Below are 144179 nucleotides of genomic sequence, written 5' to 3'. Positions count from 1 at the left end.
CGGTCCCTTTTGTGGAGGGACCGTGCATAAACTGATCTCAACAGTTTGTAACCTTTTGCTAATCCTGCAAACAGAGTTTATACAAGCGTTTGATTGACTGTCGGTTCAAATCGCCAACGGTCATTGTTTCCCACCACAAACGCTCGAATTTCCTTAAAAATTGACAGTCGCGTTAGAATTTGAATAAAATCACAGAGTTCGATCGCTTGGCAGTCTGTCTGCGTTTTTGCGGCCGGAAAAACTTAAAAAAGTGGCATTTTCACGACCGTGTGCCCGCTTGTTGCCTGTTTTGTGTCCACTGATACACAGTCAACGGCACCATAGCTTCGCACCCTTTTAAAAGGGTAAGCCTAATTCACGTGCCACGTACCGCGTGCCACGCGCCGCGTGCCAGGGACTCGTGAGAAATTAAAGGGAGGGAGGGAGGGCCTAATTAAAAAGAGTATACGGAATCTAGGAATTGCGTTAGTTTATACATGCCCAGAGTATATTCAGGCAACACCACATTACCCATCTCAACACATCTTTGTTACGCCAAACTTACAACGTTGGGGATTGAAATTGATTAGACGGAATAAAGTCTTTAGAGTTTGACCAATTTTGACACCTCTACACACAGAGAGGCTTTGTCTCGGAGCCGAGTTGTCGCAGAGCGGAGAGTTGTCGCAGAGCGGAGAAGTTTGCCACCGACCATGTTCTCATTGTATTCAAATTTATTGGCATGTAAAGACTGGTACTTTGTGACAAACTGATGGTGAATCACAGTGATATTTGGGAAAGGGTGTCAGTAATTGTTTTCATTACCAGAAAGTAAATTGAAGTAATGCGGAACAACAAATGTTACGGTAATAACACAGCATGTAGGTAGAAAAGTTGGCTACTGGCTACTACGGGATACGCTATCCGTTCACGTGATCGCTAGGTCGGAAGCAATTCACACTCGAAGTCGATGCCGAAAAGACAAAGTGAAATACTATTGGCTGATAATTTTAGTTTTTCTCTATTTTCCCCCAAGATCTGATATGCCGCATGTCTGGAGTGTGGAAAATTCACTTTGTTCTGTGGGAATGTCCATATGACATTTCTAATTTTAGTGGCTTTTTATCGCAACACGTGTTGATTTCTGCTCCTTAACGAATAGTATCGCCCTATGCCTTGGAACGCCACTGCACTGAAAATCGGCTGAGGCAGTCCTGATCCTTCACAATGCATCGAATCAACAGGCTTTCATCACCGTTATGCGATAGTTGGCCCTTCAGTCACATGCATGTTTGTGGAGGGACCGTGGTTCCAGCCTGAAATTCGTTGAACAAGAAAGGAAAGTATCTGGTTAGCATCACAGTGGTTAACTGGAAATGCATTTGTTTACGCATGGAGGTATAAAGAGAGAGTCGTCTTTTGCCCGTGATTAGGACTCCAAGACCGTCCAAGACTGTATCAATGTTGACCTGGCCTGACACGAGTATGCCTTTAATGATAATAAAGAAATACGAAAAATATTATTATTGTAAAGAAATATGGAAAGTATGAAAATTATTGTTGTTGTTGTTATTATTATTTTCATCATTATGAAGCACCATTGGCAATGTTGAAATCCTACCAAAGTTTGCCAGCCTAGCGAAAAGTACTTTTCGCTTGGCTGGCGAACTTTGATAGGAGTTCAACATAATGATGATGATGATGATGATGAAAATAACAACAACAACAACAACAACAATAATTTTCATACTTTCCATATTTCTTTATAATAATAATATAATAATAATAATAATAATAATAATAATAATAATAATATTTTGCATATTTCTTTATCATTATTAGTGACTAGTGAATACCCTATGGTGGAACTCAAGCATTTCTTTGGAATCGATGTTTGTTGATGAAAGTTATAATTTTTGTCACATTACATGCAAGTTCTCCTGGTGCGTGTCATGCGTTGCTCCTCAAACTGAAGCCCAGACTGTCAGTACCAATGCTTTGTCTATAATTCAGAGACCCTTTGAAAGATATGTTGTTCCGTTTCTAGTGTGCAACTGTAGCTGGGTTTGACCAAGAACGGGTGACATTTGGTTCGGCATGACATATCATTATAGCTGTCCTGGTGTGTGACTCTCAATCACAGATACAGTCACTATATAGCTTCAATCACAGTAGTGTTTTGGAAGAGTAGTTGTGTTTTCATTTGTTATGTTTTTCTGTACATTCTTATTTAAATCACTGATATTCATTCAGCACATCAAGACAAAATAAAGAAAGCCCATGCCACTTTTAACAAAAAAAAATGAAAGTAGATTTGTAACCCCTGACTCCATTTCATCACAAATGCCAATGCCAGCTTTGAGGATTTCACCAAATCTTGCATCTTCTCGTTTCGTTTCTTTTCGTTGAATAGAATAAGCCTAATTTCATACGCGCATGGAGTTTTAACGTTTGTGTAGGTTGCTCCAAGCTGAGACATTTTAACCATTTCGTTATATACATATCGTATTGGATATTGCAGTTTGTCGGAGACAGCGCTTTTTCATGAATGTTGACTATAGATTTCGGAGCATATTGGAAGATGCTACCGACCGAGGTAGATCGGTAATTTCTTAACATGGACAGAGTTTTAACGTTAGTACAGGTTACTCCAAGCTGAGACATTTTAATAATTTTGTAATATAGCGTGTCGGATATTGCAGATTGCTGCAAACCGAGCAACTTTTCGTAACTGTGGACTTTAGATAGAGCCCTGAGCACATTGGAGGGTGCTAGGAAAGGAGATAACTTTGTAATTTCTCAAAATGACTGGAATTTTACCGTTAGTGCAGTTTGCTCCGAGTTGAAACATTTTAACCGTTTAACATAGCATTGGATACTGCAGTTTGCTGGAAACTTAGCGCTTTTTCATGATTGCCGACTGTAGATAGAGCTCCGAGCATATTGGACGATGATACGGATTGAGATAGATTGGTAATTTCTTAACATGGACGGAGTTTAAAAACGTTAGTGCAAGTTGCTCCGGGCCAGCTGGGATATTTAACCGTTTCGTAATTTACATAGCATGTCTGACATAATTGCAGATTACTGCAAACCGAGAGACTTTCATAACGTTTGACTACAGAAAAAGTCCAGTGCAATTGGACGATGTTAGGAACTGAGATAACTTTGTAATTTCTCAAAATGGCTAGAGTTTTTACGTTAGTGCAGTTTGCTCCGAGCTTACATATTTTAATAATTTTGTACTTTACGTAGCGTGCCGGATATTGCAGATTGCTGCAAACTGATTGACTTTTCGTATCTGTTGATTTCAGATAGATAGAGTCCTGAGCATACTGAAGGATGTTATTGAGTGAGATAGATTGGTAATTTCTTAACACCCATCAAAGTTTTTGATTTACTGCTTTTCTCTTTGATATTCATGATTGACATCCATTTAACGCAAAACAGTTCTGGACATCTGGTTATGCATAGAAAGTGTGTAATACATTCACGGCTCATTCAAATACTGTATACAAACTTTAAATTGACACTTCGAAGTTCCTATCTTACAACTGACATGTCAACAATTTCATTAAAACACAGAATGACTGACTGTTTAAAATATACCGCGAAAATTATTTATGATGAAAACTATTTTTGTTTACTCCATGAACTTCAAAATGAGCCCCCATTAGTGGAAGACCAAATAATTATTTTAAAAGTTTTAGAGTTTGAATATCTGTCACCTATCTTAATGCAAAACTGATAAACCACATAATCTATAATGGATGACAGTTTCTTTCTGTACCGCTTGTTTTTATTTACTATATCGTTTGTTCATTTGTGTCCTTTTTGATGTCAGCAATGCCAACGATGAACATGATGTCACCAATGATGAGTGCTACCTTCTGTAAACCCATCACACCCAGATCCTGCACTGTGACTTGTAGCAATGCAATGGTTACGCCACTGATTCTGTCTGCTGTGAGGTCTGTGCCTGCAGGAAACTAGGTAAACTAGATACATTTCTGTGTGCATATCAGGTTTTAGAACTTCTGCTGTCAGGAAACGTTATAAAGTTAGTCGATTAAGGTAGCATGCAGCCGAGGGACAGATATTCGGACACTCAAAGTTTTACAATAATATTTTGGTCTACCACTTGTAGGGGCTCATTTTGAAGCGCTTGGAGCAAGGAAAGCTTTCACGCTCTTCGTTCTGAGAAAGTTGAAAATTTAAATGTTATTTAGTCATGAAAAAACACATTTTACAGAATACCTGTGACAAAAGGAAAATAGTTCCTTCAATGAGAACGAAATATACTTTGTCATTTTTTCTCTTTCTAAAGTATGTCACTGTATCCAATATATTGTGAAATATTAGTGCATGTTGCTTTCTTATACTGAATTCTCATAGAGAAAAAAGAAAAGTATCAGGAATTTGTCATGCTTTTCATATGAACTGCAGATTTCATAATGATTAGTACACTTTGCAAAACAGACTTTCAATTTGCAGACATCAAGATATTTCTGACATAAATCTCTGATATATTAAAGTACTGCGCCCGAAGGGTGCACTGAAAAATATTAAACATCCAGAAAGATATGTCTGATATATGAAAGTCATGCGGCAGAGGGATGTGCTGAAAAATATGTCTGATATTTAAAGTAACGAGCCCAAGGGGCGCGCCGAAAATGTAAAACATACAGATATATCTGATATACATGTCTGTTATATCAAAGTCACACGTCTGAAGGGCACACAAACAATGTCTGATCATGGAGGTAGTAGATCAGGAACATGGTCTGATTATTTAAGTTACGCGCCCGAAGGGAGCGCCCAAAAATGCAACTGATGAAATTTGTGGCTGGCACGATGCATTTTAGGCAAGTATGAGCCCATGTCGACATTCAAAAGCATGCTGACCTCCATCACCAAAGTCAAAAACAGGGTGACCCCCACGAATCCACCGCCCCCTCCCCCCGGCTGAAGAAACTGACCAGTCCCTGAGCTCGACGTAGACAGGATCTTGAATATGACGACACAGAATCATTATGGGTTGAAATTGAATTATCAAGGAAAAGAAACGTGCTGGTAAGTGTCCGCAGATACCGAGCCACGACAAAAACTGGCAACATCTCTGAACACATGCCACAGGTACATGCAGCAAACTTTTAATTCTTGGCGTTTTTAACTTACCTGATATTTACTGGACAGAAATTGGTCTAGCTGGTCTGGATCACTCTTTGGATACTTTGCAGCCATATTTTATTGATGTCATTTTAAATTCTGGTGATATATATCACTGTAATTATCACCCTACTTGCAATAATCATTTTTAGACTTGGGTTTTGTGTTCCATTCGTATTGATAATGTCAGAACCGGCTTGAACATTTTTGAGTCCGACCACGATACTTTGTCGTGTTCTTACATCTTCACAGATAAGACAGAGTCCCATCGGGAGGGTAGAGTAATCTATAACGTTAAAAAAGCTGATTTTGATGCAATGACTAGGGTTCTTGTATTGCTGTCATGGTATATTCTAGATGATCTACATATTGATGACTCTATTGAACTATTTTTATGATATGACTTTTGCAGCGATTAAGGATTTTATTCCATCTTACAGATCAAAACGACATTTCCTGAAGAAGCTACATGAAGCTACATTCCGTCTGAAAAGACAGACCAATAACAGTTATGATCAGTTTCGACTAAAGAGGGCTGCTTTTAAGAAATTAGCCAAAGAAAAATATAAATCTTATATCAATAGTCTGGCTGATGAAATTGTGGTTAATGAAAGCGATTTTGGTCGTTAGTGAGAGCAAGGTCTAAGGACCATTCCATTCCTTCCATTCAGTTATAAAGTATGGTAATATGTCTGTCTCTGATCCATTTGAGAAGGCAGAACTTTTCAACAGATACTTCCATTCAATTTTCACTGATTCAAATCACTCAGGTATAGATTCTTATCCTGATATTCCTCATTTTTTCCAAGAATGTCACTCTTCCTATGATGGAACTGAGGAAGGTTCATGGCCCTCTATCATGTTTGGATGTCAAAAAAGCCAAAGGATGTGAAAAATAGCGCCGATGTCGCTGAAGCATGACTGCCTGTGATTGAGGCTACATTTATGGCGTGAGCATAACCACAATTTACAACAAAGTTGTCTCATTGATCTTGTAAAGAAAATAGTCAGATCTGATTGTGCCAAAAAAGAAACCAGTATAGGTAAAAATATTTAATGAAATTAATGACACATTTTCCATAAATACAAGTCATGAGAAATGTATGGATAAATGGAAATCGCTGAAAAAAGTACAGAGGTCATATCCAGTATTCAAATAAAATGAGTACGGGTAAACGTAAATTCATATATGAGGATGCAATGTTGGTGACGTCATTGGGGATGACCCTTCTGTCAGACCTTTGTTCACTGTTGGCAGTAAAAATCCTGTTTCTGTTTGTACACCCACTGACAGTGAAAATGTAACAGTGACAGAAATTGATGATGATGGGGCTGATGATAATGGAGAGAATGTTTCTTCAGTCACACACATAAATAAACCAGAAACACAACCCCCCCCCCCCCTCAAAAAAAAATAAAGAAACGGGGAAAACGAATGATTGATGAAATGAATGAATTGATAACGGAGAGTAATGCAGAAGTCATTGGGGTGCTCAGACAGATGCACAATGATAACAAAGAGCTGCTGTCAAAACTAATTGATAAATTGTGACTTTTTAATTCAGTTGTTGATAAGATGTTGACTGTTATTGTAATACATGTACTCTTTTAAATATTTATACAGTGTTAGCTTTTGTGAAATTATAATTATAGATATTTATTATCGTACTTGAGGGAGATTGTGTAGACTGTTAGTCTTAGTTTCAAATTTCTTCAAGTATTAGCATGTTTTCGGTGTGGATGTCTGCCACTGAACATCGAAGAAGGTAGACGCACAGGTATTACTTCTACTGAAAGATATTGTAAAGTTTGTAATTCAAACAAAGTCGAGGATGAGTTCCACTTCCTATTAGAATGTCCCGCTTACAAAGACCTCCGTCTTATGTATATTCCAAATGAATACTCTACCCACCCGAACCAATGTAAATTTAACAACTTACTACAGTCTTCAAATGATGTAATTTTACGAAAACTCTGTATATTTCTTTATAAGGCATTTAATTTAAGAAAACAATGTCTCTCTGAATAAATTATTTTCTGTATTGTAGTGCGTACTTCATACCGCTTCAAAATTGTACAAGATTTTGAAATGTAACTCCTTGCAATGGGGCCGGAGGCCTATAAATGCAATAAATACACGAGAGTCATCTCTCGTTCATTCATTCATTCATTCATTGTGTAGACTGAGAGACAGCGGGGCAAAATTACTTGAAATCAAGTTATAGATACTTGTTCAGACTGATAAGATGTTGACTGTTATTGCAATACTATTTAAAATATTTATACAGTTTAAACTTTTGTGAAATTATAAATACATGTATTTATTGTCTTATTTGAGGGAGATTGTGTAGACTGAGGGACAGCGGGAGAAAAATTGACTGTTATTCTAATACTATTTAAAATATATACAGTTTAAACTTTAAAAGTGTGAAATTAAAATTATAGATATTTATTATCTTACCTGAGGGAGATTGTGTAGACTGAGGGGCAACAATTTTGAAGCCATGGTTGTTAAAACACATGTTTGATTGATAAAGGATTTACATTTTCTTAACTTACCTAGCAACATACAGATATAACATGTTGTTGATCTACAATTCATATCAACTACTCAAACCTGACAACCGAGAGTACAGCTGCCTGTATCGACTTACATACCTTCTTGCTTATCTAACAAAGCTTACATAGGAAGTTTTAAGTCTAGGTATGCAGACACCTGTATCAACTTGATTTGCTGAGACAAAGCACATGTATATGCAAGCTTTGCAGAAGAGACACCAGGATTTTTATGTTAACTGCATTTTTTATTCTACTCCCAAAAGTATGTTGAAACACCAACTATTTAGCTTGCCCACACAGCTTAAACATGTAAAATGCACTATCGTTGTTAACATTTGAATTTTTGAGGGTTATGTCAATAATAACAATGCAATCTACATATGTACACGCTATGTTGACAAGATGAAAACAGCGTATCTCAACATCATGAGTAAAACAAGAAAATGTTTACAGGAAAAACAACAACAGCAAAAAAGTCCTCTAACATTACAGCTACTGGTCATTTAAATTTGGTCTAGAGTAGAATTATTCACTTTACATATATACACATACCGTGTCCAAAAGGTACCCAGTTATTTTAACATGCTTTTGTGAGTGGAACAGAAAACTAGTCGACAACACAGAACGAAAAACATTGAAAATATCATCAAAATATACTAGTATACTGTCCCTTTAACTTAAAGACACCTATTGTTGTCAGATCTAAGCACGAAGGTTACATTATAGTTGTAAGGATTTTTCAATATAGTAAAAGACTGCTCAAGTATTATCAAGAAATTTAACCCATGCTTTCAGTTCTCTAAAAAAGTGTTTCAGCACAGTGTTCATTATCACTGGGCAATGCTTCTTGTGTATGTATCCCTTTTTATATACTCCTTGATTTTGTCTCATTTTCAAATAATATATATGACGGCCAGGCCGGGCATGCCCTACAGCCGGCCGCCTATATGTCACACACAACTCGTACACATACAGCGTTTTTATCGAGTACTGCCCCCCATAAAGGAAGCGCAACCCGGATGAAATACAAACTCGGTTATGTGATATCAACATTTTATAATTACAATATACTGTATTTGATAATTATGAAAATAATATCGTATTTTAGACTATTCATTTCCAGTTGGCCACGTGTCTCTGCTCGCTGATTTAGACCATGCCTATGCATTTTAACAGGTTAAACAATAAACGGGTGCCGCACTCATAAAATTGCACCCCACGGAAAAGTACAAAAATGCAGTATTTCCTGCATATACATATCGTGATCATAAAGGAAACAAGCATGATGCCATTTACTTGAATGCACAAGACACGATGGCCAACATTTTGTTGTTGTCATCTTTATTTTCTCTGTCACATGATTACTTTTTGAAAATGGCGGGAAATCTAAAATGATAAATCTTTTGAATACATGCCACTTTCGACACTTATGACTGTTATACACTAAAATGCAGTTTTTAATGGGTCTTATCAAAGAAAACTTGGAATACAGGATATTTTGAGATCGGTTTATTACACATTCACAGCTGTTGAGGCCATAATGTTGTTATGTTTTGATAAAATTGAAGAACTGAAATTGTTTCTATTGTATTGATGTCTTTGCAAAAACATGAAAACGGTTGGTCCTGTGCCCAGTACATACCTCCCTGCTAGTTCCAAATTACGTCTTTGGAATCCCTGTGGATATTAATGGTGTATAGTCGTTGGAACTGCTCCTGTGCGAGTTTCTTGTTTACAAATAATGTATTTCGTGCACGATATCAAGATATACCTCATCATCATAGCTGCAATATTTAAATTATACGATGCTAGATTATGACAGACATGATCATCAATCACTATTGTGCCTTGGATACACTGTTGCCATGGGTCGTATGGGTCCCATACGACCTTTGAGCGCAGTTCCGACGACTATATCCCTGTGGATATTAATGGTGTTCATGTGTTACAACTTATAGCGCTACATTTTTATTAGCAAATAAAAACGTCAAACTAACAACAACACGATATCTAGGATTGATAATATCTTTTGGTGCACGGACTTTTTGCTTGGTTCTAATTGCACCTCCTGAGAAGCCCTGGGGAGCTAGTATTATGAGTTGTAGCCAAATCTGATGTGCCCAGTGTCTGAAAGGGGCCTTTACTGTTACTGTTACCATTAAAATAGCACAGATAACTGCCTCTTGGTATTGAATCATTTTACTCATGAAAAATCACCTTCTATTTGGAAACCTGTGACAAGAAGGAAAATAGTTGCATGAATGAGAATAAAAAAATATCTTGTCACTTTTCTCTTTCTAAAATATGTCACTTTATCAATGTATTGTGAAATATTAGCACATGTTACTTTCTCATAATGAATTCTCATAGAAAAATCAGTAAAGGATCAGGTTTTTGTCATGCTTTGCATATGAACTGTAGATTTTATGATGATTTGTATGCTTTGCAAAAGAGACTTAAATTTGCAAACATCCAGATATGTCTGACATATATCTCTGATATATTACTGTTTGATCCAATTCATGGCTGGTATGATGCATTTTATGCAAGTGTGAGGCTGGTGTCTTAATTCAAAAACACACTGACCGCCCCCATCATTTTAAAAACATGGCGATCCCCCTATCACCAAAGTCAAAGCAGGGTGAAACCCCTCTGAACAAACTGACCAGTCCCTTAGCATAAAATTTTAATATTAAAATAGTCCTTTTCAGCTGTTTTGTTGGGAAAAATATTATGAGGATTTTTCTTGAACTCACCACAAAAGGCGAAAACGGCTTTTTGTTCATGTTTCGAAGTGATGTGCGCGATGTCCAGAAACAAGTCTTATTTTTTCGCGGAGTGTTTATACTGACAGCAGGGCGGACAGCGTCTTTTCTAAGACGTCTTTACTACAGGCCTTACACGATAAGACTTACAAAAAGGTCCCGATGAAGCCTATTTCCAGTCGCCACCGCTGTAATATTTCAACTGTAGCCTTGGCCATCCCTGCACATACTTTTAATTTCATTTTGACGCCTCCGTTTACTTTTGTTTTTATTTTTATTTTATTTTACTTTTTTGCAAAGGTCTTCAATTTTTTATTCATTGTTACGTTTTTTTTACACTTTTGTTTTACAAATGAATTTCTTAACTTGCCTATTTAGTTCCAGCATTTTACATGTGTCAAACATTTTACAATTTTGTCACATGTAAATTCTGACGTAATGTCATATCACTTGCATTCAGGACTGATTTACTTTACGTTTTGATTTCTTTTACAATCGTTTTTCTTTGTTTACTTTGCATTTTTTTCCTAGAATTGCATATTCTTGCCCGTTTTACCACTAGAAAGGGGAAAAATTCAAGCAAATTAAGAGGAATCATGTTTAAAACAGGGAAATGACTGTGAAATCAAGCAAAGAAGTAAATAAACAAAAAAAGAACGAAACCCAAAGACAAATACAGAAAAACTTTCTCAGCGTAAAACATTGAACTTTTAGCTCTGCGTGCCAGGGCTGTTACTGGCTGAGACCAGCAAATGTCTTCGAATCCTAGTTCGTGGCACATCTTGGAAGATCCTTTAACGATCCGTACAGATTATGTGTATTGGTGAATTCCCGATGAATCAACCAAGTTCGGTCAATAACCGGGACTGTCCTGAGCTTACTGCGCATGTGGCAATACGTCATACTTTCTCCATGACATCATATCTCTCCAATCATATTGCTTGATACTTGTCACATGTATATCATGTGTCCACATGAGCGACAAGCGCAAGCAGACTGCGCACAGTCGTCTTGGAAAGTCCCCGCCCCTTTTGGAAATCCCCGAAAGATAAAAATAGAACAAGTTCGTAGAAATTCGAAGCGGCTGTGCCGATACCCCATAACAGAACAATCGTTTTCGCTACAGAATTAAGACAGTTCTTCATACAGGGAGAAAACAAACGTAAAGAGGGGATAACAGCGGGTAAGGTAAGATAAATTTGAACGACGATCAGTCGTAAGATCTTGAGGAGCATTTTGAGACATCGAACACGCATGTATACACCAGCGTAGCTAACGCGGGCCGGGGCATGCATGTGTTGGTGTATGGTAGTCGAGGTATCGAAACTTCATACAAAATGGCGTCGCTGTATATGCCATTATAACGAAGCTCGTGATCAGTGAAATACGGATGCCTTCCCGTTCTGAAGCGCCCTTTTCAAGAACAAAACGACAGTGTTTCATCTGTCACATTTACGTTTCGATGACCATGAGCTGCGTAAGTCGTGTTGTTTTCGCGTTTTAAGAGAGTTTCGATGGGTTTATAACTTGAGAATTTCATGGCTGTTGACTATCACAGTAATATAAATAGTACCACAAATTACATCTGTTGTGAACAATAAGTACGGAGATACGTCACGCACTGTATTTGGACCGTCAAAGGGGAAATTCACAGATGTCGGGAGTTAGTAGAAAATAAGCAAAGTTTTGTAATCTCCTATACATGCTATTGGAACCATGCAGTTACAGCATAATCCTGGTGGTGGGTCACGAACTTTTATAATGTTGTGAGTTTGATAAAAAACAAAACAAAAACTAAATGGCAGCGTTCCTAGTGATTTATAAAGTGCACGCAAGTACACAGGTCCATCCATTGTAGCTTTATATACGAATATATGTCTGAATGCTACAGTAATGCTTCTAATGAATACCTCGGTCCCATAATTGTTAGTTTTTGTTTGTTTACATTGAAATAAAAACAACATCAATAAATCCAAAAAAACTGTATCTGAACTGCATATACACCTGTAGATTTTCATCACACAAAAACTGGACAGCAAAAGTGATGCTACTACTTCAATCTGCAATCCAGTTTGGAAGTTTGATAATATTTATTTGTTTTGAAATAATCTAGGAAACAGTAAAACACCCCCCCCCAAAAAAAACCAAAAAACCAAAAAACAAAGACAAAAAATAAAAACAAAACAAGCAGTTCAATTTTCCAAAAGTAAGGTTGTAGAAGTACCTCTCTTGATCGTTAACTGAACATATTGCCACTGCCTACACTGCGTTCATTAAGCACTGGCTTTCCATTACTATATATGTCTGTGATGCAAAAGGTAACTTCAGATCATATGACCTTTGCACCAATCCAAAATTGATTTTGTTAACGAGAAGATCAATAATGTGTACAGGTTCATGTCGTAAATTTTACATGATTCGATCGTAATTTAAAGAGAAAACAATATGTTTTGATTGCGTAGCTCTATAAATCCTTACATCTTGTAATGTACTTTTAACTACTCTATTATACCTTTCACCATCATAGTTTTGCCCAAAACCATTGTTATCATTAGCAACTTTGGACCAGTAAAGAGGGAATAGGGTGGACAGGTTACAGGGAAAGAGAATGAATTAAAGTCTTGTGGTGAGAGGGTAGAAGATTTGAGGCTGTTTGATATTATTATTATTATTATTGTTTATTTCTGATATAATTATCCATATACAAAAACAGATAAATAAAAAGTAAATGACAGAAAAGGAGTTAAAAAATCCAATTACGCAAGTTTTTCCATAATTTACAATATGTGAAAATGCAAAAATTTAGAACTGCTGAAATAAGGGGGTTGTCAGAGATATGCAGTCTACTGAGAAAACCCACTGACTTTTTTCTAAACACTCCATTGAAAGTAACCCTTTTTGTTCTAAGGTGTCAATATGCACAATCGCCAAAATTCAGTTGAAAAAACCATGTGACCTTTAAATCTTAATATGGACTCCTCCTCTCTACTTCAGTGCTCCCTTTAAACTTATGAACTTGGCTTTGCTGTTTTCCTAATGCTGCACAATAGGCAAACAAAAATCTGCTTTTTTTATACATTGCAAATGTCTCTTTGAAAATTACTTTTTTATTGCATTGATGTCATATTTGTCAATCGATATCACATGTCTACTTTTCACTTCCTACAGTAAATTTTAAATTTTAGTATTTATTTTTATTTGTTATATTTTTTGTTTGGTCATTTATCTTTCTTTTGTACATCATTTTTTCATTCATTTATTCAGTCATTTCATACCTAACCTAAACGGTTGTTACATACACAAATAGATTCGTATCTGCACACATTGTGGCAGTTTAATGCATCTGCAGTGGCTTAAGTAAGGAACAACAGCAATACGTACATTAATCTGGACTTTAATTCCAACATTTTGTATCAACAGGTTGACAATTATTTGCATGTACCGAGTTGCTTTGATGTGAAAAATGACAATAAAAGTGCAGCTGCTCATTTACTACATGCAGTTGTGGTAATGAGAATAAATTTGCCATGAATGCAGCATTTTTAATGGTAGACCTTGTGGTGTCTTTCATTGGCAGCCAACATGAGACGTACACATCTAAGACATCACCTCTGACCCATAGAATAGACTCTTTTTGCTATTATAAAATGGGATCAGACTCTCAATATTATCAATGCTGGTGTAAGTTAATATCTATTCAAACCAATTACATCTACAGGGGTTCTATACTCATGAGTTGGTGTGATTTTGGGGAAAAATCTACCAATTTTTTTTGAAAATGAATAACAATCTGAATCATAGTTAAATGTGTACACACGAGAACAATGGGTTCTTCCATCAAATGGTATTAATCAGTACTTTTTTAATAAATAAATAAATGCAAACATACCCCCTAGGATAGTGTTGAATTATTCTATAGTTCAGCCCAGGACAAGAAATTCTTTAGTATTGCATAAATATATATTAATGAAAGTGAGACTGCATAGTCAACATGAGCCTCTGTATATGATATTCACTTACAGTATATAACATACAGGCTGCCAAGTTTATACTATAGGCTTTTGGGGAATTCCATGACTACAATTCTAGATTTAGTTTACCCTTGAACTTTAACTTATAATTCAAGGGTAGTTGGGTCTTGTGTAGGATGGCATACATTGTACAGACCGGTACATGTACCATTTTGATGTGTGTTTCTGATCGAGTTTGTATTGAAAGATGACTTATGGAAAGGCGGAACTGACCTTTCATTGACCCATGAGTAGCTTGTTCTGACACAACCTGAACCATTGGTCAGTATAATATCGGAGCAACTTTGGAGCACAAACTTTTACTGTATAGATACACACAGATAACAGTCAAGCAAATATCTACATTGGTACAACCACAAAAATTTTGTTCAGTGCATTATGCTGTTGCTAGGGAAAGGTGCATTTAATATAGGTCAGTGTAATTTTTTAGTTGCTACAATATTGCCTCCAAAGGGTAACTACAGTCATTAGTTTCATGCAGTATTTGCTTTTAAAAATTTAAGGTCCATGTCTTTCAGAACAATTCCAGAGAGTGTTCTGTGATGTCAGAAAAATGAGAAAAAAGATGATTTTCTGTATGTACATTGTATTCAGTATGTTTAGTGTCAGCCATTATTGAGAAAAAAAAATATACCGCGGCATATCACTTGTTCTTTGTACGTGTATCTATAATTGTCTAAGCCTGAGGGGTTACCTATTGTTTTGTCATGACTGTATCTGTGCCCTGCTGCAAGTTTTGTACAGTATATTTATCTAAATTTATGCTTACTGAATGTACAATTAGCAAAGATGAAAGTAAGCTAATTTTCTTAGAGCATTGATCATCCTAAAGTAAATTACTGTCTTAAGGTGAAGTACTACGAATTACGTCAAAATTAGGTTGTGGTGTCATTTTCTTGAAACTTTGCACAAATATTCTTGGAAGTTGTGCAAGTGCAAAAATGAAATAAAAAATAGGGGTCACCACGCTCGTTTCCATGGAAACGGACGTTAAAATGGCATCGTTAGAAATAAATAAAAATGATATAATTCACTTAAACTAAAGAAAGCAATTATAAAACGCTTAGCAAATGAGTTAATTTTAATAAATACCAAGAATTAAGATCCATATCTATCGAATGTATAGTTTTCATGATGTTTGGGGTTTGGGGCTAGGGGTTCAAAATATGACAAGGTTAAAGGTCACATGTATTTCTAAGAGACTGGGTCAAAAAATTAGGTAAAAGCGCAATTTCAACAATGACAGGTGATGTTAAATACATGCGCTACAAAATAACCCATTTGCGGCAGGCTGGAGTTAAATCTGCGCAGAAATGTTCTAAAGCGTGTGCGCGTCCGAATTCGTCGCCCTTTACCTTAAACAATGTTGTAGTCAAAGGAACAGTACTAGCAGCTGCTAACAGCTACCCATTGACAATATTTTTGATAATTTTTTCGTTCTTTTGTGTATATTTAATATCTTGTTATCCTTCTGGAAGTTTGTTAAATATAAATATGAACCATACAAAATCAGTGCATCACTTACAGTATGCAAGTCATTTTTGACAAATTAAGTTTAATCCAGACTAATTCTCATTCATCGACTGTATTATGAACATTACCCACTGCCATCATGTGACGACCAGTTGAACAGTATAATGTGACAGGAATTTGGAATAGAACAAGAAACTTTTTACAAACAGAACAAAAACAGCGGTTATAGCTTATGGAGATTATTCCTCTTATCATTATAGTTTGACCCAAATGTATTGCCATAAATAGTGAGAGTGGACCACTTTACTCCGAATTAGGGGTGAACAGGTTGATGTAAGTTAGGTCGTGACTGTTGCAGAAAAATGCCAAAAACTGCACAGTCAGAATATTTTCACCAAATTTCCTATTTGTTGAAGCATTTTAATATCCAAGCTTCTCCAAAAGTAAATTAAGATCTGATGAGACTACTGATGTGTAAAATTTTCCTGAAAATAGGAACAGTTGAATTTGGTTTTCTAGGAATTATGTAATCCTATCAAAAGAGTCAAATTTGCTGATATTCTGGACACATACATCCTGATTATGATAACAATAAAATATTACTATTGTAGTACATGAAATAGTTTACAGTTAACAGGAGTTTTCTACAAACTCTTTTGCAATTTGGTTCCTCATTGTCAGGGTTGGTATGATACAGCATGACTTTCCCAACTTCCTCTTGTTTTGTCCTATTTGATAATACAGAAATGGAAATAAAAACTATTGTTTCTCACATTTTCTAGTCAAGACAAATCATGAAACATTTCTTTTTTACGTTTCGGCTCAAAAACCAATAATTTTATGACATTGAATGCCAAGTGAGTGTAAGGATCATGTATTACTGGCATTAATATTGTTTCAAATTTGATCAAATTGTTATAATTATATGCACAAAAGTGTAAAAGTAGTTGTGTGAAGAACACAGTACTGTCCCTTTGGATGATTTTTTCACTAATTTTGTATTTAACATCCTTCATATAGTTTCTTGTATTCAGTTTATTGACTCAGTCTTTACATGTTTAGACTATTGTGTTATTGTTGACAAGTGAATTCTGGTCCCAACTAAAATTCAAACGTAAACAATAACAGTACGTTCTATGCGTACCTGTGTTGATGTTGTGTTGACATGCTAAAAGAAGTAGGAGTTTCATTATGCTTTAGGGAGTACCAGTTGACATAAAAAACAAAGATATGTAAATGTTACAGCTACTGTAATGATGGGGTCATTCAGTATTATAGGTACTACCATAGACAGTAGAGGGAGGGGAGAGTTAGACAATCACCTGACCTCTACTGTCTGTGGTACTACTGTACTTAGCTGATTGTCAACTGAACAAAATTGTATGTACATGCAAAACTTTACAACACTTTTGATCTTATTATGTAATTTTTTTAAATTCATTCAAAAGTGTAACTTTTTTCAATTTATTCAAAAGTTTAACTTAACAACCCAAGAGAATGGTTCTGCTTAAAAGACAAAACATCCATACAGTTTCATATTAAAACAAACAGCCAAATTAAACATCTTTTAAAAATTGGTGTTTTAATTTTATTGTATGTTACTATGATTTGTTGATTGTTGTGTACAAAAATCAGTATTATGTGCACATTAGTAACATCGTTCTATGTGAGAAATATCATAGAAATAACGGGCGACGCGCTGACCATTAATGTTTATTTGTTGGCAAGGGCGAGAGAAAAGCCAAAAATTAACGGGCGAGGCTTGCCAAGCCCATTAATTGGCTTTCCTAAAGCCCGCGCCCATAAATAAACGTTAATGGTCAGAGCGGAGTCTGTTATTTCCATTATATTATCAGTGAACCCAAGAAAACAGTCAAAATTTCCAAAAATTTCAGGAGTGGACGACAACTAGGCCCCAGAAACTGAGCAATATACGACGCACTGTCACGTGCGCTGTAAAAATTTGGCAAATCCGGAGATGTTTTCAGAAAAAAGTATCTCAACTTGACCTACAAGTGCTCCATTTTATTTTGTGATTGATTATGATTTAGTTTGAGCTGTAGAGTTACGATACTTTGAGTTGTTAATCTTATTATTCATATTCACGGGCATGTAAACAAACCATTACTGTGTATTTGTGGTCAGTCACGTGGTCCAGCACGACCAATCAAAATGCGACAGGCAGGGCATGGTAATATAATATCATTTATATGTACATGTATATATAAAATACAGTACAGTTGTACGTTTTTCTAAAATTTATGTAGTTGTTAAGAATTTAGAAGTTTAGTTAATTTTGGATGCTTTCTAAACTTTCTATAATTTTTCAATATTTTTGATAATTGTACACAAGATTAATATGTCTAAAAAAAATGGGATCGACTCTTGTAATGTTTGGATTTTGTATGTGTGAAGGGTACCCCCTAGAATATAGGAGGTGTACCCCCTAGGATTGTGATGAATTGCAATATGACAGCTCAGCTGCAGTGCTATAGATATACACTGATAAGATGACTAAAATTCTAAACTTGACCTGTCACAGTGAAAAATGATTCCCCTCTCAACATTATCCTAATACAACTGCTGTTTTGTCTTTTCATCAGCTGAAATAGTTTGCAGATTGTCACTGTGGTCTGACATGGCAGGTACAGTTACAACTGTACGTCATTGAAGGTTTACTGTAGCTATCATGTGATGTCGACATCTACCATAGCCAGTAGAGGGGAGGATCGCCCCTCTACTCTTCCACCATTGCTATGATATCACACAAACACCATCCTTGGAAGAATGATGCTGAAAGGGTATAAAAAATGACCACAGCACAGCAGGTCATAATACATGCATCTTTTGTAATGTAAAGGTCACAGGATATGGATTTGATGTCATCCAGTATAATTATATGGCCCAGGCAATTCCATGAGCCAAAGTGCATTCTGGGATAGGGAATCCCCGCAATTGAGGTCTAAATTTAGTAACAAGAGACTGATGATGTCATCAAATGTTGGGCTTGAATAGACGACAGCCACATACCAAAGCAACACGGATACTTGTAATGTCATGTTCATGTGATTCTCAAACTGTCTTGACTAATTCTTGACATATATAAAAGGTAAGTCTGTGTTTTAAGTCGAAGACTTTAGACTTAAAACGAACTTGGAGAACATTCCATGGATTTCAAAGGAGATATTGCTGCTATAAATTTACACAAAGAGTGATGACACCATATGTGTACATTCCCACCTTAGCTTAATTAAGTGTGAGCCTTGTCATGGACACCTTGGCAGAAAACTGGTGTTAGACACGCAACATGTACATGGTACCATTTATTTAAACACCTGTTCCCTTCATTAAATGTACATCATGGTGTATTTGTGAATTTTAAAACCTCTATCTTTTATCATCATTTTAATTAGCAGTGTTGTCTTTTTCACTGTTCAGTGATAGTTTGTGTGTTTATTTGACATTTGCTAATGTTTCTGTCCCCTACTGCCGGCCTGTAGTTTGCGAACCATCAAATGAAGCATTCATGTTTGTGGTTCGAAGTTGTATCTTCATAGATTTATAAATTCTATCTCTTCTGGTTTGCCATCTTAGCAAATCTCATGTGCTTCCTGCTGACTCAAACATGCTCTCTTTTGACTCAAAAACATTTCACATATTACATAAATACTGATTCAAGGAAATTTCAAGAATTCCTGAATTGACTCAACAAATTCAGGAATCATAACAGTTAGAGGGCACTGCTGATTTATTTGCATACACACAGGATTATCAGAGGAAATTCATTATTAACCTTTGAATGGTGTAATTTTTCCCACCAAAATTTTGGTGCAACATTATACCACTACCAATTTTTTATGAATTTTTCTGTAATTTTTTTGATAATTTTAGACCAAATAGACATCGCATTTTAATGGGTACAGTTTGTCATCAAAATTTTGCAAAAACTGAAAAGAAATTGACTAGAGTGAGTATGATTTACGTAGGCAACAAAAATTGACTTTGGCACTCAAAGGGTTAACTGTAGAATGGATGTCGCTGTCACCCTCAGAATCAGAATATTCATATGGCTTGCAATCCAATTCACTTGTGATTGATGCCCTTGCCTGTCAAATGGCTACTCTGTGCTTTATCAATAGATTGTCAGCTATACTGATACACCCAATACTGTGGTAAGCTCATACTCATAGAGCAGCTGTCATAATGACAGTTGTTTGAACAGGGCAAAAATACACTTGAAAGAAAAAGACAAAGTTCATGATTTCTTTGAAGTGGATCCATGTGAGTGACTTTACAAAAGCATGTAGGTATAATAAATGCTTTAGCCCTCACAATAATGGTATACCCATTCCCCAGTACATCACTTCGTCTCACTGATGAAACCTTTTTTCAAAATGCCAATGGGAGAAAAATTATCCATCTGTTGCCAGGAAACCTCTTGCTAATACCTTTTATGTCAAAAAGCATTGTTTTCTGCCGCTATAAATGATCATGCTAAAAAGTTAGAAGTAAGAAGAAAAAAATTGTAAAGGTAGTTCAACAATGTGTTACAGCTTTCTGTATAGATTTGTGGTTTTCCACTCAATTTCAGAAATGCTAGAACAGTCTTTTCTGAATCTGAAACATTTGATAGAAATAAATTGGCTTTTTATGAGAGATTCATGATTCCAATTCTTTTCTAAAGTACATTGGAGATCTTAATAACGCATTTGATATTACCATAGTATGCTTCTGTGTATTGTATAGTGTATTGGTATAACTGATATGATGTCAAATGTTTTCACAAAGCGCTCTTTCAATGGCATAAACGTATTGGTGTATCTAATATTGTAATGTTGTATCTCAATGATAATGAACACATAAAGTAAAAAGGTATCCAAACATTGTTTGCACATAAAAACCCATTCAGGTTTGCATTTGATGTATAGTGCTGAAATAATATGAAAAAAATTTGGTGACTATGGCAAAGTTAGAGAACTTTTATAGTGTCGTATTTAATTAAAATCTATCAAGATATTGTTTTAGTAAGAGTAGCAAATTTGGTAAATTAGATTTATGGGGCTAGATTAGTCTGTCAATATTGTCAGTAATGTTTTTAATTTTGTGCAGTGTTGTGTTTTTCATTCAGTGATTACATGTACAGTGGTATTTCTATGGTGTTTAAAATCTTGTATGGTATGATATCAAGTTGAAATTTGATTGCCCCTTTATTGCAGACAAAAACTGAACACTTCTGCAGGCTGAAAGGTGTGGTTGCGACCTGGGATAGGGTCAAAAGTCGTGAACTTTATACCCAGCGTGGTTTTTTTTCCTGTTGCTGATCTTGATAAGGTATCAGCACTATGACAGAAGAGCAGACCGATTCGATAGAGATTCCGGTTGACATGATGAATGAAATGATTGCAAATGGGGACATCGTAGCGGCAACCACAGATATCAGTATGCTGGAGTCTATGACACAGGCAAACGACCAAGAGGATAGACCGTATTTGCGGATTTTAACACAGCCTAAATCGGTAAGTTGACATGGTTAAATTTCGGCAAGTCTTGATGTTTTGTGACCCCAATCTCATCCAATAATGCGGACGGAAATTTTATAGGCACATGCGAAATAGGTAGTTGATTCCTGTGGAAAGCAAGACCTTAACATGCATATCTTGACCCACAATAAATCTGCAGTGCTTGTCTGCATGTTTCAGTTTTAGATGACTTCTGTAGACATTTTACAACAGTACAGTGAAGCGTGGCGATACTTTGAACCCAGTTCAACAACGCATGGTTTCAAAGTCATACTCTAAGTTTTATGGTCATCCATAAACATTTTCAAAATGTACACACAGAATGTACATGTGGTAATACCTTTTCATTCTAAGAATGCCAAATGAGTATTTTAAGATAATTTCAAGCTTTTGTGTAACAAGGAAATTCAAAAGCGAGCCCTTTACAATAGTCGAGTTTTGAAGACACCTCACAAATGTAAATATTTGTCAGCGTAATTGTTTATGCAAACTTGTCCATGCCTGTTTCTGGCAGCTTTGCTCATCCACCTTGTTAAGATGTTAATGTTTTAATGCTCTTGTCTTAAATGAAAGTGTGCTTCCAAGGTACTGAAAAAAGGTGTTCTCCTGAGGAAATGTATTGTTCAGTGAGTCTGAAGGCAATTATGTACGCGTGTTTTGAATCAGATATTGACTACCGGCTCACCGGGGTCATGAACCAGGAAATGCCTTTGTTTGAGGATCTGTGTACACCGGAGCTGGCTTTCATTAACATCTAAAATCACCATGAATGGACCAGATAGTATGATATCGTGACTGGGAAATGAACAGAGCATAAATGCTGTGCATGACAATCAAAGTGTAACTATTGAATGTGTCGATAAGATAGGAAACTCTTTGGAAAAGTAGAAGCGTTGATGATTGAAACAGTTCCCAGTCATTTTAAGGCATTTTGTTTCCTCTTGACCCTGTTTTGTTTCCACGTTGTCCCAACACTCGTTTCTTGTTTACTTGTTAAAAAATAGCTATCAGTACTACTTCCTTGAATCAAGTCAGCTTTGATCTTAAAAATAAATGTAAATAAATAAGTAAATGTATAAATAAATAAGTATAGGATAAAGCCCGAGTACGAGGGCTCTTCTGGTATATAAAGTCCAACCAAACGATAAAATGTCGAGGCTGCAGGCCGAGACATTTTATCGTAGGGTTGGACTTTATATACCAGAAGAGCCCGAGTACGAGGGTTTTATCCGACTTAAAAACTATCGCCCCTAACTGATATATTTTCGTTTTCAATGTGTTTACGTCAACCGTCCCCTTTGTCAATGTAACATGTTTAGGATATGAATTAAAACTTTTATTTGTGAAATAGCCTTCCAATGTAATGGAACATCCTATAAATGCCCTAGGGCACATTAGTTTATGTTTGTACCACCGCAGATTTTGTGTTGCAGCTGGTTTCCGCTTTGTTACCAAATTTGAATATTAGCAAAAAGACGTACCAGATGTCTACAGAATATGACATGTTCACTTTTGATTGGACAGTACTTTACTACAGCGCTGTCATTGGTTTCTGGAATTTGGTGACCAAGGCTTTAGGAGTAAATAAAACACTCTGAATTGAGCACTCTGATTGGTCAATCAACAGTAGATAGTTTTTAATGTAAATATTTGCATGATACATAAAGAAAAAAATAAAATTATTAATACTGTACTTTTTCCATTCATCAAAAACATTCATGTGCTATGTAATACATTCAATTTGAGAACAACTTTACCTGTTCCGAAAGACCTTGATTTTATTTCCTTCAGGAATTCCCATTTATTTTTATTGCATAAGGAAGGTACATATGATTATATTTTTTCAAGTGGTCAAAAATGTATCTTCTCTAAAGTTGATGTGTATTTCTTCTTTTTTCTCTATAGCGAGGATTTAGATTCCGATATGGATGCGAGGGTGGTTCACACGGTGGCTTGCCAGGTGCTGACAGTGAGAAGGGGAGGAGAACATTTCCAGCAATAGAGGTTTGTAGTTAACCCTTTCAGACATTCCACCACCGGCTAAGTAGACATTATTTGTGTTGATGTTGTTGATATAATATAATATACATGGTGTAGTAACTTTCGCCGTAGACTGAACGCTTTCGACGTAGACTGAACATGGGTCATGGTGTCACTTGTATATTTTGGCATAGATTGTGAAGCTAAATAAGGGTTTCCAGAGGGTTGTTTACATAAGCAGATTACAATGTGTAAAATATGATTTTATTAATCATAATCATAATTTATTGATAATCATAATTATAACAACAATGGGGTTTCCAGAAGGTATTTACACAAAATAGACGACATTGTTTGTAAAAAAGCAAGATTTTATTATTCTGTAACATTCATATTAATAATTTATCAATATTCATAATTAATTTTTGATCATAACTGGAAAAATCAACACAAATAGGTAATGTCTAATTAGGCTTTGATTCCATGTGGTATAGTCCCATTGTTTACAATAGCATGGTGGTCTGTCATTGTGACAAATTGGGTTTAAGTCATTTTGCATTCATCCGTAAATGTTACATGTTGTGTTAGTATGTTAGATAATTTGAATGATTATTTCCCTGAATACCTATGTTTTCAGAAATTTAAGTCTAGATTTTGAATGGAAAGTGTTGAAAAAATTATCGCTAAAGTTAATATAGGAGCACGTAACACAATTATTGTGTCAAGTTTCACTGAAAATACTGAAGAGCTACAATAGATGATCTTTCATGCAACTAAAATTTCTTCCATGAAATCAAGGTATTATCCTCTTTACTGTCATATCAATTTTAGTTTTGTGAAATTAATTTTCATTTTAGTTTTTAAAGTTGGTTGAATTGTAATTTTTAAAGGGTTGAGAAATAGAATATAGATTGAAAATTGAAAATGTTCATGCAAGAGTTGTTGTATGTTTGACTTCCAGATTTGTAACTTCAGAGGCACTGCACGTGTAGTGGTCAGCCTTGTAACAAACGACGACATTCCAAGACCACACGCTCACAGTCTTGTAGGAAAACAGTGTAATAATGGAATGTGTACTGTACAGGTTGGACCAAAAGATATGTCTGCAAGGTAGTGTACATAGAATGTTTAGAGGGGAAGCTGTAATTTTTGAAAATTAATACTGATTGGTTTTTTTGTAAAACAAAGACATTATCTCATTCTCCTGGAAATCATGTTGCGATACAAAATATTAAACTTACCAATTCAATGTATTTTACATGATATGCAGTGTTTTGTTGACGAATGAATTCTAATCCATGTTAAAATTCACTTTTCAACAAAAACGTGAAGCATTGCATCCAAACAGGCTATTCTAGCAAATTGAAATTGTTATGTTTGGAGTAGAAAAGAGTATTGTATTTTACAACCAGAAAAAAAGCACAAGGAATAGAGTTATGATATTTATTGGCACATACATTGTACAACAGAAAGCTAATTTTCTCATTTTAGAAATTGGCTACTCACAAGTCAACAAGTGTTCAGGGGAGGCATCAATGTCCATGTACATTTAGTGTACATCTTTACATTCTCCATGTTTGAGTGATGCCTATTTTGAGTGATGTCTATTTTTCTCCATCTGGCTACCAATCTGTGAATGATATCAATTATAAGGCTGTCACAGTTTGATATTAGACCCAAGTCTACTTCCTCACAGCTCCATATCAGATAAACATTGTGTTGCTATGTTCTCCTGCCCACAATACTGTATCTAGGTGCATCCAAGGTCAGTGACCTGGCATAGCCAATGTGAGCCCTTGGTTTTTACTGTGCAATGCAAGTGGTCTTTCTCACTCAAGTTGTTGAGTTGACATCAAAATTTGAGCAAGGATGTGTAGCAAAAGAGGTGCTTTGAGCAAGTCTAATCTATACCAAGCAACTTGTCAAGACTGATCCTAGCTTCAAAGTCTTGTGGTTCAATTCTAATATTGAAACATATCGTATTCATTCACTTTCAACTTCACCAGTTTCCCAAACCTCGGCATCAGGCATGTGACAAAGAAAATGGTTCCGCAGGTGGTCAAAGAGAGAATCCTGGAATCTGACAAACTCTTCCGGGAGCTTGTGCCTCAAGATTATCGGAACAAAGCACCTCTGACACCGGAAGATGCTGATAAAATTGCCAAGGAGCAGGCAGGTGAAATGGACTTGACTGTGGTGAGACTTTGTTTCCAGGCTTATATCCAAGACAGTGAGGGTAACTACACCAGACCGTTGGATCCAGTCGTGTCTGATCCAGTTTTTGACAGCAGTAAGTTTATACATGTTTATGTATCAGATTCTAATTCACACCAAAATTGTAGGTTTCCTAATGTTGTCTAGGTACCTACCAGACAGAAAGATCTTTCATTTGATGATGTAATGCTCATTTCCTTACTTTTTCAGATCTTCCAATCTGATCTAGGTATCAGGATGCAATTATCAAAGCAGGTCACTTTATGGTAGAATGTGCAAGGGGACACATTATTAAAAACTAAATTTTTTTTATGAAAATTTTCTGGGCTGTTGCTTGTGTAGACTCATTTTGAAGCGTGTGGAGTAATTTAAGTTTTCACCATTTTGTGTTTATAAAAATCAGACTGTTAATTTTCCCCAAAGAGTTAACACAGGGTGTGCAGCCATTTTGAATTTCTAATATTGGTAAATTTACGTACTTTCTTACTCTGTTCTTGAAATTTGCAGTTTCTGTAATTCTTTTTAGTTTCATACTTAGTCTTGTTTTTTTAGCAATTCAACTTCAAATAAAGGCTGAACTTCATAGTTGTTGTCGATAAAACTAAACAAATATTTTGTCCCTTCTTGTATGCTCCAGAAAACAATTGCATTGATTTTAAAATACCAAACTGATGCCACCTTCATGATTTTATCCAACACAGAGGCACCAAATGCTTCACAGTTGAAAATTTGTCGCATGGACAGATCTGCAGGCAGCTGTGTTGGCGGTGATGAGGTCTACTTGCTCTGTGACAAAGTTCAGAAGGATGACATCGAAGTCCGCTTCTTTGAAGAGGGTGGAAATTGGGAAGCTCTTGGTGATTTCGGACCCACAGATGTCCACAGACAGGTAAACAAATTGAAGCACAGATTTCTGTCTTCCTCTGTGTTCAGGGCAGATTCAATTGTCTATTTTGTAGTTTTCCAACTCTATTCATTCAAGCACATGTTTGACATAGTTTGTGTCCAAAATGTCATCTTAAGTATTGCACTGTTCTGCTCTTTACACTGCCCATACTCATTTGTAAATACCCTAATGGTTGCGTTGGCATATTTATTTTGGCATATTTGCTTGTTTAGCTGGATTGTTAACCTCAAGTTAGCAAAAAATGCAGCTTGCAAAATTCCTCATAGAAGTCACGGCTTAAAAGTCAGAGAATATTCAATTCCCGCCTGTCAAGTTCCTGAAATTCAAATGCAACTATCATGATAATCAGGTGTAAGACATCTGAGTTATGTTTGAAAATTTTGAAGTTGCAAAAATTGTTTTGAAATCCTGAAGTTGCAAAACTATTTTGCTTTAGATTTTGATATGACTTCAAGTAAGAATTTTACATCACTTCTATCGGTCTTTGTGATAATAATGAAGAAAATCGAAAATAAACAATTCCAACATATTTTTCCAAGCAGAAACATTTGCAACCCTGTAGAGTGATTTGTTCGTGTTAGTCATGAAATGCACAAATGTAATCAGTGTTTCTCTCTTCATTTCTTTGTAGTTTGCCATTGTTTTCAAAACCCCAAAGTATCGGAATATAGCCATTGATAAACCGGTGTGTGTATTTGTACAACTGAGAAGAAAATCTGACAAGGAAGTCAGCGAGCCCAAGCCCTTCACATATCACCCACAACAGTTTGGTAAGTCCAAGAAGAATGCCATTAAAATTCTAGTATTCTTAACTTTTGAAACATTTTTTCAGTTATTTTTAGTCCATGCAGATGAAGTTACAAACTTAAAAAATTAACAATTGGATGCTATGACAGATTTATTATCAATTGTCAAGTGACTGTACAGTTTCAATCTAAACTTTTTGAACTGATCTTAGAGTTGAAAAACCAGACAAAAAGTTTGGCTGAACTGACAAACCAGATGTTTTATCTTCAAGAGGATATCGAGAAGCAAAGTGAAATATTTTGTATTACATCACCTGCATCTTTCGCTTCAACAGACAAGGAAGAGGTTGGCCGCAAAAGGAAGAAGACAGTCCCATTCTTTGGCGATCACTTCGGGGGAGGTTCTGGCGGATCATCATTCAGCGGGGCAACTGGGGGTTTCTCTGGATACCATGGAGGTACTCCAGGTGGTGGCATAGGTGGTTCTGGAGGAGGTAGCTTCCCCATGGGAGGAAGCTTCCAAGGTTTTGGCACTGGTGGAGTACCACAAGGTATGAGAACAGCTATTGCTATCATGTAAATTTAGTCAAGTTTTCCTCAATGTGGTGATGCAAGGATATGCAAATGATTGGTTTTGAAAAGTCAAACTTCATGACTTTAAAGTTATTTATTTTCTTCATTAATTTGAGAAATTAGCCAAAAATATCATACAGGTATAAAGAAAATTTTGTAACTTACTCATGACACAAAAGAAAATCTGTGCTTTGGAAACATTGGTTAAATTTCTGTTCATTTTGTTGCAGGCTTACAGTTTGGACAAATGGATGGGCAAATAGGCATGCAGACAGGGGGACAGATTGGAGGACAGATGAGTGGTCAGATGGGTAGCCAGGTTGGAAGTCAGATATACAGTCAAATGGGCAGTCAAACAGGATCTCAGATGGGTGGTCAGGCATATGGAAATCAGTATCAGCCTCCCAGTGAGCAACCAGGCAGAACACTGATTTCAAGGTCAGTTCAAGGTTACGTGCCCATGATGCCACAGGATTTCAAGCGAGAGAAAAGAAGCCGCGATTACTCTGACCATGATGATGACATATGCATTGACTATGATGATGACCTTTGTACTGATGCTGCCCCCTTCACAGATGAAGAAGTACTTTCAGAAAAGTTAGCGAAAACGAAACTTGGAAGTGAATTCGTATCTGGGAAGATTGTTCAACCGTACAGAGGGGACAGAGTGTATGAGAGCTACTCAGAAACTAAAGTGAAAACTCTTGAGCAGGACAGAGAGTCAACCAAAGTAGAAATCGTGAAATCAACAACAGGTGAAATATCTTTTAATGACAAATGAAATCTTGCAACAACATAAACTGAAATGGGTTGATGGATATTTTGTTGAAGATGTTTTCAAGTTACTGTAGTATTATATAGTGGTTCAGTTATTGTCTTCAGTTTATTTGAAATTTACAATTTACCATTATAAAATACCAGTAGGGTTAATACAACTATTTCAAGTATATGTGTAAGCTAGTTTAGGTAATGTTAAATTTTCCCTACTGTTCATATATACTGTCCTTAGTATTAACATGATTTGGGCGTCAACAAGTAAATCTGTGGTTCAAAGTTCACCTCTTGACCTCTTGACCTTAGGGAAAGACATAAAAGAAAAGCAATTTATAGAAATTGGAGCAAAAAAAATTAGGCTGTAGGGCTCCTTGTATACAGAATAATTCATATGAGATTGTTTAAAGACATTTTGAAGGTCATTTTTAGGAGGGCTGCGAGAGTATGATACAACCCTAAAACTGACACCATCGTTAACTGAAAAGTTTTGTGTGATCACATTTAATGTCTACACCAAGAAATATTCACTATTTGAAGTAACTTCAGTGAGAGAGATGCTTAAGGAAGAGATTGTGTGTAGCCCGACTATATTCTTAGCAACTTACATTGTGTAGATACAGACAGCTTGCATTAATCATGAGTAACCTAGGGAATCATGAGAGTTATGGTTTGGGAAAGAGTACATAGCTAGAGGCTCCTTAGAAGAAAACTTACTTTGTATCTTCGTATTGTTAAGTTTCACACTGGTCAATTGTGTTAGCATAAATTTCATTATACTTTTGTAAATTCAAGTCATAATTTTATTAGGTGGATAAACAATGTCTTCAATGTTTTTCTGCAGATTCTCAAGCACAGACAGAACCACTGCCCCCGCCTTCGGTACAATTGAATGCATCTGTGCTGGAGTTGGCTGAAAGGACATCAGCTGCGTTACAGGACTATGCCATATCTGGTGATGTCAAGATCCTGTTGGCTGTGCAAAGACACCTTACGGCAGTACAAGATGAAAATGGCGACACGTTAGTATTCAATTCTGATTGCGTGATGTACCTAGGCTTTATTCTTGTGTTGCTTTCCAACTAGACTTTTGGACAGCAGAATTGCTGTCAAGGTATTTGCAGTGGCATAGCCTTTGACAAAACAGATCAGTTCAATTCTACCTTGACTGTCAAAAGACCAGATAAATGCAAAACAGAGATGTGGTGTTTACCTTTATTTCATCTGAACTTCATCCATGTCCTTACAGCGTATGGATGATTTAAATTTAAGTGACTTTGAACTTGATAGTACAGAAAGGATGCTGAAATGAAAATGTATATGGATTTAATACTTTCTTCCCCTTGCCAAGTATATTGGTCTATCCCAAGCTTTTGAAAATGTTTACTGTGTACCAAGGTCAGGGGGCAACAAGTGTAAATTGTATGCCCTCACCAGTATTTGTAACTAAGGATTGATTGATAGCTATTAAAGTGAAATTTCTCACTCTGTACTGCAAACCAGTGACGTCATCTCATTACACAAGTAGATATGGAAGGTTTTGATCAGATGTTCCATGATTTGGCTTGCTTTCAGAGCTTTACATCTGGCCATCATTCACGGCAGAGTTCAAGTCATCCACAGTTTGCTCAGTGTCATCATCAGCATACCAAAACAGAAAATTACCAACCAGTACAACAACCTTCGACAGGTAAGGAAGGATTAAGTCATGAAACCTTTTATACAGCCATCAAAAACAGAAAGAGGGACCTTTATTAGGTAGTGAAATAAATTTTATGGGTGTGATTTTGATAACAATTTATTTTTCTTGAATGAAAGATGGCAGATTGTTGTTGTTCTGTGCTACTGGGTTCTCTGTGATTTTAAGCATACAGAAAAACTGAAATTGAGGAATGAAAAATTCTGAATTTGCTCTCAAAGTGTAATTTAAAAATCTTTCACTGTATAAATCAAGGATTATCGTTGCGACGCATTATGTGCCCTTAACTAACATTTCTGTCTTCTTTGAGTCTATTTAATGGAAATTTCTGAAAATATCTGTTAGTAGGGTCTATACCAACTCATGTAATATTTCAGCTTAAAGGCCATATTTTACTTATCAAATGAAAATCCAAGCAAGGAACAATCAGCATAAACTATTTTTTTGGTCTTCCAACTTTTGATAGACGCCGTTGCACTTAGCCGTGATCACAGGACAACCACAGGCTGTTGAGCTGTTACTCCGTTGTGGTGCTGACACGGCGATCCTTGACCGCAATGGAAACACCGCCGCTCACCTCGCTGCTCAGCTGGGAAGTGTGGATTGCATGAATGTGCTGCTGAGGCAACCCAGAGAACTGAAAAACGGAAAGAGATTCCCAGAACTTGAGATCATGAATTATGAAGGTTTGTTTTAATTTCTTGACAATGTGGCACAGAGTATTTATTTATGTGGAGTGGTTGATCTGTTAAAGCTGCAATTTTCAATCCCAGGTTTTTGCATTAGTGGAGTTCTCCTCCCAGGCAAACACTTGGCCAGTACGATGTTTGATTTCTATAACATTAATTACACAAACTGATCTCAACCTTCTGGCACCTTTTGCTAATCCTGCAAACAGAGTTTATACAAGCGTTTGAACGATGGTCGGTTCAAATCGCTAACAGTCATTAATTCCCCACAACCAACGCTTGAATTTCCTAAAAATCGTCTTCCAGTCGTGTGAGAATTTTAATATAACCACAGAGTTTGATCGGCAGCAGCTTTGCGCTGACCGCTTGGCAGTCTGTCTGCATTTTGCGGATGGAAAAAAACTAAAAAGTGGTATTTTCTGGAGCGTGTGCCCACGTGTTGCCTGTTTGGTGTCCTCTTACACAATGAACGCCGCCATAGCTTCGCGCCCTTTTAAAGGGACGCCCCATGTTTAAGTCTGTCAACATTGACTGAAGTATGTGATTACTGCTGAACAGATGGACAGCTCCATAAGCTAGAACTTTAGATGTCTTCCCAGAATTTTTGTTGTGTCTGTAATTTCTGTAATTTCTTGTTCTACTCCCCCAAATCATGTCAAAATCCTTGGCATTGAACATCAATACAGCCTTCATGTGTGTATGGTTCCATGTTATCTTTAACAACTTATTTTCAGTCAAGACTGAAATTTATTTGCATTAATCATGAGTAACCTAGGAAGTCTAATATTGTAAAAGTGCATCATATTGCAAGGGTAATATTTTGTATTTTAATAAGCTTTAGGGAGAAAAATAAGAAGTGTTTGTTTTATAAAACAAAACTGATGAAAATATTATCAAAAGTCACAGCTATTGACCTTTTTAGGAAAGTACCTTCGGAAATTTAACCTGTTCATAAACATGGTTTAGCCCAACCTCATTGTTTTCAATGATGAGTCTGGGCTTGTGTACAGACAAATAGGGATGTAATGACATAGTCTAGATGAGTTCATATTACATAAAAAAAATAGCAGCTTGTGTAACCATTGTGTCGTTCTGGTTCGGCAGAAAATTGTAACAACTTGGAAAAAGATTGACAGTATAGATGTGTAGTGATCAATGCATGTATACGTGAAATGCATGTCACGGTACTACTGCAGTAAATAGTATCATGGTAATTTCAGGGGAAAAAAGCATTGATTTCCTGTTTATGAATGCAGCTCAGTAAAAAAGACACCACACTTCCTCTTTTTCATCTTTCCAAGCCCTGATTTGAGTTTGAAAGGCAGTCTGAGAAATGAGACCATGTCTGACCTTTTCTTTGTTTACAGGATTCACAGCACTTCAGAGCGCCGTAAAAGCAGGCAGTTTGAACTGTGTTAGGGCATTGGTAAATGTCGGCGCAAGTGTCAATGAACAGGTAAGTAGATGCTAAACAGCGATCTACATAGTCTTATCAAAGACGCCAGAGAAATGAATGGGAAATTCTTGAGTTGTCAATAAATTTTAAATTTTTCAGTGACAACAACCTTTGTACTGGAGTTTATAAGTCCCCACCCCCCATTAGTTTTGATATATTTCACAGGCATATTATGTTTGCACATGCCATCACTCAAGTTCTGAGATTAAGAAATAATTTACTTTGTGTAAACGTACAATGTATGGTTGGTACATCAGTCAATATAGCAGCTAAAACATGTTTTCAGGAAATTTGCAACAAGAAACTAGAGATAAATGAAATTCATGTAACGTACAATGTTCATGTAATCTGATGATCACTTTTGACAGATTACCAAAACTACTGTACAGAGAAAACTCAACAAAAAAACATATGCATGTCAGCAAATATATGTACATGTGACTAAAAAGATAAAGAATATAATTATAATTATAAATATAATTATAATTGTATTTTTATGTACATTAAAGCTGTCATGTGTTTTCTCACAAAAGGAAGGTGCTCATGAAAAAGTACCAAGTGGTATTATAGTGGTGCATTTATAGAGGTGTATGCATATCACGTATGTAGGTATGTGTATGTGTATGTGTGTGTGTGTGTGTGTGTATGTATGTACCGGTATGAATGTATGTATGTATTTATGTGTGCATATGTATAAGTATGCATGCATGTATGAATACATGCATGATGATTTTGATGGTTATTATTTTTTCACCACTGGGGGTGATTTTTTCATGTAGTAATTTCTCTGAATAAATACATTTTCAGGATGGTAAGAGTGGACACACAGCCTTACATCACGCTGTGGAGACAGAGAACCTAGCAATCATTGGCTACTTAATCCTTGAAGCACAAGCTGACATCCATGCACCGAACTTCGCTGGTGACACACCGCTGCATGTCGCGAGTGGACGTGGCTTGCTCAGCGTGGCTGCTCTGCTAGTGGCTGCTGGTGCCGATCCCACCGTTGAAAATTACGAACCTATTGATGAAGATGAAGAAGAACAGGAGGATGAGAAAGACAAAGACACAGCTTCTGAGGAGGAGCAAGTAGTGGTTGGTCAAACACCGCTGGATTTAGCTGTTGATAGACAGGTAAGACAATGGTTAAACATTTCACTGAGGAATAAGTGGGCAAAAGTTTTAGTTTTTCATAGGAATGCATGTAGAAATATTAAATATGCAGTTAGAAAGTGTTAATTTCACACCTTTAATTAATCCTATAATTAATTTGCATCTGTTTGTTTTTTCAGATGATGAACATCTTGAAAGGTGAACCTTACTGCCCTTCATCACGAATTCCACCGACCCGTGTCAGAGAAGGACAGCCACTACAGACGCGGGAGAAGTCGTTTGGCTCTCATTTATCCAGTGACCATGGTTACCACTCTGTCTCCCATTCTACTGATACAGCCCTGTCTTCAACATACACCAGTTACATGTCTGGTAAGTCGATGAAAAATCAGCTAATCCTGCTTTGCGTTCAGTGCATTTTACCAATATATGGAAAACAGTGGATGCACAGATCATTCCAAGGGTTCGTTTGAGAGGGGAGGAAGCAGAACACTACCTCAGAAAGGGGAGGGAGGTCACAGAAATGTAAGGCTATACACAGTGCAACCTGTCCTTATGGACACCTCACTAAGCAGGACATCTCTTTATTAAGGACAGATTTATCAAACCAAAAGTTGCACTTTGAATATAATTTCACTTGTCTATTAATGACACATCTATATTAAGGACACTTTTTCCTTTCCTGAAGGCGTCCTTAATGGACAGGTTTTACTGTACCATATTTGTACAGAATTTTTCATTGTCTTGAAAACGTCTTTTAATGTGTTGAGATTTCATAGTCTCTAATACTCACTGAAACTTGGCGTAAGTTAGGTATATATATGTCAAAACATGTAATAAAAATGCAATGTATGTAGCTATTCGCTTACCGAAGGGGTGTATCTTCTAGATTGTTGACAGAAAGTTTGTCAAAAAGTGGAAAGTAGATTCCATTTGATGCAAGAAATGATCTTGTGAATCTGTTTGTGTTTATATGTTTGCAACTAACGCCTGACAGAGTCAATCCTGTTATTATAATTTTGGTACATTTTTCACATCCCTTTGTCCAGGCAACATAAGTAAGCTGGATGCAGGCGTTTATCAGAAGCTTGCCAAGTTGCTGGATCCAGAAGAGCACTACAGGGACTGGATTAGCTTGGCTGATAGACTTGGACTTGGAAGTATGATTAATGTGTTCAAGTTGACCAAGAGTCCCACCAAGACAGTGCTTGACAACTATGATGTAAGTATTATGAGAGTAATAATCAAATTGTACCCTCTGTGAATTTTGATTTCAACTTTTTGTGTTGAAAAAATCCTGAGAAAGTAGGTGTAATCTTGGGCTGACCCCGAGCCCATCAGAAAATATAATACATTGTACTATTGATGACAGGAAATGTACCTCTAAAACCGATTCATAAATTGGTCACACAATGAAATGTGAAAGAAACAGACCAATCAAACAACGTTTTGAGAGCTGCAGGCAGCTCCCTTATCTTTAACATGGTAACAGTCTCTATGTCTGAAGTTGTTTCCTTTCCAAATAAACAAATATGACCATACCTCCTAGGATAATGTTATATGGTAATATGGCAGCATATGAAATTTGTATTCGTCACTTCTCATCAGCATGTCATTTTTAATTTTATTCTGGGCAATCTTTCAAATGTTTCAGGAAAAGTAAAATTACAAAGTTTTCTGCAGTTGTGTTTCTGAGACATTCTCTCCTGTTGGTTTATTTGCACAATAATTATGAATGATTGCTTTGCCAAATTTACCTTATTGAATATCTGCCATATTTTTGTAGGCCATAGGAGGTACCATTGAAGAACTGATGAAAGTGCTTCAGGGTTTGAAGAGGATGGATGCCCTCAAGGTGATAGAAGATGCCGGATTTGCCTTGCCTGTACCGGTCATTTTGGAAGAACCAGGTGAGCATAGTTGGTGTTTTGTTCTTCATTACATGCCATGTATATTGAATGTTATGCGCTCCATAGCATTCAATGATAACTTGCTGATGACGTCACGGGCCGCATAGTCATCACTTGACTGAAAGTGAACTGGAACTATACATCTTGGACTTGACTACTTTGGGATTTGAAAATGATGTTTTACATAGGAAACATGGTTTTCAGAAAATTATGTAAAAAAAAAATCAACAGACGGTATAACAGTGATTTAAATATATCAGTGCATTGTTTGATGATGAAAATCATTCTGTTTTTTACGGATTTCATCTAACATGGAAATAAAACATATGACTGTGACTTACAAATAAAACCAAACATTTTGAGTGAAAACTATGTAAGAGAGGCATGTAATAAAAACATTATAGCCCAAACATGGGACTATGTACCCTTGATGCAGGAGACCATTTGCCCTCGTCACATTGAGCAAATAAACAAATGCACTTGGGCACATGGTCCCTTGTTAGGGCTAGAATATATATGATCACAGCTCATGTACAAAAGACTGAAGATGAATACTGGTTGAAAATATGTAGGCCAGGAAGAAAACATTTCAGGAAAATTTTCTGTTGAATTTGCAGCATGCAGTTAACAATATAGCAGTTTTGTTTTTATTTTATTCAATCTATTTGACAAGTGAACAGGTTCAAGGCCCAAATTCTTATAGCCTAATAAACGACTTCCAAAGCACACAATGTACAAAGAAACAAACATAAAACTAACCTATACCAAACAAAAGTTTAAAGAATTGATATTTACATATCATAGACATAGACATAGTTGATACTATGGCCATTGGTACAGGAGCTTCTGGACCAGTTTTCAAAGATTTTCAAGTAATATTTGTGTTGTCGCTTTTTCTTCAAGGCTCTGAGACAGCGGTTACAACAAAGGGAGCACCTTCTGATTCTTGTGAGAGTGGACTTGGCTCCATCCAACAGTCAATGGTCTCCACCAATCAGAGTCAAGTGCCAGGGATGACGACGTTGCCTAGCGACAGCAAATCAGAACATCTGACAGGTGCCAATCAGACTGCTGACGTCCACTGATTCCTCCTCTGTCTTATTGGCCCCAAGCATCCCAAATATCTGAACTATTGAGAAAGCCAATTTGAGAATATTTAAATTGAAATTGACATGATATGTCCCTGTCATTGCTAATGTAGCATTCACTACAATGGAAGTAATTATTAAAATTCGTGACGGTCATCATTTCTCAGAAAAATGTCAATATATGAGGAATGAATAACATATTTCATTGCAGAGTTGTATTTGATTTTCATAACACAGAACTTTAAATGTTTTATCCTACCCTCACATTCTGTTGTTGTTTGTATTTTGTCACTTAAACTTCATCTTTTCAAAAAAGTTTCCTAGTGAAAAGAACAAAACCATGATTGGTTTGAAAGACATGAGTTGATCTCATTCAGTATGTAGTATATCACAGGAATCAAATGTCTTGTGTCCTTTTTTCCAGAAAATATGTTGCACTACTGTAGTGTTCTCTGATGTAGTGTTGAGAAATTCACCATATTTCTAAAATTCAGAGCAGGTATTATTCAGAAAGGTGTTAGAGTGAAGGTAGTTTGGTGTCTGAAACATTGAACCTCCTTTGAAGCCCGTGAAAATAAAATTTAGGGCTACCATATTAAAGCAAAGTTTTGGAACAGCTCAGTGCCTGATCTTGAAATATATCTGTCTTGTATCATGACAGAATGGAGGGATGGTTATGCAGCAAAGTTGGAGAGTACAATAGAATGTAATTTGTATACTTAGTGGTACGTCTAGTAATGTGTTACTTTCAAGCCCTCCATTTTCCTGATTGCTTTATAATATGCTTGTGTTTTCATTATTTCATGCTAATCAGGATCAAAGCCCCTGATTGGGTGTAACTAGACTTATTATGCATTCAAGTGTACTCTTAACCAATCAGTACATCAGTTTCAAACAGAGAAGAGTTACATAAAAAAATGTGAAATAATTATTGCACACAGTAAAAACAGACTGTGCATGGAACTTAATACCGAAAATAAATTTATAAGATTTTCAAAGAGTTTATCTGACCTGTTGAATTGTTCATATTTTTGCATATTAAAATGTCATATTTTGTCACTTGTTTGTTGTTTTTTCAAGTTTCCAGATATCCAGGAACTCATCATTTTTTACGCTATTCAGTGAAATTTATTCTCTGTACAATAAAAATGGAATGACCTGTTCATGCTACTTCTGATAAAATTGTCCATCAGTTGTAGTCAGGTTTGTTTTTGCAAGTAGTTTTGGGAAGGAGGAATTAGTTTACTTTGAAAGGAAGAATTTATCGTGAGTATTTATCAGGAAAATGATGATTTCATCTTTCAACCTATGTTTTTGAATGTACATTGAGCTTGCCATGGATATTTTACAGATACTCTCCTTTGTAGCAATTTTCTGACCAACTGCCTTGTTGTGTTCTTCTTTTTCACATATTCTTGACAGTTTTGTCACATTTTAGTCAATTTTCTGTTTTAATTATTTTGTCATAAAGGTGAGAGAAGAGTTTAATTTGCTTTACGTGGTGGCAAATTTAAATTATGAACAGAAAATATAGTATTATATGTGCATGCAAAGGTATATTTTCTGAATCTTGGGGACTGTTATGTGGGATTGCACAATATAACTAAATTGAAGCTATAGACTCCATGTTGTATCACAGTTCATTGTTTGAACCTTTCATACCCATCATCTTTTATAGTTAAGAGCTGGATTTATAAACTCTGCATAGCCTTATTCACTTATTGTCAACATTTTGACCAGTGCTCTTATGTTTAATACTGCTGTTTCTCTCCACTAACACTAAGGATGAAAAACTGGCTGTGAAACAGTACAGTGAAACATTCATTGGTATTTGAAAATTGTGAATGCTATTGCTTAGAAGTAGTAATATAGTTCGCTTGCAAGCTCTTGCAGACGATGTACATTTGTTTGATTGAAAGTACTTTCTAAATAAATATCTAAAGTATTTAAGACTAGCTTAGATATTCCATCTACTGTCTAGCTTTTTTCTGCTGTGGGAGCTCTACATTCTTCATATCTGAAATATTTGAAACTTTCTCTTACAAAACACTCAAACTTCTGAAAGTACTGCCTGTGCATTGGCTGTGTTCTCTCACAAGTGCTGTGACAAGCGCCCTCAGTAATACGAAATACAAATCTTTTGTTTTTGATTGTACGCACTGTCTGTGCACTTAATATAGCATGCAAGAATATGCTTGAAACAATTTTTCCATCATAAAACTAGAAAAACCCCTTTTATCACCGGTGCAAGAAACAGTTTGAAATATTTATCACAGCATGATGATATATATAGCTTTCAATCTCTGATGCTTGACTAAGAAACCAATTTGCCATCACATTATTTTCTGATAGCACCTCGGTAACATGGAGAACGTGCGTACGGACTGTCCAGATGAAGGCTGTAGGTCTACTTTGCAGCACTGTATTCACTCTGAGAGCATTGAGAAGTAAAGGAAATTGGCTGTATGACAACAGTCTAACCAGAGACCTTCCACCTACAATGTTTGCAGGGACTACAGTTTAACCTTCAAGGTGGAGTGATCGTCAAAAGTGAGACTTAAAAACCCTTTTACCACCATGGTTTGTCCCAAATACATTGTTTTCTATGGTAAAGTTGGACTTGTATACAGGGAACTGGGGGTGAAAGGGTTAAACTTTTGCTCAAACTTTCCTAAATGAAACTTTCAACCATTCTCTTACCAAATCATAAATAAAAATTAGCGAAATGTGAAATTTGTAGGCTTTGACAACAACGACCACTGAAACAAAAATGCCAGTGTCATACTTCTCATTCATCATCAAATACCACACAAAACACATTCAATTATGTTAATAACCACATCTTTATTTACTTGTAATCTGCATAATACATATCTGTATTCTGCAATCATCTTCATTGCTTCTCTCACAACTGAACAGGCTATAATTAATTCATATATCTGTGAAGCCACTGTGAAAATACACCAATACTTTCCGAACAAAAAAAATTCATGGCCAACAAAGACAGTCAAGAATGCCCTTACAAGTTGATATACACTATGCACCAATCGTCAAAGACACTGAAAATTCAAATTAAGTTCAAAGTTCAACATTGACCAATCACAGTAAACTTTGGAAAAAAACAGCTGCCTTGATTTGCTGAGGACTGCAGTTATGACCCAGCATATGCAAATGACTTGTCTGTCAACACAAAATATGACCATGAAAACTATTTGTCTAAGAGAAAGAGAAAGAACTTGCAAAGAAAAATCATATCACTGAAATAATTTTCTGTTTGATAAATCTTAATGAGTGCTTGCTCAGCAAACAGGACAATAAAATCTGCAAGTATTTATATATAACCAATCAACAGTATCCTGGATCTAAACATTTCACTTTGCCATACATATGTCCCATGTCCCATTAGAGAATGTGACACAATCATCAGCCATCTTCATTGGATATCTGTCACCATTTGATGTTTACAGACATGGTCATGCAATCAAGCTTAACATAGAGTTTCTTGCCACTTGGCAAACTGTTGTACCACCTTCTATGCTGGCACACAAATTACCACTTTGGAATAGGGAAAATGTTGTTGACAATTTTGGCGACACAACTTATGGATGCATATTAATTTGAAGAACACTGCTAAATTGTCTCTCTGCTTATCTTTGGCTTTTCTCTGTTCATTACCAACATGTGTAATGGTATGGTGACCATAATGTAGAGCCTGTGTTCATACCTTAACATCAGACTTCAAGAAACATACATAATGGTGTTGTTGGTATCAACAGAGAATATGATACCTTGATAAAGTGCAGAATTATTTATGATGTTGCAAACATTGTGAAATACACACAAAACACCAAGATAAATGTGACAATCAAAGTAAACAAAATTTTGACAAAACATTGACGACTTACATGGTAACATAACCATATCAACTGATAATGACATCAAACACAGTATGGAAACTGATGAACATTTTTTGTAACAAAGATTTTCTTGCTTTCATCAGCATAGTATAGAATTTAACAGATTCAGTATTTTACACTTTAAATTCAAGAAAAATCATGATATGTATTAATATTAGAGTGAAATACCAAACAACCATCAAATACCTGAAATAGTACCAGTAATCAGATCAATAAAATTTTGACAACGAAGTAAGCTAGAAACTGAAACAGATGCAGTAAGATCTGATGTGAAAAACTATATAATATGTATTGATATTTATGTGTGCATGTTATGTGAGTGCGTGTATATATATATATATATATATATATATATAATATATATATATATATATATATATATATAATTTTAAACTAAAACAAAAATTACTTCAAGTACAAAACAACTTTGAATTACATAACAGATGTTATTGAGTGTGTGTGTGTGTGTGTGCACGGGTGCATGTGTGAGTGTGCTTGTTTGTATCTATATGCAGAGCATAATCATTATACCAAACTGCACTATTAAGTACATGCCTTGCTTATATTAATCACTAAAAATAACACTACCATAATTGCATATATTCATACATTAAATATTTCAAATTTACGTTATTTGAAGGTACAAATACAGTTTCACTAAAGACAGGGAGGGTTGGTATTCCTGAAGTCTGGCTTTATGCTTTGGTACTATACTAAATTGGTAAATGTCACGTGCATGGCCAGATTTGGACACCTATCAGCCTCGCAAAAAGATTTCTAGAATTTTAAGAATGAAAACAAATTGAATATTCCTAAACAATAGAGTCAAGATAGGATGGATAAACATTAATATGAAATGAACAGATAAATTTGTTTGTAATTCATGCAAAGTTTGTGCTTTGAAAGTGGTAGATTTGTTTTGGCCATTGGTGGTAGCTTTTGATAATTTTCACATATTCAGTACCTTCACCAAAGATCAACCTGCCGAGTTGTTGATTCTTAGTCTCTGAATATCATGTTTTCAGTTCATAGCATGCAGTATGAATGAACTATCACAATTAATTCAGTTTTATAAATTACACATTAACAATATGAAGTAAACAGTACATCTGAAAATGCTGTGTTAACAAATACAATACTGGTATATTTCATTGTGTTTACTTGAATGTGCTAGTGCATTTCACCAGTAAAAAGTAACTGTGATTGAATTAAATTCCAAACTTTATAAAGTTGTGCAGACCCCGGCCTCTGATGTAACCAGTTCCTGCTGCACTTTCCAGGGTTAGTTTCAACCAACATCAATCCAGGTTATTAATGAAAATATCTGTCTTGCTGAATTTTGAGTGTACCTAAATAATACTGGGTTTGTTCCTCCTCATGGTTATTATCTGGTTGGTCATAGGGGGCCCTCTAACAGTGATTATCTGTAAATACCTCCTAGGGTTCTGTTAAATTGTACTATGGCTGAACATGAAATCTGACCAAAGTTTGACTGAGACAATTCTTTTCAAAGCCGGTGTAAATCTGGAGCAAAAGTTTTGAAGAATGATGTCTAAGAAGTGGATGGATGGAGAATTCGTTTGCCAAATGGCATACTAAAATTAAATTGAAATCTAAGATTGCATAAACTACAGGTTACAGTTGGGTTGCAAAAATACTTTGTAAATTCATGGAGCTAGAGACGGAGCTCCATGGTAAATTTAAGAACTAGTAATGCTTATAGTCCAGACAGGGGTGAATTTGACAATATACACATATTTGAAAATAAATATTCAATATTGTTGTTCATTTTATATTTTTTTATATCATGAAATATTATTACTCTTTATGTTACGCTATTTCTTCCAGAACAGAAATGTAATTTTTTTGGAGACGTTATGGTCTGGTCCTGTGAATTTAAAATTTGAGAAATGAAGAACACCATGATAGATACTTAAAGAATAAGTTACGAATACAGATAATTATCTCTTTCAAAAATTATCATTTCAAGCTTCCATCTTTGCCCTTCTTTTTAAAGTAGTATTTCAAAACCATCTTATGCTATTTTGAAATAATACAATTACACAAGACACCTGAGGAGTAAGGAGATCACGAAAGTCAAAGTCTTCAAGAAGTGTGTAGCAACAAAACAATGAGTATATTTCAGAAACTGTTCAAAGTGTATGTAAATGTTCTGAATGTACTTTAAACTCCAACTGCTATAAGATACTCTTGTAAACGTTTTTTTTAAATTTCATCTACTTAATTTGGTAAAACTAAAATAATGTACAAAGATTAATTGAGCCCCTAAAAATCATCTTGATGTGAGTATTGCCATGTTCTTGGATAAAATAATGGCTCAACTACTGATTCTTCTTGTTGCCTTAAAAACAGACACAGAAATGAATTTTGAGGTCAAATCTACAGAGCGTGATAAGGAAAAACAATATTGTGAGAAAATAGGTTACATATTAGCTGTACTTGGACAACACAGAATAAGGCTAGCTGAGAAAGCCAAAGCCATTGGTTATTCCAAGAGACGTAAAATGTTAGAACAACAAAATCTGGTTGCAAACTAGAAATGTTATTAAAACCACACTACAGTACCAATACACTTGACCACAAGAAATTAGGTTAACTGCTCTGCTGATAGTCAAATGTTTCAGAGATGAAGTTCAGAAATTTCAAGTCCTTTTCTTATCTATCTGTTCATGAGAAATTTTTGTTCATCTTCCCTGACAAACATCTCGAGAAGTTGTTTTACCTGACTAACAATTTAAACTACACTGCAAAAAATTCCATGGGATCTCAGTAAATTTTCTAGAAATGGTTTGCATTTCACAGAGTTGTGACAATCTAGCTATTAGGCAGAAATAGACAGAAAAATTGCCATGATATGATCCAAAAATCTGACATTCTGAACCCTGTTGTGGGTTTAACATCTACAAAAGAGATGCTCTTTTCAAATATGTAAATTATCCTCTGACAATCACATCTGAATATTATGGGATATCTGCATAACTATATGAGATGCTAATTTTTGAATATTCAATTATTAGTACTGTTATGTAAATGTACCTAAAATAAAATGCTGTCTCTGTACCCTGAGGCTTGGATTTACAATGTCTTGGAGCAGCTGAGCAAACTACTTTGAAGAGACTGGATCTGCCTTAGATAATAACAGTTTGTGGTGTCTGCTTTGCAAATTTGCTGAACTACGCATTGAAACAGATCAAAGCCCAATAAGAAGTAACTTTTGATGTTTAGTATTTTTTTTGATCTTCAGAAAATACTGCCTTTTTGTTTGACTCTGAACGGTCATGATTTAATACTTAGTGTTAGACCTGCCTATACATAGCCTGTACGTGTGTCCATGTCCAATGTTATTGACAAGTGAATTTCAGTCTGGAATTCGTTCATCAACAGTAACATTGCATTGCACTGACAAGGGAACTACGCATACTTTCTAAATGAAATATGTTATGCTTTAGGGAGGAGAACACTGAACTGCATTTGTTTTATGGAAAACAAACAGTAAAATACTATCGAAAGTAACAGCTTGGACATTTAAAGAATTTAAGACAAAAATTTGTGCTAAAATGACATCAAAGCGTAATTATTTACTTAAAATTGTACCTCCCCGTGGTAGAACTTTCAACCACAATGACAAGAGCATTGCATTGAGATGGTAAAGAGTAATTTTTTACTAAAATTAAGCAGTGCTGCGGACTAGCTGCATGTAATGTTACAGTCCTCATATGTTACCAGAGTCAAGCATTTACTCTGAGCTTTTCCTAAAATTATTGTGTAGGAATTATTTTTGTATTCCTATTTCACATAGGAGTAAGAGTAGTATTTCCAACTGTTGAATTTTCTAGTCTCAATGAATAAGATGGCATCCATAGTGCAAATGTGAACTCCTCTCGTTGGACATTGCTAGGTTTGCGTTTACTTTACTCCAACAATGCGAGTGACAAAGGCACCACTCAGCAGGAAGTAGACGGCTGTCACGCTGAAGAGAATGATGTAACCCAGTCCGATCTCACAGTTGACGTATTCAAACATGTCAATGATGATCCCACCGGTGGGGGTGGCCAAAACTTGAGGTAGAACAAAGGCCTGTAAAGGAATCAAAATGAAGATATAAGTGAGTTACTGCAAAGCATGCATGCATGTATACATTTGCTTGTGATGATCTGAAAGCATGATTCAAGCCAGTGACAGTGACTGGTTGCTTGTGTAAGTTTGACATATTACTATTCATTTTCACTGCAAGCACAGCCTGGCACATTAGACATGAATGTTATAAAAGACATCTTCCAATGGTTGTATATAAAATCATGACAAAGTGAGTTGCCCGATCATGTTTGACATTTTCATCATTAAAAAAATCTACAATGCAGCATTATTCACGGGTATTCATATGAAAGGTCAGCCCTTAAGCTGTAAACTCTGGCTCTGATGAAACATGCTACTCACAAAAGACCATATTGCAATGTCTTTGGCTCTGTCTTTATCCGTCGGCAACACATCAAGGACAATGGCGAAATCCACAGCTACAAATGAACCGTAACCTATACCTACAGAAAGATGAACAAAAATTTTACTTTCAGGTAAAAACGAACCTCGGAGACAGACCTTCAAAGAATGAATGCTGTGAAAATATGGTTATTCTTCATTGTGTTATGGCTTATGATAGTTAGGTACCTCTGAACTTTTTAGTCCTAACCCTGGATCAAACTTTTCTGAGGTTCCTGGAAACTTTGAACCATTCCACCCTTTCATAATCAAGAATAAAATCCAGGAGTGAATGAGCAAAAGTTGATACACAAGAAGCAAGTTACTGAAATTTACAAAAATTTGAAATTCAAAATGGCCACTATCCAAATGGAGAAATATTTGATTTGCAAGAAAACAAGATTTGTGAAATAAAAGTTGCTCTTCAAGTTTCAAAATGAATTCACACAAGAAGCAGACGGCGAGGGTATTGTAAAAGATTTGAGTCTGAATGTCTGTCCCTGAGACACATATTCTACCATAAACAGGTTCATTTTGAAAGCCTGAGAAGACTTTAGAGCTTTAACAAACTCATTTCCAAGAAAATCAATAATTCCATTTTTCTGGTAGAGTGAACACAAAGAGTTGTCCTAATTGTTAATATGAAATACAGCATATCATCTTCTCAACAACAATAAATGCATGCATCACTCAACCTTGTATGATTTTGAAAGACATACGTTTAAAGTTCTAGAGCTGTATGACTTTTATTTTTGAGGTACAAAGTTACATTACTTCAATGAAGTTAATTCTAAAAATTAAGTTAAAACCTATCACATCAAGTTCATTTGGAAAACATATCATTGGCATCAAAACACTTGACAATCTCTGAAGCAAAATAGTTCCATTCTCTTGCAAGAATTCCCCCAAAATTAATATTCAGATTTCATTTTTCAATTTAGAAATTAGAATACTCAAATCAATATTGATAAAGATTAATTGGTTTTAGGAATGAATTTTATGAAAATGAGCAAGATTGACTGTAAATCTAGATGTCATAATTGTCTGCAATTTAACATGTTTCTCTGTCCTTGTGCTACATTTTCATCATGAAAGACATAACCTACCTCCAGTTCTGAGATTTTGACATTCAAAACTTTGCAATTATTTGTTCAGTTTACAACTTGTGTGGACTTATTTTCAAAGCTACACACAAAATAAATCATCACATCTTGTTTTCGTGCATGTTGAAAATATCTTTTTTTTCTAATAGCCTGCAAAAGGAAATCGAAAAAATTGCGAGTTTCGAGTAATTTTCTGTACTGATCCTAATTTTTTTGCGAACCCTAATTTAATTCTTTATTTTGGGAGTACACAATTTAACATCTCAGTGCACAAATTTACAGTAATTTAAGTTTAAAGCTCCTAATGTTGAGGTGCACATTATTAACATTTACAGTAGTTTTTTTATACATCAATACTTCTCCCATCACTTTCCGTCACTTGTAAGTGTCCCTTTTCAATTTTATCTAACCTTTGTGGTTACATCATAAAAGAGACTCACCGAAAACCAAAGCTGTAGCTAGGACGACATAGAAGGCATAGGGACCTCTGATAACAGCAAATACTATAGCAACGCCTGACATTATGCATGCTAGGGATACAGACAAAAGAACACAATATTTCAAATACTGAGTACAAATATTGATTAATCAATAACACTAAACACACTTTTCTCCTTTTGTTAAATGCTGATGAAAATTCAATGATGAAAAATCAATGTAACGTATCCTCTATTTGGTTGTTGTTCATTCATGTCTTCACCTTCAAAATCTGTATTTTTGCTAAGAAAAATGATTGTAAATTTGTTAGATATAAAATACAAAGAAATATATGATATCTGATGTGATGTCACATTCTCTAGCAACACACAAAAATTCCAAAAAAGGCTACATTTGCATATTGGATATGACATCATGATAAGATTACCCAATGTGCACAACTGAATTTGTAACAACCACATTCTTATGCAAATGAATGATTAAATATGCACATATATTATAAGACATACAAACCTGAAGTTATAACAATGGGTTTTCTTCTGTTCCATTTATCAGACATACAGCCAGCCAGAACGGAACATGCAGCTGCAGTGAAAAGCAGGGGCAGTAGAATAATTCCAATGGCAGAGTGTGGTGACAGACAGTTCGGTAGCTCTATGACGTCACTGATCCAATATTCTAAAAACCTACGTTAAAATACAGAGTCTGACATAAATGATACCATAGTAATGTAAGTAAGGATTATTTTCCCTGGAGTACAGTACTTCAAAATTTAGTCAACAATTTCTGTAGTTCTGGCTATTTTGTGTTGTTTTATGTTTGTACTTATGTGAGAATGCAAGGGAATATATTGTAAAGTATACTTTTTGTAGTAAATTCTTGATTAAAATTGAGTCATGTATCCAGAAACAACGATAATGATTCAGGTGTTACAAGTAGGATTTGATATATGATATTATTTTAATTTTTAAGATGTTCCATTTCAGAAAAAGTAGAGAGAAATGATCACCGCCCGAGGCATTTCCATATCAACGGAAAGAAACTGGAAGTAATTTCACTTGTTGAAGGCTGTTACCATGACAATGGATTGCTTTGCTTACCCTGTTACCGTGGCAATACCCTGTTGCATGAGAAAGCGGGTGAAAAAAACCCATCTGAAATCTCGCTCCTTGAATGGCTCAATGTATTCACACAGTGCGACCTTCCATTCTGAATTTTTAAAAAATACGTAAATCCTTTTCATATTCAGATCTGTTCACATGGGTATAATGTAGTTTTCAATGCTACACAGTTCAGCGGGTATGTTGACAAAAAGTTGCTGATAAAAATAGAGTAATGCATACTTGAAACTGTAGATTAAAAGCGTTTCAGAGACAAAATATAAATGTCAAGAACTTTGCGTCAGGCTCATAGAGCAGTGCTGGTAATACACAATAGGTAAGCTTGCTAGTTCACAGGATACCAGCTGCAACGCTGTGTACACTTTCATGATGTATCATTCAATAGTTTATTTTTCATGATCAATTTTATGGACTTCCACACATTTCTGTGCATTTTACAAGTTTGAAAGTTACAAGGTAAAGTGACAATATTATTTTACATATAAAAACAGGTATAGTTTATCTAAAATTCACTACTATGTTTAGGTAAGATGCACCTTGGGGACCAACATTCAAATTCTCAAATTTCTACAATTCTTTTCTGATTTACCACTAGTGGGGGCTCATTTTAAAGCTCTTGGAAAAAGAAAAATCTTCACTGTCTTTGTTTTTCAAAAATCAAAAATGTAATTTTTTCCCCATAGAGTTATTACACAGATATGGTGGCCATTTTAAATTTCAAATTGTAAAATGTTGGTTAATTTGTTTCTCTAGTACAAAACTTTGCACCTTAACCCCAATTTTTATTGTTGATTTAGTAAGAGAACGGTTGAAACTTTCACGGAGGAAAGTTTGAGCAACAGTTTAAGTTTTTCACTTTCAAGGTGCATACTACCTTTAGTTTTCATAAACAAAAATCAAAACGGAATAATAAATAATAAATGTAATAACATTAAACGCAAAGTTGACATGATTTTGAAATTTCAAGAAAGAAATTGAATGACACAGCACCTCAGTGAAAGTATACCATGTTTTGGTCAAACCCCATTAAAACTTGTCATGGCCAGTAGGGAATTATCAAATAATTACTTTCCCATGATTTTTACGATCATTTGTGACATGTATGTCATAAATTCCCATTCTGTGTTTTGTAAAATAACTCAGGATCCAGGATTGGCCGATTGAAAAATAGTTGCATGCCTGAACTGAAAACTAAATTTTCACTTTTTAGGGCTCGTGGTCGACTTGAACTTGGAATAAACAACACAGCAAAGATCATACTTACTAATAGGATCATGTAGCACTTTGGATGGCTCCTCTCCAATTGTAAATACTGTGGTTAGTACTGATATGCAGAGTAGAACTGATACAAGGGCATAGGTACCCAGTACTCCAATACTCTACCGATATGGAAAGAAATCAATATCTTACATAACAGGCTCAAACCGGTTCAAACCAATTCTTTCTGGTTCTAACCGGTTCAAACCGGTCAAAACAGGCTCAAACCGGTTCTAACCCGTTCAAACCGGTTCTAACCAGCTTAAATGTAAGAATTAAGGTTTTCCTTTTTTCAATATTGGAAATGACATAAAATTAAATGTATCTGCAAACTGTTCCTTGCTTATATTCTGTCAAATGATCCTTAAAATTATAAACTTATTTCAAGCTTTCCATGCAGAAATATGGTATCAGTCAAAAGTCTCAGGTTGATATGTTGCTTGTATGAACGATGGAGAAACCTTGGTTTAAAACATTTGCTGTAAATTTTTCCAATATTAAGATTAGCACAGGTGGACAGACGACTTCTAGAAATTAAAGTGGTAATTAATAGGGCTATAGTAGGTTGTTTCAGCAATAAACTACCTCAACGACAGGTATACAACGAGATTTTGACCAGTTGACGACATGTATACATGAGCGACAGACAGTCAGTGCATATATGGAGTAAACTGGTGGGTGGGTTATTACTATTATATCATAACATTATGTTGAAATTCTGGCACGAAGTACATCAAAGAAGGAATTTTTCTTTAGCTGAGAGCTTACATACATTTCAACTGTGCTATATCCTGGATGTAGCACAGTAATTTCCACATCTCCACCAATCAGATCACTGTATTTGTGCAATCAATATACCACTATGATCATGGTCCCTCCACAAATTGGGACTGTGGTATGATGTAATACTATATATAGCATTGTGAATGAGATACCAGCTGTTGCTGACATTGGATGAAGTCTCTGTTTTGTACCAGTGAAGCATTTTTTCATATGTGAATGTTTGTAATTATACAGGAACCTTTGTCATTGGGAAGGACTACTTGCACAAATTTTGTGCCCAACGCATCAAGAAATCCTGTCAAAAATAGTAGCAAATATTTGTTTTTGCATGTCTAAGAGACAACAGGGGTGTCAGAGAATAATGCTTATCAGACTAGATGGAAAGCAGTGAGGATGGTGTGGCAGATTTTGGTCCACATCTCTCTCCCCATTTGTAATTTGTCAAAAATATCCCAAGGTCTTTGACTTTGCTCATGAATGGAGACTTAATTCGTACTCACCACAAAGAAAATACCAATGATAGCACCTGAGATATTACCCAATAAAATCATAGAACCCATTACGCCTGATGTTGAGCCTGGTTTCAGAGGAAAAAATACAAGCATTACTGGCTTTGGTTTCAATGTGGAATTAGGAATTGAGATCATCATATGACAGGGGCCATGGTAGTCCAAGAAATATAAAATGTAATGGACAATTCATTGAAAATGGATAAACACATTAAGATCACAATATTGTCAAATAAGTTTGAAATGTATAGACCTATGGTTTATTGGGCATATTATACAGACCTATGGTCAAGAAATCATGATGATATGGTATTAGAACTTTTGAACTGTCAAAGTACATCTTGCTTTTTGTGCAGTGTGGCATATATAATCTCAGAAATAACTGCTTGAGCACCATCAGTTGGTAACCAGGTGCATTACACAAATTGATGTAAATCAGTGTAGATATGCAAATTTGCAACATACACTGTTACAATAAATGTTATTTGCATAGAGTATACTGAGAGAGCAAAGTTCATGAGGCAAGTCTTACCTCTTTGTTGAGGTGGTGATTTGTCAGCTATAAGTCCATTGTATGGTACATGCAGTGCTACTAAACTCATCATAGCCATCAAATAGAAAGTTATGTACAGGGCTGAAATCACATAGATAATCATTCCATTAATGGAGTAGTATTTGTTTGAGACAAAAATACAGATATTTCTGTGTACAATACTGTGAGTAAACTAATCAACTGTAGTGATTTTGAATCAACTTCATATGGCACAGCTGAAATCTATTCCATTATTAAAGGTGGTATTGCACATAACACAGTCAGTTTCTTTTGCTCAAAATCACTTTTTGCCAAGACATTCTTTCAAATTTCAGTAATTTGTTAAACCAATATAAAAATATTGGTTCATTTCATCTTATAGCATGGTAAAATGGTGTATGGGTGAAAAAGAAGTGTAAATTCATGCAACTTTATGTAAATTACCCAATTTCTCAGCTTCTTTTTTCTCCCATTTTCAACATTTCGAAAAAGTTTAACTTCACTCTGGTTGGGTCAAATTTTGTGAAAATTTAAATTGTATTCTTTAAATGCTATATAACAAAATGACAATTTTGTTTGGCAATAAAGTTCTTACATTTTGAACAAGAGTCATTGCAGTTTTGCTTATCATGATTTTTGACAGAGTTGTAGCAAGCAACAAATGTTGAAAACTAATAAGTACATGAGGAACATATGGATTATCACCTTGAAATTTGACAGTGTGATCTACTTTTATCATTGTAAGGGTGACCATGAAACTAGGAACTAAACTATTAAATATTTGCTGTAAGCAAACTGCTTATTGAAATCAGCATTTCAGACCCTTTTGACGTACCAAGATTCCCTGATTTTGTTTCAACAAATCTTTCCACATCAGGCTGCAAATTTGATATCCCATCAACTTCACTTTGCTGACTGGACGATCCCGGTATGGCTAGTGGTAGGTGAGTGGCATTCTGATACGGACGACATCTCTTCTCAACCAAGTCAACAGGCTCACACTGTGTGTGCATATAGAGATAGAATTGTTTAGTTTGGGGTCAGTAGTCACCATATCAACTACTCCAGGGAAATGCATGCATTAACTTCACTTCACTGCGACAAAATAATACGAACAAACAGGATAATAAATTGTACAAGGCTGATAAAATATCATGGTCACACCGAGATGTGAAAAATAGCTCCAGGTGAAATATTAATACTGGTTCTTATGGCTCTGTGATGAAGACTACTTCAATACTGATATTTAATTTTTATCATTTGTTCCTTGAAAATCTCTGAGGACATATAAATTCAGAACCGTGCATCTCACTATAGTGTGATAATCCAGTGTCATTATTTATCATTAAAATACACAAAGAAAGGTTTTCACATCAACACCACTATTCCTTAGTGAATACACCGACCAAGACGACATTAATATGAATTTAGTCTTTCAAATCCATCTCTGAAAGGATTTACTGCCTGAGTGAGATAGAAAATACACAATTCATGAAACTATAGTGTACCATTCATATCTATATGATGGTTACTACCGGTATATAATGAATGATTTAACTGCTTGTTAAAGGAACAACATTATAAGTTCAATGTACGATTGTCTAAGCCCTTTAAAACTTAACATGTTAAACCTGATTATGGTTTTCGTTTGTGCACATTTTGACTAGTCTGAACAATAAAATCAACTTTGTTTGAAAGAAACTGTTTAAATCTAAGCCAAACTATCAGAAACTAAAAATATCACACTTTTTGGTTATTTTTTTGTTTTTAACAGAAGACTGGACTTGTTGAGTGTGCCTTTAATGCTGTGAAAATAAATGATATCAAGTCTAACCAATATTACACAGGCTTTCATAATGAAATTTGCTTCACAAGCAGATCGATGTACAGCAAAAGTTAAAATGAAAATAGCTGTACTTTTGATAATATTGTCATTTCATTTGTTCTTGAAAACAAGTAAATTTTCTCCTTCTTTTAACATACACAATATATGCAACGTTATTGTTGACAAATGAATTCTTGTCTTGACCAAAACTTCAGTTGTCATAAATATCACTGTCCATACACACATACAGGATGTGCGGACAAGCTGAACCTAATATATTTTGGCATTTCGACAAGACTTTGAGAGTAGAACATTATTACAAGCAGAACAAAGATTATAACTGGAAAATACATATGAAAAGTTACGGCTAATGGAGCTTTAAATCCGAATGACTCTTGCACCAAGAATACTGAATGGAACAGAGATGAAACGCTAAGACTTTCTGATTATGTTAGGAATTTAGAGTCCCAGGATACATGCAGTAATTCATACAAAACATCACTAGCTCGGTGTAAATTATGTTCTATTGATTGTGCTATGAAACCACGTCAGACACTAGGGATTCAAAGCTTCTAAAATCATTTTTGAAATTTTTTTTTGCTGATCTTCATTTTATAGACAAGCTGCAGACTTCCAGATTGAGGGGAGAGATTTCATAGACTTGCAGATTGAGGTGAAAGATTTCAAATCATCATGTGATAGTCATGGTTTTTAGCTTGTCTGAAGATTGATATGACTTTATGAACAAGGAATTTTAAAATACAAAGATGTTCCAACCAGATCATTTAGAAAGGAAAATCACTGATACTGGAATTCATGTTTTTACTTTAACCTGCATGCATGGCAGTATAGACCTGCATGCATGGCAGTATAGACCTGAATGCATGGCAGTATAGACCTGCATGCATGGCAGTATAGACCTGAATGCATGGCAGTATAGACCTGCATATGGCAGTATAGACCTGAATGCATGGCAGTATAGACCTGCATGCATGGCAGTAGACCTGCACGCAATGGCAGTAGACCTGTCAACATAAAACATTATGTAAAAACTGACAACTGAATTTCCTGACATGTCAATGATATTTTTATGATACTACCAACTGAATATAATGAATACCGGTATGTTGGTATCTGTGCTGCGTTTATGATACCAAAGAAATATTATCCCAAGTTCAGGTATGTAAGGGTCCCAAATTCGACAAAGTGAGCGTCGAACTGAGCGTGGAAAATGACAAAGTGAGCGTCGAACTGAGCGTTGGAAATGGCAAAGTGAGCGTCGAACTGAGCGTCGAAGTGAGCGTTGAAACTGACAAAGTGAGTGTCAAACAGCGTTTGATACAAAGTAAGCGTCAAACTGGGCGAAAAAAAGAAGAACTGAGTGCTAAAATGTAGCGAATATGCGAAATATAGCTCACATGGGTGCTCAGTTAGCGCGTACTGGATAGTACACGATTTGCCAGTTGGCTAATAAAAACGTGTTTACAATGATGCGCCCAATATTGGTGTCATAATTACAGTTAATTACAGTTTACTCTTCGTAGTCAAAAAGAATAAGAGATAGGAGTCAAGGTCCTGCAGTCGACGGACCTCGATGGAGCAATGTCAATCACTATAGTGTGCATGTATGTGAGTTGACAAATGGCAGGCAGAGCGAGGTCAAATATACGTCATTCTCTATGGGTTGACCGAGACTGAAAAGTTTTGAGCCGATCATAAGCTTACGCCTGAAGCCGAAAAAATTACTGTAACTTTCACTTTTTCGGGTGAAAGATGTTCTTTCACATTGCTTTAATTCTGAAACAATTGTCATGATAAGACATTGTTCGGCAATCGTGATGTCAAATGGATAGAAAATGACGGTCATCACATGCACAGAATCCCACGTCCAAAAAAACGATCATCGCATAGAGTGTCACGTTCAGCAAACGATTTCCAGACAATGTGTTTATTCAGGCAAAGTCTAAATTGACCTTTCAACATCAAGAGTCTTTGGATAACAAGTCTGATTTATGTAGAATCATTATTGAACGTACGCGAACAGTATGTCAGTCAAGTTCAGCCACGCTGACAGGACTTCAAACAAATCAAGTTCATGGAATTTTCAGTGCTGCAGCGGGCTCAACCCTCTGAGCATAGGGAACCCAGAAGTCTGGTTGTTGTTGTTGTTGTTTGTATTGTTGTTTATGTTTATTAGTCGTGTTGTTGTTGTTGACCAATAAAATTCAACGAACATAACTGTTGTGTTGTTGTCAATGTTTCAAGCGTAACGTAGATGTCATAAGAAACGCTACAAGGACACTTGGCCCCATACAACTGCCGGCCATCTGCTAACGCGTACACTCTCTTCATACACTTAAACAGTGTGTAATTCTAAAAAATGACAGGAAAATTCATGAAAATTGGTAAAATGTCCCTCAAAAATTTTGTTGGGAAAAATCGCCGTCATGGATATACAAAAAATGGTACCGGTGAGCGGCGTCGCTTGACAAAAACGTCGGCATTTTATGGCGATCAGCGCAGAAATTATCTGAGAAATTTTACTGTGCAGCTACAATAGTCCACAGACACATTCATTCAAAATCATCATCAAAATGCAGAGTGATTTTTATCTAGAGAAGCGTGGTCCGTAGCGGCACATATCCCGGGCCCCGTCGCGACTATGGTAATATTGATGAGTGCAGAGCCGTAAACTACGTCGATATGTCGGTCAATTTATATTTTCCTTTGATTATTTCATAGTGATCTCGCCAACTAGATTTGCAATATCTCTATCACTCTGTAAAAAACTACAATGCTATCAACACAAGACATAACATTGGTGTCGTGTGATAAACACATAAATATTTCTAGTTTATTCCTTGCTTACATTCATCGTTCTGTTTGCTCAAAGTTCAAAGAATACCTACCATACTGTAATCTTGAATGCAGAGCTTCGGACTTCAAAACAATTATACCAGCAGCGTATTTTATTGACACGAACTTTATAGCAGAATGCTTTCTTTATTGAACGTGTTTATGAAGTGATGATAAACTTGATCGTAAACTTGCTCCAAGTCTGTAGGCGTATAAATATCAAAATGGCATAAATTTAAGGAATAAACTTCGCCTACCCGGTTGTTCGCATGTCGGGTTGGTGATAGGCTGTTACGTAGTTGTGGGGTGAACGATGTGGCTAAAACGTCGCAACCCATCGTAGTAGTTGGCCAATTCTAACTTGTAATTTCAGTGCCTTCTTTATTGAGTACAAGGGACATTCATGCTGCTATCAAATATAGATAAAAATAGACACGACAAATTGTCCCCAGACGCGATGTCGATATTTGCTATCATGGAATGGCTCTACCGATGTATGACCAGAGTTTTACTTCCCGATCTCGCACAAATTGAACAAAATTTGGATGTCGTAATTAACTTGAACTTTACATCTGATAAATTGTCAACTATTTTTTTGACATCGATTACACCGAAGACATGTTAGGGGGTGTTCGCGAAATGCACCTTTTGTTCGATATTTAGTTTGCAATATTTTACAGACGGAAGAGAACTGAACATACGCAACAGTGACAACGTACTAGTTTATTTGACCAAGACGTAGATGTACACGCTCTCTCTCTCTCTCTCTCTCTCTCTCTCTCTCTCAAAAAAAAATACAGCAAACTGTAGCCGTTCATGCCATTTACCGCTGTGCCTGCGGTATTTCCGCGATCATTAGGAGTAGAAGAGGTATGAATGATTCACTTCCAGTCTGTGGTAAATGACTTTTCATGAATATTCAGTCTCTGAGCAGCGGTAATCCTGGCGGTAAGCGAGGCAGAGGTATAAAAATGATAATTGTCATGGCCTTGAAGCGAAATCTGTTCGGAAAGATTATCTACCTGAAACGGGGCAACGGTAACAGGGCATGTCAACTCATACCAAATCATCAGGCGGGATTGACGACTCATTGGGTAACGCCATAGTGAATGTAAACATCGACCTGGCGGGACGCGATCTGACCAGTCCGGGTTATGTCCATGGAGAGGATATTACGATTGACCAATCAGCGAACCTGCCGCCGCCAACGTCACGAATAATTAACCATGCAAACCTGGGCTCGAATATGCAACGAATTTGGAAGTTTTCGGCTTGATTTCGCCCTTTATTTTTAGCACTGGGTAGTTTTTAGATGTAGACGTTACGCACAGTGTTTAGTACGGTCGAGATGGTGACCGACACGAGTGGTTAGTACATTGAAAATTACTTATTTGGATGAATTTCCTGGCCGGGTACGGCTCCTAGAAATCAGCATTTGACCCTCGTAAATCTACAGTAAGTTATTTGTCGCCAAATATCGCCTATTTTTGGTCGAATTTCAATTTAACCGTGCCATCTGCAGTATAGAGAATGTTTCAAGCTTTTCAAAGATGGGTCAACTGTTTTAGTCGGTCATCGGAGCACGATGGAGCACGATTTTTTCGATCACCATGCGTTGCCGGCTACGATTGACCCTTTGCTCAGAAAAACGCGCGCCGGATCAATCGCCGAGAAGTTAACCAAAAGCTTGAAAAGAGAACGAAAAATGTCCAATAACTCTTTGTCGAATATGGTCAAGGGTAAAGAAACTCAGAAAACTATTCCTGAAGAAATCTTACAATTTTTAACACGGTAGAACTTCGCCAATCGACTGGAGCTAAGATACTTCCGGGTAGCCAACAGTCTCACTCGATCGGTGGATCTGTCAGGTCATATCGCGATCTGAACGAAGTGAACCAACGTAACCTTTGACCCATGTTACATATACAGTACGTGATTGGTTATTGCCTTAATTTCATTACATATATGGTACGCCATTGGCTCTTCCCTACTATCCTCTATATGGACATAACCCGGACTGCTCACAGCTGATGGCAAAATTAATTATACCACATCCTATCGTTGGAGGCGCCATCACGCTCAGTTTGACGCTCACTTTGACGCTCAGTTTAACATTTTCCACAAAGTGCTCGATCGCTCAGTTTGACGCTCAGTTTGACGCTCAGTTTGCCATTTTCCACAAAGTGCTCGATCGAGCACTTTGACGCTCACTTTGTCAATTTTTGGGGTCTTACATACCTCCGCAAGTTTAAAGAATATTGATTTGTCAAAGTGAGTGTAAATTAGAATCTGATCAAACTACAGATATAAAATATTTGACCATCACTTTGCTGGCCAGGCAGAACCATAGATCCCATGAGCTTTTGAAAATCAGAGAAACATTTTGTACTTAAATTGAAGAATGGTATTGTTAAAGTATACACATGAAGGGATTACCATGCATACATTGACAGTAATCCCACATACGTTGACAGCAGAATTTACCTCTGCAGTTTTGCTGTGTGAGTATTTAGAATGATAAAATTCCAAAAAACCTGTTGTTGGCTATGTCAACATATAACTGAGAGGTTAAAGTTCATCAAGCAAAGCATTATGGGAAATATGATTCTGGCTCTATTTATTGGCTGTCACAGAGAAGCAGATCATAAAAAAATATCTTACTGTTGAATTGGCCACCCGTTCACTAGTGGTTGCAGCAGTAAAGAAAGTGATGGAAGGATTAAGAGACTGGGATTTTGTAAGTATAGGAGCAAGATTATGGTATGTACCGGTATTCTACATCTTCCATGATGTTAAAAGATATACATAAGAGGATAGATGACAAAGATTACACTGTCTAATGACAAATGCATCAATTATTCCGATGACAAAATGAAAACTCATCAGCTGGTGTTTCTTAAGACAATCTTGAGTGCTTTCACGTGTAGTTTAGAACCTCTACTTAAGTTTTGGTGGCTGCTACCCCAAAAACTAACATAGATTGTCAGTTGGTTTGATTTTCTGTTGAAGCACTAAAAAATATAGAGACAATTTTCTTCTGTACACTTGGTTGATTTTGTTTCCCAATTCTTGAACTACACCTTAAGTATTTTAGTTTTACATGCCTTCAATTGAAAGAAAAATTTTGTGAGAAATAAGAGGAGACAGTAACATGGATAGAATTAGAAAATATTGGAAAACTTACTAATGGACATCAGGGCTGCTCAACGCCATGCCAAATAAACCAAGACTAGAATGAAATTTAAGAAACGCACAAACATATCGGTATTACATATTAGAAATATGGAATTAGTGGTAATAAATCAGCTATTTTGAACTCTTCAATTGTGTACGTGTTACCAGTATTATATGAGTGAATGTCTTTCATGCAGGATGTTATCTGATCTTTCAAATCAACTGAGAAGTTGTATGAAATGTTGTCAATGCACACTGCCTGTTGTAACATTTGTTTTGTCATTGGATGTGTGTTACAACAGAGGGCTTTGATACAGAGGATAATTCAACATGGTACAGGGGTGTTTATAATCCTGCATGTATCATTTTTATGGAGATTATGGGGTGACAAAGGTTTTGTCATTTGATGTGTGTATAACAACCGAGGACCTTGATACCCAGGACAATTTAACATGGTACAGGGGTGTTTATAATCCTGCATGTATCATTTTTATGGAGATTATGGGGTGACAAAGGTTTTGTCATTTGATGTGTGTAACAACTGAGGACCTTGATACCCAGGACAATTTAACACGGTACAGGGGTGTTTAATACTCATATTAGAAATGAGGAATTGAAGGACGCCAACTCACAGCTTAATCATACCATTCAAACGTAATGCTTCAATGAATTTTTACAAGTAAGACAGTAATTTTTCATCTAAATAACTTGAAAGTAAGAACAGCAACAAATAATGATGTTGTAAAAGATTTTCAATCATGATGTCCTATCAAAATAGTCTACATGTTGTTTATTAGCGTGGATGATAAAGATTGCCATGATATCCAGATTCATTGCAATGAATGAAGACATTGTCCAATCTTGATGCAAAGTGTAAATTTGATCTCATAGACTCTGAACAGTTACAATGTAAAGAACACAAACTATGTCAGTCCTGGTCAGTAACCATATGCACACTTTTCTGATGCACAGTGGTTAAAAAGTTTTGACAAACATCAACTTTTGACCAACCTTTTCTGAACCAATTTTCATCACAGCAAACGTACGTGATCAATCTCAGGGATAAAGTCAACTTACCAGAGAACTACTGTTGAAACAAACATGATGGGTCTTCTTTTGCCATATCTACAGACCATTCTATCACTGTTGTCGGAAGAGATTTGTAAAATAATAAAAGGGTTTAGACAGCAAATCATATCATTTCATTGTGTTCATATTATTTCAATATGCTAATATCGAGCAAGGAGCAATTTCAGAGAAGAAATATCATTAGATATTCAAGCCAGTACATTGTAAAGGATATTTTGATAATTTATACCGGTAGGCTATGAATGCTAATTTCTGGTATTAAAGTTAACTCCCTTTTTGGAAACAAACTATCGTTCAACGTAGCCTGCATGGTTGGAATACAAGAAATGTGGATGGCAATTTCTTATAAGAACTTTGCAATACACACCTGATCATTCCTATAAGTGGTCCAGCTACTAGTGACAACAAAGCTCCTGTCGCTACGATACCACCAAGCCATCTGCCTTTGGCAGCCTGACCCACCATGGCTTGGATCTGGGCAGGAACAACTGTAATTGAAATAGAAACATTAATATTAAAATACAAAAAAAAAATAAGTGATGTATTGATCAAAATACATGCAATTTAGAAATTTACGACTTGGATAACACTTGCAGGAGCGTCAAAGCCTCATAAAAAACACTCATTAGAGAGAGAGAGAGAGAGAGAGAGAGAGAGAGAGAGAGAGAGAGAGAGAGAGAGAGAGAGAGAGATGTGACAACAAAAAGATTTTGACGTCACTCATAGCACATTTTCCATGTTTAACCTTCTAAATATTTTGGTTAGCATACTGTACCCGGTATATCTAAGGGCTAACAGTAATATCATGAAAAAGACAATATTTGGGAATTCTGATATATGTCTGAATGTATGAACATGTCTACATTGTACCGGTACATCTCAGATAACCTTGTATTTACAGGCAAATGGAATCTTTAATGCCACTCAATGCTCAGTGAGATTTTTGATTTCATTTATTATACTGTTAAAAGCAATGTCTGGATCAACCCCATAGTGGTACATTTGTGAGTCTATAGTAGAAAAAATCTTAACTATCTGGGTACAGCAGAATTTAAATCCCATTTGTCTAATGTAACAGCTTTTATTATAACAACTGAGCCTAGGTGTTTTGACATAATTATGACACATCTGGTACATTGTGTGATTTTCAATTCTGGAAAATTCCACTGCAGACGTGTGAAAATATGCAAATTATGACATCTATCATTTTTCTTCAACGTTTCAGAATTCTAACAAAACCGCAACACCGCACAACAGCGATTTTTTATGCGGCGAAACAAATTTACCTAAGTTAGTAACCTTAATTAAACCTGGTAATTATAATAACAAAATTGAATTGCTGGAAAGAATGTCAGAGGGAAGTTATGTGATCATATTGTGAAATTTCTGCAAAATCTCGATCTCTGTAAATACTCATCCGTGTATGGTGAATGAAACGTCCATCAACACTACACTGTTATATCCATATGTGTGGAGCAAAACGCTTGTACTTATGAACTGGGTTAGACGAGATTACATTGGTTGGATTTCCAATGAGAAATGACTCACCGACAACACAGAGCACCAGGTACATAAGGTTGATGCCATACCATGTGATGTTTAGTAAAATCAATTTACCATTACTGAGTACGCCAAAGTCTTCTTTACTGTCTTGCATATATGAATTAGGTCTGTAAATACAAAAACAAATACACTTGAAAATTTAAATTTACCGATTTGAGAAGTGTATCCAGAATTCTCACCATCATTCTGTCTGTCTGGCAGTAAAAGAATGACTATTCATTACAATGGAACCTGTTCACCAACAGAGGTTATTTAAATTTCGTTTTTGTTAGATCATACAAATTTTGGGATTCTGAAATAGTAATACCTTCAACGTTGAAGGAACTTTCCAGGCACATTAATATTTCATCAAGAAACACCTTGGACAAGGACATAAATTACTTTAATATCAGGTTTCAAAAATTGAAGCAAAAACTGATTGTTGCATTTGTCCTGTCTGATATGCAGTGAAAATATGTTTACGACAAACTTGAAATTTCTCACAAAGTCCATTTGTACACCGAGTGGAACATATCTTATTTTGAATCTACTAATGGCCTCTAAAGTTACAAAGTTTATACTCCATTGTACAATTAATCAGCAACATGACGAAATAGAATGATAGCATTTTTGATGAGTAATGAAATTGTGAAAGAGTAACGCCATGTCTTGTTAACTACGACATCAATTGACAAAGTTGCTTAAAATCAGATAGTTAAGGATATTTCATCAATTTCAAAGGATTGTAGTGAATACATGTTTCATGGAAAAAATTACAATACTGTAGACATGGCGTCATTGTTAGTATTTGATTCATATGAAAGTACATGAGCTGGAGACTGGCTGCAAATAAACATAAATGAATCAGAGACAAATTGTACACCGGGTATGCTGTAAAATGTTTTCTATTAAGTCACCTCGTATTTGTGTAAATTCATCGAAGAGTCTATGGTAAATCCATATATGGTCAAGGTAAATGGTCACTTCAAATTTGCATAAATCCATATATGGTAAAAGGACCTGTCAACAACGTTGTGCTGCATACCGGTATATATTTTCACAGGTAGTTTTTTGCACGACCCCCCCCCCTTCTTCCCTCCTTTACAAGCAAAAATTTATGATTACGATGGCTGCTATTGATACAGTGGCAAATACCTCTAACAAACGACCAATGAAAATGTCTTATTCTATTTTAGTCTTCTGGAAAAGTATTGCAATTCTTACACATATGTGATACAGTGAAGTTCCAACTTTACTCTTTCTTTAATCTGCATAATATCTCATTTATTTTGCAATTGGCTATCATCAGAATTCCTGAAAAATCTTTTTCATCAGGATCTGGGGAAGTGAGAGAGAAACTATGGCAACAAGAGCATTATGGCTGCAACAGATGGCACTGGTTACTGCGTAGACACTTGCAATCAGATCTGTTTCTCTGATGAATGTTTGCCGGTGTGGTTTTTGGTGGTTTAAGTATGCACAATCAAATCGCACAGAAGTTACACATCAGGAGAGAATAACGAGAGTTTAAATAAAGACTGACCATTCATTGACATCTATTCTTCCCTAAGAATTGTCTTGGCTTGGTAAAAACAAACCCTTTGAAGCTTGGGAGAGATTTTTTAAAGAAAAAGAGTTGAATTTCATACTCCGTGATATTCAAACCAGGATGATTTTTACTTTCCAAATGAAGAAAGAAATTCAAACATTTCATTTCACAGCTGACATATTTCATTTTTTGCCTTAACAATTAGCAAGCTGTCAGGTCATCACTTCTTGAATTGTGATTTAGATTTTAATTAAGATTTTATTAAAAAACGAAATTTTATTATTATTCTTCATACATGCCAAAAAAATTGTCTAAACTTAGTTCAGTTATATAAGAAAGACAATAATTTCCGGAATGTTTAAACATTTCTGATCGATAGGCTTTGTATTTACATGTAGCTAACTTATATAGATGTTGGATCCATTGGCAGATGTTGGGTGACTTGACAGTTTCTTTGGATGGCATTCATTCCAAAAGTATATATACATACAAGCCTTGGAAAAGTATCTGATCTATATAGTGCAGGTGATGTCATCTTTTGCACTTGTGGTTACGATTGCAATGTACAGACTATTTATAACGCACCTTCATAAAATTCATATCTTAAGTAATAGATAGTTTGCCATGCCAGGGATACTGGTATTACATTATAACAGAATGAGGCTTTATTTATTGTATGAATTAACATTTTTCTGAACTGCTGAGGCTTGTTCAGTGATATCCAATCAGCTTGTTGCTCTCAAACAAAATGATCTCAGAGGGTCTTCAAAATATGATCTCCGAACTGAGTCCATTCTGAGACTGTGTTCTTATTCATGGAGACAGGTCATTTGAAAGTAACTATTAAAATAAAGAGTGATTATTTGGACTGTAAGCTTCACTGCTGTCTTGTCTTCAAATGTTAATGTCAAGTTCAAAGATAACCTGTCACCTCCTTAATGAATCATACGATAAGAAATTACACTTGAGACAGACTGTCACTTCTGGCTCCCTTGTGATACAAAACTTATCATTTTATAACTACACAGGGTTATCATCAACTATACAGGGTGTTCTAACAGCATTAAAACATACAGTATCACTCACTCATCCACTCAAATTAACCAAATTTCACCATTTCACCAACAAATTGTGGTACAACCTTAATGTTTCATATTGCAAATTTGGACCGGTTCACCATGAAATGAGGTGAAAGGGTTATGCAGATTGCTATCAGCTGAGTTCACGTCCATGGATTTACAACGCTTCAATAATCACAGCATGACTGTCAAATTTTGAGTACATTAACTTTATCTGAGGAATTGTCAACACCGATATTTCATTTAACTTGCTCCAAAATCATTCATTAATTCTTAAAAGCCATCCCATTTCGGGAAAGTGATTCAGAATATGAAAAGAACACAGAACCCACATGGGATGTAATTGTGTATAGTGTAACCTAATTTATAAACTAAATATTACAAGAAGACATCTCAGAATTACTTCTTTGGTAAATTATCGATATGAATAAGTAATTATTATATACATCGGTCAATATATAATTGTTATATTACTCATTATTTAGAAAAAAGTCAGATTTGGTTCTGTATGAAGCAGATTTTATACCTGTGACATGTTGAGGGTGTTGGGACTAGTGTTTTCACAGCATTGAGTTCTAAGTGGACTTCAACTGAATTAAATATTCATAGTACATCAGAGAGTGTCACGAGCCAATATGAATAGCTGTTACATTCACTGCTTGTCAGACAACACTGTTGAAAATTATCAACCCCAACCGCTATTGGTTTATATAATAGCTACAAAACTGATGAAACCCCACTGCTGATACATTTATGAATATTTAATAGCGGGCTCGTTCCTCCAGTGACGCTGAAAACCCTCTCAATGGTTCTTAAATGTGCAGAGAATTATTATCCTTTGCATTATTGATTTGTATGTCGCTTCAATTCCTACATCCACTGTGACATCAATGAATGATTAAAGAGCAACAGTGCACTTTCCTATACAAAAAACTAATTTAAAAATTTCAGCGATTGAACTCGAGTTGCCAACAACCATAAAAATGAAAATAATATACTTGGTGTTTTCATTTTTGCAAAGAAACAAATTGAAAGAGTTTAATGATAAAATATTCAGCAAATTCTCAACTAGTTTTGGATGTTGTTACGATGTACGTAAAATGCTTTTGAAGTAGGAATGATCGTGATAGAAATTGAATTATAAAATATTCAGTAAGGTTTAAACTACTTTACGATATAAGATAACACAGATAAGTGTTGTATATTTTCATAGAATACTTCTTCAGGTTTTTGTGATCATGAAAAAATATCACGCTCTGTGTAAAATAAAATCTTGTGGTTTTTTTGAGAAAAGTTACACCATGCAAGTTTATTAGTACTGAGAGACTGCAGCTCAGAGGGATTAGATTTTCTGAAAACAGGATATTCTTAAGGTGGTTGGAAAGGCTATTTTTGCACCAATTCTTTTCTCAGAGTTAATGTCAAGTTTCAAGTGTTAGAATCAAGATATTTAGTTCAAATTTCAGGATAACTCCCTTTGTTAATATTTTCTCCAAAGAATATAAAATTGTATATTTGCAGCCATGATTTTAAAATATGACACCAGTAAATATTAAAATTTAGTTTTTCATATTTTTTTTTACATATTTGAATTTAATAATAATTGGATAGTATTAATATTACCAAATTAGTTATAAATATGTTGACACTATTTATTGTAAGATTTGTACGGCAGGATTTGTAAATAAAATTTGTTTCTATGATTTTACATGGGTTTATATATCAAAAAATTATTAAAAATTCTTTCAAATTTCAAAATGTGATTTTTCAAAAGTATTTCAAATACAGGAAAATTGTGCCTTACAAATCTTATCTGTAACCTTGCTAATAGGCTGTAAAATTCCATGTCCATATCTCATTTCAAAGTTGGATTAAATTGGTATACAATTATGTAGTAATACTGTTATTCTGCCAAAAATGTTGAAAACAGGCCATATTTGCACCCCTCTTTTGAAGTCATAGAGCAGTTTTTTGGTTAATCTCACTTTGACACCTCTTTGACACTCAAAGAATCTAAAATGCATTTACAATAGCAGTCACTCACTCTGAATGCCAGCACCGCCTTGTCAAACTTTCCTGAAAAACAGCAAATAACGACTTTCCCTTTTCAAACATTTTATTAAAAGCTAGAGGACCTCTACCATAGTTAATACACTAAGGACTCCCCAACTTCTTCTTATTTGGTCAGTTTTTCAAAAGTTTTAACAGGCTATAACTCTGCAATGCCTTTGTGCCCAAATGTCTAGTTTTTTTTATTCCACAGAGAATGTTGACTACTTTATATTTTTAATAGTTTTGTTGAAATTTATAACTGACGCTCTAGCCTTTCCAACCACCTTAAAACAGAATAGTAAGAAAAAATCTGTCAAGTCCTTGCCAAGATTAAACTGTGTGTGAACATGAGGTGTACCAATACAACAACATCAAGGTGACAATGTATCATGATAAAAGATTCTTTTATGTAAATATCTAATGTTTTAAGTTTATACAAAGATATTCCCGGTCAAAGTGAATCCCAACATTTTGTGAAATTTTGATAAGTTTTACCTTTTAGAAATTTGCAAAATGCATTAAACCTTTCATTACATAAAGTATCTTTTAAATTAGTGGATTTCAGTGTTTCCACAGTTTTCCTCTAGCACAGATAAACTACGCAGAAATATTTTGAGCTGCAGGTCATATTTTTTAAATCTCTAGCCAATCATGAAATGCATAATATTCACAATTGACTCCAAATATCTTAAACTTCAATGTATGCCTAACAATTAGTTTTAAAGTGACACTGAAATTGAAGTTCTGTACTGTACAGATGTTACTTCTAATTTAAGATGATGTGATGTGCAGACCACATTTAGTATTGAGTATTCATATTTCAAATCAAGAGTATTATTGGTGAATCACTCACACACAAGGAGACAGTGCAACACAGTGAACACTTGCTTTATTATATATTGCCTACAGTGTTGATGATAAGGTTTGCTGTATCTATTGGCATTAAAGTCAACTCACACTTTAGATAAAGGAATAAGTGTTGAAAAGTGTGAAAATTACTGCACTGACTTGTCAGATGTTCCATGTTTTCAAAGACGGTTCATGTTTGCAAATGCCTTGTAAACTTGTTTCATCAACTGTGACAGTGATGTGCTGTGCATTTTCTTGGATTTAGCAAAGAATGACTCAAAATTGATTCCTTTAGGCTGCTCAATTGTAAATATTCCAGACAATGTTTTGAAAATTCAATACTTGTTGGGAAATTTCATTGAAATAAACTCAACCTATTTGGCATTTTGTCATTATTGTAATTTTTCATTTATTTTCCAATGAAAAAATTTGTAATTTCCAAAAAAGATTTTCTGCTATTAATGTCTGAAAAAAATATCGTCAAGCAGGAGTGATCAACCTTATAGCTTTTTTATTCATTAATCGGTACACATTTTATTTTTCATACTATCTTATTTTTTACATGACAGGGGCATTTCCCAATGGGGACTGAACACCATGATCAAAGGAAAAGACAAAAAATAAAATCTTGCAGCTTTACCACCTGGCAAGGATGTTTCAAAATTACACTTGTCACCCAAAGATATCGTAATAATTTAAATATTTCAATGGTGGGACAGAGGTAATTGCCCCCGAGATTTTTGTATCTTTCATGTCAACCTTGAAATTTCTTGAACTTTCCCAGATTCTTCCCTAAACTATTAAATTTGATTGACAAATTCCCCCTTGAGTACAAAGAAGATTGTTGAGCTAGTGTTGAATTTGTAGAGAACACTCGTATTTAAGGCCTCACAATATGTTATATACGATTTTATGGTAACATGTGATTTGGAACAGAAAGTTCAACTTAATGTACTTCTTCAAGGAAACTTTGCACCATTCTCTTTCATCAACAAGAATAAAAATTAGCAGTCAAAAAGCAAAGTTTAAGATTAAAGAAACAAGTTTCCTAAAATTAAACTAATATTTCAATTTCACAATAGCAGCAGCATCTATCCTGTGTAAAATCCTATGTGAAAAATTTAGTTTGTGATTTTCACAAAAAACATAGCAGTGAAAATAATTTCCTTTACTCCATATAATGGGCTTCAAATAAGTAGACACAAGCAATGGACCAGAAAAGTATTGTGAAAATATGTGTCCGTAAATGTGTCCCCAAGGTGCAGTCTACCCTATATAAAATACAGCTGTGTTGTCTCAGCTACAACACAAAGGATCATAAGCAGCTCATTTGTAGTCGGTATCCATCTCTTTAATATACAACACTTTCATTTTATCATGTTCAGCTAGCTCCACAGATGTAACTACAAATTGTTCAAAAATGGTGAAAGGTTTTGAATAGCATCTGACAACTAATAGATGACTGGTTTTATTTGACGAAACACTAAAATCTCAATATAGCTGATCACTGTTTGTGAATTTATTCAATATGCAAACAAGGCATAGTACAGAGCAGAGAACAGTTGCAACTTTACCCACAGATTGTGTTTTTCCCCCTGTGTGGTTTTTGCATGTTACTTACCAGCAACTGTTCGAAACAAGAATAGAACAAAATTTCAAAAAATAACTCGTACATAGAATGCAGAACTCTCTTTCATACCAGCGTTTCTGCAATTATTCAAATGACACACATGTCAGCTATAGCCAGAAATAGTGTATTTTAATTGCGGCATATACGGAGCCATGTTTATCACACTTGTAGCTTGATTTACACCCAAATAATATTGCTGAGTCTGTAACTTTATGTAGAATAACTCTGACTTTGTAGCTTTCAATCTGTGATGAAAACTTTCTGTATTTCTGACATAGTCCATAGTTTAGTTTTGCTCTGTTTAGTATATTTTTGGTTGTTGTTGTGCAGTGTATAAGGTATAGACGTAACTTGTAAATCATTCTGAGCACTGCTCTGACCTGGGCTGTGTGACCGTCAATATGCTAATACTGCGATAATTAAATTCTCTCTATAAATGGAATTATGTCGGTCACACTTTGAGTTTAAAAAAAGGACTGTCCATTTAAAGCATTGAACAATCAACCAGGGATCACTATACACAACCCATATGAATTGAAATTGAATATTTTGATCGAAAACACAATATTCCTCTGAAAATTGGCATTGAAAAATTATAACAAAAAAGTGAAATTGTCCACACAAGCATTAAAGGAAAAGGAAACTCTTTTGAGTTGAAAACAACCACATCTTTAACAGACTGTGGCCATTTTCCTTGCAAAAAATTTTACATGTATAAAGTGATGGTACAACTTTCCAACCACATATTTCTCATTTGTTTGAGCAATATTTTGGCACAATGGTTGTTAAACTATTCTATTCAAATAGTTCTTAGAATATCCACATCATCTTTGCTCTGACTATGACTCCAGCCACAGGCAGGTAGGCAGACAGGGCTTCCCAACTTCTATGTGCAAAACATATGGTAGTAGAAGCTGCTTTGCAAGAGCTATATGGGTGAATTTAACTCAAATCAAGTATACTGGTATGTCTGTCTATGCGTGGACGAGGATATACGGTATCAACGTGTCTCTAGTGTTTTAAAGTGGTTTTTCTTTGTCATTTTAGCACTTAAAAAAGAGAAAACAGCATTTAAAATTGAGTAACTTCCATCAAACAGCAATGCAGTGCCAGGGGTCGAGCATTGTTAAGGAATTTATGTACCACACATACTAGACTGTGACACTGGCAGTGAAGCAGACGACAAAATGTGGCAACACTTGTATATGGCAAAGTCCAGGCTACATGTTTCACCATGGCAGTTCTGAAACCAAAATGTCTACATTGCACTCTTTTAATTAATATCTCCATGCATTTAGTTAGAGAATTAGTTCTGACACCGATCTTTCCTATTGTAGATGTTGGCTTCAATCAGTGTTCGAAATAACACCTGTCCGGCAGTCCGAGACTGGTTGTTTTTCTGCCGGACTGGTAAAATAAAAAAGTTACCAGTCCGGCGGACAGGTTCACTTTAGCGTGGGGAGTCTTCTTTAAAACTATGTCTGCTATTTTTTCTCCGGGCTCCCATTCGAATTTTATGGCAAGACAGTTTTCTTTCCCGTAAATTCATCCTACTCAACAGCGCATAACAAAAATACTTAGGCACATAAAAGTAATCGCAGTATCAGGACTGGTAAGTTTTTGGCAGGACAGGCAACTTTTTGAAGTTACCAGTCCTGGTGACTGGTTGATATTTTCCACGAATTTCGAACACTGCTTCAATGCTAGTTGAGGGGCCTAGATTTAGCACTGGCATATTTAGTTTACGATCACTAGTAAGAGTTCTCATCCAATCCGAATGATGCGTTGGCATACTTGACACACTGATATCATACTGGTCATTTACTGGTAAGGTGACTTTTACAATGAAAAACATAATTTCACTAGGTCATTACATGTAACTAAACTTGAACTTGTAGAATCTGATGCCATGGTCAGATTTATCACTTTTTTATGCATTGGATATTACTCCTGCATTTAAAACAAAATTTTTTGGGGATAGAAGTCATAGTTGTAACCAAATCTATTATAACTAAATCCTGCATTTTCCTTTTATTTTGTACTGTCTGAATGAAATCCTTAGTGCGCAGTATTTGCCCTTTCAAATTAAAAGTAGAAATCAGCCTGTTCGTGTGGAGAATTTTTCAAAATATTAATTCTACAAGCTGAACATCTGTTCACATATCACTGTTCTAAATCCCATTAGAGGAATGTGTCCACTGTGTTGTAGCAATCAATAAGAAAGTGTCCTAAATTGTCTTTATATATGGTAGGCCCTATTAGTATAAGGATTCATTAATTCTGCTATTGATTATGTATATCATGATTACATTGGGAATGAGTGAACCTGGAAGTTATCATGCATTATAAAATAAAATGTCCTTGACAAAAATTGCTTGTCAGTATTAAAATGAACTTGCTACTCACAAACAATTAATATCCTCTCAACATTTTCACATTTTATGGTGACTGTAAATTCAACATGAATTTTGGAGAATATTGATTTGAAATATTTCACACCATCTGCAAAAATGTTACAGGATTTTGTGCATAGAGAGACTACTACTGTTCTATTTTCTGAAAACTTAAATTCACAAAATCTTAAAAATTTTCAAGTCAAGCTCAATGCCTAGCTTGAATTCCAGTCAATAAATATCCAAATAGCGTACCTCTAACAATTTGATGGAAGACACAGAGGGGATGAAGTAGGGTCAGAGGTGAAATAACTATCCATAAGTCAGTGTGTATGCGTGTCTTACCCAGGATTTGTTAATAAACAACTTTTCATATGAAACAAATGCCTGGTCATATCCACTTTGCAATCACTCAACGCTTTAAGGCAGTACACCTACACGTAAAGTATGACTGCTCTATGCCCACTTTGCAATCACCCAATACTTCCAGGCTATACACACATACATTCAACCTAAAGCTCCACATGAAGTGACTGTTGTTATCATCCATCTAATCCTGCCCAGATGGTCACATTGCTATACACGCATTCAATTCCTTTCATGTAGCAGTCCAATTTATGTTTGTATTTTAAATGAATGAACAGTGACATCAGCTCTGCAAACAACAGTTCCAGAAATGATATGACATTTCTGTTCAGATATGAATCAACAAATAGGCAAGAGATGTTTTAGAAAATTATTCACTGTTTTGACAAAATTTTCCGTTTATATCATAAAACTTCTGCATTCAATATTTAGTTTAACCAATCTTACTTAGTGTGTAAAGATCTCAGATATTCTTGTATTACAAGTGTATTACATTAAATTTTCCAACTGTTAGTACAATATAATTATAATATGAAGGCTATATTTCCCTCTAGTTGCTCTATTTGAACTTTCATCCTCTTTTTTGATGGATACTCGAAAAATCAATTGTGAAAAGATGGAAACACAAAATAGGAGCTGTTTTCCTAAACATATGCTTACTCAGGCTGAAGTAGCTCCATCTCAAATTAACATTCCCCTTTAGTTTGATACCGTGTGTTGACAAAATCATCGAAAAAAGTGGAATGTATTGCACTTTATGACTGATTGGATATTCACTTTGATATTGGATATTCATGAAGGATGATCAAAGCTGAAATATTTTAAGTCATTTGTGAGCAATTGTGAAAGAAATATTATCATGTCTGAAGACAAATTGCTGTAAAATGTAAAAAGCCTTGAAAATTCACGGTTCAATTCATGACAATTGTATATTTGGGTAAAGAGCTGGATACAGTGCAGCTAGTTCGAATTTACTTTACTTACACAAATACTGAGAGCTGCGTATCAATAAATGGGGAAAATTGTGGCTGATGGCATTCCCATGTTAGATAAAATCGTCCAATTTAATCTAATCAGGCCTTGTTCAAGGACAATAATCAATAATTGCTCATAATTGTTTTTATATCCGTTCACTTACGCTTAAATTTCAGCCACATTGGTCACTGACATCTCTCCCATTTAAGATCAATCCTCGGTTGAAAAATTTACATTATTTTAGGTGTTCTGGGTGGCTTTGACATAAAAAATGTCATATCAGATCTTTGCATATCAGATTTCATGAAAGAAATCAGAACTCCAGATAATAACGTTCCATGCTGCAAGATTTAACAATGACAACGTAATTATTGCAATTTCCGTTTTCCTTGGGCAAATATCTCTGTAATCTCTTTTAGAGAATGTAGTTTGCCGCAATTTCCTACACATACATATTTTGACCCAAAAAATTTCTTTTGCAAGTAAATTGGGACATTTGCAGAAGAGGTAGGGCATTTATCTTGATTCTGTATTGCAGAGAAATTACAGTATTTGTCTGCTCAGATATAATGGCAATAATTATAGCTTTGACATTTCAAGAAATTTGCAAGCGGTGAGGAACTTAATATTACTCTACAATATGTGCATGCACAGTTTTTGTACATATGGTACTGCGTATGCACACTACAAATGTATCGGGTACAGCTTAACTCTTTCTTGATATTTCACTTTGAATCTCAATCCCCTCAGCAAGATAACAAATCATGCCAATTGTAGAACAAAAGGGTGAAAGAAAATTTTGCCAGTCCTTACAAAGGGAAACTCATTGTTTGTGAACAAAAAGGATAGATACTATATATTTGACTCCATAAAACATTGATTCAAGGAAAATATTCTGTGAAGATCAAAACTCATGATAAACAAAGTTACCTTTTGCATAATTGAAAAGTGTGAATTAATATTTAATTGCATTGCTATTTGAGGAGCACATTTCAAAATCCACTGATAGTTTTGAGTGTTCTCCCCAGAGCTATTATAGAGTGGTGGCCGCCACTCTATAATTTTTGGTAAACAATAGAAATCATTACCATAACAATTACATTTATTGTTATGCAAATTAGCCGCCACTCTATCAGAAAATCCTGGGGAGATCACTGATAGTTTTGAAGATCCAAGAACCAGTAAATCTGGGATCATGGGAAATCAGATGATAACTGATAAACATTTCAAGTATTAAACATCACGCTCAATGAATAAAACAGCAGTTGAAAAAAAACCAATTAATAATATTTCCCTGATCTGATGCTGAAAACCAGCCTTTTCTGAAAATTCTTAGATATTTTCATAGCATGGGGAAAATATATAAAAAATCTGTGGTTAAAGAACAGTGGAATCAGCTGATGAAGTTGACTTTCCTACATATATATGTTGGTATTGATGGAGCTTGCTTGGATTACCTGTATGTTTTTGGTACTTTTGATTTAACTAAGTTGAAATTTTTATCATATCAACATTTGCAATCGCCTAAGTCATTGTCACCATCCACTCCAACTTACTCAGAAAAATGATATGATGGTATATAAACGGTATATTGCTCCTCTGTCCTCAAGCCTAAAAAGTAGCATTTGTTTAGATTTATTCATATTGTGCCAACACTAGAAAGTCCTTAAATGTAAATAAAGATATAAAATTATTGTTTGAACTAAAATATTGTTTTTAACTTTTGTGTGAACAATGCTTTATTAGAATATGAGTCTTGCATAATAATTTCTGTCTAATCAAGTTTAAATATATACTTGACATATTGTTAGTTATTCACAAAATTGTTACAATCTCTTGGAATGACAGCTGTATTTCGACCAAGGTCAAATAAAGCCAGCAGGATGTTCTCTCAAAATGGGCTGTGGATGTGCTCCAGGCGGGGGTTTATTTCCGATGAGATACTACATTAACGTAATTAAAAAGATCTGAAAACCTATTCTATGACATCTCTTTTGGCAAGAGTTGGTAAATGCGAATGAAATTCACTTTATAACAGAACGACCTGTATATAGGTGGTTGAAAGGGCTGTTGGACTACCTGGAAATGGCAACAGTCTCTGTTCTTCTCAAAATAGCACTGACAGCAAAATGACAATTTGCTAATTTTAGCAAACAGTAACATTGAAATTTCCGTTTTACTATTCTTCTTTCCAGTGATCCATTTGTTCATAGTTGCACAAACATTTTTCTCAACAGAACTGGCAAATATACACTTCAACTCGGATAAATATTAATTGCATGTATCAGGAACAACATTCCTAATATCAATGACATAATGCTTACTCAAGATCCAAACTGAAAGCCTTTCAACTTATGTTTTTGGAAATCTGTCACCACTGGCCCTATAAACACACATTTAAGGTAGTATGCGCCTCGGAAGTGAAAGACTTGAACTTTTGCTCAAACTTTCCTCAAGGATCTTTCAACCATTCTCTTTCAAAATCAAGAATAAAAATTGGGTGTCACGGTGCAAATTTTGGTACTAGAGAAACAAATAATCAAAGATTTACCAATATTTGAAATTCAAAATGGCCGCCATTCCTGTGTTAACTCTTTAGAGAAAAATAAAATTCTTGAATTTCGAAAAATTAAGCCGGTAAAAAGTTTTCTTTCACCAAGAACTTAAAACTGAATCCCAACAAGTGATAGATCAGAATAAAATTGTAAATTTTGAGAGTCTGAAAATCTGTCCCGGAGGCGCATTCTACCTTAACCAATACAGAACACAGCAGAGGAACATTACACATATGCATACCATCCCCACTTGTAGAAACATAGGAGAATGTTAAAAAATTTATAATTTCTATTCATCACATTAGATTTCAATTGTGCTTATCTGCATCCAGCGTATGAGCTCAGTACGTTGGATACCAGAATTCACTACTTTGTGATGCCACAATGTATTAATTTGCATTATTACATTTTATCGTCACCTTGTATCTTAGACAATTTGAACACACCATTTCATATTTAATGACACTCAGGGTGCTAAAAATTGACATCTGAAATTTCTAGTCGTGACTATTTCATATCACCTGGCTTATAACATAAAATGGGGTCATCTTTGGGAATTTACAACCAAAACTTTAAGGCTATCACACAAGATTTTATTTCTGACAAAAATGAGGCAAAATCTTTGAAAATAATGTGAGTTAGCTTGATCAAAGACATCTTTACAAACCTATAGAAACATAAAATTTATTGATAAACAGTTTTAGATTAAAAAGAAGATATTTTACCAATGTGAGTGAATGATCCCCAAAACAAAAGTTGAGATTTCATAACAATTTGAACAAATCTCAATGAATATAAATACCCAAGTTCAAAATATCTGAAAAGCTGACATTCAACAACAGACAACCATCTACTGCAAATTTTCTGCATTGTTGACTTTGGAACCAAATATGAAGACCTTGATATTTCCAAGGGATGTACTTCCAGGATAGGTCATTGAGTAATACAAAAGGCACAATTAATCTAGTTTCATACTTCCAAGAACTGCCCATCAATATTACAAAGAGATTTTACGGAGCATGCAATCAGAGGAACCTTAATGGATTACTTTGTATGCAAGGTAATGTTCAGATTGTATTGATTGTACATTTGTCAATCCATTTAATGAACTTGCTATATATAAGTCTTGATTCCTTGGGGACTTCAGAGAAAAAGAAAGACAAAACAAGCATTTTAATTTGTATCCAGTATCAATCAACCATCGGCATGCTAATTAAACTTTATTCCATTCTTTTTTCAGATTACCTTAGTACCTGATTCTCTTTCAAGTTTTGTTTTTCTCCTGAGTACAGATGATTGTGTACTTGGACTTTTAAAAATTTATTACAACTCATACCGACAGCTTTTTGGAATGGGCTGACCATTTTTCAAAACATGATATAGAAGATTGATCTTTTTACGCTGTCCTGATGTACACTGAGGATTTGTTCAGGGTAAACAATCCCTCACAACACAGCATTACAGCAACACTGCGGTACTGGGTTGGGAGTAAGTCTAGTGTCACCAAATATGAAGTTGCTAAGGGTGACCTGTCACTTTAATGAAACATAGATGTAAAGCCAAATAAATATCATATGATAGAGAAACAGACCAAAGATCAGTCAGTGCTCATGAGAATCACTATATCAACAAGAAGTACATCACAACTTTGACTTTCAAAATTCAGTGTATAGTCATCGAGAACACTAACATTTTTTGTTTCAAAGCAGCACAAACACCAATATAACAAATTATCAGCATTTGTTTGCCTGTTCTACATTGTTTTTCTGTTCTGAATTACTTTACTGTGACAAAATAAGTTACTGATGCCAGATGACCAAACTGATTGTTTTCTCTGAAAGTCAGATCCCCAGGGACAGACATTGAGGAAAGCAGTCTCTGAGTATTACAAACGTCCTTGGTGAAAATGGCAGTTGGGACACATAACAGAAAAATCTTGAAAGAAAACATCGCCAGTACAGTGTTATGTTTCTGTAAATCTCTGTGGATTATAGATTTATGCTACTGTTTGAAGATATCAGGTAAGGCATCTTGCTCACTGATAAAAATTGTATAACTTGGTTTTGGTGACGTGAATATCATATGGCATCACAGAAAATAATTGTAAAATTTAGTTTGAATTTATTCAATGTAAAACTTCTCATTTCAGAAAGAGCTTGTGCACCTAAAAATTGAAACGACTTTAACTTTTGCTCAAACTTTCCTCGATGAAACTGGCAACCATTTTCTTACTAAATCAAAAATAAAAGTCAGGAGTCAAAGTACTAGAGATACAAATTACCTAACATTTACTGATATTTGAAATTCAAAATGGCCACCATCCCTTTGTTAACTCTATGGGGAAAAATTAAAGTTTTTGATTTTCGAAAAACTAAGACGATGAAAATCTATTAACTGTGAGAGCTTTAAAATAAGCCCCCACAAGTGGTAGACCAGAAAAGCATTAAAAGAGAGTCCAAATAGCTGTTCCTGAGGAGCGTATACTTTATTGATAAAATTCGTATGATATCATTTACTGTTTTGCTGATACATGTAGATCTCAGCATGTTGAACATTTTTGTCGATGGGTATCTTTTGTCTGACTGATTGCCATTTTCCAGCTCACTTAATATGCAGTATACCCGGTACATGGGAATTACTTTTTCATATAGGTATGTTGGTTGCAATTACAATTAAAGGTGCTCTGGATGAGTAATCTTGTATGAACATTTAAGTCACTGGTGATGTCATCACCGTTACCTCATTGGTTAATTTTGAAGTCCATCAGTGTAGGTACGCACCAACAGGCAATGTAAACTGAATTTTCTAAGAAATATACAAAGTATGTTGTGACAATGCAATGTCATAGATAAAAGTTGGTAAGATATGACCCAAAATGGATAAGCAAATTTATTGATAATTCTAATATCATACTACTTTCTAATCAGGGGGTATTTTGATAATCTAAAAGCCAAAGATAGGAGTAAAACTTCCAAATTTGGATTCACCCTTTTTGTTTTTAATGTTATTCTGAGCTTATTTGACCCACATACTACCAATTAAATCAAATTTCTTTTCCAATTTCAAATTTTTCCAATTTTCAAAACATTATGAAAACGTACAGAACAATGCGATCACAGCACTGGAAACAAGGTTGTGGAGTTTACAGTATTTCTGGTCTCTGTGTAATTGTATATTCTGAAAAGTTGCTTACAGGAAAAATCAATATGCAAGTGTACATCCAAGATTTTGAAAACTGTCCATGTACATATACTAGTAATTGATCCCCAAGTGATGCTTGCTACGCCCCTTTCCAGTATATGAAATTTCAAAGGGATTGGAGGGAATATTTACAAGGAATATGTTGTGTTTTTACATGGATTGAATAGTTTATCCATCACATAATGACAGAAAAGGCAACTGTGGCATGCTTACTGTGTAAAATATTTTCAATGAGAACCTTCCCTGCAGGAAACATCTGTCGTCGAAATATACAATGTCATATTGCAATGACAATGCAACTGAATTAAGTTCAATGAAATGTTGAAAACCTTTTGTACAGATATAGGGTTAAATTACACTTGTGACATTCATTACAAGATAGGTCACCTTCATTTGTAGCATCAATCCCTCATATAAAATGAAAATGAAATAAAAAGACAAAAAACATAAAAATAAATATAACAGTAGAATAAAAAATACACAATGAAAAGGTACACACAATGCAGGATGAGATTAACAACTGCTGCATGTTGTCACTTGTTTTAGAATTCACACTACTTATCTGGAAAATAGCTTTTCTTGATGTTAAGCTCCACTGCACATTTCAATTTACAATTATCAATAATTCAAACAAATATATTTTTATCTATTCCCCATTGATGGTCATATTAATTATTAGTATCGTGCATTTATGGCTGGCATTAAAGCACAATGTTCACTTCATTCAATGTTTTTATTGAGAGAGTAAATTTAGTTTTGAAAATTACAAATACTACCGTACCACAGTACTTTTGCATGCCTCAGAACATTAAAAATGACAGTGCTACAGATGGCTTTGAACATAAAGGACATTGTACATCCACTTGTACGTTTGGAAATACATGTATGTAATTCACCTAGTACGCTAATACCCTTGTTTTATTGCATTCTCACGGGCCACATAAACTATTTCGGCTTCCAGAACTCATTATTTTTGAGAAGGACCCTTACTTTTTGACATGGCGGTATCCTATCTCTCATATCATTTAAATACTCAAGTTGAAATTTTTTATCTCAAACCACATCTCATAGCTTTGTTAAAAAATTGCTGATGATATCTGTATACTTTCAATCACTAAAATTGAAGAAGCCACACGCATAATTTATTCACAAACAGCAGAATTGTAATGTTGCCAGAGAAAATTTCATTTTTCAAAATATCACCTGCATAGTGCTCTTCTTTGAATTTTTTTCTTTTTCAGATATTCTACACTTTTACATGAAATTAACTATAAGAACTGGATGGAGATGACAGCAAATCTTGATACTGTGACACGTTTTGATGTGCGTCATATATTTTCTATCATTGAAGATGGTCAGGCCACAGGGCACTTTCCGGTATGGTACTGCACAAGCAATTTCTCAATAACTGGCCTTCAGTTGAGCAAACAGAATTCCTAAAATGGTCATATTAATCTCGGAGCAGCTTTGCTAAGTGTGCAAGGGACCCGGAATAATCATTAATCTGACGGAACTGTTTCAAAGCAGGGTATGAAAATGATTAGAAGTGACCTCCAATGGGTTTTGAAAGATGTTTTGCATTCTCTGGAAGTTCACTTTTGATATATTTACCACTCTAAAAAATTCATCTCACTGTTTTTTATGATATTTCCACCAACTTTTTTACTTGCTGCTAATGAAATGGAAGCTATATGATTGAAACTGTCTGTCTGCGCAATAACTTGATTATACATACCTCAAAACATATCTAGTTGATATGTCATGCAAATAGAAATATTCTACTTGCTGTGATTAAAGCTTATATCTAAAGTAGCTTCTTGTTTGTGCAGCTTGAATAATTGACATTTGCATTTTACTTATTTATGAATGATCACAAGATAAATCTTGGAAAGGTAGCTTATGTGTAGATTACATACAACATAGGGAAGCCCAAGTACTTCTGACCAGAGATATCTTAACCACCAATTTGCATAATACAGTCAAATATCTCTAATACGTTTAAAAACCTGAACAATTTATTTCATTTCAGTATATTACTCTATTTTTAATAAGGGTAGCCTGGTAAACTCTAGAAAAAATTTATCTCCCGAAATCTAAAACCAAATAATTTTGTTCTTCAGATGCCAGGGATGAGAGACAGATTTGATCAATTACTGACAGGTGTGATTTGCATTATTAAGCCTTAAGGTAATTTGCATCATATTTAGATTTCTACCAATGCTGAAGCTCAAAAGTTTACATTGATAAAGTTTCATCATATATATATATATATATATATATATATATATATATATAATATATATATATATATATATATATATATATATTATATACACACACAAAAGTTTACATTGAGTTCATATATATATATATATATATATATATATATATATATCTAATGCAAAGATATGGAGAGGAAGAAAAAGAAAGAAACATGGACTACAAGAAATGAGGATGGCTGGAATATGAGACACAGTAGCTGCACAGTAGCTCCATAAAACTGAAATAACAGATAATCAGATTGCTGGACAGACAAAGCAGTGGAAGACAAGGGAGGCTTCAAAACCCCTTTCATCCCCCCTTTCCAGTATATGGATCCACTCATCCTATTGAAAACAATGGAGCCATACAATAGTCTAATGGTGAAAAGGTTATTATAGCATTATACCAGTACATGCCTGCAAGATAATACTATAAATATGTTATGATGGATGTGTAGAAAAAACATGGGGAGAAGAACTGCACTGAAAGTTAGGAGCTAAGACGAAACTACACAGAAACCAGGAGACATACTCAGGAGAGTAAATATATAGACAGCCATGTGAGAGAAACAGACAAACACATCTGAGGAGATATCAGATGAGAGTTTAGGATGCAGGGTTTCTGTGAGAACAACAAAGTGTGAGCTGACAGTGACTGTGATGGAAAGTAATACAGCATTGTTAGTTATAGCTATAGGAGACTCACAGATCACAGATGGCCGTTGGAATTACTCAGGAGAAATACATCAAATATGATGAGTCAGAGGTTTAGCTAATGCATTACAAGTCACGATCTGTCTGCTCTAGGAGTTTAACATCTGATATGAACTGGTCTGATGCATGTTTCAATATGCTGTAAATCTGATACAGTGCATTAAGCATCGGTCTGACGAAGAAAAGATACACAAATCATAAATCTAGTCTATATTGTCTTTGCCTCGGTCCAGACCAATCTGATAGAATGTAAAAAGCTTGTTTATCTTGTTGGTGTATAGCAGGTGTCACTGTTTCTGCGTATCTGTCAGAGTTGTATATTTATAAACTTTTGATTTTTTTTGAGGCTATATAATATTAAATTTACTTCGTGTCAGCATCCTTTGCTTCGTTGAACTCTAATTTTGTACAGGACGTCTGCTTTGGGTTCGGGATCCTAAATACATGTACACTGTATAAATACCAGATAACAAATTCCACTAAACACAGTCCGTGCACTATACATCAATTGGCTATCCACACAGTCAGTGAAACTAAAATCTTTACTAAATCCACAAAGTCGGTGAAAGTAGAGTCTATCAGAACAGGGACACTTAAACTGATTAAATTACTTGTAAGCTGCATATGTGGCCTGTTTCCTAATAATGCTCTTCAATCTACATTCTGTAGAGAAGACTGACAGAAATTAGAGATGATTTTGACAACAACGAAAATTAATGCATCGCGTTGATAAATGTACTGAACTGTTGGTTGGAAAATAAAACAGCAAAAAAGGCGTGCGAAAAGTTTTTCCTTGAAACAATGTTAAATTGCAAGGATAAAATGCTTAAAAAGATATAACCTATTTAATAAATACATGAAATTTATCCATATTGAGAATTTCAATTGGCTGTCAGACTCATCACAGAAATTTCTAAATTAGTCAGTATTTTGATGAAGTGAAGGGTACATCTCTATTCTATTTAAATTGAGAACGACGCATGCAAATTTTTTAAACAAAAAATATGAAATGTAATACCTGGATATATTTTTTGAAAAGTGTCAAATCTTGAGATAAAAATGATATTTTTTTTCTGTTCAGTTTATATTGTGTAAATAAGCAGAATTTGCTTAATCCGGTACTTAACCTGTCCACCCATTCCCTCCAGACTGGTCCATACTCACCGTTGATAGCAATATGAGATTGGGCCAAACCATGGTGGTGATAGGGTTAAGAGACAGAGAATTTATTTTTCCCGTCGGCTAGGTGATCTTGTCTCCAAATTTTTTTCCAAACATTCTCACTTAAGATAACAACCGTTTGTCACAGTGGTGTGTACTCTAGCATCCACATTCAAGGTGACATTTTGAGTCTAGTCGGATTAATGTGTGTCAGATGTTTTGAGTGAATTTCCATTTTGAAATAGAGTTGATGATGATTGTCTGTCTACAGTTTATACAGTGATGGACACGGTGGCATGTGAAAAGAATGTTAAATCTCAAGACATCGGTCGAAACATGTAGAGAAGAATCCAATAGTAAGATTTGTTGAACTAAAATAGTTTGAAACATCATGATAGAAACTGTATGCAGTATTAGGTACCACTCTCTGGCTTTCTCACATTTTAGCAAATTGAAAGGAAAAAAAGATAATTTTGACTCACTCAGAAAATGAATTCATCTTCAGCTCTGAACCTTTAAGTACAGGTGTCTCTTCACCTGGGGCATCTTTCTCACTTTTCTCCATCTCGACTCTGTGAAACAAACACAATGAAACTGAAAAACAATTGAACTCCCCAAGCTACTGAACATGATGAAGCAAAGGCATCCCTAAGATGTTGAGAGAAATTTTGCCATAACCTTTGTAGGTCTTGCTTTATGGAATGTGTCGGCATGGAAACAGCTCTCAAGAGTATCCATATGTCTTTGTTTTGGCAGATTGTTTGATTTGGAAATTGCCCTAGGGAGACTCAGAATTTTGACAACATTTTGGAATATTTTTATTCCCTTTGTGTGTGTAACGACTTCATGACTTAACCTTTATAAAGAATTGACTGTACTCGATGAACACTTGTTCATGTGTAATGAGCATTTTACGTGTATAATGGATGTGGCTTCCAAAACCTCAGACTATTTCTTGGCGTCTGAAAATTGCCTCAAATTGCGTTCACATTGTCATTATGTGGCAAAGGGCAGGTATTGGTCTTTTCAGATCTGATGTAGATTTAACAAGATTCAAATAACAAATTACTTTTAAATGTGAAGAACCAAACACCATACCAATTGCTGGTTCTATAAGACATTGACATACACTTGCTTTGCTTCTGATTTTATGAATTCAAAATTAACCTATACGATTAAAAATTAAGAGTTTAACAAAGAATCTGAGTGAAAAACGTAAAGTGTGATTCTTCAACCTTTCGTTTCACTCAAACAAGAACATCCTTGATGAATGGTTATATTTTGATATACCAGCAGATCACAATGTTAAATACACATGACTTTAATATCTCTTAAGTTGCAACATTGAGTGTGTCAACTTCTTATGAATTCTGATTCAAAAAAGTGCTGGAAATGTAAAATTTGTTTATATGTAAATGATTATTAGACAAGTAGAAAGCAAATTTTATGAAAACCAGTTTTAATCACTGATTTGAGATTTATGTTTAATACTCCATGAAAGCTGCAGACTTCATGGCAAAGACAAAAGTTGAAAGCTATAATTGTGAAAGACTGTATATGATCAGTGGAGTGTATGATAAAAACTGAGATACACAGTGATCGAAGTCATAAACTGAACAACACACTATCATAATATTTTTCAATGCTGTATGTAGGTAAACTCACCATCAAGCTTAATTAGTTCAACCAATCTATTTTTTTCACAAAGTTATCTGTCATCTTATCTTTGGTAAGCCAAGGATCTACAGAAGCAATATTCACTAGGCCTATCTTAATTCAGTTAAGAGACTACAAGAAACAGTTCACAAAGAAAAAGTAGTACAAAGTTGACAATGTGACACTCATATAAATGGAAACCATTGAAGTGTGAAAGCTTTAAAGACAGTTTTGAAGAGGATTAACTTATATCCATTTATATCCATGAGTGTTGTAACTTCACAAAAAAAATGAAATGACTAATGAATTACTAAAAGAAGCAGTTTACACCAGTGTAGCAATTTGGCCCATGTGGGGCACAGCCCACAAACCGAGTCTGTGTGCCATAGCTTTTATTATTAAAATAATTATCAATTTTGTCAACCTTGACGATTTCTTGAAATTCATTTAAAGTGTACTTGTATTTAAACACTACCTAGTTAATATGGAAAAGGATTTACTACACCAATATGAAACGGTATGCAATTAAATCTCTCAATGCTTTAAAAAGTTCTGGATATATTAGATTAGTGGTTTACATTAACCCTTCTTTTTATTTTTTTAATTAGACTATTTCAAAATTGCAATCATATATGGGGTTTGAATTAATCATTTTTATGGTATATTGATAAACAATAAAATGCTAGTCAAACTCACAGAATACAAAGTAATTTTTAATTGTTAGTGTTATACAGACACTATAACAGATGAATGACAACCGAACAGACCATCAAAGGTCATTAGGTCAACATTGCAACACAATATTGGAGGGAAGTGAACATGTACCGGTACATATGTTGTGTGGACAGTGAATTTCCGCGGTTACGCAAACTAACCAGCATGTAGAGAAATTTATGGTGCAAATACAGTATTTTTGAAAACTAAATATGAGCTAGCCTGAATTTTATTTGCATAGAATCTTAGCAGGGGGAATATAAATATTACAAACAGATCTATCACACTGTTGCACTCCAATGAATCATTTTATTACTAAGTATGCCACCTATTGCTATTTCATATTAGCAAAAAAGATACATTTTGTGGATGAATGCTATTCTCTAGGTGTAAGTGACAAAATGGTACGTTATCTATGGATAACAGTACACAGTAAGAATATAAATCTACCCTATTGTGATGAATATAACGGAGCCAACACATTCTATAATGTACATTATTCATTCTTATGAAGGATTAAATTTTTCATCTAAAATGCACAAGTTGTCTGGTATTTTCGAATACAACCTGACAGCACATTTATAAAAACCATCACCTTTTTCATTATGATTCATCTCAGTGCGTTTATTCAGCTTTTCTCTCTTCAACAACGATTAAGTTTTTGAATTTGAAAACCATTGTGAGTCACTAAACTTTTCGTTTTTCTCAGAACTTACCATATTTTAGCACAAAGCATGTCATTTTCTGACACTTTTATGAATCAAGACAAAAGTGTCGATGAAAGTACTACGCATAAAGTTTCAGAATGACTTAGAATTCACACTTCCTGAATTCAGCAAAATCTATTTTTCTTGGCTGAAACATAACAGTCAAAGCTTCGATCTTGTCGAATATTCTCGATTAGTTCTACACCATAAGTAACTAATATACAGAGATCATGCTACAAATCAGCGATTATCTGATTATTTTTCCAATTTTTATGATAAAATGTACTTACCAAAATAGAAGTATTCTGTCAGGAATTTAGGAAACCAGGAGGTAGCAAAATATTTGCATGCAAAAGGTCTTGTTCCTCTCGATGAATCTCTTTTTGTCCTCCTTCAGATGTAGGCTCCTACATCTACAAATTGAATATAAGATAGGTACACCGTTTTAATAATAGACATAGTATATGTTTACAAGTGAAATTTATAGTTAGGACCGAAATCCTTAGTGATGTCAACAATAACAATGAAGTATAATCGTGTACTGAGTTGACGAACTGAATTATGGATATTTCATCAAACTTTTGAGAGTAGAACAAGAAAATACAGTTGGACACATGATGATAACAATACTTCAAAAATCCAACCTTCGAAAGTTCTGATTACTGTCCCTTTAACCACTCTGCAAAATGACAATTTTACATTGTCACCTTCATTTCACTGTGTATCAAACTTGTAAAATTTTTTCCAAATAATGATAGGAGAAGATATTTATATCATGGTTGAAGGAGTGAAATGAACAAACCAGTAAATATGATGATTTGATACGGTACAGCCAACATATCGTAGTCCTTGAAAGATGAGTCAACCCTAATTCGATGTACTGTCCATGACAATTAAACATTGTCATTACTGAAAACTAATTAACAACCAGCAGATCCATGAAAGGCATACTGGTATTATTTTATCGAATGTTCTCCATCCAAAGAGCTTTCCAAAAATAAATTTGAAAATAAAATTGTATTGGGTACATGAATTTTGAGATCTGTTTTTGCTGTATTGAAACAAGCCACAAGGCAAAAAACAAAAACATTTTGTTCTTTAGGTTTGAATGGTAGTAGCTTCCTTGACAATGTCACCCATTGGATTTGACATTGTTTTCAAACAGTGAAGAGATATTGCCCAAGTCAGTGAACATCTTATCCTTATGAAGTAGATTTACAAGAGATTGTATTTACAAGTATATTCTTCTGTAATCACTCTTTAACAATGACCTCTTTCTATTCTGTACATGATCAGTGTTAGTGCCTAAGTATGTTTGTGTTCAAATCATTTGTGGTGTGTAAAAATCCTTGAGAGAATTATTTTAACTTTTCACCATGGTTTGGACCTAATTTATTTTTATCAATGGTGAGTTGACCTGTTTACAGGAATTAGGTTGAATGCATGAAAATACATGTATATGAAAAAAGTACAACTGGGTTGGACTTTCTCTCTGTTCATAGTTTTCTGAGACATAAATTATTTATTTTAACTTTTCACCATGGTTTGGACCTAATTCATTTGTATCGATGGTGAGTTGACTTGTTTAGAAGAATTACTTTGAATGTGTGAAAATGTATGAAAACAGTACATTTGAGTTTGACTTTTTCTCTGTTCATAGTTTTCTGAGACATAAATTTAAAAGTTACCCTTGCATAGCTATACAATGACCTGTCACCAGAATGGTTTAGCCCACACCCATTACTATCAAGGGTGACTGTGGACCTGTTTACTGCGAATTAAGGGAGAACAGCTAGGTTAACACTGTGAAGTCCATATCGATATCACTTGTCCAATTTTTCAAGTCTTTGCCTGGAGGGGAAAATTAATTGAAAGTACAAAACACTATTAATATTGTCATGTCTGTCACTATATTTGTTTTAAAATTGTTGTCATATTGTTTCATCAAAAGTTGTATAAAACTGAAGCATTAGTTTAAAAGCAAAGAGCTACTTTGTGCTGCACCACTCTATATCAAAGAGAAAAAGGCTTATAATTGTGAAAATACAGAAGGTTGTTGTATTTACAGAGGAAACATAATACCATGCATATAAAACATGATGGTATTCCCACATGATCAAAAATTATTCAAAACTTTCAAGATGTATTTCATTTTGTAGCTGTTAATTTGGTAGTTCCATTCTGGTTTCACCAGAGACTGTCAAACTATGATTTTCTCTCAAAGAACACTTTACATTTCCTAATGCATGAATAAATGCATATATTGCATGATGGGCCATTTCTCTAGTCAGCAACTGATACTGTCTTTTCAATAATTGACCGTTGCTATGGTTATTGCAAATTTTCACAAAACCGAAGGAAAAATAGGATTGTGAATGATAGCTTCTTTTCTCTTAGAGATTAATCTCAAGTTCCAACCTTCAAACCACCTTGTGGAACATACAAGAGATGGAAATGTAAATTCCATATCCAGATAAGCCTGGTTCCCTTTCCAAACGATGCAAGATAAAAGAAATATGATGATTTGATGACATTTATCTTGGAAAAACATACATTAGACTATTTCTAATGTTTCAACATATCCAGCACTTGTTTACACTGTACGGACAGCATCAAACATCATGTAATTTTTGTTAGCAATTTTGCATTAAAATGTCTGTTAAAGATATGGAAAATAATGTTGATTCTTGATGCTAATAAATATGGGAGCCATGTTATCACCCCATGCTTAAAAGCAAATAAACTATGTTGTATAAAATAAGAAAACGCACCCGGGTTTTAGTAAATTACAATTCTTTACCGAAAAATTAATGCTTTTATACGAGCAAAATGGGAGATTACGTTGTATATTTGAAAATACAGCAATTACCTTAAGTTAGATACCTAATATTACATGTACTAACATACCATTACACGACACATGATGTAATGTGCACAGTGATTGAAGATGAACGTTAACATGATGAAATGACACGCACAACTATCCTGACGACATGTTTATTACCCCAGTGCTCGATTTCAGAGTTAATGGCAGATCACAAATGCAGGTCAATTTCTGTTTGCAGATCACAACGGGAATAAGGCACCAACGTGAATTAAGAATTACAGCAAGTATGGTGGCAAACAACTGCTCTTGTACAGATGACACACTTTGTAAAATCTGATTAAACAATGCACAGACAATACTTGACTCAATCAATTAACTCCAGTTAGATTATTAATTGACAGAAATGCATTGGAATTTCTCTAGATGTTGTAAAACTACTAAAAGCAACCTCGTTATGACTCTGACAAACACTTGAAAATCTTCCCAAATAAATAAATAATTAAATACACAAACACGAAAATAAAAATATTTCTAGATAAATAAGTGACTCAATCACTCCTCTTGAACAATGTGAATGAATACTTTTGCAACACTGCTAACACAAAAACCAGCATTATATATAAATTAATATTTAGTAAATAAACACAAAGGTGTAAAGTTTTGAAATGATATGAATGAATACTTATCCTTCTCATATTGTGAAATGTGAACAATTTTATCAAACAAAAAAGTTGTATAACATATTAAAATTGAATAAATATTTTCATTCAATAAATAAATTTACATGTAAATATATAAATAAATATATAAATAAATAAATATATATTAAGTAAATAAAACTTAATCTTCTGATCTAATCTCTGACTTCTTTATCTGGCTGTATTACCTATGATCTTATCTTTTAAATTGATGACATATCAAATAGCTACATCAAAGCATAGATCAGTTGAGTTAGGTAGCACCTCTGGCACTTGCAACATATGGTTGCTGTTTTGAATAACATTTCCAGTTGTTTCCGAAACACGTCATTCTTTGTAACCAGTGGTCCATCTGATTGATAGATGCGAGCCTCAGTACAATTTCGGAATTGAAATGAGTACTTTTGAGATTTAGTACTGTTGTAATCATATAAAGAACCTAGCATTTGAGTGTTTTTACTCAGCATGAGAATTTACTGACGTTAAAATATATTGTTGAATACTGCATTAGTTGGTTTATGAGTCAAACATTATTTCACACTGATGGAAATGATGAAATTTTGAAATTTCTGGGCCCCTTCCATCAAGATTAATCTTTTTAATGCAATTAAAGGGGATACAGCAAAGCGTCTGAAAACAATTCATCGTCTACAAAATTAGACACCAAGGCAAATTTTAATTTTACATCTTGTTTTATGAATACAATTTCAAACATATCTGTCAAGATATTTTTCTGGATTTATTGCTCCTAAATGAGGAGCATTGACACTTATTATCATTAATGGCTCTGGTTTTTATACACTATGAAAGTAATAAAAACAATCTAAATGCCTTCTGATTAGTCACAACGAGCAGTTGCATGATATGAACAGGGAAAATTTTGGACATGGGAATACTTGTGACATGAGGAGCAACAATCACTAAACTGAAAACATGATGAATATCATTTATCAGTGGACAAAATGGCGCTCTATCAATAATATCATGGATATAGAAAAACAAAATGGCAAGTCATTCATTTCACTGGTGTTATAGCAAAATAGAAAACATAAATATTTCATCATACTCTCTAAATATTATATACACGATACATGTCATATTGTCTGTTTGATTTAAAACAAGGATTAGGTCATTTAAAATATGTGTGAATGATTTGTATCTCACAAATCATTAAAATCATTTGATCTCTAGTCATGGAAATATATAATTTCTTGTTTTGAAAATATTGATCGTGGTTTGCAATCAACATGAAGAGTGTCATCACTGTCAGTATGGAGCTAGCATACAATTCTGTGCAAGACTGACATACGCAATTAGCAAGTTCATTAAATTATAGGAGAATGCGGCAAGACAATTAAACACCAGTCACATTATTTACCAGTCACAAATGAAAACCTGCCCAGTTACAACAACAACAAATGCTGTGCGCAGGTGCAACAAAGAATTTCCGCATCAAACTTGTTTTCATGTGAATGTGAAATTCAGCATGAGCATCCCTATGTGCTGATGAATGAGATGATATTGACACCTACTCTCCAGAGACATCACCTCAAAATGTACACACACACTTGAATTTATCAGAATTTTGTCAGTCTGTTCCCACTGGATTACTGGTAGCTTGTGGTCAGAAATTACAATTATACATCATAATAAACAGCTTTGGAACAGGGCTTAAATTAGTTTAGTTGATTTCAAGGTAAGAGGTCAGACAACTTCTCTTTACTTAGACTTGTCTGCCGACAAAAACTGGGAAAATTTTAGTCAAGGACAACAGAACAGAGAGGCAATAGATTGGATAAGTAGTGGTTCCTAATTGGCCCTACATTTTTGGAAAAAACAAGCAAAAGATTCATACTAACCCTTTGAGCTCTGTAACATTTCCCACCAATTAAATTTTAGTGCAACATTTTACCACTTTTTATGAATTTTTTGTAATCATTTTGATAATTTTGGACCAAACGGACATCACATTTCATTGGCTACAGTTTTTTTTCAAAATTTTGGCAAAAATCTGAAAAAATTTGACTGGGGTTACATTTTATAAAGGTGACAAAAATTGACTTTGGTGCTCAAAGTCTTAACCTGTTCACCCCATTCCAAGTAAACAGGTCCGCGCTCACCATTGATAACAATGGGTTTGGGCCAAACCATGGTGGTGAAGGGGTTAGAAATATTGAAATAAATTGTGGTGAAGGGGTTAAAAGCAGCAAAATGTGTACACTGTATAAGAGTCTGAGTCGAGCATGAAGTACCTAGGATGGAAAATTCAACAATTTTGAATAACATTATCATGAGTGCTTTGCATACACAAGTGATAATATTACAATCTTACAATTTTTAATTAGTTTCCTGATTAAAAATACACAAACACACCATCTTGTATCAAAGAACAGCAGGATGTCAAAGTCTTGCTGGGAGAAAAGTGATGATTGTTGCTAGGCAACATGAAGCAGGAAGAGAGATAATATTTCCCTCCTGTGTCTCAATCTTATTTCCATGGAAATGACATAGCTTTCAAACACCACACATGGATGTTTGGTTGGTGTGATATCCTTTGAAATACATGTTATGAATAAATATTATTGCCAAGAGATGATGATGAAGATGATGGAAATGATAATGATGATGATGATGATGATGATGGTAATGGTGATAGTAATGACAATGATGAATACCTGTTTTGCATCAAGAAGTTTTCTAACCTTAGGGACAAACCATTAGATTTTGGGGAGGGATGGTCAAAATGAGGATATGAAACTTGTATTCATGCTCCAGGATCTCACATTTACATTTTTCACAGCAAGCAAACTTTTTAATATCCCTGGCCTCACATCTTCTTCCACTATCCACTTCTGTAAATTTTTTTTCTAGCAGTACGGCTGAAAACCTCTTTTTCCATTGTTGTCCATCATCCCTCAAAAAAGATCTTATGGTCCAACGCCTTTAATCTCATTAATTTTCCTTTGCTTTCAAACGGCAACACTCATGGGGAATGGCTGAGAAAGCTAGCAACTATTACAAGGTTTATCCTTTTATCTGTAAATGTTTATGTGACATGAGATTCAAACAAAAACTGTTGCATTCTTCATGCTTGTAAAATGTACACTACTCAGAGAAATGACAAATGTTAGTAATTTAGAAGCAAACCTCAGAATCTCTACATTTGATCTCTTATGATCATAAACAACGATATTAATTCTGTGTCTACACGAAGGATTTTGGTTGATTCTACATGTTACATTCTACCCATTTGTAAAGTCTCATTGGTAAAGGACAAAATGAAGTCTTTGATGGCAGTCAGAAAAGGAAAGTTGTTCATGGAAGGGTGATGTGAAAATTTCTTTGAGACTGAACTAATGTAAATCCTCATTGTAATTTGACCATTCGTCATATCTTTTATTGTATTCTCACAATACAAGTGACATAACAGTATGTTAAAGTCTCTTGTTCCTTTCTAAGCTCCTTCAAATTCATAATATTAGCTGAGCAAAAATAATTTTCATAAAGTATAATCAGTCTTGATTTTAATGGTAAACATTTTATTTTTTCATTGTGACAGTACTTTGGGAACTACATACACAGCCAAAATGTTAATTAATGTGGTTTCTTTTTTATACATGCCGGTAGTTTCATGTCCAAAAATACTTATGCATTTCCATAGTCATGTTGTCCAATTTACAGTTTGTTGAACACTTGTTCTCACACTTTTAATTGTACACTTTCAAATTTGAACAAAATTGTGTCAAATTTTTTTGAATGTTCACATATTTTATAACTCTGTCAAAGAAATATACTCATCCTGGCGAAAGTGAGTCATTGTTCAACTCTTCTTTTACAGCATTGTGATTTGCAAAGACAATGGAATGCCATACTGAGTATACTTTGAAGGAACTACATATCAGATGCAGCAACAATCAAATACGACTACACATGATATCCAAATCTCAATTTTCAATATTTATGGTTTATCACACTTTCCCACTCTAAGTATATGTAAAGTGGATAAAGTACAGATGTATGGATGCACTAAAATGTCGTCACATTCACGGAAAGTGGTGCCGAATGGATAATATCAGTGATTAAAAAAAGGGAAACTTACCTTCATTTTCTACTGGTAAAATTTCTGTACATGATTATTTACTCTGGGATTACACAGGGCTTGTAACATCTGTGTCCTCAATAAAGGTGTGCACAGAAACCCAATGACGACAGACGGTGCATCACACGCAAGTACAGCAGTGGACTGTACCATTCTTTGCAAGGGCTGCTCCACAGGATGATGAAACAATGCATTAAATACAAGTTCAGCGGTGGACTTTACCATTCTTTGCAAGGGTTGTTCCTGAGGGATAAATGACCAAAGTGAACAATGAGGGCTCCATACACCTCATAGTTGTTGTTTACAGTTGCTTGTCTCTCCTTCCAACATTGCAAGCTTTGCTGGGATTATAAATTGTGAAATGTAAATCAGCTGGTTGTTGTAATATGATATCGTAATCGTTAATAATAGCCATCCATTTCTCAACCTCTTTGCATCATCATAACTCAGAAATTGTTGAAATATCAAAGTTTAATGTTTATCATAATATTATTATGATAAATTTGTAATCTTATTAATTTGTCTTCATCATGAATTCAATAAATATTACTGGATTTTTTCCACACAAAACTGCAGGTTTAATATGACCCCTGTCCTGGTGAACTGAATCAATTATAATTGTATTACATGATTTAAAATTATAGAAGTAACAAATCATAGACAATAAGTTACCATACTAAACACAATTATAATGGTCAGTAAATATATGTTTCTGCTATGTAAACAGTGGTCTGTGGTACATTTAAGATTACGATTTCAATGCATAGTGCAAAGTGATCCTGGACAGTTACCCAGCAAGAACTATACAGCGATCTGTATCAATCATGTTGAAAAAAGTATCCTTCATGATGCAAACTATAATCGATGAACAACCATTGCACAGCAAATTCACTTGCCTTTGTTTTGATGTTGACTACACGTCATAAATGTAACACAGCAGGTTTATCCAGTAAATGCACAACTTCTTGCCAGACACCTGCTTTAATGTGTGCCTGGAGAGGGATTGATTATAGGCAATTATTTCCTGGTCTCTGAAATGCTGAGTGGCACATATATATGATGAAGCATATTCCATAGATATGGTTTTGATAAAGGCCATGAGCTTGTGTGTGTACAGTCAGTGATGATTTGACTTTCTTTGTAAGCTTGGTTTAAGGCTCATTGTTAGGGACAGCAGTCACCAAACTTATTTGGCTTTGGCAGTGATGATGATGATGACGATGAAGATGGGTATAGTTACAATAAATCAATCACTCACTTTTGATATATAGATTGACAACACACTCTGGGGACTGCGGTAAGGTAAAGTTTACAAGTAACTTTAAGTTGATAACAAGAGAATCATGTCATCAGTAAATGACTGATCTGATTAAAATGAGAGGAATGAAAACCCTATGGTTCACCCTATGGTTCACAAGTGTAACTTTCTCAATGATGTTAGTATATCTTATTATAGATTTATCCTAGGGGTCTCTAAACATGCACCGTCTGATGGTGTTGTTGGAGAGCTGGGAAGATATCCAATTCACTTTATGGTGATAAAACACATGCTCAAATACTGGCATCGATTGGTTTTATCAGATGACATCTTATTGAGATCTGCTTATACATCCAGGTTGAATTCAGATTGGTATAATTATATACAAAGCATATTGAACTCTCACAGTGGGAGCGATATATGGTCTTGTGTTTGCAATATTAATTCCACAGTTATATGATAGTTTATGTGAAACTTATGAACAAACATGGCTGAGAAACATTCATAATGATACAAGGAAGTGTGGAATGCTCCGAACTTACAGACTTTTTAAGACAAAATTTGAATTTGAAAGTTACTTGCTAGATATAAGATCTTTTACCTATAGGAGGTGGCTGACAAAACTAAGAATTTTGGATCACAATTAACCTACAAATAGAACTGGGTAGGTCAATTCCAAAAGTTCCTGCAAATGAAAGATTCTGCAAGTTTTATAAGTCTTTAGTTGAGGATGAATTTCACTTTGTTATAGAATGTCCAAAATACAGAACGTATCGAGATGGTCTATTTTCATCCACAAGTTTGTATAATCCAGGCTTTCTTGATTTGAATGACAGAGAAAAGTTCATGTATATCTTTACTCACAAAGATAAACTACCTCTTGCCAAATTTATTTCTTGTACTTTAGTTCCTCCCCCAGCAGCAGATTCATCCAGTGTTTGCTGAGTTTTGTAATTTTTGCCATACCACTCTCCTTGAGTGTGTTGTTGAGCAATAAAGTATTGAAAGTATTGAAAGTACTAATCTTGATAACAAATGATATGTCACTGAACTGATGATCATAGTGATGCTGTCGAAAGACTCAGGTTTTTGGATTTTTGTTGACGACTTATAACATTATCAACTTGAACTCTCATGGATGGCTATAATGAAAATAGTACACAAACTGTTGTTGATGCGAGAATCTTTCTCGAAAACATCGCTATCGGTTATACCTGGTTTGTGATTTGATGCGCTGGATCATGGATGCGTGGATCCGAGACTTCCATTTCGAACTGCACATGCACTGCTAACACACGATCGTGTTGGCGCTGAATTCAATCGGTGCAGTAATCATCTTTCTTGCATTGCCAAACAAATTTTGGATTGCAGAGAAAGTCCTGTTCTAATGTATATATTTTTACATGGTAGTTGGTATAGATATGGACGTAAAATACGTCCATGGTACAGAAACCGCCGATTGCAGGCGAGTGTAAACAAACCCTCACGACTCTCAGAAAAAGTCAAGGGTCACGGAGCGGACACGCTCGGTTATAATCGGCTTGGTTCGGTCAGCTTCGTGTACATTCGGGCGTCTATCAGTGCACACGAGGGGAAAGGTAATGAGCTGTGATGCTGTCGTAAATTGCTTCTATTCTGGCACGTTATCTTTCAAAATTCCCAGTCAGCCTTTGCAGATTTTGAATAAGTTCTATCCTCTTATCTTCACAGTGCCGGGATTTCCAGTATTTTGATGTCAGCCCGGTCATTATTCAGGAACAGACACATCGGAGTCGCTTCGCTTTGTTCGAAACCGTCGGGCAGTGTCAGTCGACCGAGGTCAGTTCACCAGCTTTTGGTCGGGTACAGAAAATCCACCGACAGTGAACAGTTTTCACGGGATAACAAAGTAGGTATCGTAATGTCTGTTTGCTGCATCGGTACTCTGAAGATGTTGAATTTAATCTTGTGCATGTACTGGTCGATTCGATTGTGCGTCTGTCAAACATGCTGCCCCAAACATGTCACTCGAGCTCTGCAAACGTGCGATATGCAAATTGTATACACATGAAAAACGATGCATAGCCATACTAGGCGTTTGGGCACATGTGAAAAGTGGGTCACTGTAAGGAAATGTAATTTAATGGGTTTTTTTCCCAAACCATAGCCTTGTACACACAAAGAACAAGGTAATTTTGACTTATGAAACATTTAACATTCAATTTCAGCGATTCCTGTGCCTTTCACGCTCGAAATTTTCGAAGCAAGATTTCCCGCCCGTACCACCATATCAACCTAATCAAACATTCAAAATGGCGGAAGAAAACGACGGCAATGTTGTGAGGGCACGTGGTTTGCCGTGGTCCGCCACTGCAAAGGAAGTGTCTGCATTTTTCAAAGGTAATGATCGTTTTGGCAGCTGTATCTATTTCATCTGACCTTTTATTTAGCAGAGTTAGAATAGCAGCTGTGTTCATCATCTAAGGTGGCTGCTATTTACGAATGTCATCTGACCGTAGTTTGGTTCTTATCGATCGTAAAAAAAGGGGGGGGGGGTGGTTATATGAAACTATTAGTTCTCAGACACTATTGTCGCTTCATAAAAACATTATATAAGAAGATCAATATTATGTAGTTAAAGATTATATTATGTACAGTCATTGTAGTCATGATGCAACTTTGGCAGTCTGGATGTTCACATGTTGTTGGGACCGTTAGACCACTGAATTATGTATGGGCTTTCAATGGCTTCCCTATTATTGCAACAATGCCAACTTTAAACTTTGTCCTCTGTTCCTTCTCAGTTCTCTGACAGTTGGCATTCCTTTAGGAATAGGAGCAGTGTCAGTTTCGACCCAGTAATTTACTCCCTTTTATCTCTGGTTGTGGTCTCCTCAACCCTGAAGAGACTACTAACTTTGATCTTGTTACACTTTACATGTAATGCAACTTGCCTTGGAGAGTAGCAGATGGTGCTTCTGTGAGAAAATCTGGTTGCTTCAAATGATGTTTCAGTTTTGATACACAAAATGCAGGCACAATGGCCTGGTGCCAATGGGTATTTGGCAATGATTGGTTTTGTACAACAGTGCAGTGCAATGCAATGCTTTGCCATGGAGGTCTTTAGCACTTGGTGCATTCCCTACATTGCAAGCTTCCGCTGAGGTCCTTTATAGTGCTATGAGCATAAAAAAAAAACTTGTGACACGCTTTCGAGATAAATATAAATTAAGTTTTGTCTCCATAATACCAAAGGAAAGGTATGAGGGGGTCAACGTGACTAGGGTATAGGGATTTAAACAGGGTCGAGGTGACTGGAAGCTGTTCGAAAATACTCCAGTCAGCTTTTCAATTAGAAATTATGTAGGCTGACTGCTGCATATCATCTTTTTCTGGTAGGTTGTAATATAGTTGGTGGGATGGATGGAATCAAGTTCACATACACAAGAGAGGGTAGACCCAGTGGAGAATGTTTTATTGAGTTAGATAGTCCAGAGGATGTTAACTTGGCATTAGAAAGGCATAATGATCACATGGGACACCGATATGTGGAAGGTAAGTGCCTAACTAACTCCAACACTTGTTGCTTGATGTCTTTCTCTGTCTGTTGTGGAATTTGAAATTCTAGGATTGACACACATAGTTTTTGAGAAGTTTGCTCTGCATTGTTATGGAAGCCAGATGACAGAAATTCTTGAAGTTTTTAAATATGCATACATAATTAGTGTGATGGCTCTGACCTGTTATGTTTTGGAGCAGATAAGATTAAGCATATCATTCCACTTGCCTGATAGTCAGAGATGAAGGAAATTAAATAAATTGTTTGATATTTGGAACTTTGTCCAGGAATTTTTACTTCAGTATGAGGCCTTCAGGCAGTGATTTATACAGTGTAATATGCGTATAAAACAGAATTTACCTTGCAAAGTAGAAAAATTTATCAGTGGAGAAATGTGATATAGCTATAAAAACCTCACAAGTATCACTTTTGTGCAATTACAGTGTTCCGCTCAAAAAAGACAGAAATGGAATATGTTATCAAGAGAAGTGGGCCCAATGCAGTTCAAGATAATGATGGATGCTGCAGGCTGAGGGGGCTACCGTTTGGTTGTTCCAAAGAAGAGATAGCACAATTTTTCAGTGGTAGGTTACTCTTGTGAAAAATTTCTCAGATGGGTGGTTTTACAAATAATTTAATGCAAAGTTGAGTTGACTCTGATATTGTCTTTTGATGTTTACATTTGTTGCATGCTCACTATTGTTATATTTTTTATTTTTTTGTTTTCAAAAGCGATCTCAAATTTAACATTTTTTATTCAAATGTCATGCTACTACATAAAAAAGAAACCAATGAGAAACAAGACTGATATTTTCACTATTAATGGGGAAATATATTTTTTAAAACCTATTTGAATAGTGTGATTAATTGAACAATCAACTTGTTTTTACCACTTTCAGTGAAGCAAGGACAATCAGGATGACTTTTATTTGAAAGTTATGGTAGTGGGCTGTGTTATTGTTTCATGTATACTCACTGACTAGTAATTGCCTTACCAGTCGTATTGCATATGATTAATTGCTATATTGTGATACAGTTAGAATTAACTATTTTGTGTGACTGCTGGACATCACCCTTGTAAGTTTTATGTGTCACCATCATGCTGAGCCATTTGCACATAATCTGTAGATTTCTCTCACATGAAACAATATCACATCTACATTGCGGTCCTTTGCGGGATCACTGCTGTGTTCAGTGTAAATTGCATCCATAAGAGGCAGCACAATGATGATGGAAAGGTGCATTCAATTGTGAAATGTTATTTAGATCATTGACATCAGAACAACATATCTTTGGCTAACAAGTATTATTAAAACCAATGAGAATGTGGAGTCTTCTTTACGCAGCAGTTCTGTTCCAAGGTCTTCAGCCAATCATGTAATATATACTCCTCTGTGATGTAAGATGTCACCTCAGAGTACACATTTCGTATTTAGTTTGAGTAGTTGTGTAGAATACGCACTGAATTTAGATCCTTTGAAAAGTGGTATTTCAGATCTGACACGATGAAAAGAAGTCAATCATGCAGTAAAATTTAAATCATCACCTAGGCAATAAACATGCACAGAATAACCAGGATTATATCACAGCACTGTTCACCATATCATTCATCATAAAAGACTGTACCATGCATTTATGCTTGATGTTAAACACGCCTGTATGAAATGTGTTGAACTGGCCATTGTATATTTAACTTTTAAAATTCTCTGTTGGCCCACTACCACAACTCAGTATGTAATGTGCATTCATACTCATCCTGCCTTGGGCAGCATTCAACTCTGTTATTGTGTTTATAAGGTATTATGTGCCTCTGAATACGATATCCTTTGTCTTTACGGTAAAAAAAATTAATATTTCACTCCCGTTATGACATTTCAAGATTCGTTATAAGTGGTTCTGTGTATCATGTCTTACATCAAGAATACGCTACAAGCCTGTGGATTATTTGTGAAGAAAAAAGTGTATTTTCAAAATATCAACGTAATTTTTGCGGACTTTGAATGAGTTTCTAACATGAACTGGCAGAGGCACACTTTACCTTACCTTAACTGTTGCTGTTACATGGACAGCAATATGAAATGTTGATTGACAATATGCATTCTTCTGGGTTGGTTACATCTAAGGGTTGGAGATAGTGGCCAACGGGATTACACTACCTACAGACTACCATGGGCGGAGTACGGGGGAGGCCTATGTCCAATTTTCAACAAAGGACATTGCAGAGAAGGCATTAGGGAAACACAAGGAAATGATAGGGCACAGGTGGGAAAAGTGGTAACCTCAGTGGTACTTCCTTTACATTATATATCCACCCAACTGTGGGACCTTTCTTGCTAATCTATGTTTTTCAAGTAATCATTGAAAATTGCTTTGTGTGGGAAAGGTTCAGTTTCTTTGAGCTCTGATAAACATTCAGCTATATTTCTTACGCAAATACTCTCTCAAATTTTAAGCATGTACGTGGCAGTATTGAATATAGCATTTAAATTGTTTTCATTCAAAACTCTTTATATGTATTAATATGAGTATCCCAAAAGGAAGTGGGCCTTTTCCAGACAATTTGAGACCGAAAAATATTGCACCAAGTTTCAACATTTGTACATGATGTATACTGTGTTCTATCTTGCAAAAAAAGGTGTTTGAACGTTCAAAATGTAAAATCCATCTATCCAATTGACGCACAGTCGTACTAACATTCAATCACTGATTTACAAGGTTATTTTGCTTCTATTTTTATTTCTTGGCTAACATTTTTGTTTTGTTTACTTTGTGCATGTTGGTTGTAGATCTAGAGTCCCCAATACTATATCCACCAAACTTTGTTAAGACATTGTGTTTTTGCTTGACCAACTAGTGGCTTTCCATCTTAAAATTCTCGCAAGATTTGGCAATTTTATTTTTTATTTTTGTTCAGTCATTGGGAGACGCATAATTGGGATAGTATTGATTTTTTTTCATTTGGTGGATTTAGTGATGCTAAAACCAAAAGTCCCTTCATTAATGTCACCTTTTAAATCAACAGGTACATAGAAATTTTCAAAAGTAGCAAAGAAGAAGTTCGTGCAGCAATGGGTCTCAAACCTCGTCCACTGATGAACAGCCGACCTGGTCCGTACGACAGGTTTGGAAGTGGCGGTGGCGGAGGTGGTGGTGGCGGCGGTGGCGGAGGTCCACGTGCATATGGCCGAGGTGGTGGTTCAGGTTACGACAGGAGGTACAACAGAGGTGGATATGGTGGTAGGTGATCCCTTTTGAGCAAGTATGGTGAATTATATGTCTTCAACTTTACTCTTGTCCTTTGCAGAATCTGAACAGATCAGTGCTACCTAAAAATAAGGAATTTCATTTTGCGTGGGACCTTTCATTCATTACAGGTTTCTGAACTATGTCACAAGTATCAAGTTTCAAGTATTGTATGAACATTTCATTCATGCCCACATGATCCATTAGTGCATGTCACACTGGCAGTAAATTTCGGTGTAAACTCAGAAGGATCTCTTGGTTTGATGAAGAGGATGTTTCCCATTTGTTATTATGCCAAGAGCTGCCCTATCATCTGATTTACCATGGAAGCTGTCTAATTATTATCTGCGCATCATTTTGCCATGCAAAATTTTCAAAATCTGTCCGAAAAATTGAAAATATGGTGTGTATTTTTTTCAGGTTATGGTGGTGGTTATGATGACGACTATGATGGTTATGATGACGACTTCTACAGTGGCCCTCAGAATACCGGCGGTGGAGGTGGTGGTTATGGACAAGTTGGAGGCATGGGAAATGTGAGAAGAGGAAGAGGGGCATTTGGTGGTGGACCGCGCGGAGGTAGAGGTAAGGATAGATACGTACGTGCTGGATGACAAAACTGTGTGTTTGAATAACAGATTGGGCTAGCAATACTAAAGTTAAAAGTCAAATTGTGCAGGAAAATACTTTAGTTAGTTAGGAATAGGGAGCATCGTAAAAGAACAGACATGTTACTGATTTTGTTTTCATTGCTCATGTCCAGTAATGCCGCATGATGCATCAAGCAAGAGTGAAGATTAGTGGATGCATTTATTGCCATTAAACACAAATAACATAGGGAGATGCAGGCTCAAGGGGAAACAGACTGAGTGAATAGCTAGATGTTACCCAAGGAAGCCTCTTTTAATTCATATCCAAAGTTTCGTGTCCACTAATCTTCTCTTGTGCCATGTATCTCATGTGCCGTGGAAACTTAACCTGTTCGCCCCTAATTCCCTGTTACCAGGTCCACAATTGCCGTTGATAACAATGGCTTTGGGCCAAGCCATGGTGGTGAAAGGGTTAAGAGCTGTTGATGAAGGTTTGTAGAATAGGTGATGAGAATTCAATCATTTGATTGGATTGGTATTCTGTATGTGCTGTAACAGGACGTGGTTCTTATTCAGGACCTGGCAGTGATCGTGGGAAAGGCGGTGGCTATGTTGGCACCACTGGACACGTTGTGCACATGAGAGGATTGCCGTTCAGAGCCACAGAACAGGACATCAGACAGGTAGGTATTGGGCTCAAAACAGATTGTAAGGCAACATACCAGGTTTGTGGGTTTTAGTTTTTCAGAGATTTTTGATTCGTCCATCTTTTCTGATGACTTGTTTCTCCCAAAGATGTTTAAATAAAGTGTGTGGATGGATCTAAATTGCTTACCATATATTCAATGTAGACACTGCAGTATCATAACCTGATTTCATCAGTTTCTAATGACCATATCAAGAATTTAACTACGGTAGTACTTTACTGCCAACTACAAACCTATTAAAGGCATGGTGATGTTTGGTCCATTTTGACCAGTTTGTAGAGTATGATCAGATTGTCAGCTACTCTCATGACTGAATATTAAATCAGTGTAACTATCGAATGGACAGAGAATGTCATTCAAAGATGACTGACGTAAGTGATTCTCTGTATTAAAATATCACTTACTCTGTGCTATTATTTGTGTTTGATGTTGTGCTGATTGACTCTGGTTTCTGTCAATTCTAGTTCTTCCAGCCCATTGTTCCAGTGAAAGTCCACATCCAGTATGAACCCAACGGAAGAGCATCAGGAGAAGCAGACGTGGAATTTGCAACTCACGATGATGCTGTGGCTGCCATGTCAAAAGACAAAGCTAACATGTCACATCGCTACATTGAGCTGTTCCTCAACTCCTCACAAGGCTCCTCATCCGGTGGTGGTGGTGGAGGAGGGTTTGGCAGCGGGCAAGGTGGTGGTATGGGCATGGGAGGTGAGTTTGACTCTTCCCACTTCTATGGTGTTATGTCAAAGCCTCAGGTTCCAGTCAACTAAGTGCACAAGAGTGACAAGGATATTCACAGTTTGAATAAGATAGTTAATTTCTGACTTAGTTGGTTTGAGCCTGTAATTTTAACATAACGCCGACCTTTGACCCCAATGTTACCTCCATCGGTCCGTACACATTTGTGAAAATTGTCTAGGCAAATGAAACATTCCAATTACATCATCAAGTAGTGCAAATGAAAAAGGGTCTATCATCTTTCTGCACCAGGAATATTTAGATATGTTCAGTGTTGTGGTGCGAAAGATTCAAATTATTTTGCTGTAGGCTTAACCTCGTGATTTATGTGAAAGAAGAAATAGAACTCTAAAATTGTTTGTCTTTGTGAGGTTTAGAGATGACAGCGAGACAGAAAGGTGATAAACATTGCGACAAGTTACAAACGATGCCAATGTTTTCTCCCTTCTGGTTCTTTATAGGTCAGTCAGGGTTTGGCCAAGGTAGCCAGTCAGGATTTGGGAATCAAGATGGTGGAATGATGAATACTGGTATGGGAGGTAACATTGGTGGCGGTGGTGGTATGGGTGGTTCCGGAGGTGGCTCCGGCAGCAATTTTGGAGGTGGTGGATATGGTGGTCAGGGTGGTGGTTTTCAAGGTGAGTGTCTCAGGAGGTGTCGTCGTTGTCTGTTAAGTCGTGTCAGTACAGGCTATAAATGTCTTGTGTCTTGTTGGTGGTTGTTGTCGTTCAAGCTAGCGTTTTGTCGTTCATGCATAGTCTTCAAAACAAAAAGGAGATGTTATTGACAAAGAATGCACTTGTCATCCAAGCTCTGTATAAAAAAATTGGTTCTGTCATTAGCATTGAAGACAGGCACATCCAAACTCCTGGCACTAATGGTTCAACAGTATGCCTTCAAGGACTACGTTGAGTGTTTGAGGAATTTTGTATTTAAGGCTGCCAGCATATTTAAATCTTTTGTACTCAGACTCTTTTTGTTTTCAAATACTTGTTTCAAATACTTGTATGATTTAGGAATCCACAATTAAAATTTTTGTTGCCTCTAGTTAATGGATATTCTGTGAGAAAATGGCTGAACTACAGAATGCAAGTGGCAAGTTTCCAAAGCCACTTTCAACTCCCTTCTCTAATATTCTACATCTTTGTGTGAAGAAGCTCTTGGATTCACTGCAGCAACCATGTTTTAACTTTCCATTGTCCTGTTTTGATTTCATTTACAGGTAACCAAGGAGGTGGTATGGGAGGACAGAGTGGCTTCTTCGGCGGAGGTGGCGGTGGCAGCAGCCAGATGGGATCCTCTGGCGGCGGAATGGGAATGGGCATGGGAGGGGGCATGGGAGGAGGAATGGGTTCCGGGGGAGGTATGGGTCAGATGGGACAGAATTCATACGGAGGGTTCTAAAGCAGTTCACAGTAGTCGTTAGACAATATGTCATCATAGCAATTGTATATGTATCAGATGCTAAAGATTGCCATGTTTTTCTTGATGTTTTTTTTAAGATTCACTGAAGTCTTGTCAGTGGTGGTCAATATTTTGTGACTACATTCGCTTAACTTCATGTTTATCGTAAGATTTAGTAAAATGCTAAATCCAGAAAAAAAATCAAAGGCTGATTGTGGATATTTATGATTTAAGAAATTCCAAGCACAGATTTGGACTGGGTTTTCTAACATGTTGAAAAGAACCAAGTATGTGTTTATAACAAGAGATGGTTCACTTTGAGCTTTTCATTTTCTTTACTATTTTGAACAAAGTAATGTTTTATTGAATTCTTGTCATAGCTAACTTTGCTAAGATAATAAAGTATGGATGTATTTTAAGCCAACATAGTGACTGCTTTCTGTGAATAATTATGTACACGTACCTGGATTTCCCTCGTGTAACAACGATTGGAAGATGTTAAGGTTGCTTGAAATTGAAAGTCGTCAACTTTTGCTCAGATTGTCTGTAAAAACAATTCCTTTCAAACGCGAGTAAAATTCTGGGTCACCATGCAAAATTTGGTTCTAGAGCAATTGCTCAATATATACTGACATGAAACTCTAAATGGCCATCATCCCTGTGTCAACTCTCGAGCAAAAATACTGTTGCAGATTTCCGCAAAAATGAGCCTGTGAAAATATGACTCCATGAGCTTCAAAATGGTGAATGGTATGTACAAAATGTGCCATTTACCAAAGGCTTGTACACTCTGGTGAAAGGCCTGATATAGCACAGGAAAGATCACACATTAGGATTGTGCCCCAGCTGGAGGTGGATAAAGAGAGGCCATGTCCTCAACTTGTATCACCAATCTTAATTTTTCAAACTCTGAAAGTAATCACAGCGTAGGACTATGTGATATCCAAAGTTTCCCTGCTTTCCTCCAGTGATGAACACCTCAAATTTTATGACCATCCAATCTAAAATTGCTCATAATTATGAGGATCCCAGGCCAAACCTCGCAATCACCATAATTTAACTTTATATCCGTCGTGAGTACTGTCCCATTGGCAGACGACACCATTGTTATGCAGCCTATTTCTGCCTGTCATTTGATTATATCAAATTTGAAATCCAAAATTTCAAGCCCAGCATTATCAAGTGAATTGGGCTATGGCAATTAAAATCAGATGTAAAGGTAGCGACGTTTTGGACTTTGCTAGTTCTTTGCCTCTCTAGTTAGTTGCTAGTAGCCTCACAACATATGACCCACTGCTATGGGAATTTTCATTCGAATCTTGTGCATCAGCCTGAACAGCTAACCAATCAGAAAAAGGTTTACATTGCAGCACTGCATCTAAAAACGCCACCTGACTGGCTTCTGCAAAGCAAGAGTTCTATAGCAGTGGATAAGATGCAATGATGTGAAAGAGTACAAGTAGAGGTGGAGTCATTTCCATAGTTTGACATTAGAATCTCCATCTTCATGTATAAGTGAAAACTTGCAAGTAGGCAAGAGATAAGAACATTAATGTCAAGACATTTCTTTGAATTTAAATATGTACGAAAATACTTAACTGACTGTAGGATCTGTCGTTCAATTATTATCAGGTTCAAAACTGAACAGGAATATAGCTAGTTGAATATTTTTATACAATAAAACTTATAATGTAGTAAAGACTAATCAAATCCAATGTTCTGTTTGTTTGAGCCTCCATGTGCATTGGCATTGCACTTTGGTGATTTTCTTGTGAAGAGTATAAACAAAGACAAAAGTAAAAATATTCGTGCTGTAGAGGGCGCTCTATAAGAGCTTGCCAGTCCAGCCTTTTGGCCAACTGCTGTTTCCACTATCCTACAGAGGGTATATATTGATAACGGTAGATCGATTCCCTAATCTTTCAGAAGGATATGATGGTATGAATCACAATGTTATAAATGTCAAAAGTTGATGCTATTAGATGCCAGCAAAATCTTATTTAACACTGGCAAAATGGTCCATTTGTAACAATATCACCTTCTTTTGGTAGCACTGTAGCTTAGCCATGATCCTGGATGTTTCATAGTGTCAGCACATAAAATAGTCTATACCTATCTTATCAGAACCCACACACAAGCTTGCCACCAGTGACAACTGTCGAAAGATAGTCCTCTTCAACATTTGAATGTTTCAGTACAGGTATTGCATGGACTGGTTACTGGGTTATGTCAGGAAATTTCCAAAGATTTCTGAACTGACTCCAGGAGTTCAAAATTGCTGTGAGACGTATAAGTCATCAGTGTAAAGACACTGATACACACACAACCTCCGCCTATCAGACCATATACACTCCAGGCAAGTCAAATTGTTGTACATGATAAGAGTTTTATTATGCATAATGGTAAATAGTTTGCATCTTTGGATGGCCTCAAAGAAACAAAGAGTAATAATAACTAAAATACACACGTTAAAAGTTAAGTTCAATTCCAATTTACCAGTTTTTCGCAAATAAGATTTCTAGCAGGTGTATTGACTGGAAGATAAAGTAAATCAAGTTTTACCGAAGTATAGGCAAAGAAAAAGGTACATCATCATTCATGACTTTGAGGACAATTCCAAATGCCCTGGGACATTTTATATTCAGTTCCTAAATGAGACTTTTGGTCCATGCATATTAACACATAAGAGGTTTTTATGGCCGCGAAATGCCATTTAGGCCTGTTAAGAGGCCTGCTCAGACTAGTGCGCCCTCAAGGGTAAACTTGAATGGATTCAAAAAATCCTCTTTGAGACAGAATTTCATGTATTACAAACACTGGTGTACGGCTGATGCAAAAAATTCCTATATTAACTCAAAGAGGTTATAATGTACGTAAGTGGGTGCACTGGCTCAGACACATTCAGGCCAATATACTATGTTCTTGAGTCACAGGTCAATTTGTCTTCAATGTTGGAGCATTCTAGTCCAACTGAGCTGGAGCAGTCTTATATTCCAGCAGCGATATACACAGACAAGGATGATGAACAGAATTGGAAATGTGAACTATGACTGCTGTACAGCTGTGCCCATTCTCTGTGGATCTTGTGATGGATAGTGGACAGCTGGTCTTGGAGGTTGTGGTGGTGGTTGCTGGGCTCTGTTGCTAGGGAAACCTGGAGGTCTTGGAGGTGGTGGTGGTCTTGGAAACCCTGTCAGAGGAGGAGGAGGACCATGGAAACCTGTGGATGGAGATAAAAACAAGTGTTTGCTATAAACATCTATCACTTCAGGAAGAAAGGAAATTTTGCATTTAACCATACCTAAGTCAATTATGTATAGTAACATTTTGACATACAAAAAGAAGTGAAATGCTAATGAGAAAAGTAGAACAAAGAGTTCTACATGAAGGAAAGTTATCAACTTAGCTAAATGTGATGAATTGATGTAATCTTTACATTATGTGACATTTGGCAAAGCTGACCATAAAAGTCAAGAAGTGCAACATTTTATACTCTTGCACTGATTTTCAAGCACTACCAGTAATACATTACAACATTACCACTTGTACACTACGTCATTGAATCAAATAAAACACTTCTGTTGGACCAGAATACTTTTTGGTAAACTTTCCTTATCATTTCTCTGTCATTATGCATCTACAGTGAAACCTTTAGGAACAGAAAAGGTAAAATTCTATTCAAAGTGTAACTTTTGGCTTGATAAATCTGTCCTTAATGAAGAGGTGTCCGTAAGGACAGGTTTCACTGTATTTGTCAATGATTGGACAACAAAGGTTTACACTAAACTGATTGATGGCAGTGATGTTCTAATGGATAATGTTCATACATACCTGGAGGTGGTGGTGGCATGCTACCAAGTGGTGGCGGTGGTGGCAATGGTGGTGGCATCAATGGTGGTGGTTGCTGGCTCAGGTTGAAATAATTCCTTGAATTATCACCGTCGCTTCCACTCTCTGTCGGCGGTGGAGGAAGAGCTAGTGGCAAATAGAAGAGACAATGTGAGTTGGAGATTTTATCTTGAGTAGTATTTACTTGAAAACACATCAAAAGTAGTCTTATTTACCACTTCAATTCATCTACCTTGCATCAACACAGAACCTTTATCACTTGCACTTTCATCCTTTGTGTCTTTTGTGGAAGTCTAAGCACAACTCAATGCAATCATACAATAATTAAAATGGTCAAAGGTTTTAATAAGCTCAAATACTAGGGCATACTTTAGCATTTTCAACTGCTCTACTCAATGAAATGGATTTAACCACTATCAATCAGACAGTCATGACACTTCACTAAAATTTCAATTTGTGAAATTGCTACCTAAGCTATCATAAACTCATGCTAAAGTTTTCATTACATGGACGTGAACCAGGTTAATGATGCCAAGGTATCCCTAAACACTTCACTCAGATTCATTCTCCTGGGTATATCAAAGCAATTGTATTCAGTAAGAGCAGAAATAATACCTGGGTTCCAAAACTATCAACTTGCCACCCTTAACCTGGTTTAATCTTTGATATCCGAACTAAATATTTTCATTCATGTAATGTATTAATGAGCATCATTTGAATTTGCAAATAAAATTATGAGTCATCATCAACAAATATTCCTTGGTCAAAGTTTGGCATGATCAACTTGACCTCATCAAAAATACCACTGTTCATTAGAAGGAAAAAATATCGGCCATGTAATGTGGCACTAAATGACAGGGAGGGGTCTTCCTATCTGTGGCTGTGCGAATGTGACCTATAAATGGTCTGTTGCCATGCACAACATATCCAAACATCCCTTGTCTATATCACGAATTTTAAAATAGTGGCTATACTGACTCTGGTGAATACGGTCGAAGCAGCTTCATATAAAATGAAGGGATGCAGCCAAAGTTTATTTGGCAAAATCTTGCAGTGATTGAAAAGCTACAAGATTGGTGAAGAATAATCATGCATTAAATGCTAAATCTGCTTCATATTTGCTCGACATTCATCACCAATTTCTTGGAAGAGGCAATGTTTATCAACAAGAAACTCACGCAGACGCAGACAGGAGACCCCCTCCCTGTAAACAATCAGCATTTACTCTGAAAACATTACTAACACACTTACCTCCAGGCAGTCCTGGTACAGGTTCTAAAGGTATGAGATCTTTGCCATCTGCATCCTTTTTACCCATTATTGACTGCTGTGCCTGTGATCTTCCCCACTTGATATTTAGACGTCTGCCTTTAATGATCAGTTTGTTGAACGATCTCTCTGCTGCCATCTCTGCGGCTTGGCGCTGTGTGAACTGCACGAATGCACACTGCTGCCGAGACACCACGTTGATACTGCGAATCTCACCAAACTGGTAAAAGTGATCCCTGAAGGATGGGGGAACAACCATCACAAAAGTATTGGAGTTGATTTTGACAAAGGAAGTCACTGTAAACTCATTTCTATGAATACTTTATGCAAATACATTGTAGTTTTCCATCAAAGGATATGGGAAGGTGGACTGTCCCTCTATTTTCCAAAACAATCTCTTTACATATTACCAACAACATGAGATACTGCCATGCGATGGTACATTCAATGTATATCTTTCATGTACAAAGAAATCTTTTGATTGTTTTGAGCTCAAAGGGGACTCAATTTATCAAGGCATTTAAAATGTTTGCATAACAGCTGATGAATATCATTTGTTTCAAGCCTTGCACACTGATAAGTATATTTTTATGTGCTATTTGTGACAGTCTATTGCAATTAAATGTAATCACAAAGAACTATAATCTAACCTACAGTGTGTATCTGTAATTAACTCTATCTGTGTCACACTTTGTTACCATCCTAATGCTTTGAAAGTTTGGTTTGGTATATGAATGGAAATTGGGTAAAAGAGGATATGTAAAAGTACAGTAACAGAAACTATGTATCAGTGCATACCTTAAGTCTTGTTCAGTAACTTTGTCCCCAAGTCCACCTACATATAATGTTGTAACTGTTCTGTCTTCTGGAGATTCCAGCTTGGGCATAGTAGCTGCTCTACGAAGTAGTTTAGATGCCACTGGATCGTTGACGCCGTAGAATCTGTCCTTGATGTTTTGATCTGCAAGTGGATCATCCGGGTCTGTTGGCTTCTCATGCCTGTACAGGTAGATGTTGAAAACAGTGGGAAAAGACATGCATGAGAATGGAAGACAAATATCACTGTTCCTGTCAAATGAATGTGCATTGAGTAACATTGTGCAGTAGCCATTACACTTTGTGTATATCTTATCACATTTCCTGTGCTCTACTTCTCTTGTTACTGAAGACTTCATATCATGTTTTATAACTAAATATTCCACTGTACACTTGCCTAGCTACAATGTATATGTATCCAGTGGTACTATTGTAATTGCGTAGTGTTTTGAAAGTGCTGACTGTATCTTTGAACACAGTATTATTAGTCTGGCATATTTTCACAGTTGACAACTAAGTAGCATGTAAACATTTTTGTGATCACTGTCCAATCATCAATGACTTGGTAACGCAAAGAGTCAACAGTCACATGTGATAAATGGCAAAAATTGACACAGTAGATGAAATTGATGTACAACTGCCAATATATGATGCAAATGTGATTTCCGTGTCAAGTTGAGTCATCATGCTGTGTGAATTTTGCAATTTGCAATTCAGCAAAAAATACAATATGATCGTGTCCAGAAGAAAGACTGACGGTACATTGTCTTGCTTTCTTATTGTCATATTGGTATGCACTGATTCTGTCAAGTTATACTGCGTCATAGACAATGTAATCAATGTAACAGCTTGCATGGATCAATTACAGTTTGGAACAGATGAGGAAATTAGGTCAGTGAACCAGAAACACTGTAACATCAATGTAACTGTCATCCTTCTATATAATTTAGTTTTTTGTTCAGTGTAATAAGTCAGTAACTGCTACTGCCCAGTGATTGTAAACCTAACATGTTCATTCTTGGGCACAGCAGAGATAATTGCAATGGTTCCAAGTCAACTTGTCCTCAAACTCCATTGAAAACTCTGCCATTACTCTTAGATACTGAGGAGAGTTTGATGTATGATGCATTTTGGGAAAAAGCAATAAATCCATTTTTGGTGAAGTCTTTCAAAAAGGTGAGGTACCGAAAAGGGTTACTGTACTGTACATTAACCCTTTTCCTGCCAGACAGTAATAACTGTATCACTTCCCCATCAGCCAAGTCAGTAAAAAGCAGTATTGAGCCAAAACATGATGTATTTTCACCCACTTGGCTTGGTATGTTATAGCATCTTTTGTCCAAAAAAAATCAACTTTACAGTACTATGTTTTCAACAGCCTTCAAATGTACAGTATTATGCTAAAATACATCATATGGAATACGTTGTGTTTCATTAATTTTAACCATCTTGACCTGGTGGTGAAATATGGACTTGGCAGGAAAAGGGTTAACTGCCATAACATGACTCTTGTAAAGTCAGTAAATGTCACCATGTTGACACTTAGTGTTTAGGTTGTCTTCAAAAGCTCAAACCTGTCAAGTACAGTTCCTTTTATGGTACATATTGGCTCAGCAAAGATATGTTACACTGGACAAGTTACACTTTTCATGCTCTTGCCTTCTTACAGGAAAAGCATAAAACCAAGTCCATATTGCACATTTAATATTACCTATCTACGAGACAACGTCCTATAATAATTGTGGTGACAGTATATCCCCTTTCCTGCCAGACAGTAATAACTGTATCACTTCCCCATCAGCCAAGTCAGTAAAAAGCGGTATTGAGCCAAAAAATGACGTATTTTCACCCACTTGGCTTGGTATGTTATAGCATCTTTTGTCCCAAAAAAATCAACTTTACAGTATTATGTTTTCAACAGCCTTCAAATGTACAGTATTATGTTAAAATACATCATATGGAATACGTTGTTTCATTAATTTTAACCATCTTGACCTGGTGGTGAAATGTGGACTTGGCAGGAAAAGGGATATACATGTAGTTGTGTGACTGCAAAATGTTTCATCAGTGCTGGAATGTTCCTTTCTGTGCTGATACATGATTTCATAATTTAAAGGGACAAAGTCAGCCATTTTTCATGAATTTGTTTGATGCAAGATACTACTTATATTGTTTGACATGTTGAAAGATACTGAATAAATTTTTGCAATAGTTTCAATGTATGATGTCTAAAACCGGGGTTGAATATATGCATGGTCACCCATTCATTCAGTATCTTTCAACATGTCAAACAACATAAGTAGTATCTCGTATCAAACAAAATTCATGAAAAACAGCTGACTTTGTCCCTTTAAAGTCATTTCAAATTCAAGGACTTTTCCAGCAACTTTCAAAGACCTTTGTAGGTCTACAATACCATTTTCCAGACATCATCTTTACAATTTATCACTTTTGTAAAGTGTTTTTACAACATCATGTTTGATGAGCTTGTCATCTTTGAAAATTTTTGAAGGACTTTCCCAGACTCATTGCAAATTTCTAGGAATTTCCCAAGAGACTTTATAATTCACAAACTTTCAAGGAGTGTACGGACCCTGTGATTTGTACAATGTCACACATTTGAAAGCAATACGTTTACCTGTATGGGCATTCTTCTCCTCGTTTGCATTCCCCTTTGACCCAGAAAGAACAGATGTGAGGTCGATTTCTTTTGTAGTACGGTGTTGTCCTTGCTAGCTTCAGAAGCAAGTCACTGGGTGACTGCGCCTTGCCCACTGAACCTACAGGTTGTGTGCCGTCTGAGTTGGCAATCTGAAAGACAAACAGACAGATGGTTGAAATATCAACTATCTGTTTTTCAAATAGTTATAATGCTCATATATTTGGTAATGGTAGGAATTCTTCATACATTATAGAAGACACTTTGAAGGACTGCAGACAATGTGATAAATCATACGACATTGTTATCTACATGAAACAGTTTTCCTACAGCATTCTACACCCTTGTTGTACCATCCTGAACTTTTATTTACATCACTCTTTTGAGTAAAATTCAGCTTGCTTACATATAGGGTCATAATTGAGTACTTAGAGCAAAATTGCAAGCTTTACCAATACTGTGCCCTGTGGTATCTTCAAATTTGGTAAATAAAAGTCACAAAATTTTGTGGTTTTTCATTGAATATGTTTCCTGAAAATAGTTTGAAGGGCTTAAAAATTTCAGTTGTGAATTTTCCTGACATGGATACTTGCCTCTCTTTCCATATTCTGAGTGTAATATTCCTTATTGACATCTGACTTTGGCATGTCATCTTTGATGTTCAGAGCAGCATCCCTGACTTGCAATGGTAAACCTGAAAGTCAACCAGAACCAATCACACAATTATGTTGAAGATACATGTACGTACATATTTTGCCTTAATATGTCCATTGTGGGAGACAAGACACCACCCTTAATTTAACAACTTGAACTTTGAGTCTGCTTAAAAATACAGTATTGGTCATTTCTGGCATTCTCCCAACTGAAACCATGTAATAATACACAATTTTCGCATACTGAATAATTAGCCTTAAAACCTGCCGTTTAATTTTCCACTTCAAAGGCATATGTGGTTACTAGTATTTTGAATGGTCAAATCATCTATTTCAGAATGTTAACATCCACAAAAAGACTATAAACTTAAAAACCAAACTAAATATTTCCATTCTTTCTTCTAAGCATCAGGCGTTTTGCATATATTCAAATACTGTTGCATAAGGTGATAACTCAATGCATGGCTTCATACTAGTAGAATATTTTACTTTACACATTTATAAAATGAAAACTTTGCCTTAGTTTTATTCTCCAGTATACAGTATAGCCCAACATTCAGAAAGAATATAAAATAGACCAGCAATCTGTATGTAAATGAGCTGTTCCAGTACGGTAATGTTGAAAAGATGGAATCTAAACATTTCTATAGGTTGATAGGGTAACCAACAAACATTCATATATAAATAAATACCAAACAACTATTCTATTCAAACTTTATTTCATTAGTAGTTTGCAAAATTAATCTTACCATACTCTAGGTCAAGCAAACATGTCTGGCAGCAGTTTTTGAGCTTACTGCAAGTCTGACACACTTCTGTCTTTTTAAATCTCATTCTGGCACCAGGACACCACCTGAAGACTGTGAAAGGTCTTGCACAGATTTTACACTCTTTGCCATACTTCTCTTTGGTCATTCTGACATAGGGGTTGTCTCCAAGACATGTCTGACAAAGGATTGGAAATTCCTTTGTGGGAGCAAAAAATATTTAGAACAAGAGATGAAAAGCGTATTATTTATTTATTTGTTTATTTATGTATTTCATTTATCTATCCTTTGAATCATGCATGTATCTGTACACAAATTTTATCAATGTTCATGTTCCTTGTATGTTGTTTCCTTTGTTGCTTTTACCTGCTGGTTTTCCTATTGGGACATGGTGGGTTAAAACAGTGTCATTCCTGCCCCTGAGACTTTGTCACTCCACAGTGGGATCATAATGTATACTTACAAAGGTAGATTGGAGCACAGTCCAAGCAAAAATTGAACATCCTTGACAATGTCAATGCCAGAGGAACTAACTCTCATTTTAAGTACATGACATCATCTGATGATCAGGTTCGTTGGCAGCCAAGAACAATTGGTTTTACTTCTAAATGATAAGAAAGGCATCCCGTACACAGAAAATAGTATTATTCCGTATATTGTGGAAATCCGAATGACTTGCGTCAACCGGCACCCAAACCTTTACGTTTTCGCATTGCATTCACACGCTCCTTCACTGGCTTCAGTCAAGCTCATGTGCATATGTGGGGTCTGTGCAATTTTAGTTCGTTTAAAGGGTAAAATGTACCCTCTGGCACATACTATCCACTTCAAACAAAGAAAGGGACTTAAGAAACATTAAATCGCCACTTTTCAAGCCAGTATCAGCCGAGACTTACCGCGTCTTCCCAATTTTGCCTGTTGTATGTGTTCGTGCTTTTGCTGGCCGCCATTTTGCGAATGCGTTCTTCGTCACCTCTCACCTCAACCTCGTACTAAAGCAAAGTACCTTCGATAATATGTAATCCTGCAATATTAGTCTATATGTATACAATAAAATTATAATACAAGCCGTTCTATGTATTGAATCTACATCCTCTATTTATTCAACAATCTGAAGCGTAAAAGGTAAAATTCACAATTAAAATTCAGTCGTCGGCTAGTCTTTAACAGAACGAGGATGGGAATAAATATCGTTTTCTCGCAAAGTCTCGGGGAATCGACGAGACGTGTCAACACATAGACTTGAGGTCACTCAAGCTCAGTCTACTAATACTCGGCGCAACTGGTGCATAGCGTAAAGTGTGAGACGGAGACCCACGCAAATTGCCGTCGTCGTGCACTTGAAAATCGAGGAGTCGTTCAAACGGCATTACAACCATTCCTTTGGCAACTGCATATTTTCATTTCTGAGACGAACCGACGAAAATGAGCTTCCTTTTGTAAGTATGCCGAACCCTCATCCCGACGCAGAGTTTATTTTTGGGCCATACGGCCATCTTGATTATTACTGTATATCAACATTCTTGGGCCATGAGTTTTACAGTCAGGAACTAAATTCTCAATGGGGGGAGGGGTTTCCCAACCGATTCAAGTCAGTATTGAAGTCGTCAGTCAACGTGAACTGAAACCATAGATTCGTTCTATGATTCTGCCGAAACAGTCACCCTGGAGTTATTTTGCGCCTGTATATTGGCAGTCAGAACGTCTGCAGTCCCCTTGCCTTTTGCGCATTCTTTCACCACTTGACAATACGCTGTCATTTTGACGATTTCAATAGTCCAACATTATCGGAAACCGTGAAGGTCTTTCTTATTTTATTACCAGTTAATTAAATGACCTTTCTAAACGTTCCGATTATGTTAATACGACAGACAGAATATAACGTTTCGAAATTCCAGACGTCTGAAAAAATCGAATGCCCGTTATTTGTAATATCTGACATCAGCAATCACAACATTCACACATCATAACCTGCTGTGCTCCATTTTTTTGATTATATGTATATGACTGGAAGACAGGCCGTCTTGCAGTAAATTGTCAGTGTCAAATATTGTAATGAAGCATCTTTAGCTTCTTTGATTTTCACACGGTCATGAATATGACTGAGACAGGGTTATTCTACTCGACATTTTTCATTCTCAAAGAATTGTAAACGTCAAGTAAATGTTTCAACTGTTGTAGTGTTAAAAACAATGTGCGTGTGACATAATTTCTAATCATAGGATATAGTTTTCTGAAGTTTTCATATGTATGTGTGGTACACTCGAACAAAACACCAGTGTTTTTCTTTTACATGTTTGCTTATTTATTAATTTATTTAGTATTCTTTAAAAATAAGTGTTTCAATATTACTTTAAGTATTTGTACATTCACAGTTTCTAAACTAAATTCTTCGTCATTATGTAAACAAAACATCAATGAATCGTTGGCAAAAAACCAATAAATTAATGTAACAAAAATCATAAAAGTAAATAACTGTATTTACACAATTTTTTTCAGCAAACTGAGATATTCTGATTCAAATAAATGTAGCACCCATTCCAACATCCACTAATTGAAGGGACAAATACCCCCTCCCAATGTAAAGAAAACATCATAATCAACCATTAGCTCAACCGTGTTAATACTACATCATGTTATCAGCATGTGTTTGTGTTTGACATCAGAAATTGCTAGTTTCTTTTCTCTCAGAAGTCACTGAGAAGAAAGGAAGGAATGTGCTAAGGACCTGTCTATCTGTAATGTTTATATATGCCAAAATAGATAACTGACATTCAGAACAATACAAAGTTGATAAAAATGATTGCCAGAAAACTGACTCCAATTAATATTTAACTATTTCACCAGGTTCTAAATAAAATGAGCCTCGACTCCACATTACTTACTTCTACAACAGCTCCCATAATCTCCCTAGTGATGATTTCATGTTAGTGCTATATTTCATGTACATACTGCATTTTAGCATGAAAACTACAGTAGATAAGGTTTGTTTTCAGAGGTTCTCTGAAGGTGTACCCATAAAAGTAACACTGTCCATTATCTTATCATCTGCGTAGACTACCAATCTCTCTGTTACATAATGAACATGTTTTTCTTTTTGTGTATAGTCTGTATTTAAATTGTATTTGTCTTGAATAATTATACCATTTAATTAACCATAAAATAGCCATTAGGGGGATTTTTTTTCAATTTCTTTTTGAATACCACTGAACTCAAGGTCAGAGGGTGTTTGGATAGGGGTGTTTGTAAATTACTTATTGTACAATGTAAACTTAGCAGGTACGTAAATTGAACACTATTTTCATATTAAAAACATGTTAGTAAATTAACAATAACATACAGGTGTTGTCCCTGATAAAATTGGCCATTAACAATCACATACAGGTGTTGTCCCTGATGAAATTGGCCACATCTTAATTTTTAAAGGCGCCCTTCTCAATCCCAGGTTCTTGCATTAGCGAATGTGTCAACAGCCCATTAACAGTTTGTCATTCTTTTGTTTTCCATTGAATATTTTATCAAGTAAATAACATTTATATTAGATAAATCTGATAATTGAGTGGGGTGGGGGTTTAAACACTCTTTACACAGGGTAAAGAAAAATCAAAACAAGTTTCTCTTTCAATTGATGATGAACAATTTCTGCTGAACTGTTTGCTTGGCATGGTCAATGGCAACTTCAGGGTCAACTTTCCTTGTAATTGAACAATAAAGGTATGTTTGTCCTGGAAGCTTCCTGGATTTAAACAACAGAAATAGCGCTGATTCACTACCTGTCCAAACTATGCAGACAGAAGGCCATCTCTGTCCAATTAGTGTATTGCCAGTTAATATAAAACTAATGAATGGATTGCCCTTGCGCAAGTCCTAGATTCCTGCATTCATTGTTTTGGTGATGGTACTGTAATGTACTTCTATTTGACCAATCAATACTTTGACGATCTTTGACTTCAAAGAGAGTTGAACGAGCTATCAATAATGTCAGTTTAGTTACCAATGAGCATGTACAGCATCTGTAAAGATTGCTTCATGGGAGCTACTTTCCTGATACACCAGTTTTCCATACTACATATGTTTCTTGTTTATCCAGTCATGTCCATAGCCCTTTGTATGTAGACTGATCTATCCACCAAACGTGAACAAGATTGTGCCAAAATCGGCGATTGATTTCATTCTACAGAGTATACATGAGGAATTTATCAGGAATATAGCATTGAGAAGTCATGATATAAGCACACAGGTTTCAATAACCCTGATCAATGTAAGTTGTGAAAAGATTAACCCTTTGAGTGCCAGAATTTTTTCCCACCTAAATTTTAGGGCAACATTTTACCAGTTTTTGAGAATTTTTCTGTAAATTTTTTGGATACTTTTGGACCAAATAGACATCATATTTCATTTGCTACAGTTCTTTATCAAAATTTTGGCAAAAATCTGAAAAAATTGACAAGAGTATATTTTATAAAGGTGACAGAAATTGACTTTGGGCCCAAAGAGATAAGAAGGCCAGTAAATAACGTTTTCATCGGGTCAGGATACGTATAATTTTGAAGCATGTAATTTGTTAACTTTCTGACTGCCCGTCTTTTCAGAAACTCTTACATGTACATACTTCATACATGTATGCTACGTGTACATTTACATGTACCGCAAATTAAAAACATACCCTTGTCTATTAAACATTATCAGTTAATCTTTACAAATAACACCCAAACTAGACACGGTAACATACAGTAGCTCATTTTATCAAAAAAAAAAAGAACTTTTAATTCCTAAATTCACTGGATGTCTTGTTGCTAGGTCAGATAATCCTACCATAAAATTCCTTGGTTACCATATACCATACTTTGAGTATTTCAGGATGCTAACACTGTGGAAAAAGGATGTTAATGGCCAATATCCTGAAATAGATCTGCAAGTCTCTGATGCAATTGTGTACTTTGTCACATGTGTGTAATACTGATAAGTTGTCATTCTTTGTTCTGGAGGAAACCTAACTGTATTACGTGTTAACTTTATTCTGCAAGAGCTGACTTTTAATATTAGGTCAAACCAAAAAGTCCCCTTTTTAAATTTTTTAGGAACATCATTTTAATTTTTAAAGACAGAAACAGGATAATTTTTTGGGGAAGTTTTTTGCACTTTACATGACATGCATGTATGCAACTTTAACCCTTTGAGCGCTGGAATTTTCTCCCGCCAAAATTTTAGTTCATAATTTACCAATTTTTATGAATTTTTCTGTAATATTTTGATAATTTTGGACCAAATGGACATCACATTTCATTTGCTATAGTTTTTCTCAAAATTTTGGCAAAAATCTGAGAAAAATTGACTGGGGTTTATTTTACATGTGTAAAGGGGACAAAAATAGACTTTGGCGCTCAAAAGGTTTTAACCAGTGATAATGAATTCCTTCATCTATGTTACATGTTGGGAGTCCATTATGAGAATGTTTGGTGCTCAATCAACTGTCATGAGAAGTATAATTACATCTTGAAAAACACTAATGTTTCCGTTGAATATTTCCACAATACTTTACAAGATTTTCTTTACTCTATAAACCTAAAATAGAAACAAACATTTAGAGAAATAATGGTATTTTCTGTGTGACTAATTTTATATTTGCTGAGACTAACAACACTGCGATTGTGTTAAAAAGTTTTTTCATCTTCAAAATTCCACCATATCTAATAATGGAGCAACTTGCATTCATTTCATATGATGATTGATCTTCTATTAAAGTTCTGATAATAGTCCACTTGCCCACATTTACATGTAAATTTCATTTTAAACATGTCTTCCACCATAGTGAGTTGAAGCTGTATGTGTCATAAATTACAATTGACATATCAACTGACACACCCTTTGAGCATGCAGTGACCTACTTAACACACACTTGTTGAATGCACACATGTATGAGCATTAGTATTTAATGACAGAAAATTAATACTGTATTAGGTGTTATCATTGTGCAGCAGACAATAGTTTAATTAATGTGGGATTTCTATATCTGTGAACCATGGTATACTTCAGTACTGTAAAATAATATATCATGATCACATTTTCAAAAGTCAACATCCCAGTGTTCTTTGCCAAGGTCAGGGTAACATCCACACACATTTTACTGCCAAAAAATTAGAGCAGTGACTAATTAGCATCACTTTTGTGCATATTAATCTTGATATTCCGGACTCTTTTGCTGCAATTAGCGAATGTATAGGTACAATGGGGGTGCCTAACTGGCTAACCTCCTCCCATGGAGAGTCCTTCACCAATGTTGGTGAAATTATCTTCAACTTGCAGGCCAAGCCATTTCGTCTATCACGGCTGCCTATTGCTGAGTATATCTTTATGTGTCATGAGAAATTCTTGAAAAAGGAATAGGGATTTAATAAGCTAACAATAACATTGACAGTTGTAGCATAGTTGCATTTAGGTATTTGGAAACAGAATATGATATCAACGCCAAGATTGTACAGTGTGTGCTGCAACTACAAAAATACATCAGTTACTGTGTATTTGCTCATGACAATCACGTAACCATAACATTGATAATATGGTAATGTAATGACATTAACATTTGCATATCCATCTTTGAGATGCCAGTGGTGGCGTTCAGTTTACGTGAGACTTATCCACAGGCTGTACTACAGAAAATGATTACATACAGTTAAACCGTATGTAATCATTTTCTGTTTTGCATTTTACATTCCTTTAAGAATGTGCAGTGTTGTAACAGAACACCACTGACCACCCATGGTAACATAATGAATTCTTGAAAATATAGCTGTTCGCAGTGTACACATTAGATTCTACTGCGTGAATTGAATTTCCAGCAGTAGATTTCCTTTCATTAATACATGTATACACAGCCAGTGTTTTTTCGCTGTTACTGTACGCTTGGATACACATGTGAATGGTTTTGAATCTAGGGTAAACATCTGTTGTGTCCTTTATAATATATGGCTTCTGTATACATGTACTAAAGCTACCCTGGTAAGATGACCAAAGAACTAAAATAACATTTGGGCTTTGCTGTGTAGAGACTCTTGTCAATTCAAATTTTCAGAGAGTCTCATTCCACAAATTCAAAACATAATTCTTTGACCCTAATACTGTAAACTTACTGTATAGAGTGCATTTTAGTATTGTGTATTGAATGTTTTGTGTATTTAAACAGACACTTGACCTTCAGGAAGAGGTTATTAAGTGATGCCATATGAAATGATGATAGATCAAACAGCAGGAAATCTTTCTTCAGCTTGACATGCATGTCAGTCAAACAGTCAAATATTGACACATTACTCCTTGCTTGTCACAATTATATGACAAATGTTTAGTTTATTGGGAAGTTGTACAGTATACTGCCAGAATGTGTTGATATTTGGTTGTTGGTGAGGGACCTTCACAGTCACCTGATGTGATGTCCTTGCACAGAATCAAACAAAGGGAATTGATGCCTCAGGCGCAGTTTTGGTGGAGGAACTGTACCTGGGGCAATAACACAGTTCCTTGTTATGTTTTAGTGTTTTAAAGGCCTACGTCAGACGTCAGATTGTCTTCCCAGGAAATCTACTCACCAGATTACAATTTCAATGAAAAACAAAATGCTATGACATCCCCCATAATCCTCTTACAGACTAGAATAAACTTGATCTCTGGGATTGAGTCCCTTACCTTTTAATTAAATGTATCTTTGACCAGTTTGAGCTGCCAGTGTGACAAGTTTCAGTGGCAAGTCACTCCAAAATATTTATATGAAGAAATCAGTGAAGTAAAGCCAGCAACAGACACAAGTAGCTCTCAATGGTCTACTCAAGCTTGAACAAGTGAAGACAGGTGATTCCTTGATATATTTTATCACAATCCTTGCCCTAAAAACCTCTCTTTATGTGTTGTACTTAAAGTAGGCAATTCAGGATGTACTGAACATATTGTATCACTTGACTTTTGCATGGCAAGTCTTTATCCCCGAAAGATTCCAAGCATTTCGCTCTGTCATTAAAACTATGCATTAGATATACACCTATTTAAAATGTGCTGTAATGTTAATGATTTGGAACAGCTTGCTGGTTGATTTGAAAGATTTTTAGTGATCTGTAATTAAGGTCAGCATTGCTTTCAGAAATTTGTACCTGGCACAGAGACTTGCCCTATTTGAATTGAAGTGCTTCATGAACCATAAATTAAGTACTGTGCTTTGTGTTCTGGACCCAGTCATGTATAGAAAGTACCCTGATGCAGTAGGCTTTTGCTGGACAAACACAAAATCAACGTTTAGTCTGAAAAACCCAACAGCCATGGAAAGTAGAATCATTGTAAACTGCTGAAGTTTTACAGGATCTAACTACACTTTTACAACCTCCTGAAACACAGTATTAAATATTAAGGTTTTGCAGGCAGTTCATTGTATTCAGTGACTGTGTACTGTATTTACATTCTATCCAATAATAGGTTCTTTACAATGGAAAATTGTACCCCTATGTGGAAGTTTATTCCGAAAATTACCAAAGCAATAGAAATACATTTGTCATAAACTGTTTAAATGATCCTATCAGCTTTTATAAATAGACACTATGCTGCAATCAAGTGACTGGGAATAGGTCCTGTAAAATTCAACAACTTGCAGCAAGTTGATTTATATTATAACACATGCAGACAAAGAAATTTATATTTTGTGCAGACAAAGAAATTTATATTTTGGGCCTACTAACAGTGGACAGCAGTTCTCACAACTTGCATCAGAGTCTTAATATAAATGCAGTGCGATGTGGCCCCAAATTTCCCTAAAGCAAAGTTATCGCTAAGTGTAGTTCACTGTGCAAACAGACGATCTGCCGACAATGATTAGGCACTTCAACCTCACCATGGTAACTCCTCAGTCAAATTATATGGCGCTGATTAAAAGCAGCAGGGTGCTCGTGATCCAACCTATCAAAACTCAAGTACACTGTACTTCCATGCTCCCCAGTACTGCCCATGGTTGATCATCATCAACGTTTCTGTAAAGTGTGTTTTATTTTTCCAACCAGATCAATTTCTCCACACCATAAAATCAACCTTGTTAGGGCATTGATAAATTAAAGATCAATTCAACAGACTACTAAGCAAGGGTTTTTTTCCATAAAGTTCTTGATTACCTTTATCAAATACACTACAGCTGCGTAGTGCAGTTGGCAGTAGAGATTGAATTTTGACCATGACCCTTGAAATTCTATTCCTCCTACCAAGACTTACATTGTACATCTGAGTGTGTTTTGCAACTGTAACTTTTTCACTTTGCAAATGACAAAACATGAACAGATGCATTACTAGTACTTTGAAATCAACCAGCATGCAATGGTAGAATTGTTTCTAAAAATGTTTTGTAATAACACAGAATGCTTACATAGCAAGAGGCAGCCTGCTCTTGTCAGTGCTAAGGAAAAATAGTACTTCACTTTTGTTTAATCTAGGATAGTTGCTGTTCTTCTAAACGATTGTCTTTGATTCACATCCTTCCATAATAACTAGCTTACACATGCCCTTTGAAGTAGAGATATAAACTTAAAAATATATCTAGTTTTCATTCAGAAATGTGCAAGTTTAAAATCACTGTGATTTTTGTGGTCATTTATTCAAAAATGGGTAAGTCTGTACAATCATCAGTGTATTTTATGAATCCACCAAAATATAATTTTAATACACAGGTAGAGGTACTGGTGTATATTAATAATTTACGTATCTGTATGAGTAATATGTTTAGATATCAGTCATATTTACTTTGTGATATATACATTCATTTATTCATGGAAACTGAACTGAAAGGTTTGTGTACATGTACATGACACGCCTGCGGTGTAACATCCCTCAGGAAATTACATTTAGTATACATTGTGAAATATGTTTCACTCTTTCACCTGTACAGTTTGGTATATCCCATTGTTTTCAATAGAATGGGTAAAGAAATTGGGGTGAAATGGCTTGACAGTCCTTGAGGGTGACATTACCATTATATATGATATCTGTAGATTTCAAAACAAATGTGTTTCCACACCTGCCTGGCAGGTATAGTCTGTACAGTATGTGTATGTGTACTTGAATTTCAAGTGTTCGGTTCTTGGAAAAGAAATGTGCACTGAGAACTGTTCTCACCATACAACTTGACAAGATGGTATCAAGGAAACAGAATAATGCACATATCTGGAATATCTCACATCTTTGGAATTTCTGAGGCTTTCAGGTGGCTGGGACCATAAATCTTGGCACTTTTGCTATTAAACGCAAGCCTATTAAATGTCACTATACTGTGAACAGGAAAGGAAGGATACATGCACCTGTAGTGTGTTTGTATATATAAGCTTTAACAAAACTGGTAGTTCAGATTGTTTCCTGTAAGCATGTTGCCATCTCTAAATTTCAGTTGATGAGAAACTTGCAAGTACAAGGTCTTTCATCCAAAGATGTGAGTATAGACATGGTAAATGAGAAAATGACTTGAGTTACGCTCCACTACATATACATGCATATGCATGTAATCTTATGTTATATAGTGACATTTCAAAAGTATAGAGCTGCAGCGGTTTGTGGAAATTAATTGTATCTTAGTAACATAACATTACGGTGACCAAAATGAACTTTTAGGTACTAGTTAGGGCAATTAAACAGGGTTTCATAAGAGTAATTTTCATAGCAACCGCATTTGTAAATACACACACTGTACTCATGCTGTACCCACTATACAAAATTGAAATACAGAAAAATAAAGCAGTTTGTATGAAAAGTGGCCAGTGTGAAGATGTTCTAAGGTGTGGTGTAGGATGCAGGGAATAAAATGAGTACCACACAGTGAACCATATTTAGCCATTGTAGTTGAAATGCAATAGGTACATGTACATTGTAAACACTGTATGGTTGCATACTATTTGCCCTTATCAAATGAAAAACTGCTATACGTGAGTACGTGGATTCATTAGATGCATAAATGCATTAGATGACGTTTGTGCATGGTTGCCCCAACACCTTAATACTGCTTTTATGAAGTTCTAATTGCACATGACTCCCACAGAGAGATAAAAGGTACACACGTACTTCACCTGAATCACAGAGATAAAAAGAACCATTCTGTACCATCTGTGCCAGAATACATAGTGCTTTTTAGTATTTTCCCTCTGGCTAAATGTATAGAAAGTAATTCAGGTGTCTGCACAAATGAACAAACCATGCATGGATGTATACATATCCAGGATTTCAAAGATGCAACATTCAATAGAATATTTGTGTGTATAAACAAAATGAGAAAAGACACATCCATGTAGACATGTACAATGGAAGTTAGATGTGCATGGGCCTTTGAAATGGTTCATTCCCTCAGTGTATCCATACATGTCGCTGTCACAATGAAAATAGAAAGGGTTTGAGCTATGTTACCAGAGTGATGTTTTCCTAACCCTTTGAGTGCTGTAATTTTTCCGGCCAAAATTTTACTGCAACATTTTACCAATTTTTATGAAATTTTCCTGCAACTTTTTGATAATTTTGGACCAAATGGACATCACCTTTCGTTGGCTATAGTCTTTTACTAAAATTTAGGCAAAAATCTAAAAACAATTGACAGGGGTATATTTTATAAAGGCGACAAAAATAGACTATGGGGCTCAAAGGGCTTAAAGGTATACTGTCACCTGTTCCAATTTTGCCACAGTTACCATGGAAATAGAAAATCTAACCAATCACAGATTTTAAGCGGGTGGCCGCTTTTTAAAAACAGCGCCCTCACATGGGCATTTTGAATACCAAGGAACGCCCCTCTGACCATATATGGGCATATTTAGATTACAGGTGACTGTATACCTTTAATTGTAGTGATGAATTTTACTTGCTGTTGTGACTTGTACAAAATGTAAGATTAAATCATGGATGTTTTTTCTCACATATTTTAGTGGAAGTCGATCAGCAAGAACTTTCAAACCTAAGAAGAACATTCCAGAAGGCACGCATCAGTATGACTTGATGAAGCATGCTGAGGCGACGTTAGGAAGCGGTAACCTACGCCAAGCTGTTGTACTGCCAGATGGAGAAGACCTCAACGAATGGGTAGCTGTCAATAGTAAGTTCATCGTTTGTCGGCCATCTTTTAATCCTCTTTCTACCAGGCTCCATAGACAAACCATAGAAATAAATACAACTTGGGAGGAGAGCTGTTCACCCCAACTTTCCTGTAAACTAGTCCCTTTTACACCAAATTGAATTTGGTTAAATGCCTCTTTACAATAGTTTCCATGACATTTCCAACAAATATTAGAAATCCAAGAAAGTTCAAAATAGCTGTCAACAGAATGTGTAGTTACTTGTAGGATAATTCAAATTTAATCCTCCACAGTGTTCTCCCCAGGATCAAGCAAAAGCGTAGCGGCTATTTGCATAATCTTTTGCATATCATTAATTTATATTTGCATATGGATGTAAGCTTGCACATGCACCCACGCATTCATGTACACTCACAACAAAATGCAATGGTAACATACAAGTATGCAATTTGAACATCATGGAAACTCTTTATTACACTTAAATAAATCATCACAGTATAGTACAATTGCAAATAAAATCGAAGATTCAAACAGTAACAGCAAGTTCAGATTGAAAGCAAGAAATGGTTCGTCAGACTCTGATTGGAGTTTCATTAATACATATATTGCTAATAAAATTGTCAAAAATTGCCAACAAAGAGGAAAATTCCAAAGTTTAAGCTTTACACAAGAAATGTAATTGAGTTTTATATCATTTTTGAACGACAAACACCGCGAATAATGTTTCATCACGGGGATCAATTTCAACCAGCCGCCCCCCCCCGCGTAACTACCAGTGCCACTGAACATCGTCGTTCGATTCTTGATTTTAAAAATACCACCAAGATGATCACAAGACATGAACTAAGTACGACTAGAATCACTCGAAAATCAGGTGTAAAATCTTTCAGAGAACGTGTCAGAGTGGAACCACACGCGACGCCAGGATCAATGTCAACACGTTGGCCAACATGGCCGCCGCCATATTGGAATTTATGCAATGTGAACTCGATCGCGATCGTGATCGTACTCGGACAAAAAAAAAGATTATCGTTGTAAAATCATAATCAACCTCACTAGTCAACTGCTTCTTTTGTTTCTTTTGCGGTCCATTTCGTTGATCAAAGCATGGGAATGTGATCACAGGCCCCGCTAGTGCTACACCGCCTAACTCTGTGAATACTTGTCCTCGATGTATACCGACTAAAGGTCTTTGTTGGTCGTAATAGTCGTTGTAGAATGAAAACTTGTGAACAACCCAGCCGATTCTTCTATTGTTTTAACGTTCCTCTCAACACTTACGGACAAGTTATCGGACGCATACCATACTTCACACCTTCCACTCTTTCACCAGGTTGAAAGTTGCAGTGAGCGCTAATGTGTAGACAATGCATGCAACAGCTGGTAGCTACGCAGAGCGCTAGCGTGTGAACTAAAGGATGGCGGAATATTTTAAAGCGTAGCGGGGAGAATCAAAGCGTAGCAGGGAGAGGCGAAAGCGTAGCGGGACCGCTACGCTAAAATGGCCTGGGGAGAACACTGCTCCATTTTCAGACTGTTACTGGATGTTAAACAGGTGACAACAAACAAATTTGGACTTATGTAGGATAGCTTCGTATACAAGTTTATCCAAAATAAAGCCTTCTTGCAACTAAATTCAAATTAGCAATGGTGAACTATAAACTCTCAACTCTAAAGAAGGTTTAAATTAAAGAGGAATTCTATTTAAATCATAAGAAAATCTGGAACAGTACTATTGAAGCCTCCTGCAGTAATTTTCCTCCAATGTTCATGATGAAGAACAGGATGAAGTTCTCTAAGCAAAGTATATGGAAAAAATAAAAACTTGAGTTGTAGAGATGTATTATTAACAAAATCACAACCCATTCCGACCAATAACTTCCTGCTTTCACTTACACATGCATACCATGTGCAGGAGTGTATACACAACACAGTTCCATTCAGGACAGTCGGAGCAGTCCTCAACCAATTCAGCTTGGCCTATTATACAGAGGAAGTGAAACTTTTACTCTGTGAAGTCCCAACGTTCGGTCACACTGAGAGATTATTTACAGTGACAGATGCAATTTATGAATTTCCCTTTGGTGGAAATTGTATATCAGTAAAATGAAATATATTTCAATGGTTGACAACAGCTTGTAAAAGAGGTGAAGTCAGTATGATTTCATCTTATTTTGCTTCATGATATAGTTATAAAGAAGACCCTTCGATAGAATACTTGATCACACCGTATGGAACTCTGTGAAGCATTTATACTGTGTGTCTGTCAACAGGTCACAGGCAGAAACTTGACAAATGATACCCACGTCATATTTGAATCGTCATAGTATCATGATTAATTTCTAATATTAAACAAATCTAACCAATAAGTTAATAAGAGACTGACATGTCCCGTAGTAATTACTATTACACATTTTAAACACTGTATGTGTGTGTGTTCCAATTACAAGTGTTGACTGTGCAAAAATTATATTTCACCAGATCATATTGCTGAGGTTTTGCCAACATAGCAGAGAAACAGAAATTAAAATTTATGAGAGAAGCAGTATGTCAGTGGATCTCTTGAGGTTTTATATTTAACGGCTGTGTGTAATATTTAAACCTTCTTCAATGAAAAATATTAATATCATGGCAGAATGTGTAACCTTTTGAACCCCATTTGTATCCATAGAACCTATTTAGAATCAAATGGGGTTTAGACATCATGAATTTTAATATTGGACACGCATATGTGGTTCAGATTTCAGATTTCCCCAAAGAAACTTGTAAGATGCATTAAGAAATGTGGTTCAGATTTCCCCAAAGAAACTTGTAAGATGCATTAAGAAATGGGTATTTCAACTGTAGTTGAAAGTGTCCAAAATATATTTATAGTTTGAACTGGGAACAGCCAATGCTCAATTCCATGAGTGATCCGAGACATCATTGTAAATAGTGTGTTGAAATAATATTCCAAGACCCGCTAGTGGTTGTGTTTCTTGCCACTTACATGTAAATATCATTGGAAAAATAATTTCTTACCGTACATTTGTATTTGTATGCCAATACAACAATAAAAAACATTAGACATTACACACAGGCTGCGATGTTGTCCGCAGCTTGAGGGATAGCTAATTTACATAACAATGTATAATTTGTATTTTCTTTTGTTGCAAAATGTATTCTTTTATGTTGTTATTAATATGAATAGATTGTTCCTAAAAAACAGAGGGGTGGCCCACCCCTAATTTCCCTTGTGGAGAAGCCTGTGCCATGTGTTGACAAGTGGTATACTGGGATTTTAACATATTTTGGGAAAAGAACAACCATAACAAAGTGTAATGGAAAGTGCAGAGAACATTAAACTTAATGGAGCTGTAATATATATTTGATTAATATTTAGAATTACTTTTCCTGTAAAATTTAAGTACCTGCCGTCTACAATCAGCATAGAAAATGAACTACCTGTCACTGAAATAGTGTTAAAAATAAATGCATAACATTGACTATTGCATCCCATTGAAGTATGAATTTTGTGTATAATGTTAACATGACCATCAAAGTCTCATTAGAAATTAAATCTTGTAATAATTTTCTTTGCCAGTTTTCCCATTATCAAGATTGTTGATCACATTAATTCTAGTCCTTGTGGTAAAGGAATTGCCACAGATACGTGACAAAAGTTTATTTTTCTTTCCAACCAGACCACTCAAAGTTATAAGCAGGTGAAAAAAGGTCATAGCAATCAGCATGAAGTTTCACCCTCTCAGGAAAGCATACATACACTATGTAAATAATGATGGGTGGGGTGCAATACAACATGTGCACTTTGAATCAAACTGAACTGTCACTGTAAAATAATTGGCAATGAATCATTGCCAGTTATATTTATAACTGTTGTAGTCTTTCTTCATGGGAAGGGCACAGTTTATTTTGTGTTAAGTGCTTAAGTTAAAATGGTATGTCAGAATTTTTGGTGAAATCGAATGAATAACGTGAGAATTTCACCAGTTGTAACCCCAGAAATGTGGCAAGAATTCATGTACTTTTTCTTGTTGGCATGTGAGTGTCTATTACAGTGCATATCACGTTGTTGCAAATTTCATGACAGAATGATGTCATTGCAATATATACTTCTAATTTGCATGTTGCACTCCATCAATAGCTTTCACGTAATCCCAAGTTGAAGAATGGATGTTGCTCATTCTGTAACAATATCCAGTTTTCTACTCCAGGAAAACAAAACTCGTGCACCATGAAACATGTGTAGAAAAAGATTTCAGTTCTTCAGTATTATACACACATAAAAGGCAAATCACTTTCATCGCATGGTAATATGTAGCATATTTGACCAAAAGTACCTCATTAGTGAGACATACCCCTTATTATTATTAATAATGTCTGTTTCCCTTAAACTCTGGATTTTATGTCATTTGATCTCTGAATATCCTCATTTTGTGCGAGATTATGTGACCTCTACAAAATTCTCAACAGTTTGTAATTCAGTTAAGGTCATACAAGTAGAAATGTGCCAACAATTGCTGAAAATAATGTATTAAGCTGTATGGGTTAGACTGTAAAATATTATCAAAATATTTTCGATCATTATTTACTTCAAATTTGATTTTCGTGACTTCTCTTTTCAGTTCAAAATGAACCGTATTGTAAATATGACCGCACAAATTCTAAATTGAGAAAAGTTGTAAGAGTTTCTAAGTAGAGAAATCCTGTAGTGGCTGAAAAAGAGAAGAACAATATTCTTATTACTGATAAAATTAATATATTAATATTCATTCAAAATTATTTATAGGGATATACCTTTAAAGGTGTGGGTGCATTGCCAACTTTTTGTAGGTTAGCATGAAACCATTTGCAGTGTTTACTTTTAGATGTGACCGATCACTTACCAATAATGTCAGTGCTTTTCTAGCATGAAGCAAATGTCATTTGGCTGATTGGTTTATAAATTCAGCTGATGTCAACCATATATACACTCACTGAGATCAAATACCTGGCACTAATCCGCAGCACTGCTGTTCTGTAATGTCGTTACATTAGAATCAACATACACCCACAATGTCCAGATTGATTTTACTCAAATTCAACCCATGTACAGGCAGTTGTTGAGTTGAAGCTGTATTAAAGGTACATGTAGCTGCAAAATTTGATTATGCAAACTTAGAATTGAAAATTTTTTGTACTCATGTTACCTTTGGCTGTAAGTTAATACAAAGAAATAGATAAATGAATAAATAGCAAAATTGAAACATATGAAAGGGACATTAATATCCATATAGTCTCTGCATTGGCCTGTCTCTTTGAAACTATTGAAATAGCTGTACACATTTGTACGTACATCATATGGAAGAAGTACCTCATACATAACAATAATAAGCCTATTTTCTAATATCACATGATGTTCAATAATTACATCTGCAAAAATTGTGAACAATGTGCATTTTCTTGAAAACGTGCCCTCCTATGAACAGCAAACCGTGTTTGGGTTCATTGAATATTTCTATCACTTTTAATAGCTTCTCTCCATCATGCATTAGACAGTTTGAATATGAAGGTGCCACTGCGTGTATTACTCTTTTACCCTCAACAAAAGTCGGACTTCCTGTACTTGCCATTCTACTTCTGATTGTCCTCATCATTGCTTGTTGACCAACTTCTATCTATATGTATTGCACATCAATAAACCTGCTTGAACTGATTCATTACTTTCATTTGTGCTTCACAGCTGTAGATTTCTTCAATCAAATAAATATGCTTTATGGAACGATAACAGAGTTTTGCACGCCGGAAACATGTCCAGTTATGTCTGCTGGACCAAAGTAAGTTCTAAGATACACATACACATATCCCCAGCACTCCCTTTTCCTTTTGTGGTGTAAATTCAACTTCATCATTGAAAACAAAAAGATGATTCCGTAGCACGGAATTGAAAACGTTTGTTGGTGCTTGGTTGAATTAAACCAAAATAAAATGAAAATTTGGCAGTGTGAATTTGATCTTTAACTTACAACATATTGTAGGCCCTTGCCAATGAGAAAGTCTCACATGTCTTAGGGGCTGTAGATAATTAAAACATGTAGTGCAATTTTTGCGCACGGTAATCAAATACAACCCTCCCCTAGACACAGAAATTGCATTTACCGTGTTTTAATTATCCACAGCCCCTGAGAACACACTGAAAGGAATCCTAACAGTGTGTATGAAGACACCTATTACAATGAAAAAATACAAACATACCCCATACAATAATGTTGAATGGTGCCACAGTTAAATATGAAACCAGCATTCTTCAGTTTTACCAAAATCTTGCAATTTCACTACCATTTGGTGAGACTATTGCTCTTTAAAAGTTCATGCATATTTCACCAAGGGTAAACTAAAGTGTACAATTAAAGATGCTATCATATTTGATACATATTTTTCATTCCCATCTAAGCAAAGAAACTATATACCTAAAACAGTGAAAACTATGTCAAGAATAAGAATTTGTCAATCTATCAAATATGTGAGTTGTCTGCAGTTTGCTGTCCATATTGCCCAGAGCACGAAGTAACCATTTCGACTTCATTGACTTCCAAAGAGTATAAGCCTATGTATTTTATTATCTTTGCTTGCTACAAATAGCACATTGTACTTAAAAGTACTGGAAAGGTATTCTATAATGGTAGCTACAACCTATAATCTAAAATCTCGGATCTAGCCCTTGTTTAAGCTAAAAAATCATAGTTTTGAGATGGAAATAAGACTATAACCTACCAGACGTTTGCAGCTGTGACCCATAGAGTTTTCAACAAAGACTGCATTTTGGTTGTATAGGGTTAATTTGCTCTGTGATTCTCCTCTAGGTATGAATACCACTGGGCAGATGGAACTACGGTGAAAAAGCCAATCAAATGCTCAGCCCCAAAATATATTGATTATTTAATGACCTGGGTACAAGACCAGCTTGATGATGAAATGTTGTTTCCTTCAAAAATAGGTAAGATGCTGGATTTGATTTTTGCACACATTTTAGGGGAGAACCATTTTATTCCTTTGGGTTGGGGTGAAGGATTTTTGTAGAAAAAATTTTAGACAGATGAAGAAGAGGAAAAACGAAATTAATTAGGTCCTGTAATAGCTTGAGAAGAATATAGACTGACAGTTGATAAAAAGTGTTGCCATACTCACTTCCTTCATCCCCAAACCCCCTGAAATCAAATGGTTGTTCCTTTATCACTGTTGTATTTCAGTTCCTGTTTTGGCTTCTGGAGAAAGGAACAAGGACCGTAACTTTTGATAAGATGGGTATTAGTCTTTTGATATGAAACAAAAACATTTTGTTATTGTTTATAAGTTTGTTGAAATGTACAGTATTGGCACAATGCATTTATCCCACTATTCAGTGTTGTTGTTGTTGTTGACAAATTGATTTCAGTTCTGACTTCAATCAGTCACCAACAACAACATCTGACATAACACACATACCATGTATATGGACAAGTTGAACATGATGCATTTCAAATGACCTTTGGTGTGTAACAAGATTCAGTATTTAACAGACAAAGCAACATTACCAGAAAATAAAGGAAAAGTTTAAGCTTATGGAGATTCAGACAAAACTGGTCCAATCTTTGCAACGACATCAGACTGTGTGTCCAAATTGTTTATTCCAAAAAGTCTAGACACATAAAGAGTCAAATGTCACTGAACCTGTTGACCTTTCCCACGTGTGGTCTTTGTTTACAGGTTGTGTTCTGTGACCTTATAGGTCATCAGAACAGATAACATTGATATATATATAACAGAGGTGTGCAGAGTTAATACTTAGGTTTTGCAGTCTGTTTCAGGAGTTAAAACTTTCTTGTAGCTTAGGAGATTACTTTAAAGCTTGTTTAAAGTTTCACATCTTTCAAAATAGAAAGTTGGCGGTGTCAAGTGACCTGTTGTTGTTTCTTCTGGGTAACTAGGAGTTCTATCGAATTTCAATTTACCCAGTGAGACTCAGTGTAAAATCTACCACATGGGAAATATTGAGGCTTCTATGGAAGATATGTGTCTTTGCTTGGGGTTTAACTTCAGAAGTGAATTTGTGTACAGAATCGGTTAGATTTAAGAACCTCATACTGTGACACAAACTAAAACATTCTTATCTTGGGAATCAACACTTCCATTCGCAAGCCTTTCTCCCCTTTTCCCTATGTTGAGATCCAACTTTGTTTTTGAAAATAACTGAGTTGGATTAAACCATGCTAATGAAAGGGTTGAATCCAATTACAGTAACATAACTGATAGTATTTAAAAAGTCAAATGTTCGCCAGACAACTCTGTGATGCACAAAAATCTGCTGTGTGGCAGTTTTTCTTCGCCCACTTCTTTCATTGAAGTGTAAATGTGCATGAGCTCACCGTATACAGGGGTCAGGCTGGCAGTTCATGTTGAGGTTATAGAGCATTTGTGTTCTGTGTTTACATAAAGGTGAAGGCCCATTGGCCATGCTTGCCTTTGAGTGGGCCATTTTGTTTTGCATAACAATTGGTACTGAAAAAGTCTTTCACTTTAGGTTAACTTGTTTTCTAGCAAACAAAAAACAAGGTGATATGAATCAATGTTTATCAGAAATCATTCAGAATAAACCAGGAAATAGTAGCTTGATGAAACATTTGCATTTTCTAGATTTGGAAGTAGGGTATACTGCAATATTTACTTGCCTATGTACATAAAATGTTTCTGAAGTCATGCTATTGGGCAGCTCGGGCTGTACAATAAAAAAGTGGTTGTTTTATTCTCATTTTAAAATTATTACCAGTAACCATGTATTCTGTTTACTTCTGTGTGTACATGTATAAGCTCTTTGGATGCATTTGTTGACCTAAAAAACTACCTGCTCATTTTCAGAACCAGATGTTTTTTAATGCCTAATTAATAAAAAGTAATGCCTGTGTTTGTGGACATTGTCAAATAAGGATTCTTAGATTGACTTTGCCTCTGCCTGTTAAAGAGACAGAGTTTTAATATCCTGGATGATCAAGTTTTAATCCGCAAGTAATGAGATCTCCCTGAAAACCAATGTGACCCATATGTAGGACATTCACTTCCCATTTGAAAAGAGTTCAGTGACACGTTACCGGTTGTTTTGTTTCTAAATAGTTGTAAACAGTGAAAATTCAAATTCCTCTAAGATATTATGTTATTAATTTGTTTTCAGTGTTCCTGTTATCTCACTTTGTTCTCACTTGATATTATAAATTCCTGGATGAAATATGAGTAACGTTGTAGCTGAAATGAAAACAGGAAATTATAAAACTATTACACCGAGTATTAATAAACCCACATGAATGTGATAAACAATATTTTTAGCACAACATGATAATCTGGACACAGGATTCTTTGCTTGTGTTTATATACATGCTGTACATAGTGATTGATTGTTTATGCCAAAGTAGTGTCATCCAAAAATGAAAGTATTCCATTTATGACTGGAGGAAAAGACAGTGGCAAGATTCTGTAGATGTTAAATATTCACAATATGATAAGTCATTTGCAGTGCTGTTTCGCAATATTTTGTTCATTTCATATGTTTTGCATTTTTGCAGTGTACCAGCTGCATAGGTGCAGTGTTTCTGAAATTACCCCTTGTTGTCAAAATTACACTGAAAACACTAATTTCCCCTGTATACATGTATCAACACTTGTTTATCTTTTTCATTAATCCATACAAATCCAACCACGGCATTTTTTAGCCATTTTTTAATCAAAACTTATCTTACCAATTTTGTTACTTATTAGTCTTACTAAACAATTTTTCAACCCTTTTGTCTTCACACCTGTACCTTGACCTACAGTTACAGGAAATTTGTAAAAGGGACAGTGATTCTGTCACATGCACTAACAAATGCCTCGGGCAGTCTGAGGTCAAGTGTCTTTCTTGTCAAATTACAAGTGATCATGGACAGGGGTCACACAACATGGTTACAGGGTCACATAATAAGTAAGCCCAGGTACTGTCTTTTCTAATGACAGAGAATATTGCGAGTGTTCATATTGTTATTCCCCTGCCAGTGTTTGGTATAACCACGCAGCAAACCATCTGAATAACAGGTGTGCACTGGTATTGACATTTCTACATGGGTTGGTGCATTAGCACAAGGAAGTTAGGTCCCCACCCAGTACCACAAAAGACAAATACCAACCCTAATGTCCTGCCTTCAAGGAAAAGTGTTCTATAGGCGTTAGGGATTTACGAGGTGATTTCATGTCATGACATGACACAATACTTTCGAATAGGAAATGTTTTGAGCTATTTTGAGATAAATGTGTCAAAATAAACTGTAGTTACAGTGTACAATTGTAATGTGTTAGTTGTCCCATAATGTAATGTGCTAGATGGGCCCACACTGTAGTGTGTTTGATGTCCCACACTGTGGCTTGTATGTGAAGCTGTATTGTCTCCCAAGTGGTTCAATGCTTGATTGTAGTGACATTGTCCTCATTAACTCTCTGGTAATTTCTACATACAGGTCCAGCCTCCCTATTGAAAAAAAATGGAGTTAGGTTTAAATCATAGATCATAACAATATGCACAACTCAACCCTTTGACCTCCACGTAACCTTTGACATTTTATGGGGATGTACAGGCATACCAGGTGCAGTTAAGCTGGAATGTGCCTCGGGGATAGATATCTGGACTCTAAAATTTTTACAAAATGTTTCTGGCCTACCACTTGTGGGGTCTCATTTTAAAGTACTTGGGTATGACAAGTTTTCTCCATCTCAGTTTTTTGGAAATCTAAACTTTTATTTTTCCCGTAGAGTTAACACAGGGATGGTAACCACTTTGAATTTCAAATATCGGGTAATGTGAGGTAATTTGTTTCTCTTGAAGCAAAATTTACACGGTGACCCCAGACTTATTTTTAGCTCATACAATGTATTTGGTATGTATATAAATACCAAAACGAGCTTAAATTTTATTTAGTGAGAGAATGGTTTGAAGATTCGTTGAGGAAAGTTTTAGTGAGAGTTGAAGTCTTTCTCTTTTGTGGTGCAAATGACCATAAGATACGAAAGTATTATCATAACAATACTCACAACACTATGATCTCTAGGTAACCGTTGACTTTTTGTGGGATTTACAGCCATTCAGGGTGCAAAAAGTTAAGAAAGTGACATTGACTGCATTTCTATTGTAAACAGGTCCAACTTTTCTATTGGGAACTATAGGACTGAGCACAACCATAGTCGTGAAAAGGTAAAATAAACTTGATATTTGGCAAGCACCATCCTGAAATCATGAATCGTGATCACTTAACATCAATGTTACCACAATTTATAATCGTACTTCTCCACTTCACTTTCAGGTGTTCCTTTTCCGAAGAACTTCCTCCCAGTTGCCAAAATAATCCTAAAGAGACTCTTCCGCGTCTATGCACATATCTACCACCAGCACTTTCAAGAGGTCATCAGCCTGCAGGAGGAGGCCCACCTCAACACGTCGTTCAAGCATTTTGTCTTCTTTGTGCAAGAGTTCAACCTGATCGACCGAAAGGAACTAGCACCTCTCCAAGAACTCATTGACAGGCTCACAAACAAGTAACCACACCTGCAGAGCTTTCAAGATGTATATTGTTTTATATAAGAAAAGATAATTTTATAGCAAAGATTTTTCAGGATTGAGGAGGAACAGAACTGTTGAAAAAAGTTAATAGAAGTATTTTTCTGAGTGATGCGAGATTCTCTTGACAAAATTAGCGACAACATGGGTTAGCCTATTTCCGTTATACATACTGCTTACAGTTCCATTTCAATTCTGTGATATATTTATTGCCCCAGAGTTTAAGAGTACATCCACTGGAACAGGAATTGCGCAGATTGAAAATGCGGTGTGACCGTACAGGTCATCCGTATTTAAAGAACCCCCATGTTTGCTTTGCTACTACAGTGTGATTTGGCCTCTTTCCAGTATTCAGTAGTCTGTTTTAGCTTGAATTCACGAAGAAAAATACTTCTAAGGTGGGATGAGATGACAAGGAGATATATTTCCATCGCAGTAAGTTTGTGCTGATGTCTTTTTATTTTGTGTTGCCCAGACAATCACCGCAAACCATTTCATATGTAAATACCATTGGGGGTAGTTCAGTTCATGTTGATTCATAGCAGTGGTAGAGAATTCAGTCATATCATCAAACTTCAAAGAAGGGCTCAACACTTTTTAGTAATATTTGGATAAATTTTGTCATAATGCTGGTAGTTTTTTTTCTGTATATTAGATATTTGACAAGAAATCCATTGTTTTATGCCAAGCTCAAATATATTAGATAGATAGATTTTCGACAACCACAAACTTATGCTGTTTCCTCACATCAGTGTGCTGGTGCACAAAGTCTGGAAAAATGACTTGAGAAAGTAAGTGTATGCCTGTGTTATCTTTACAAGAGCTCTGGAGTATTGCCATAACAGCACTCAGTGGTTCTTGATGATAGATCAGATTAGGTTGTGCTTTTTCAAACAAATGTGCAGATGTCTTTTTTGCACTGCATCTCAAGCAATCTTGGCATTGCAAGGTTTGCTCTGTGGATGTGTCAAAGTAGGCAATGACTGCTGCTCTCATGAGAATGGATGGTAGTGTTAAACAGCGCCCTCAGTGGTAAACTTTAAAATCTTGGTCTTCTTGTGTCCTTGCTGGTCTGTTTCTGCAATGGTATTTCAAACCATAGGAACAAAACTTAATGATATATTTCAGTCATTACTATAATTTTCACGTCTGCCAATTGCCCTGCACTTTGTTTAGGAGCTTCAGGAACAATTCTGCTCTGGTTGTGAGTGCTTTGATACACTGACAATGACTTAGGTCAAATGGACTGGTAACTATTACAGTACCTTACCAGCCCTTCATGAAAACACTGCTGCATTTCTCATATCAGTTCCTAAGCTAAGGATTCGTTGGTTCATGAGTTGATTTATACTTCACATCGGGACTTTGATGATCATTGAGTGTATCCTTTCATGCCTGGGGCCTTACAAGACATTTGTACAATCCTGGAATGTCCTTGACTTTTAAAGCCTGCTAGAAAAGTGCTGGAAACGCCCTTGAAAATGAACTTTAGATCTAGAAATCCAATAAAAGTAATAAGCCACTCACATGTTTTGAAAATCATGAAATTATCGGTCATGGTATTGTAAAAATTATGTATAAAAAATAATATATTGTAAAAATGATACCTGGAATATGGTATTTTGAACCTTGAAAATTCCATGAAAATTGCTGAATGAGCGCTGTTTTTACACAACTTAGTGTGTGGACCCTGAGATGGCATTGGGTGTATGGTCAAATAATCACAGACATGACATAAAGGCTGGTAGCAGCTTGTTAGTAAGTTAGTAACATGGTATATCGTATACTTCACCACATTCTGTCATAATAACATGATTTTAATTTATGCACAACGTCTATAATGTCCAACTTCTTCACTTTTGTCTTCATTTCACTCAAACAAAGTCTGTATCTGTCTTTGTGGTAATAGCACCATCATTTATTCACGTAATGATCGTTATTCAAATTCAAAAGATTATGTGCAGTTACAGCTGCCTGACTGCCTTGCTCCCAAATGTCCTGTCCCAAAGTCTTCTTTAACATATTTTTCCCTGCAAAATTGGGAAATTTATCCGTATCCTTGCTAGAGTGGTCCAAATCGTTTAAAGTGGAATAATGTTGTCATTATTATAAGTTATTGATTCACCTATCTTCAAAAATAAGCCATGTTACAGGGATAGAAAAGTTTTACTTTTTCAGCATGTTTCTGCACTTCTTATTTCAGTTTTAAAATAGCTTTTCCGCACTATGTAAACCCTATCATACTTCAGTGGTATCACCAGATGGTTAGAATTTCTGTAAAGAAACCTGAGAAATGGCAGTGTCTGAAAAACAAATCAAAAAGTACATGAATACCTTCAGGCCAGGGAGAGCAGAAGCACTAATCCCTTAGGTTTTCTTGGCAGAAAATAAAAAGACAGAGCAAATATTTTACGTTTACTTTTTATGAACTAGTAAATTTGGCTGATAATTTTCTTATAACAATACATAGCAAGTCTGTCTTTACTAGATGGATACAAACAGAAAATATTTTTTGCAAAAAGTGGTATTCAGTAAATGAATAAATAATAAAATTATCATGAATTTAGCTGAAATGAATATGTTTGGCAGATTGGTAGATATTTTAAAAATTAAATTTCAAATCAGTTTAACATATAACTGGAAATGCCGAGAAACCTTGCTGAAGCTCTCCCTGGCCTAATGACACATTTGCCTTTATAAAGCATATCACCTTGTGTGTTTAAAACAATTTTCAGGACAGAATTGTGCCCAGCCATTTTCTAGTGTGTGCAGGCAAACATCATACCATTGTATTCAAATTGTGTCTGTTATAGCAAAGTTGTAGATACTATCCAGTAGTGTACTATAATTGATACAAGAGGAAATTTATTGGTGACATTTTTTATCTATCTGGCGGTTGGATATTTACAGTTTTAGATTTGATGTTTATGCATTTATGTTTATAGAAGATCTTTCAGAGGGATTAGTCTGTTGGTCAAAGAACAAAAAACCCAAATTATTGTTTTCAAAACTGGAAGGGGATATGGGTATGGGATGATGTGGTGTATGGATGTGATAGATGCAGTGATGTGTTTTAAGCTATTGGATTAGTGACACAGGAAAAAAAAATTGAAGGGTTGTCTCATTTCAAATAAGTTTGGCCAATTTTGCTGACTGTCTTCTGTATGTGCTATTCTTTGCATTAGAATCTAGTGAGTAGTTTGACTTCCCAACTGCTTCATCCTTTGCAAAAGAACTTTTCAACTCTTTTATTCTAATATGAATCAAAATTCAGATTTTACATGTAATAGGGCAGCACAAGTTTTGAACTTCACATGCAATTTTGAAAATGAAAGCGCCACACTTACTTGTTAAAATAAGTGAATTTAAGGGTGGACAATATTTTACTTTTTACTGAAAAACCTTGGCAATGAACTTCCCTTATGTTTTCTTTTTTATTCATAGTTCCAAAATTAGTTTCAAATGCTTAGGTTCAGCTAGTTATTGAAGTATTCAAAGATAGAATCACATTCAGAAAATTGTCCCAAGGGTACACATTGATATGCAGAACTAAACTGCTTTCAGTCGGATATCAACCAATGTTTTATGGAAGAAAATTTGCCATTGTATTGCTCTTAGAAATATTTAGTCATAAATTCTGTGCCCCTACTTTTCTGGTAATAAAAGTGATAATGATTATGATGACTTCACGACATAACAAAAGTAAATATACAGATATTGACAGTAGTGCTCCACAAGTGGAGAGTTTGACAAAATTTGCCAAAGACTGAGGCCTTAAAATCGTTTTTCAAAAAAACTGAAGTGCATTTACTCGTGTGTAACTACAAGATTATAGTGACACCTTGATACACTGGATCATATATATGTCCAGCCAATTAAAACGCAGATTACAATGAGCCTTTCACATTGTGTTTTGTGGCATATTTTTGGAAAATTGTAATTTGTCTCCCAAGATGAGGATATCCAAGACCTGGTGACCCATTCCATACAGATAAAATGTTACAAGAAGAGTTTTCACTGTAAGTTACTTCAAGAGTCAATTTACCAGAGGGGAACTGGTAGTCGTCTCTTTTGTATACATATATCCTTCAGAATGTTCATTTTCAGCGTAACTAGAAATTAGCAAACATTTGTAAAAGTGACAGTGATGGCCAAAAATATCAAATGCAATTTGAATTTCATGATTTAGTCTTTCCATAGCAATCTTACAAAAGCAGATTTGTTGATATTGTATGTAGCTTGTGCACTTACTCAACACATTTTCTGGCAAATATTACATCTCAGTACTCTGATTTCTCCATCTATTTAAAAAAAGAGCACCTTGTTTTTTTCTCTAAAAGTACTACAATCTGCAATTATCCTATCAAAATTGCAAAGCAAAGTGTTTTCTCTGCTGCAGGCTTCAACTAAATTTACTTGTAAAATATGATAAGCTGAGCTTCCTAATGATCTAATAACATCGTAATGTGTGTTTACATGTGAATTCATACTGTCTGATTGAGTAATATGTAATATAGCCTTTGTAAAGATTGTCTGGCTTCTATGTGCAGTTTTCATAGTGAATTGTGTCTGGAAGAGTTCGTCTCAAAGTTAATTCTCCTGAAGGAACTCCGAGTTGAATATGTTGAAGATTTTCAAGTATACTTGTACATGCTCAATGAAGTGAATTTCATACGTGATTTGCTCACTTGTTTGGAGATTTCGTTTGAGAACGATTTCAGACCCATGTGTTTGGAATCATTGCCTTGCAAGTTAAGCAGCTTGAATTCACTGAGAATGACTTTGAATGAAAGCAGGTCTGTTTTAATACGTGCGTGACATCACTTGTGAATTTGGTATTTATACATTTTCATGAAGTTTTCATGAAATTTTGGATCATAATTTTATTTGCAAATTTGGTATTGATCAATATGCATGTTGAAATCACCGCATAACACCTTGTACTGTGGCACTATGCTTGTTGTCTGTGAAACATGCAGTGCCATCTGTAAGCTGCCTATCATTTTTTGTTGTTTGCAAATTTATACATTTCAATTTGTGGTACATACTGGCAGACAATCTCCAAGATTTACAAGTGTTGTAAATGAATCATTTATAATTCAGAGATTCCAAGAGAGGGGTTTATTCAAGGTTGGGTAACAATTGTTTGGAACCATATCGAATGGCATTATGCATAGCTCTGTAATTTATCCTTATTGCAAAGTTAAACCTGTATCATTTGACACTATTGTATAACCTACCAGTACTTGATAATTCACATCAACTTTTCCGAAACCTTCAAGAGTCATGTCAAAGGATCAACAATTATTTTTTTTTAAACTTGAATAATGCAAACATGTTTTTCCTTTTGAGATTTAGATGGAAATTTTGTCAGAGTTTGGAGTGTAGTTCCAAGGTTATGCATGATTGCCTGCATCTTGAACCAAACGTAACATGAAATTGTCACCATATCTGTGTTAGACTTAGTCTGTTATTGCCTCTCAGCCAGCTTAGTAGAGTTGAACAAATAATGCAAAAATTGTAAATAATGTCATAAATAGCTGACTGTACCGGACATTACAGATAAACTCCCAAGTACATTTTTGGAGCACTAGAATTCATTTTAAAATTTCTAAACAAGACTAAATAATTCTATACATTTGGGTAATGCCTGTTGTATGACTGGAATGTGTTCACCCCTGTCTTCATGCTACATGGACTGATCCATCACTGGATGAAACCAAATTCCTACAAAAATATAGGGGTGAACAGGTTCTTTGGATGCAAAGAACACATCTGTTAGGTGGCAAGATTTGACACACTTTAAGGAAACTTACTATTGAGGATTTCAATGTAAACTTATTCTGTAACATTTTAATGAAATGTTTTTCTCTCATGTTTACAATTGAGTCTGATGTCACTTTTTTAATGTGTAAACATTGAAAATGACTGGAAATAGTGCTAGATGACAATAGACTAGGAAGGTTAGTTATATATTGTAGCCAAAGTACAAAGCAATAAAATATATCATTACATCAACTTTACATTGCCTGGGTTGACTATACCACAGTATGTCTGTATGTGTGGGTGTACTGAATAATTTCAGCGTTATTCCCCTCTATATCTTGAAATGTGAACCTCTGACCCATGTACATGGCAGATGAAATCCACTGCAGTTGACTTCACACCGCTTTCTCCCCCCAAAAATACATTTTTGCAGATTTGTTCATGATTTGTGCAACACTGATATAGATCATCCTGATGGACCATATCAAATT

At 35.5% G+C, this 144179-nt stretch overlaps 5 protein-coding genes across 11 annotated transcripts; 3 read left to right on the top strand and 2 right to left on the bottom strand.

Annotated features, from left to right (window-relative positions):
• Positions 1 to 11555: 11555 nt before the first annotated feature.
• LOC139122681 (nuclear factor NF-kappa-B p105 subunit-like) lies at positions 11556 to 38601 on the top strand. Of its 2 annotated transcripts, none has more exons than XM_070688291.1 (18): positions 11556 to 11655; positions 21193 to 21492; positions 23401 to 23499; positions 24437 to 24585; positions 25482 to 25765; positions 26391 to 26578; positions 27228 to 27366; positions 27678 to 27893; positions 28146 to 28670; positions 29531 to 29708; positions 30262 to 30376; positions 30852 to 31071; positions 32442 to 32530; positions 33338 to 33664; positions 33823 to 34015; positions 34693 to 34865; positions 35430 to 35553; positions 36457 to 38601. In XM_070688291.1, exons 2-18 carry the CDS (start codon positions 21319 to 21321, stop codon positions 36636 to 36638), a joined length of 3375 nt encoding a protein of 1124 aa, XP_070544392.1. In that variant the 5' UTR covers positions 11556 to 11655; positions 21193 to 21318; the 3' UTR covers positions 36639 to 38601. The 2 variants fall into 2 exon arrangements, with proteins under 2 accessions (XP_070544392.1, XP_070544393.1); XM_070688292.1 differs by lacking the exon at positions 11556 to 11655 and adding an exon at positions 18960 to 19085.
• A 3761-nt stretch (positions 38602 to 42362) lies between these two features.
• Positions 42363 to 92941, bottom strand: LOC139122684 (uncharacterized). Its single transcript, XM_070688299.1, has 17 exons — positions 92771 to 92941; positions 85437 to 85559; positions 82552 to 82641; positions 61291 to 61412; positions 60110 to 60230; positions 59731 to 59796; positions 58664 to 58708; positions 58141 to 58162; positions 51634 to 51799; positions 50799 to 50900; positions 50258 to 50334; positions 48982 to 49096; positions 47697 to 47805; positions 47110 to 47282; positions 46599 to 46688; positions 45017 to 45117; positions 42363 to 44656 (listed from the first exon to the last, which is right to left on the bottom strand). The coding sequence occupies exons 3-17, from the start codon at positions 82632 to 82634 to the stop codon at positions 44486 to 44488; spliced, it is 1563 nt and encodes a 520-aa protein (XP_070544400.1). The 5' UTR covers positions 82635 to 82641; positions 85437 to 85559; positions 92771 to 92941; the 3' UTR covers positions 42363 to 44485.
• Positions 92942 to 95524: 2583 nt separating this feature from the next.
• Positions 95525 to 104672, top strand: LOC139122682 (heterogeneous nuclear ribonucleoprotein H-like). Of its 6 annotated transcripts, none has more exons than XM_070688294.1 (12): positions 95525 to 95626; positions 95739 to 95916; positions 96236 to 96407; positions 97407 to 97562; positions 98010 to 98150; positions 99690 to 99828; positions 100589 to 100803; positions 101230 to 101394; positions 101976 to 102082; positions 102571 to 102814; positions 103306 to 103482; positions 104067 to 104672. In XM_070688294.1, exons 2-12 carry the CDS (start codon positions 95761 to 95763, stop codon positions 104246 to 104248), a joined length of 1854 nt encoding a protein of 617 aa, XP_070544395.1. In that variant the 5' UTR covers positions 95525 to 95626; positions 95739 to 95760; the 3' UTR covers positions 104249 to 104672. The 6 variants fall into 6 exon arrangements, with proteins under 6 accessions (XP_070544395.1, XP_070544396.1, XP_070544394.1 ...); XM_070688295.1 differs by having other exon boundaries at positions 101958 to 102082; positions 103306 to 103374; XM_070688293.1 differs by having other exon boundaries at positions 101958 to 102082.
• Positions 104673 to 106614: 1942 nt separating this feature from the next.
• Positions 106615 to 115302, bottom strand: LOC139122679 (pre-mRNA-splicing factor RBM22-like). The gene is made up of 8 exons (XM_070688289.1): positions 115158 to 115302; positions 114244 to 114460; positions 113435 to 113535; positions 112821 to 112993; positions 110165 to 110365; positions 109349 to 109602; positions 108080 to 108223; positions 106615 to 107468 (listed from the first exon to the last, which is right to left on the bottom strand). Exons 1-8 carry the CDS (start codon positions 115209 to 115211, stop codon positions 107293 to 107295), a joined length of 1320 nt encoding a protein of 439 aa, XP_070544390.1. The 5' UTR covers positions 115212 to 115302; the 3' UTR covers positions 106615 to 107292.
• A 190-nt stretch (positions 115303 to 115492) lies between these two features.
• On the top strand, positions 115493 to 143940 carry LOC139122680 (MOB kinase activator 1B). The gene is made up of 5 exons (XM_070688290.1): positions 115493 to 115700; positions 126186 to 126352; positions 132055 to 132148; positions 133175 to 133308; positions 137669 to 143940. The coding sequence occupies exons 1-5, from the start codon at positions 115687 to 115689 to the stop codon at positions 137902 to 137904; spliced, it is 645 nt and encodes a 214-aa protein (XP_070544391.1). The 5' UTR covers positions 115493 to 115686; the 3' UTR covers positions 137905 to 143940.
• Positions 143941 to 144179: the final 239 nt, after the last annotated feature.

Source organism: Ptychodera flava, chromosome 22 (genome assembly GCF_041260155.1).
Source record: "Ptychodera flava strain L36383 chromosome 22, AS_Pfla_20210202, whole genome shotgun sequence".
NCBI lineage: Eukaryota > Metazoa > Hemichordata > Enteropneusta > Ptychoderidae > Ptychodera > Ptychodera flava.
This window is presented reverse-complemented; position numbering and strand designations above follow the sequence as displayed.

Bases quoted from the DNA above. Each gene is read 5' to 3' on its own strand.
- LOC139122681 (XM_070688291.1), top strand. From the start codon at position 21,319: ATGACAGAAGAGCAGACCGATTCGATAGAGATTCCGGTTGACATGATG. The intron at 27,894-28,145 runs GTATGAGAACAG...ATTTTGTTGCAG, and splicing joins CACTGGTGGAGTACCACAAG to GCTTACAGTTTGGACAAATG. The intron at 30,377-30,851 runs GTAAGGAAGGAT...AACTTTTGATAG, and splicing joins AGTACAACAACCTTCGACAG to ACGCCGTTGCACTTAGCCGT.
- LOC139122684 (XM_070688299.1), bottom strand. From the start codon at position 82,634: ATGGAGAAAAGTGAGAAAGATGCCCCAGGTGAAGAGACACCTGTACTT. The intron at 58,163-58,663 runs GTAAGTTTTCCA...TGCAACCACTAG, and splicing joins AGCAGCCCTGATGTCCATTA to TGAACGGGTGGCCAATTCAA. The intron at 46,689-47,109 runs GTTTGTATGTCT...CTGTATCCCTAG, and splicing joins ACCCATTGTTATAACTTCAG to CATGCATAATGTCAGGCGTT.
- LOC139122682 (XM_070688293.1), top strand. From the start codon at position 95,761: ATGTCAGCCCGGTCATTATTCAGGAACAGACACATCGGAGTCGCTTCG. The intron at 95,917-96,235 runs GTAGGTATCGTA...ATTCAATTTCAG, and splicing joins AGTTTTCACGGGATAACAAA to CGATTCCTGTGCCTTTCACG. The intron at 98,151-99,689 runs GTAGGTTACTCT...GTTACATCTAAG, and splicing joins GATAGCACAATTTTTCAGTG to GGTTGGAGATAGTGGCCAAC.
- LOC139122679 (XM_070688289.1), bottom strand. From the start codon at position 115,211: ATGGCGGCCAGCAAAAGCACGAACACATACAACAGGCAAAATTGGGAA. The intron at 112,994-113,434 runs GCAAGTATCCAT...TTTGTCTTTCAG, and splicing joins CTCAGAATATGGAAAGAGAG to ATTGCCAACTCAGACGGCAC. The intron at 110,366-112,820 runs GTAAACGTATTG...CTACCTGTACAG, and splicing joins GGAGAAGAATGCCCATACAG to GCATGAGAAGCCAACAGACC.
- LOC139122680 (XM_070688290.1), top strand. The intron at 126,353-132,054 runs GTAAGTTCATCG...TGTGCTTCACAG, and splicing joins CGAATGGGTAGCTGTCAATA to CTGTAGATTTCTTCAATCAA. The intron at 132,149-133,174 runs GTAAGTTCTAAG...ATTCTCCTCTAG, and splicing joins GTTATGTCTGCTGGACCAAA to GTATGAATACCACTGGGCAG.